Consider the following 118,970-nt stretch of genomic DNA (forward strand, 5'->3'; position numbering starts at 1 on the left):
AGGTCAACGTTCAGCCGCTAAACACTGGGGACAATTCCTAGCAAAACGTTTGACAGCAAAAGAAAAGTGTATTCTAAAAATGGGAAAACTCTCAACGAAGGTAGAGGAGGGACGAGGGCAAGGCAGAATGCATGAAGTTCTGGGGCATTTGTACCGTGTACCTATTCCCCCCTGCCGCTTACGCTGCTTTGCACGGACCAGGCAACCATTAAGGGCGCTTCAGGTATAGGCAACGAGTACATGGGGATAGAGGGCACACTTGCCCCTGTTCTCCTCAAACAATGGGGGGGCAGGAGTATTATGTTGCCCCGTGGAGTTTCTACAACCACAAACCATGAAATATAAAATATTCAGTGACATGCTCTTCGATATCACTGGGCGAAGCAGGGCTTCTGGCTCCTCCCGTGCTGGGCTCGGACTTAATAAAGCTTAGTACACAGCTTGCAAAATTAGCAAGTGTTGCTCATTTCAAAGAGGGAAGGCTGCATCATTGTCCCCTTAGCCTTGATTGGGGAGGTGTGTGAGCGGGGGACCGGCTTAAGCGGTTTGCGGGCATGGGAGAGGTAGGGAATACTAAAGCAGAATGCTGCAGACACACCTCAGCAGGTTAGGCGACTGTTGCTGAGGGGTTATATTTAGACATGCCATGCCTGTAATGCTATGGCTTTCTTCCATTTACTGCTGCTACATGTGCTGTAAAATGTGTGCTTTGGCTCTGGAGATGGAATTTGTGCCGTCATAGCGAAAATAAAAATTTCGTTTTGGACCCCGTTGCGAAAATCAATAGTTGGCACCCAAGAGCCCATGTAAAGAAATGTGTAATCAGAGCTCTATCTCCAAGGACCGGCTCGCTGCCCTTATTCCATTGAGATCACCACATTAGGATTGCGATGTGTACATGCTCTGAGCAGCCCCAGTCCCTTATGCTGCACTCAATGGACTTGGAGCTGTGAAAGATTCCACTCCCATCTCAGCACCTTGCTCTATGTGGGTCTGCTTCTTGGTCAATTGGTATGATTGTTGCTTTGGGTGCGATAGGGTTGCGGCTTCAAATCCTAAACTGCTGTTGTTTTATTGTGATAGAAGATTTAAATCTTGTGTTTATTTCGTATTTGGAAAGAGTCAAAAAAGAAGTGAGGGCTCGTCCGGGATTTGAACCCGGGACCTCTCGCACCCTAAGCGAGAATCATACCCCTAGACCAACGAGCCACTGCACAGCTGCTGTGCATAATTTCATAAGACTCTCAGATCCACTTTTCCACAGACTGGAGCAGTATCCTCTTATTCATGTTTCAATCGCGCAGTGCAAGATGCTAGAGATCATGGAGAGGATCAGGCAGGGATGGGCATCGTACAGAGTCAGAGTTGCTTTCAGCAAAATGACACCTCTTTTTTCAAAACTGTGTACATAAATTAACAAAACGGGCAATGTCTTTCCACCTCTAAATTTAATAGGAGGGTGAACTGATATTAACGATCAGTTGTGATTGCAACACAAAACTCCCATTTAATATCATGCATAAATGAACAGTAAAATAGGAAGCAGTGCTGATGTGGCACGCCACAAGGCTGACTGCTCGCTCATGGCTCTGCTCACAGCTTGCTCGTTGGTCTAGGGGTATGATTCTCGCTTTGGGTGCGAGAGGTCCCGGGTTCAAATCCCGGACGAGCCCCGTTTTGTTTTGGATACATTTAAACGCTCCTTTCGCACCCTGAGCAACAATCACAACCCAAGACCAAGAAGCCATCTATGAGCAGTGGCAAACTATCACCCAACTGCAGGAAGGATCGACTGAAAAGCGCTCATATTTTTTTCACATCAATAGAGGAAGGGCAGTAAAAAACACGCGAGAAAGATACACTGAAAAGGCGTCATATCAAAAACGAGAAGAAGAGCGTGTGAGTGGTCTAAAGACGTGGGGCTTGCAGGATTAAGCCACTACAAAGATCTCACGCAGTCTTGGTTGGACAGGGGCATGCAAACAAATTATGTAATAGTTGTTCCAAGCCCTCGAGGTCTGTGAGTGCCTCATTTGGGAGGGGAGGAATTCACCTGTGTGTGATTCTGACCCATTGTGTGCAGGTGAAAAAATACGGATCCAAGAACGGGAGGAGGGATAAACCTGCTCCAAGGGATTCCTATATAACTCAGTGCGGAGGGATGAACCACTACACGAGAGATCCAAGGGATTCCTATACAGCTGGGCGGGGAGGGGTGGACCTGTACATTGGAGATCTGGTATAGTCCTATGGGATTCTTCAGGGAAGGATGAATATGGGAGAGACAAGGGATTCTTATACAGCTGGGCGGGCAGGGATAAGAGATCTTATGTTCATATAGTGCTCAGTGGAGAAGGATGAACATGGGAGATCTGTGGGTTTCCTATACAGCTCGGTGGGCTGGGATGTACCTGTACATGGGAGATCTGCTATTTTCCTATTGGGCTCTGCAGGGAAGGATGGACATGGGTGATCCGTGGGATTCCGATACAGCTGGGAAGGGAGGGACGAACCTGTACATTGGAGATGTTATATTCCTATAGGGCTCTGCAGGGAGGGATGAACATGGGAGATCCAAGGTATTCCTATCCACTTGGCAGGGAGAGTTGAACCTGTACATGAGAGATCTGTTATATTCATATAGGGGTCTGCAGGGAAGGATGGACATGGGTGATCCGTGGGATTCATATACGGGTGGGCAGGGAGGGATGGACCTGTACATGGGAGATGTGAAATATTCCTATGGGATTCTTCAGGGAAGGATGAATATGGGAGCGCCAAGGGATTCCTACACGGGTGGGCAGGGAGGGATGGACCTGTACATGGGAGATGTGTTATATTCCTATTCTGCAGGGAAGGATGGACGTGGGTGATCCGTGGGATTCCGATACAGCTGGGCATGGAGGGATGAACCTGTACATGGGAGATCTGGTATATTCCTATAGGGCTCTTCAGGGAAGGATGAATATGGGAGATCAAAGGGATTCCTAAGCAGCTGGGTGGGGAGGGGTGGGCCTGTACATGGGAGATCTATATATTCCTATAGGGCTCTTCAGGGAAGGATGAATATGGGCGATCCAAGGGATTCCTATGCAGGTGGGCGGGGAGGGATGGACATGCACATGAGAGATCTGTATATTCCTCTTCAGGGAAGGATGAATATGGGAGATCCAAGGGATCCCTTCACAGCTGGGTGGGGAGGGATGGACCTTTACAGGGGAGATCTGGTATATTCCTATAGGGCTCTTCAGGGAAGGATGAATATGGGAGATCCAAGGGATCCCTTCACAGCTGGGTGGGGAGGGATGGACCTTTACATGGGAGATCTGGCATATTCCTATAGGGCTCTTCAGGGAAGCCTGAAAATGGGAGACCCAAGGGATTCCTATGCAGCTGAGCGGGGAGGGGTGAACCTGTACATGGGGGATCTGTTATATTCCTAAAGGTCTCTGCTGGGAAGGATGAACATTGGGGATCTGTGAGATCCATGTAGGGCTCAGTGGGAAGTGAGGAATATGTTCAATCCTATGTGTGCTATTCCTATACGGCTGTGCTCGGAGGGATGAGCAGACACATAGATGTGAGGGATTTCTGTAGGGATGCACGGGGAGGGATGTACATGCTAATGTGTGCAAATTCCATTCAGCTCTAAATTGAGGGATGAACTTATAAACGGGAGATCTCTAGAAGAATGAACATATACATGGGAGATCTGTGGGATTCTCATGGGGGTGGGGGGAAATGATATATAGTAGATGTGGGGGATTCTTAAAGGGCTCTGCGGAGAGGGATGAACCTGCACAGGGAAGATTTATGGGGTTTGTATATTGGCTCATCGGGAAGGGATTAACCTGTTCCTGGGAGATATATGGGATGAGGCCTAAATGGCTTCGCAGGGAGGGATAACCCTGCACATGGTGATCAATGGGATTCCTATACAGTTCTGTGTGGAGAGATGAGCCGATAAATGACAGATATCTGAGGTCCCTTTGCTACCTTTGCAGGGATGGAGGAAACGAAACACAGGAGATATGGGGGATTCCTCTAGGGCTCTGAGGGGAATGGTGAGCCTTTAAACTGAAGATCCTTGGCATTCCTATTGAGCACGACGGACGGGATGAACCTGGGCATTCCTGTATGCAAGATTCCTATTGGGCTCCACGGGGAGGGGTGAATCGGCTCCTGTGAGATATATTGGATGATGCATATGCAGCTTTGCCGGAAGGGATGAACCTGTAATTGGGAGATTTGGGGGATTTCCATACTAGATTTGCAAGAAGGGAGGAAACGATACATGCGAGATATGAGGGATTTCTAGATGGCTTAGCTGGGAATGTTGAACCTGTACACTGGAGATCCTTGGGATTTCTATTGGGCCCTGCGCAAGGGATGAACCTGTGCATTCCTAAATATGCGATTCCTATACGGCTCTGCAGGGGGGGATGAACCTGTAGATGGGAAATCTGGGGGATTCCCACACTAGAAAACCTTCATCTGTGGGTATTGGGCTCTTGGTGGAAAAGCGTGGAATCTGCAACAACAAAAAAAAAAGGAAAGGGTCCCTGTCATGCGGATTGATACCTCTTAAGTACTAGGCCGAAGAAGAAGGCCGTTGAGGTAATGAAGGATTATCCAATGAGGAGATATAGTGAGGTCAACGTTCAGCCGCTAAACACTGGGGACATTTCCTAGCAAAACGTTTGACAGCAAAAGAAAAGTGTATTCTAAAAATGGGAAAACTCTCAACGAAGGTAGAGGAGGGCAAGGCAGAGTGCATAAAGTTCTGGGGCATTTGTACCGTGTACCTATTCTCCCCTGCCGCTTACGCTGCTTTGCACGGACCAGGCAACCATTAAGGGCGCTTCAGGTATAGGCAACGAGTACATGGGGATAGAGGGCACACTTGCCCCTGTTCTCCTCAAACAATGGGGGGGCAGGAGTATTATGTTGCCCCGTGGAGTTTCTACAACCACAAACCATGAAATATAAAAGATTCAGTGACATGCTCTTCGATATCACTGGGCGAAGCAGGGCTTCTGGCTCCTCCCGTGCTGGGCTCGGACTTAATAAAGCTTAGTACACAGCTTGCAAAATTAGCAAGTGTTGCTCATTTCAAAGAGGGAAGGCTGCATCATTGTCCCCTTAGCCTTGATTGGGGAGGTGTGTGAGCGGGGACCGGCTTAAGCGGTTTGCGGGCATGGGAGAGGTAGGGAATACTAAAGCAGAATGCTGCAGACACACCTCAGCAGGTTAGGCGACTGTTGCTGAGGGGTTATATTTAGACATGCCATGCCTGTAATGCTATGGCTTTCTTCCATTTACTGCTGCTACATGTGCTGTAAAATGTGTGCTTTGGCCCTGGAGATGGAGTTTGTGCCGTCATAGCGAAAATAAAAATTTCGTTTTGGACCCCGTTGCGAAAATCAATAGTTGGCACCCAAGAGCCCATGTAAAGAAATGTGTAATCAGAGCTCTATCTCCAAGGACCGGCTCGCTGCCCTTATTCCATTGAGATCACCACATTAGGATTGCGATGTGTACATGCTCTGAGCAGCCCCAGTCCCTTATGCTGCACTCAATGGACTTGGAGCTGTGAAAGATTCCACTCCCATCTCAGCACCTTGCTCTATGTGGGTCTGCTTCTTGGTCAATTGGTATGATTGTTCCTTTGGGTGCGATAGGGTTGCGGCTTCAAATCCTAAACTGCTGTTGTTTTATTGTGATAGAAGATTTAAATCTTGTGTTTATTTCGTATTTGGAAAGAGTCAAAAAAGAAGTGAGGGCTCGTCCGGGATTTGAACCCGGGACCTCTTGCACCCTAAGCGAGAATCATACCCCTAGACCAACGAGCCACTGCACAGCTGCTGTGCATAATTTCATAAGACTCTCAGATCCACTTTTCCACAGACTGGAGCAGTATCCTCTTATTCATGTTTCAATCGCGCAGTGCAAGATGCTAGAGATCATGGAGAGGATCAGGCAGGGATGGGCATCGTACAGAGTCAGAGTTGCTTTCAGCAAAATGACACCTCTTTTTTCAAAACTGTGTACATAAATTAACAAAACGGGCAATGTCTTTCCACCTCTAAATTTAATAGGAGGGTGAACTGATATTAACGATCAGTTGTGATTGCAACACAAAACTCCCATTTAATATCATGCATAAATGAACAGTAAAATAGGAAGCAGTGCTGATGTGGCACGCCACAAGGCTGACTGCTCGCTCATGGCTCTGCTCACAGCTGGCTCGTTGGTCTAGGGGTATGATTCTCGCTTTGGGTGCGAGAGATCCCGGACGAGCCCCTTTTTGTTTTGGATACATTTAAACGCTCCTTTCGCACCCTGAGCAACAATCACAACCCAAGACCAAGAAGCCATCTATGAGCAGTGGCAAACTATCACCCAACTGCAGGAAGGATCGACTGAAAAGCGCTCATATTTTTTTCACATCAATAGAGGAAGGGCAGTAAAAAACACACGCGAGAAAGATACACTGAAAAGGCGTCATATCAAAAACGAGAAGAAGAGCGTGTGAGTGGTCTAAAGACGTGGGGCTTGCAGGATTAAGCCACTACAAAGATCTCACGCAGTCTTGGTTGGACAGGGGCATGCAAACAAATTATGTAATAGTTGTTCCAAGCCCTCGAGGTCTGTGAGTGCCTCATTTGGGAGGGGAGGAATTCACCTGTGTGTGATTCTGACCCATTGTGTGCAGGTGAAGAAATACGGATCCAAGAACGGGAGGAGGGATAAACCTGCTCCAAGGGATTCCTATATAACTCAGTGCGGAGGGTTGAACCACTACACGAGAGATCCAAGGGATTCCTATACAGCTGGGCGGGGAGGGGTGGACCTGTACATTGGAGATCTGGTATAGTCCTATGGGATTCTTCAGGGAAGGATGAATATGGGAGAGACAAGGGATTCTTATACAGCTGGGCGGGCAGGGATAAGAGATCTTATGTTCATATAGTGCTCAGTGGAGAAGGATGAACATGGGAGATCTGTGGGTTTCCTATACAGCTCGGTGGGCTGGGATGTACCTGTACATGGGAGATCTGCTATTTTCCTATTGGGCTCTGCAGGGAAGGATGGACATGGGTGATCCGTGGGATTCCGATACAGCTGGGAAGGGAGGGACGAACCTGTACATTGGAGATGTTATATTCCTATAGGGCTCTGCAGGGAGGGATGAACATGGGAGATCCAAGGTATTCCTATCCACTTGGCAGGGAGAGTTGAACCTGTACATGAGAGATCTGTTATATTCATATAGGGGTCTGCAGGGAAGGATGGACATGGGTGATCCGTGGGATTCATATACGGGTGGGCAGGGAGGGATGGACCTGTACATGGGAGATGTGAAATATTCCTATGGGATTCTTCAGGGAAGGATGAATATGGGAGCGCCAAGGGATTCCTACACGGGTGGGCAGGGAGGGATGGACCTGTACATGGGAGATGTGTTATATTCCTATTCTGCAGGGAAGGATGGACGTGGGTGATCCGTGGGATTCCGATACAGCTGGGAAGGGAGGGACGAACCTGTACATTGGAGATGTTATATTCCTATAGGGCTCTGCAGGGAGGGATGAACATGGGAGATCCAAGGTATTCCTATCCACTTGGCAGGGAGAGTTGAACCTGTACATGAGAGATCTGTTATATTCATATAGGGGTCTGCAGGGAAGGATGGACATGGGTGATCCGTGGGATTCATATACGGGTGGGCAGGGAGGGATGGACCTGTACATGGGAGATGTGAAATATTCCTATGGGATTCTTCAGGGAAGGATGAATATGGGAGCGCCAAGGGATTCCTACACGGGTGGGCAGGGAGGGATGGACCTGTACATGGGAGATGTGTTATATTCCTATTCTGCAGGGAAGGATGGACGTGGGTGATCCGTGGGATTCCGATACAGCTGGGCATGGAGGGATGAACCTGTACATGGGAGATCTGGTATATTCCTATAGGGCTCTTCAGGGAAGGATGAATATGGGAGATCAAAGGGATTCCTAAGCAGCTGGGTGGGGAGGGGTGGGCCTGTACATGGGAGATCTATATATTCCTATAGGGCTCTTCAGGGAAGGATGAATATGGGCGATCCAAGGGATTCCTATGCAGGTGGGCGGGGAGGGATGGACATGCACATGAGAGATCTGTATATTCCTCTTCAGGGAAGGATGAATATGGGAGATCCAAGGGATCCCTTCACAGCTGGGTGGGGAGGGATGGACCTTTACAGGGGAGATCTGGTATATTCCTATAGGGCTCTTCAGGGAAGGATGAATATGGGAGATCCAAGGGATCCCTTCACAGCTGGGTGGGGAGTGATGGACCTTTACATGGGAGATCTGGCATATTCCTATAGGGCTCTTCAGGGAAGCCTGAAAATGGGAGACCCAAGGGATTCCTATGCAGCTGAGCGGGGAGGGGTGAACCTGTACATGGGGGATCTGTTATATTCCTAAAGGTCTCTGCTGGGAAGGATGAACATTGGGGATCTGTGAGATCCATGTAGGGCTCAGTGGGAAGTGAGGAATATGTTCAATCCTATGTGTGCTATTCCTATACGGCTGTGCTCGGAGGGATGAGCAGACACATAGATGTGAGGGATTTCTGTAGGGATGCACGGGGAGGGATGTACATGCTAATGTGTGCAAATTCCATTCAGCTCTAAATTGAGGGATGAACTTATAAACGGGAGATCTCTAGAAGAATGAACATATACATGGGAGATCTGTGGGATTCTCATGGGGGTGGGGGGAAATGATATATAGTAGATGTGGGGGATTCTTAAAGGGCTCTGCGGAGAGGGATGAACCTGCACAGGGAAGATTTATGGGGTTTGTATATTGGCTCATCGGGAAGGGATTAACCTGTTCCTGGGAGATATATGGGATGAGGCCTATATGGCTTCGCAGGGAGGGATAACCCTGCACATGGTGATCAATGGGATTCCTATACAGTTCTGTGTGGAGAGATGAGCCGATAAATGACAGATATCTGAGGTCCCTTTGCTACCTTTGCAGGGATGGAGGAAACGAAACACAGGAGATATGGGGGATTCCTCTAGGGCTCTGAGGGGAATGGTGAGCCTTTAAACTGAAGATCCTTGGCATTCCTATTGAGCACGACGGACGGGATGAACCTGGGCATTCCTGTATGCAAGATTCCTATTGGGCTCCACGGGGAGGGGTGAATCGGCTCCTGTGAGATATATTGGATGATGCATATGCAGCTTTGCCGGAAGGGATGAACCTGTAATTGGGAGATTTGGGGGATTTCCATACTAGATTTGCAAGAAGGGAGGAAACGATACATGCGAGATATGAGGGATTTCTAGATGGCTTAGCTGGGAATGTTGAACCTGTACACTGGAGATCCTTGGGATTTCTATTGGGCCCTGCGCAAGGGATGAACCTGTGCATTCCTAAATATGCGATTCCTATACGGCTCTGCAGGGGGGGATGAACCTGTAGATGGGAAATCTGGGGGATTCCCACACTAGAAAACCTTCATCTGTGGGTATTGGGCTCTTGGTGGAAAAGCGTGGAATCTGCAACAACAAAAAAAAAAGGAAAGGGTCCCTGTCATGCGGATTGATACCTCTTAAGTACTAGGCCGAAGAAGAAGGCCGTTGAGGTAATGAAGGATTATCCAATGAGGAGATATAGTGAGGTCAACGTTCAGCCGCTAAACACTGGGGACATTTCCTAGCAAAACGTTTGACAGCAAAAGAAAAGTGTATTCTAAAAATGGGAAAACTCTCAACGAAGGTAGAGGAGGGAGGAGGGCAAGGCAGAGTGCATAAAGTTCTGGGGCATTTGTACCGTGTACCTATTCTCCCCTGCCGCTTACGCTGCTTTGCACGGACCAGGCAACCATTAAGGGCGCTTCAGGTATAGGCAACGAGTACATGGGGATAGAGGGCACACTTGCCCCTGTTCTCCTCAAACAATGGGGGGGCAGGAGTATTATGTTGCCCCGTGGAGTTTCTACAACCACAAACCATGAAATATAAAAGATTCAGTGACATGCTCTTCGATATCACTGGGCGAAGCAGGGCTTCTGGCTCCTCCCGTGCTGGGCTCGGACTTAATAAAGCTTAGTACACAGCTTGCAAAATTAGCAAGTGTTGCTCATTTCAAAGAGGGAAGGCTGCATCATTGTCCCCTTAGCCTTGATTGGGGAGGTGTGTGAGCGGGGACCGGCTTAAGCGGTTTGCGGGCATGGGAGAGGTAGGGAATACTAAAGCAGAATGCTGCAGACACACCTCAGCAGGTTAGGCGACTGTTGCTGAGGGGTTATATTTAGACATGCCATGCCTGTAATGCTATGGCTTTCTTCCATTTACTGCTGCTACATGTGCTGTAAAATGTGTGCTTTGGCCCTGGAGATGGAGTTTGTGCAGTCATAGCGAAAATAAAAATTTCGTTTTGGACCCCGTTGCGAAAATCAATAGTTGGCACCCAAGAGCCCATGTAAAGAAATGTGTAATCAGAGCTCTATCTCCAAGGACCGGCTCGCTGCCCTTATTCCATTGAGATCACCACATTAGGATTGCGATGTGTACATGCTCTGAGCAGCCCCAGTCCCTTATGCTGCACTCAATGGACTTGGAGCTGTGAAAGATTCCACTCCCATCTCAGCACCTTGCTCTATGTGGGTCTGCTTCTTGGTCAATTGGTATGATTGTTCCTTTGGGTGCGATAGGGTTGCGGCTTCAAATCCTAAACTGCTGTTGTTTTATTGTGATAGAAGATTTAAATCTTGTGTTTATTTCGTATTTGGAAAGAGTCAAAAAAGAAGTGAGGGCTCGTCCGGGATTTGAACCCGGGATCTCTCGCACCCTAAGCGAGAATCATACCCCTAGACCAACGAGCCACTGCACAGTTGCTGTGCATAATTTCATAAGACTCTCAGATCCACTTTTCCACAGACTGGAGCAGTATCCTCTTATTCATGTTTCAATCGCGCAGTGCAAGATGCTAGAGATCATGGAGAGGATCAGGCAGGGATGGGCATCGTACAGAGTCAGAGTTGCTTTCAGCAAAATGACACCTGTTTTTTCAAAACTGTGTACATAAATTAACAAAACGGGCAATGTCTTTCCACCTCTAAATTTAATAGGAGGGTGAACTGATATTAACGATCAGTTGTGATTGCAACACAAAACTCCCATTTAATATCATGCATAAATGAACAGTAAAATAGGAAGCAGTGCTGATGTGGCACGCCACAAGGCTGACTGCTCGCTCATGGCTCTGCTCACAGCTGGCTCGTTGGTCTAGGGGTATGATTCTCGCTTTGGGTGCGAGAGGTCCCGGGTTCAAATCCCGGACGAGCCCCGTTTTGTTTTGGATACATTTAAACGCTCCTTTCGCACCCTGAGCAACAATCACAACCCAAGACCAAGAAGCCATCTATGAGCAGTGGCAAACTATCACCCAACTGCCGGAAGGATCGACTGAAAAGCGCTCATATTTTTTTCACATCAATAGAGGAAGGGCAGTAAAAAACACACGCGAGAAAGATACACTGAAAAGGCGTCATATCAAAAACGAGAAGAAGAGCGTGTGAGTGGTCTAAAGACGTGGGGCTTGCAGGATTAAGCCACTACAAAGATCTCACGCAGTCTTGGTTGGACAGGGGCATGCAAACAAATTATGTAATAGTTGTTCCAAGCCCTCGAGGTCTGTGAGTGCCTCATTTGGGAGGGGAGGAATTCACCTGTGTGTGATTCTGACCCATTGTGTGCAGGTGAAAAAATACGGATCCAAGAACGGGAGGAGGGATAAACCTGCTCCAAGGGATTCCTATATAACTCAGTGCGGAGGGTTGAACCACTACACGAGAGATCCAAGGGATTCCTATACAGCTGGGCGGGGAGGGGTGGACCTGTACATTGGAGATCTGGTATAGTCCTATGGGATTCTTCAGGGAAGGATGAATATGGGAGAGACAAGGGATTCTTATACAGCTGGGCGGGCAGGGATAAGAGATCTTATGTTCATATAGTGCTCAGTGGAGAAGGATGAACATGGGAGATCTGTGGGTTTCCTATACAGCTCGGTGGGCTGGGATGTACCTGTACATGGGAGATCTGCTATTTTCCTATTGGGCTCTGCAGGGAAGGATGGACATGGGTGATCCGTGGGATTCCGATACAGCTGGGAAGGGAGGGACGAACCTGTACATTGGAGATGTTATATTCCTATAGGGCTCTGCAGGGAGGGATGAACATGGGAGATCCAAGGTATTCCTATCCACTTGGCAGGGAGAGTTGAACCTGTACATGAGAGATCTGTTATATTCATATAGGGGTCTGCAGGGAAGGATGGACATGGGTGATCCGTGGGATTCATATACGGGTGGGCAGGGAGGGATGGACCTGTACATGGGAGATGTGAAATATTCCTATGGGATTCTTCAGGGAAGGATGAATATGGGAGCGCCAAGGGATTCCTACACGGGTGGGCAGGGAGGGATGGACCTGTACATGGGAGATGTGTTATATTCCTATTCTGCAGGGAAGGATGGACGTGGGTGATCCGTGGGATTCCGATACAGCTGGGAAGGGAGGGACGAACCTGTACATTGGAGATGTTATATTCCTATAGGGCTCTGCAGGGAGGGATGAACATGGGAGATCCAAGGTATTCCTATCCACTTGGCAGGGAGAGTTGAACCTGTACATGAGAGATCTGTTATATTCATATAGGGGTCTGCAGGGAAGGATGGACATGGGTGATCCGTGGGATTCATATACGGGTGGGCAGGGAGGGATGGACCTGTACATGGGAGATGTGAAATATTCCTATGGGATTCTTCAGGGAAGGATGAATATGGGAGCGCCAAGGGATTCCTACACGGGTGGGCAGGGAGGGATGGACCTGTACATGGGAGATGTGTTATATTCCTATTCTGCAGGGAAGGATGGACGTGGGTGATCCGTGGGATTCCGATACAGCTGGGCATGGAGGGATGAACCTGTACATGGGAGATCTGGTATATTCCTATAGGGCTCTTCAGGGAAGGATGAATATGGGAGATCAAAGGGATTCCTAAGCAGCTGGGTGGGGAGGGGTGGGCCTGTACATGGGAGATCTATATATTCCTATAGGGCTCTTCAGGGAAGGATGAATATGGGCGATCCAAGGGATTCCTATGCAGGTGGGCGGGGAGGGATGGACATGCACATGAGAGATCTGTATATTCCTCTTCAGGGAAGGATGAATATGGGAGATCCAAGGGATCCCTTCACAGCTGGGTGGGGAGGGATGGACCTTTACAGGGGAGATCTGGTATATTCCTAGAGCGCTCTTCAGGGAAGGATGAATATGGGAGATCCAAGGGATCCCTTCACAGCTGGGTGGGGAGGGATGGACCTTTACATGGGAGATCTGGCATATTCCTATAGGGCTCTTCAGGGAAGCCTGAAAATGGGAGACCCAAGGGATTCCTATGCAGCTGAGCGGGGAGGGGTGAACCTGTACATGGGGGATCTGTTATATTCCTAAAGGTCTCTGCTGGGAAGGATGAACATTGGGGATCTGTGAGATCCATGTAGGGCTCAGTGGGAAGTGAGGAATATGTTCAATCCTATGTGTGCTATTCCTATACGGCTGTGCTCGGAGGGATGAGCAGACACATAGATGTGAGGGATTTCTGTAGGGATGCACGGGGAGGGATGTACATGCTAATGTGTGCAAATTCCATTCAGCTCTAAATTGAGGGATGAACTTATAAACGGGAGATCTCTAGAAGAATGAACATATACATGGGAGATCTGTGGGATTCTCATGGGGGTGGGGGGAAATGATATATAGTAGATGTGGGGGATTCTTAAAGGGCTCTGCGGAGAGGGATGAACCTGCACAGGGAAGATTTATGGGGTTTGTATATTGGCTCATCGGGAAGGGATTAACCTGTTCCTGGGAGATATATGGGATGAGGCCTATATGGCTTCGCAGGGAGGGATAACCCTGCACATGGTGATCAATGGGATTCCTATACAGTTCTGTGTGGAGAGATGAGCCGATAAATGACAGATATCTGAGGTCCCTTTGCTACCTTTGCAGGGATGGAGGAAACGAAACACAGGAGATATGGGGGATTCCTCTAGGGCTCTGAGGGGAATGGTGAGCCTTTAAACTGAAGATCCTTGGCATTCCTATTGAGCACGACGGACGGGATGAACCTGGGCATTCCTATATGCAAGATTCCTATTGGGCTCCACGGGGAGGGGTGAATCGGCTCCTGTGAGATATATTGGATGATGCATATGCAGCTTTGCCGGAAGGGATGAACCTGTAATTGGGAGATTTGGGGGATTTCCATACTAGATTTGCAAGAAGGGAGGAAACGATACATGCGAGATATGAGGGATTTCTAGATGGCTTAGCTGGGAATGTTGAACCTGTACACTGGAGATCCTTGGGATTTCTATTGGGCCCTGCGCAAGGGATGAACCTGTGCATTCCTAAATATGCGATTCCTATACGGCTCTGCAGGGGGGGATGAACCTGTAGATGGGAAATCTGGGGGATTCCCACACTAGAAAACCTTCATCTGTGGGTATTGGGCTCTTGGTGGAAAAGCGTGGAATCTGCAACAACAAAAAAAAAAGGAAAGGGTCCCTGTCATGCGGATTGATACCTCTTAAGTACTAGGCCGAAGAAGAAGGCCGTTGAGGTAATGAAGGATTATCCAATGAGGAGATATAGTGAGGTCAACGTTCAGCCGCTAAACACTGGGGACAATTCCTAGCAAAACGTTTGACAGCAAAAGAAAAGTGTATTCTAAAAATGGGAAAACTCTCAACGAAGGTAGAGGAGGGACGAGGGCAAGGCAGAATGCATGAAGTTCTGGGGCATTTGTACCGTGTACCTATTCCCCCCTGCCGCTTACGCTGCTTTGCACGGACCAGGCAACCATTAAGGGCGCTTCAGGTATAGGCAACGAGTACATGGGGATAGAGGGCACACTTGCCCCTGTTCTCCTCAAACAATGGGGGGGCAGGAGTATTATGTTGCCCCGTGGAGTTTCTACAACCACAAACCATGAAATATAAAATATTCAGTGACATGCTCTTCGATATCACTGGGCGAAGCAGGGCTTCTGGCTCCTCCCGTGCTGGGCTCGGACTTAATAAAGCTTAGTACACAGCTTGCAAAATTAGCAAGTGTTGCTCATTTCAAAGAGGGAAGGCTGCATCATTGTCCCCTTAGCCTTGATTGGGGAGGTGTGTGAGCGGGGGACCGGCTTAAGCGGTTTGCGGGCATGGGAGAGGTAGGGAATACTAAAGCAGAATGCTGCAGACACACCTCAGCAGGTTAGGCGACTGTTGCTGAGGGGTTATATTTAGACATGCCATGCCTGTAATGCTATGGCTTTCTTCCATTTATTGCTGCTACATGTGCTGTAAAATGTGTGCTTTGGCTCTGGAGATGGAATTTGTGCCGTCATAGCGAAAATAAAAATTTCGTTTTGGACCCCGTTGCGAAAATCAATAGTTGGCACCCAAGAGCCCATGTAAAGAAATGTGTAATCAGAGCTCTATCTCCAAGGACCGGCTCGCTGCCCTTATTCCATTGAGATCACCACATTAGGATTGCGATGTGTACATGCTCTGAGCAGCCCCAGTCCCTTATGCTGCACTCAATGGACTTGGAGCTGTGAAAGATTCCACTCCCATCTCAGCACCTTGCTCTATGTGGGTCTGCTTCTTGGTCAATTGGTATGATTGTTGCTTTGGGTGCGATAGGGTTGCGGCTTCAAATCCTAAACTGCTGTTGTTTTATTGTGATAGAAGATTTAAATCTTGTGTTTATTTCGTATTTGGAAAGAGTCAAAAAAGAAGTGAGGGCTCGTCCGGGATTTGAACCCGGGACCTCTCGCACCCTAAGCGAGAATCATACCCCTAGACCAACGAGCCACTGCACAGCTGCTGTGCATAATTTCATAAGACTCTCAGATCCACTTTTCCACAGACTGGAGCAGTATCCTCTTATTCATGTTTCAATCGCGCAGTGCAAGATGCTAGAGATCATGGAGAGGATCAGGCAGGGATGGGCATCGTACAGAGTCAGAGTTGCTTTCAGCAAAATGACACCTCTTTTTTCAAAACTGTGTACATAAATTAACAAAACGGGCAATGTCTTTCCACCTCTAAATTTAATAGGAGGGTGAACTGATATTAACGATCAGTTGTGATTGCAACACAAAACTCCCATTTAATATCATGCATAAATGAACAGTAAAATAGGAAGCAGTGCTGATGTGGCACGCCACAAGGCTGACTGCTCGCTCATGGCTCTGCTCACAGCTTGCTCGTTGGTCTAGGGGTATGATTCTCGCTTTGGGTGCGAGAGGTCCCGGGTTCAAATCCCGGACGAGCCCCGTTTTGTTTTGGATACATTTAAACGCTCCTTTCGCACCCTGAGCAACAATCACAACCCAAGACCAAGAAGCCATCTATGAGCAGTGGCAAACTATCACCCAACTGCAGGAAGGATCGACTGAAAAGCGCTCATATTTTTTTCACATCAATAGAGGAAGGGCAGTAAAAAACACACGCGAGAAAGATACACTGAAAAGGCGTCATATCAAAAACGAGAAGAAGAGCGTGTGAGTGGTCTAAAGACGTGGGGCTTGCAGGATTAAGCCACTACAAAGATCTCACGCAGTCTTGGTTGGACAGGGGCATGCAAACAAATTATGTAATAGTTGTTCCAAGCCCTCGAGGTCTGTGAGTGCCTCATTTGGGAGGGGAGGAATTCACCTGTGTGTGATTCTGACCCATTGTGTGCAGGTGAAAAAATACGGATCCAAGAACGGGAGGAGGGATAAACCTGCTCCAAGGGATTCCTATATAACTCAGTGCGGAGGGATGAACCACTACACGAGAGATCCAAGGGATTCCTATACAGCTGGGCGGGGAGGGGTGGACCTGTACATTGGAGATCTGGTATAGTCCTATGGGATTCTTCAGGGAAGGATGAATATGGGAGAGACAAGGGATTCTTATACAGCTGGGCGGGCAGGGATAAGAGATCTTATGTTCATATAGTGCTCAGTGGAGAAGGATGAACATGGGAGATCTGTGGGTTTCCTATACAGCTCGGTGGGCTGGGATGTACCTGTACATGGGAGATCTGCTATTTTCCTATTGGGCTCTGCAGGGAAGGATGGACATGGGTGATCCGTGGGATTCCGATACAGCTGGGAAGGGAGGGACGAACCTGTACATTGGAGATGTTATATTCCTATAGGGCTCTGCAGGGAGGGATGAACATGGGAGATCCAAGGTATTCCTATCCACTTGGCAGGGAGAGTTGAACCTGTACATGAGAGATCTGTTATATTCATATAGGGGTCTGCAGGGAAGGATGGACATGGGTGATCCGTGGGATTCATATACGGGTGGGCAGGGAGGGATGGACCTGTACATGGGAGATGTGAAATATTCCTATGGGATTCTTCAGGGAAGGATGAATATGGGAGCGCCAAGGGATTCCTACACGGGTGGGCAGGGAGGGATGGACCTGTACATGGGAGATGTGTTATATTCCTATTCTGCAGGGAAGGATGGACGTGGGTGATCCGTGGGATTCCGATACAGCTGGGCATGGAGGGATGAACCTGTACATGGGAGATCTGGTATATTCCTATAGGGCTCTTCAGGGAAGGATGAATATGGGAGATCAAAGGGATTCCTAAGCAGCTGGGTGGGGAGGGGTGGGCCTGTACATGGGAGATCTATATATTCCTATAGGGCTCTTCAGGGAAGGATGAATATGGGCGATCCAAGGGATTCCTATGCAGGTGGGCGGGGAGGGATGGACATGCACATGAGAGATCTGTATATTCCTCTTCAGGGAAGGATGAATATGGGAGATCCAAGGGATCCCTTCACAGCTGGGTGGGGAGGGATGGACCTTTACAGGGGAGATCTGGTATATTCCTATAGGGCTCTTCAGGGAAGGATGAATATGGGAGATCCAAGGGATCCCTTCACAGCTGGGTGGGGAGGGATGGACCTTTACATGGGAGATCTGGCATATTCCTATAGGGCTCTTCAGGGAAGCCTGAAAATGGGAGACCCAAGGGATTCCTATGCAGCTGAGCGGGGAGGGGTGAACCTGTACATGGGGGATCTGTTATATTCCTAAAGGTCTCTGCTGGGAAGGATGAACATTGGGGATCTGTGAGATCCATGTAGGGCTCAGTGGGAAGTGAGGAATATGTTCAATCCTATGTGTGCTATTCCTATACGGCTGTGCTCGGAGGGATGAGCAGACACATAGATGTGAGGGATTTCTGTAGGGATGCACGGGGAGGGATGTACATGCTAATGTGTGCAAATTCCATTCAGCTCTAAATTGAGGGATGAACTTATAAACGGGAGATCTCTAGAAGAATGAACATATACATGGGAGATCTGTGGGATTCTCATGGGGGTGGGGGGAAATGATATATAGTAGATGTGGGGGATTCTTAAAGGGCTCTGCGGAGAGGGATGAACCTGCACAGGGAAGATTTATGGGGTTTGTATATTGGCTCATCGGGAAGGGATTAACCTGTTCCTGGGAGATATATGGGATGAGGCCTAAATGGCTTCGCAGGGAGGGATAACCCTGCACATGGTGATCAATGGGATTCCTATACAGTTCTGTGTGGAGAGATGAGCCGATAAATGACAGATATCTGAGGTCCCTTTGCTACCTTTGCAGGGATGGAGGAAACGAAACACAGGAGATATGGGGGATTCCTCTAGGGCTCTGAGGGGAATGGTGAGCCTTTAAACTGAAGATCCTTGGCATTCCTATTGAGCACGACGGACGGGATGAACCTGGGCATTCCTGTATGCAAGATTCCTATTGGGCTCCACGGGGAGGGGTGAATCGGCTCCTGTGAGATATATTGGATGATGCATATGCAGCTTTGCCGGAAGGGATGAACCTGTAATTGGGAGATTTGGGGGATTTCCATACTAGATTTGCAAGAAGGGAGGAAACGATACATGCGAGATATGAGGGATTTCTAGATGGCTTAGCTGGGAATGTTGAACCTGTACACTGGAGATCCTTGGGATTTCTATTGGGCCCTGCGCAAGGGATGAACCTGTGCATTCCTAAATATGCGATTCCTATACGGCTCTGCAGGGGGGGATGAACCTGTAGATGGGAAATCTGGGGGATTCCCACACTAGAAAACCTTCATCTGTGGGTATTGGGCTCTTGGTGGAAAAGCGTGGAATCTGCAACAACAAAAAAAAAAGGAAAGGGTCCCTGTCATGCGGATTGATACCTCTTAAGTACTAGGCCGAAGAAGAAGGCCGTTGAGGTAATGAAGGATTATCCAATGAGGAGATATAGTGAGGTCAACGTTCAGCCGCTAAACACTGGGGACATTTCCTAGCAAAACGTTTGACAGCAAAAGAAAAGTGTATTCTAAAAATGGGAAAACTCTCAACGAAGGTAGAGGAGGGCAAGGCAGAGTGCATAAAGTTCTGGGGCATTTGTACCGTGTACCTATTCTCCCCTGCCGCTTACGCTGCTTTGCACGGACCAGGCAACCATTAAGGGCGCTTCAGGTATAGGCAACGAGTACATGGGGATAGAGGGCACACTTGCCCCTGTTCTCCTCAAACAATGGGGGGGCAGGAGTATTATGTTGCCCCGTGGAGTTTCTACAACCACAAACCATGAAATATAAAAGATTCAGTGACATGCTCTTCGATATCACTGGGCGAAGCAGGGCTTCTGGCTCCTCCCGTGCTGGGCTCGGACTTAATAAAGCTTAGTACACAGCTTGCAAAATTAGCAAGTGTTGCTCATTTCAAAGAGGGAAGGCTGCATCATTGTCCCCTTAGCCTTGATTGGGGAGGTGTGTGAGCGGGGACCGGCTTAAGCGGTTTGCGGGCATGGGAGAGGTAGGGAATACTAAAGCAGAATGCTGCAGACACACCTCAGCAGGTTAGGCGACTGTTGCTGAGGGGTTATATTTAGACATGCCATGCCTGTAATGCTATGGCTTTCTTCCATTTACTGCTGCTACATGTGCTGTAAAATGTGTGCTTTGGCCCTGGAGATGGAGTTTGTGCCGTCATAGCGAAAATAAAAATTTCGTTTTGGACCCCGTTGCGAAAATCAATAGTTGGCACCCAAGAGCCCATGTAAAGAAATGTGTAATCAGAGCTCTATCTCCAAGGACCGGCTCGCTGCCCTTATTCCATTGAGATCACCACATTAGGATTGCGATGTGTACATGCTCTGAGCAGCCCCAGTCCCTTATGCTGCACTCAATGGACTTGGAGCTGTGAAAGATTCCACTCCCATCTCAGCACCTTGCTCTATGTGGGTCTGCTTCTTGGTCAATTGGTATGATTGTTCATTTGGGTGCGATAGGGTTGCGGCTTCAAATCCTAAACTGCTGTTGTTTTATTGTGATAGAAGATTTAAATCTTGTGTTTATTTCGTATTTGGAAAGAGTCAAAAAAGAAGTGAGGGCTCGTCCGGGATTTGAACCCGGGACCTCTCGCACCCTAAGCGAGAATCATACCCCTAGACCAACGAGCCACTGCACAGCTGCTGTGCATAATTTCATAAGACTCTCAGATCCACTTTTCCACAGACTGGAGCAGTATCCTCTTATTCATGTTTCAATCGCGCAGTGCAAGATGCTAGAGATCATGGAGAGGATCAGGCAGGGATGGGCATCGTACAGAGTCAGAGTTGCTTTCAGCAAAATGACACCTCTTTTTTCAAAACTGTGTACATAAATTAACAAAACGGGCAATGTCTTTCCACCTCTAAATTTAATAGGAGGGTGAACTGATATTAACGATCAGTTGTGATTGCAACACAAAACTCCCATTTAATATCATGCATAAATGAACAGTAAAATAGGAAGCAGTGCTGATGTGGCACGCCACAAGGCTGACTGCTCGCTCATGGCTCTGCTCACAGCTGGCTCGTTGGTCTAGGGGTATGATTCTCGCTTTGGGTGCGAGAGATCCCGGACGAGCCCCTTTTTGTTTTGGATACATTTAAACGCTCCTTTCGCACCCTGAGCAACAATCACAACCCAAGACCAAGAAGCCATCTATGAGCAGTGGCAAACTATCACCCAACTGCAGGAAGGATCGACTGAAAAGCGCTCATATTTTTTTCACATCAATAGAGGAAGGGCAGTAAAAAACACACGCGAGAAAGATACACTGAAAAGGCGTCATATCAAAAACGAGAAGAAGAGCGTGTGAGTGGTCTAAAGACGTGGGGCTTGCAGGATTAAGCCACTACAAAGATCTCACGCAGTCTTGGTTGGACAGGGGCATGCAAACAAATTATGTAATAGTTGTTCCAAGCCCTCGAGGTCTGTGAGTGCCTCATTTGGGAGGGGAGGAATTCACCTGTGTGTGATTCTGACCCATTGTGTGCAGGTGAAGAAATACGGATCCAAGAACGGGAGGAGGGATAAACCTGCTCCAAGGGATTCCTATATAACTCAGTGCGGAGGGTTGAACCACTACACGAGAGATCCAAGGGATTCCTATACAGCTGGGCGGGGAGGGGTGGACCTGTACATTGGAGATCTGGTATAGTCCTATGGGATTCTTCAGGGAAGGATGAATATGGGAGAGACAAGGGATTCTTATACAGCTGGGCGGGCAGGGATAAGAGATCTTATGTTCATATAGTGCTCAGTGGAGAAGGATGAACATGGGAGATCTGTGGGTTTCCTATACAGCTCGGTGGGCTGGGATGTACCTGTACATGGGAGATCTGCTATTTTCCTATTGGGCTCTGCAGGGAAGGATGGACATGGGTGATCCGTGGGATTCCGATACAGCTGGGAAGGGAGGGACGAACCTGTACATTGGAGATGTTATATTCCTATAGGGCTCTGCAGGGAGGGATGAACATGGGAGATCCAAGGTATTCCTATCCACTTGGCAGGGAGAGTTGAACCTGTACATGAGAGATCTGTTATATTCATATAGGGGTCTGCAGGGAAGGATGGACATGGGTGATCCGTGGGATTCATATACGGGTGGGCAGGGAGGGATGGACCTGTACATGGGAGATGTGAAATATTCCTATGGGATTCTTCAGGGAAGGATGAATATGGGAGCGCCAAGGGATTCCTACACGGGTGGGCAGGGAGGGATGGACCTGTACATGGGAGATGTGTTATATTCCTATTCTGCAGGGAAGGATGGACGTGGGTGATCCGTGGGATTCCGATACAGCTGGGAAGGGAGGGACGAACCTGTACATTGGAGATGTTATATTCCTATAGGGCTCTGCAGGGAGGGATGAACATGGGAGATCCAAGGTATTCCTATCCACTTGGCAGGGAGAGTTGAACCTGTACATGAGAGATCTGTTATATTCATATAGGGGTCTGCAGGGAAGGATGGACATGGGTGATCCGTGGGATTCATATACGGGTGGGCAGGGAGGGATGGACCTGTACATGGGAGATGTGAAATATTCCTATGGGATTCTTCAGGGAAGGATGAATATGGGAGCGCCAAGGGATTCCTACACGGGTGGGCAGGGAGGGATGGACCTGTACATGGGAGATGTGTTATATTCCTATTCTGCAGGGAAGGATGGACGTGGGTGATCCGTGGGATTCCGATACAGCTGGGCATGGAGGGATGAACCTGTACATGGGAGATCTGGTATATTCCTATAGGGCTCTTCAGGGAAGGATGAATATGGGAGATCAAAGGGATTCCTAAGCAGCTGGGTGGGGAGGGGTGGGCCTGTACATGGGAGATCTATATATTCCTATAGGGCTCTTCAGGGAAGGATGAATATGGGCGATCCAAGGGATTCCTATGCAGGTGGGCGGGGAGGGATGGACATGCACATGAGAGATCTGTATATTCCTCTTCAGGGAAGGATGAATATGGGAGATCCAAGGGATCCCTTCACAGCTGGGTGGGGAGGGATGGACCTTTACAGGGGAGATCTGGTATATTCCTAGAGCGCTCTTCAGGGAAGGATGAATATGGGAGATCCAAGGGATCCCTTCACAGCTGGGTGGGGAGGGATGGACCTTTACATGGGAGATCTGGCATATTCCTATAGGGCTCTTCAGGGAAGACTGAACATGGGAGACCCAAGGGATTCCTATGCAGCTGAGCGGGGAGGGGTGAACCTGTACATGGGGGATCTGTTATATTCCTAAAGGTCTCTGCTGGGAAGGATGAACATTGGGGATCTGTGAGATCCATGTAGGGCTCAGTGGGAAGTGAGGAATATGTTCAATCCTATGTGTGCTATTCCTATACGGCTGTGCTCGGAGGGATGAGCAGACACATAGATGTGAGGGATTTCTGTAGGGATGCACGGGGAGGGATGTACATGCTAATGTGTGCAAATTCCATTCAGCTCTAAATTGAGGGATGAACTTATAAACGGGAGATCTCTAGAAGAATGAACATATACATGGGAGATCTGTGGGATTCTCATGGGGGTGGGGGGAAATGATATATAGTAGATGTGGGGGATTCTTAAAGGGCTCTGCGGAGAGGGATGAACCTGCACAGGGAAGATTTATGGGGTTTGTATATTGGCTCATCGGGAAGGGATTAACCTGTTCCTGGGAGATATATGGGATGAGGCCTATATGGCTTCGCAGGGAGGGATAACCCTGCACATGGTGATCAATGGGATTCCTATACAGTTCTGTGTGGAGAGATGAGCCGATAAATGACAGATATCTGAGGTCCCTTTGCTACCTTTGCAGGGATGGAGGAAACGAAACACAGGAGATATGGGGGATTCCTCTAGGGCTCTGAGGGGAATGGTGAGCCTTTAAACTGAAGATCCTTGGCATTCCTATTGAGCACGACGGACGGGATGAACCTGGGCATTCCTATATGCAAGATTCCTATTGGGCTCCACGGGGAGGGGTGAATCGGCTCCTGTGAGATATATTGGATGATGCATATGCAGCTTTGCCGGAAGGGATGAACCTGTAATTGGGAGATTTGGGGGATTTCCATACTAGATTTGCAAGAAGGGAGGAAACGATACATGCGAGATATGAGGGATTTCTAGATGGCTTAGCTGGGAATGTTGAACCTGTACACTGGAGATCCTTGGGATTTCTATTGGGCCCTGCGCAAGGGATGAACCTGTGCATTCCTAAATATGCGATTCCTATACGGCTCTGCAGGGGGGGATGAACCTGTAGATGGGAAATCTGGGGGATTCCCACACTAGAAAACCTTCATCTGTGGGTATTGGGCTCTTGGTGGAAAAGCGTGGAATCTGCAACAACAAAAAAAAAAGGAAAGGGTCCCTGTCATGCGGATTGATACCTCTTAAGTACTAGGCCGAAGAAGAAGGCCGTTGAGGTAATGAAGGATTATCCAATGAGGAGATATAGTGAGGTCAACGTTCAGCCGCTAAACACTGGGGACAATTCCTAGCAAAACGTTTGACAGCAAAAGAAAAGTGTATTCTAAAAATGGGAAAACTCTCAACGAAGGTAGAGGAGGGAGGAGGGCAAGGCAGAATGCATGAAGTTCTGGGGCATTTGTACCGTGTACCTATTCCCCCCTGCCGCTTACGCTGCTTTGCACGGACCAGGCAACCATTAAGGGCGCTTCAGGTATAGGCAACGAGTACATGGGGATAGAGGGCACACTTGCCCCTGTTCTCCTCAAACAATGGGGGGGCAGGAGTATTATGTTGCCCCGTGGAGTTTCTACAACCACAAACCATGAAATATAAAATATTCAGTGACATGCTCTTCGATATCACTGGGCGAAGCAGGGCTTCTGGCTCCTCCCGTGCTGGGCTCGGACTTAATAAAGCTTAGTACACAGCTTGCAAAATTAGCAAGTGTTGCTCATTTCAAAGAGGGAAGGCTGCATCATTGTCCCCTTAGCCTTGATTGGGGAGGTGTGTGAGCGGGGGACCGGCTTAAGCGGTTTGCGGGCATGGGAGAGGTAGGGAATACTAAAGCAGAATGCTGCAGACACACCTCAGCAGGTTAGGCGACTGTTGCTGAGGGGTTATATTTAGACATGCCATGCCTGTAATGCTATGGCTTTCTTCCATTTACTGCTGCTACATGTGCTGTAAAATGTGTGCTTTGGCTCTGGAGATGGAATTTGTGCCGTCATAGCGAAAATAAAAATTTCGTTTTGGACCCCGTTGCGAAAATCAATAGTTGGCACCCAAGAGCCCATGTAAAGAAATGTGTAATCAGAGCTCTATCTCCAAGGACCGGCTCGCTGCCCTTATTCCATTGAGATCACCACATTAGGATTGCGATGTGTACATGCTCTGAGCAGCCCCAGTCCCTTATGCTGCACTCAATGGACTTGGAGCTGTGAAAGATTCCACTCCCATCTCAGCACCTTGCTCTATGTGGGTCTGCTTCTTGGTCAATTGGTATGATTGTTGCTTTGGGTGCGATAGGGTTGCGGCTTCAAATCCTAAACTGCTGTTGTTTTATTGTGATAGAAGATTTAAATCTTGTGTTTATTTCGTATTTGGAAAGAGTCAAAAAAGAAGTGAGGGCTCGTCCGGGATTTGAACCCGGGACCTCTCGCACCCTAAGCGAGAATCATACCCCTAGACCAACGAGCCACTGCACAGCTGCTGTGCATAATTTCATAAGTCTCTCAGATCCACTTTTCTACAGACTGGAGCAGTATCCTCTTATTCATGTTTCAATCGCGCAGTGCAAGATGCTAGAGATCATGGAGAGGATCAGGCAGGGATGGGCATCGTACAGAGTCAGAGTTGCTTTCAGCAAAATGACACCTGTTTTTTCAAAACTGTGTACATAAATTAACAAAACGGGCAATGTCTTTCCACCTCTAAATTTAATAGGAGGGTGAACTGATATTAACGATCAGTTGTGATTGCAACACAAAACTCCCATTTAATATCATGCATAAATGAACAGTAAAATAGGAAGCAGTGCTGATGTGGCACGCCACAAGGCTGACTGCTCGCTCATGGCTCTGCTCACAGCTGGCTCGTTGGTCTAGGGGTATGATTCTCGCTTTGGGTGCGAGAGGTCCCGGGTTCAAATCCCGGACGAGCCCCGTTTTGTTTTGGATACATTTAAACGCTCCTTTCGCACCCTGAGCAACAATCACAACCCAAGACCAAGAAGCCATCTATGAGCAGTGGCAAACTATCACCCAACTGCAGGAAGGATCGACTGAAAAGCGCTCATATTTTTTTCACATCAATAGAGGAAGGGCAGTAAAAAACACACGCGAGAAAGATACACTGAAAAGGCGTCATATCAAAAACGAGAAGAAGAGCGTGTGAGTGGTCTAAAGACGTGGGGCTTGCAGGATTAAGCCACTACAAAGATCTCACGCAGTCTTGGTTGGACAGGGGCATGCAAACAAATTATGTAATAGTTGTTCCAAGCCCTCGAGGTCTGTGAGTGCCTCATTTGGGAGGGGAGGAATTCACCTGTGTGTGATTCTGACCCATTGTGTGCAGGTGAAAAAATACGGATCCAAGAACGGGAGGAGGGATAAACCTGCTCCAAGGGATTCCTATATAACTCAGTGCGGAGGGATGAACCACTACACGAGAGATCCAAGGGATTCCTATACAGCTGGGCGGGGAGGGGTGGACCTGTACATTGGAGATCTGGTATAGTCCTATGGGATTCTTCAGGGAAGGATGAATATGGGAGAGACAAGGGATTCTTATACAGCTGGGCGGGCAGGGATAAGAGATCTTATGTTCATATAGTGCTCAGTGGAGAAGGATGAACATGGGAGATCTGTGGGTTTCCTATACAGCTCGGTGGGCTGGGATGTACCTGTACATGGGAGATCTGCTATTTTCCTATTGGGCTCTGCAGGGAAGGATGGACATGGGTGATCCGTGGGATTCCGATACAGCTGGGAAGGGAGGGACGAACCTGTACATTGGAGATGTTATATTCCTATAGGGCTCTGCAGGGAGGGATGAACATGGGAGATCCAAGGTATTCCTATCCACTTGGCAGGGAGAGTTGAACCTGTACATGAGAGATCTGTTATATTCATATAGGGGTCTGCAGGGAAGGATGGACATGGGTGATCCGTGGGATTCATATACGGGTGGGCAGGGAGGGATGGACCTGTACATGGGAGATGTGAAATATTCCTATGGGATTCTTCAGGGAAGGATGAATATGGGAGCGCCAAGGGATTCCTACACGGGTGGGCAGGGAGGGATGGACCTGTACATGGGAGATGTGTTATATTCCTATTCTGCAGGGAAGGATGGACGTGGGTGATCCGTGGGATTCCGATACAGCTGGGCATGGAGGGATGAACCTGTACATGGGAGATCTGGTATATTCCTATAGGGCTCTTCAGGGAAGGATGAATATGGGAGATCAAAGGGATTCCTAAGCAGCTGGGTGGGGAGGGGTGGGCCTGTACATGGGAGATCTATATATTCCTATAGGGCTCTTCAGGGAAGGATGAATATGGGCGATCCAAGGGATTCCTATGCAGGTGGGCGGGGAGGGATGGACATGCACATGAGAGATCTGTATATTCCTCTTCAGGGAAGGATGAATATGGGAGATCCAAGGGATCCCTTCACAGCTGGGTGGGGAGGGATGGACCTTTACAGGGGAGATCTGGTATATTCCTATAGGGCTCTTCAGGGAAGGATGAATATGGGAGATCCAAGGGATCCCTTCACAGCTGGGTGGGGAGGGATGGACCTTTACATGGGAGATCTGGCATATTCCTATAGGGCTCTTCAGGGAAGCCTGAAAATGGGAGACCCAAGGGATTCCTATGCAGCTGAGCGGGGAGGGGTGAACCTGTACATGGGGGATCTGTTATATTCCTAAAGGTCTCTGCTGGGAAGGATGAACATTGGGGATCTGTGAGATCCATGTAGGGCTCAGTGGGAAGTGAGGAATATGTTCAATCCTATGTGTGCTATTCCTATACGGCTGTGCTCGGAGGGATGAGCAGACACATAGATGTGAGGGATTTCTGTAGGGATGCACGGGGAGGGATGTACATGCTAATGTGTGCAAATTCCATTCAGCTCTAAATTGAGGGATGAACTTATAAACGGGAGATCTCTAGAAGAATGAACATATACATGGGAGATCTGTGGGATTCTCATGGGGGTGGGGGGAAATGATATATAGTAGATGTGGGGGATTCTTAAAGGGCTCTGCGGAGAGGGATGAACCTGCACAGGGAAGATTTATGGGGTTTGTATATTGGCTCATCGGGAAGGGATTAACCTGTTCCTGGGAGATATATGGGATGAGGCCTATATGGCTTCGCAGGGAGGGATAACCCTGCACATGGTGATCAATGGGATTCCTATACAGTTCTGTGTGGAGAGATGAGCCGATAAATGACAGATATCTGAGGTCCCTTTGCTACCTTTGCAGGGATGGAGGAAACGAAACACAGGAGATATGGGGGATTCCTCTAGGGCTCTGAGGGGAATGGTGAGCCTTTAAACTGAAGATCCTTGGCATTCCTATTGAGCACGACGGACGGGATGAACCTGGGCATTCCTGTATGCAAGATTCCTATTGGGCTCCACGGGGAGGGGTGAATCGGCTCCTGTGAGATATATTGGATGATGCATATGCAGCTTTGCCGGAAGGGATGAACCTGTAATTGGGAGATTTGGGGGATTTCCATACTAGATTTGCAAGAAGGGAGGAAACGATACATGCGAGATATGAGGGATTTCTAGATGGCTTAGCTGGGAATGTTGAACCTGTACACTGGAGATCCTTGGGATTTCTATTGGGCCCTGCGCAAGGGATGAACCTGTGCATTCCTAAATATGCGATTCCTATACGGCTCTGCAGGGGGGGATGAACCTGTAGATGGGAAATCTGGGGGATTCCCACACTAGAAAACCTTCATCTGTGGGTATTGGGCTCTTGGTGGAAAAGCGTGGAATCTGCAACAACAAAAAAAAAGGAAAGGGTCCCTGTCATGCGGATTGATACCTCTTAAGTACTAGGCCGAAGAAGAAGGCCGTTGAGGTAATGAAGGATTATCCAATGAGGAGATATAGTGAGGTCAACGTTCAGCCGCTAAACACTGGGGACATTTCCTAGCAAAACGTTTGACAGCAAAAGAAAAGTGTATTCTAAAAATGGGAAAACTCTCAACGAAGGTAGAGGAGGGAGGAGGGCAAGGCAGAGTGCATAAAGTTCTGGGGCATTTGTACCGTGTACCTATTCTCCCCTGCCGCTTACGCTGCTTTGCACGGACCAGGCAACCATTAAGGGCGCTTCAGGTATAGGCAACGAGTACATGGGGATAGAGGGCACACTTGCCCCTGTTCTCCTCAAACAATGGGGGGGCAGGAGTATTATGTTGTCCCGTGGAGTTTCTACAACCACAAACCATGAAATATAAAAGATTCAGTGACATGCTCTTCGATATCACTGGGCGATGCAGGGCTTCTGGCTCCTCCCGTGCTGGGCTCGGACGTAATAAAGCTTAGTACACAGCTTGCAAAATTAGCAAGTGTTGCTCATTTCAAAGAGGGAAGGCTGCATCATTGTCCCCTTAGCCTTGATTGGGGAGGTGTGTGAATGGGGGACCGGCTTAAGCGGTTTGCGGGCATGGGAGAGGTAGGGAATACTAAAGCAGAATGTTGCAGACACACCTCAGCAGGTTAGGCGACTGTTGCTGAGGGGTTATATTTAGACATGCCATGCCTGTAATGCTATGGCTTTCTTCCATTTACTGCTGCTACATGTGCTGTAAAATGTGTGCTTTGGCTCTGGAGATGGAATTTGTGCCGTCATAGCGAAAATAAAAATTTCGTTTTGGACCCCGTTGCGAAAATCAATAGTTGGCACCCAAGAGCCCATGTAAAGAAATGTGTAATCAGAGCTCTATCTCCAAGGACCGGCTCGCTGCCCTTATTCCATTGAGATCACCACATTAGGATTGCGATGTGTACATGCTCTGAGCAGCCCCAGTCCCTTATGCTGCACTCAATGGACTTGGAGCTGTGAAAGATTCCACTCCCATCTCAGCACCTTGCTCTATGTGGGTCTGCTTCTTGGTCAATTGGTATGATTGTTCATTTGGGTGCGATAGGGTTGCGGCTTCAAATCCTAAACTGCTGTTGTTTTATTGTGATAGAAGATTTAAATCTTGTGTTTATTTCGTATTTGGAAAGAGTCAAAAAAGAAGTGAGGGCTCGTCCGGGATTTGAACCCGGGACCTCTCGCACCCTAAGCGAGAATCATACCCCTAGACCAACGAGCCACTGCACAGCTGCTGTGCATAATTTCATAAGACTCTCAGATCCACTTTTCCACAGACTGGAGCAGTATCCTCTTATTCATGTTTCAATCGCGCAGTGCAAGATGCTAGAGATCATGGAGAGGATCAGGCAGGGATGGGCATCGTACAGAGTCAGAGTTGCTTTCAGCAAAATGACACCTCTTTTTTCAAAACTGTGTACATAAATTAACAAAACGGGCAATGTCTTTCCACCTCTAAATTTAATAGGAGGGTGAACTGATATTAACGATCAGTTGTGATTGCAACACAAAACTCCCATTTAATATCATGCATAAATGAACAGTAAAATAGGAAGCAGTGCTGATGTGGCACGCCACAAGGCTGACTGCTCGCTCATGGCTCTGCTCACAGCTGGCTCGTTGGTCTAGGGGTATGATTCTCGCTTTGGGTGCGAGAGATCCCGGACGAGCCCCTTTTTGTTTTGGATACATTTAAACGCTCCTTTCGCACCCTGAGCAACAATCACAACCCAAGACCAAGAAGCCATCTATGAGCAGTGGCAAACTATCACCCAACTGCAGGAAGGATCGACTGAAAAGCGCTCATATTTTTTTCACATCAATAGAGGAAGGGCAGTAAAAAACACACGCGAGAAAGATACACTGAAAAGGCGTCATATCAAAAACGAGAAGAAGAGCGTGTGAGTGGTCTAAAGACGTGGGGCTTGCAGGATTAAGCCACTACAAAGATCTCACGCAGTCTTGGTTGGACAGGGGCATGCAAACAAATTATGTAATAGTTGTTCCAAGCCCTCGAGGTCTGTGAGTGCCTCATTTGGGAGGGGAGGAATTCACCTGTGTGTGATTCTGACCCATTGTGTGCAGGTGAAGAAATACGGATCCAAGAACGGGAGGAGGGATAAACCTGCTCCAAGGGATTCCTATATAACTCAGTGCGGAGGGTTGAACCACTACACGAGAGATCCAAGGGATTCCTATACAGCTGGGCGGGGAGGGGTGGACCTGTACATTGGAGATCTGGTATAGTCCTATGGGATTCTTCAGGGAAGGATGAATATGGGAGAGACAAGGGATTCTTATACAGCTGGGCGGGCAGGGATAAGAGATCTTATGTTCATATAGTGCTCAGTGGAGAAGGATGAACATGGGAGATCTGTGGGTTTCCTATACAGCTCGGTGGGCTGGGATGTACCTGTACATGGGAGATCTGCTATTTTCCTATTGGGCTCTGCAGGGAAGGATGGACATGGGTGATCCGTGGGATTCCGATACAGCTGGGAAGGGAGGGACGAACCTGTACATTGGAGATGTTATATTCCTATAGGGCTCTGCAGGGAGGGATGAACATGGGAGATCCAAGGTATTCCTATCCACTTGGCAGGGAGAGTTGAACCTGTACATGAGAGATCTGTTATATTCATATAGGGGTCTGCAGGGAAGGATGGACATGGGTGATCCGTGGGATTCATATACGGGTGGGCAGGGAGGGATGGACCTGTACATGGGAGATGTGAAATATTCCTATGGGATTCTTCAGGGAAGGATGAATATGGGAGCGCCAAGGGATTCCTACACGGGTGGGCAGGGAGGGATGGACCTGTACATGGGAGATGTGTTATATTCCTATTCTGCAGGGAAGGATGGACGTGGGTGATCCGTGGGATTCCGATACAGCTGGGAAGGGAGGGACGAACCTGTACATTGGAGATGTTATATTCCTATAGGGCTCTGCAGGGAGGGATGAACATGGGAGATCCAAGGTATTCCTATCCACTTGGCAGGGAGAGTTGAACCTGTACATGAGAGATCTGTTATATTCATATAGGGGTCTGCAGGGAAGGATGGACATGGGTGATCCGTGGGATTCATATACGGGTGGGCAGGGAGGGATGGACCTGTACATGGGAGATGTGAAATATTCCTATGGGATTCTTCAGGGAAGGATGAATATGGGAGCGCCAAGGGATTCCTACACGGGTGGGCAGGGAGGGATGGACCTGTACATGGGAGATGTGTTATATTCCTATTCTGCAGGGAAGGATGGACGTGGGTGATCCGTGGGATTCCGATACAGCTGGGCATGGAGGGATGAACCTGTACATGGGAGATCTGGTATATTCCTATAGGGCTCTTCAGGGAAGGATGAATATGGGAGATCAAAGGGATTCCTAAGCAGCTGGGTGGGGAGGGGTGGGCCTGTACATGGGAGATCTATATATTCCTATAGGGCTCTTCAGGGAAGGATGAATATGGGCGATCCAAGGGATTCCTATGCAGGTGGGCGGGGAGGGATGGACATGCACATGAGAGATCTGTATATTCCTCTTCAGGGAAGGATGAATATGGGAGATCCAAGGGATCCCTTCACAGCTGGGTGGGGAGGGATGGACCTTTACAGGGGAGATCTGGTATATTCCTAGAGCGCTCTTCAGGGAAGGATGAATATGGGAGATCCAAGGGATCCCTTCACAGCTGGGTGGGGAGGGATGGACCTTTACATGGGAGATCTGGCATATTCCTATAGGGCTCTTCAGGGAAGACTGAACATGGGAGACCCAAGGGATTCCTATGCAGCTGAGCGGGGAGGGGTGAACCTGTACATGGGGGATCTGTTATATTCCTAAAGGTCTCTGCTGGGAAGGATGAACATTGGGGATCTGTGAGATCCATGTAGGGCTCAGTGGGAAGTGAGGAATATGTTCAATCCTATGTGTGCTATTCCTATACGGCTGTGCTCGGAGGGATGAGCAGACACATAGATGTGAGGGATTTCTGTAGGGATGCACGGGGAGGGATGTACATGCTAATGTGTGCAAATTCCATTCAGCTCTAAATTGAGGGATGAACTTATAAACGGGAGATCTCTAGAAGAATGAACATATACATGGGAGATCTGTGGGATTCTCATGGGGGTGGGGGGAAATGATATATAGTAGATGTGGGGGATTCTTAAAGGGCTCTGCGGAGAGGGATGAACCTGCACAGGGAAGATTTATGGGGTTTGTATATTGGCTCATCGGGAAGGGATTAACCTGTTCCTGGGAGATATATGGGATGAGGCCTATATGGCTTCGCAGGGAGGGATAACCCTGCACATGGTGATCAATGGGATTCCTATACAGTTCTGTGTGGAGAGATGAGCCGATAAATGACAGATATCTGAGGTCCCTTTGCTACCTTTGCAGGGATGGAGGAAACGAAACACAGGAGATATGGGGGATTCCTCTAGGGCTCTGAGGGGAATGGTGAGCCTTTAAACTGAAGATCCTTGGCATTCCTATTGAGCACGACGGACGGGATGAACCTGGGCATTCCTATATGCAAGATTCCTATTGGGCTCCACGGGGAGGGGTGAATCGGCTCCTGTGAGATATATTGGATGATGCATATGCAGCTTTGCCGGAAGGGATGAACCTGTAATTGGGAGATTTGGGGGATTTCCATACTAGATTTGCAAGAAGGGAGGAAACGATACATGCGAGATATGAGGGATTTCTAGATGGCTTAGCTGGGAATGTTGAACCTGTACACTGGAGATCCTTGGGATTTCTATTGGGCCCTGCGCAAGGGATGAACCTGTGCATTCCTAAATATGCGATTCCTATACGGCTCTGCAGGGGGGGATGAACCTGTAGATGGGAAATCTGGGGGATTCCCACACTAGAAAACCTTCATCTGTGGGTATTGGGCTCTTGGTGGAAAAGCGTGGAATCTGCAACAACAAAAAAAAAAGGAAAGGGTCCCTGTCATGCGGATTGATACCTCTTAAGTACTAGGCCGAAGAAGAAGGCCGTTGAGGTAATGAAGGATTATCCAATGAGGAGATATAGTGAGGTCAACGTTCAGCCGCTAAACACTGGGGACAATTCCTAGCAAAACGTTTGACAGCAAAAGAAAAGTGTATTCTAAAAATGGGAAAACTCTCAACGAAGGTAGAGGAGGGAGGAGGGCAAGGCAGAATGCATGAAGTTCTGGGGCATTTGTACCGTGTACCTATTCCCCCCTGCCGCTTACGCTGCTTTGCACGGACCAGGCAACCATTAAGGGCGCTTCAGGTATAGGCAACGAGTACATGGGGATAGAGGGCACACTTGCCCCTGTTCTCCTCAAACAATGGGGGGGCAGGAGTATTATGTTGCCCCGTGGAGTTTCTACAACCACAAACCATGAAATATAAAATATTCAGTGACATGCTCTTCGATATCACTGGGCGAAGCAGGGCTTCTGGCTCCTCCCGTGCTGGGCTCGGACTTAATAAAGCTTAGTACACAGCTTGCAAAATTAGCAAGTGTTGCTCATTTCAAAGAGGGAAGGCTGCATCATTGTCCCCTTAGCCTTGATTGGGGAGGTGTGTGAGCGGGGGACCGGCTTAAGCGGTTTGCGGGCATGGGAGAGGTAGGGAATACTAAAGCAGAATGCTGCAGACACACCTCAGCAGGTTAGGCGACTGTTGCTGAGGGGTTATATTTAGACATGCCATGCCTGTAATGCTATGGCTTTCTTCCATTTACTGCTGCTACATGTGCTGTAAAATGTGTGCTTTGGCTCTGGAGATGGAATTTGTGCCGTCATAGCGAAAATAAAAATTTCGTTTTGGACCCCGTTGCGAAAATCAATAGTTGGCACCCAAGAGCCCATGTAAAGAAATGTGTAATCAGAGCTCTATCTCCAAGGACCGGCTCGCTGCCCTTATTCCATTGAGATCACCACATTAGGATTGCGATGTGTACATGCTCTGAGCAGCCCCAGTCCCTTATGCTGCACTCAATGGACTTGGAGCTGTGAAAGATTCCACTCCCATCTCAGCACCTTGCTCTATGTGGGTCTGCTTCTTGGTCAATTGGTATGATTGTTGCTTTGGGTGCGATAGGGTTGCGGCTTCAAATCCTAAACTGCTGTTGTTTTATTGTGATAGAAGATTTAAATCTTGTGTTTATTTCGTATTTGGAAAGAGTCAAAAAAGAAGTGAGGGCTCGTCCGGGATTTGAACCCGGGACCTCTCGCACCCTAAGCGAGAATCATACCCCTAGACCAACGAGCCACTGCACAGCTGCTGTGCATAATTTCATAAGACTCTCAGATCCACTTTTCTACAGACTGGAGCAGTATCCTCTTATTCATGTTTCAATCGCGCAGTGCAAGATGCTAGAGATCATGGAGAGGATCAGGCAGGGATGGGCATCGTACAGAGTCAGAGTTGCTTTCAGCAAAATGACACCTGTTTTTTCAAAACTGTGTACATAAATTAACAAAACGGGCAATGTCTTTCCACCTCTAAATTTAATAGGAGGGTGAACTGATATTAACGATCAGTTGTGATTGCAACACAAAACTCCCATTTAATATCATGCATAAATGAACAGTAAAATAGGAAGCAGTGCTGATGTGGCACGCCACAAGGCTGACTGCTCGCTCATGGCTCTGCTCACAGCTGGCTCGTTGGTCTAGGGGTATGATTCTCGCTTTGGGTGCGAGAGGTCCCGGGTTCAAATCCCGGACGAGCCCCGTTTTGTTTTGGATACATTTAAACGCTCCTTTCGCACCCTGAGCAACAATCACAACCCAAGACCAAGAAGCCATCTATGAGCAGTGGCAAACTATCACCCAACTGCAGGAAGGATCGACTGAAAAGCGCTCATATTTTTTTCACATCAATAGAGGAAGGGCAGTAAAAAACACACGCGAGAAAGATACACTGAAAAGGCGTCATATCAAAAACGAGAAGAAGAGCGTGTGAGTGGTCTAAAGACGTGGGGCTTGCAGGATTAAGCCACTACAAAGATCTCACGCAGTCTTGGTTGGACAGGGGCATGCAAACAAATTATGTAATAGTTGTTCCAAGCCCTCGAGGTCTGTGAGTGCCTCATTTGGGAGGGGAGGAATTCACCTGTGTGTGATTCTGACCCATTGTGTGCAGGTGAAAAAATACGGATCCAAGAACGGGAGGAGGGATAAACCTGCTCCAAGGGATTCCTATATAACTCAGTGCGGAGGGATGAACCACTACACGAGAGATCCAAGGGATTCCTATACAGCTGGGCGGGGAGGGGTGGACCTGTACATTGGAGATCTGGTATAGTCCTATGGGATTCTTCAGGGAAGGATGAATATGGGAGAGACAAGGGATTCTTATACAGCTGGGCGGGCAGGGATAAGAGATCTTATGTTCATATAGTGCTCAGTGGAGAAGGATGAACATGGGAGATCTGTGGGTTTCCTATACAGCTCGGTGGGCTGGGATGTACCTGTACATGGGAGATCTGCTATTTTCCTATTGGGCTCTGCAGGGAAGGATGGACATGGGTGATCCGTGGGATTCCGATACAGCTGGGAAGGGAGGGACGAACCTGTACATTGGAGATGTTATATTCCTATAGGGCTCTGCAGGGAGGGATGAACATGGGAGATCCAAGGTATTCCTATCCACTTGGCAGGGAGAGTTGAACCTGTACATGAGAGATCTGTTATATTCATATAGGGGTCTGCAGGGAAGGATGGACATGGGTGATCCGTGGGATTCATATACGGGTGGGCAGGGAGGGATGGACCTGTACATGGGAGATGTGAAATATTCCTATGGGATTCTTCAGGGAAGGATGAATATGGGAGCGCCAAGGGATTCCTACACGGGTGGGCAGGGAGGGATGGACCTGTACATGGGAGATGTGTTATATTCCTATTCTGCAGGGAAGGATGGACGTGGGTGATCCGTGGGATTCCGATACAGCTGGGCATGGAGGGATGAACCTGTACATGGGAGATCTGGTATATTCCTATAGGGCTCTTCAGGGAAGGATGAATATGGGAGATCAAAGGGATTCCTAAGCAGCTGGGTGGGGAGGGGTGGGCCTGTACATGGGAGATCTATATATTCCTATAGGGCTCTTCAGGGAAGGATGAATATGGGCGATCCAAGGGATTCCTATGCAGGTGGGCGGGGAGGGATGGACATGCACATGAGAGATCTGTATATTCCTCTTCAGGGAAGGATGAATATGGGAGATCCAAGGGATCCCTTCACAGCTGGGTGGGGAGGGATGGACCTTTACAGGGGAGATCTGGTATATTCCTATAGGGCTCTTCAGGGAAGGATGAATATGGGAGATCCAAGGGATCCCTTCACAGCTGGGTGGGGAGGGATGGACCTTTACATGGGAGATCTGGCATATTCCTATAGGGCTCTTCAGGGAAGCCTGAAAATGGGAGACCCAAGGGATTCCTATGCAGCTGAGCGGGGAGGGGTGAACCTGTACATGGGGGATCTGTTATATTCCTAAAGGTCTCTGCTGGGAAGGATGAACATTGGGGATCTGTGAGATCCATGTAGGGCTCAGTGGGAAGTGAGGAATATGTTCAATCCTATGTGTGCTATTCCTATACGGCTGTGCTCGGAGGGATGAGCAGACACATAGATGTGAGGGATTTCTGTAGGGATGCACGGGGAGGGATGTACATGCTAATGTGTGCAAATTCCATTCAGCTCTAAATTGAGGGATGAACTTATAAACGGGAGATCTCTAGAAGAATGAACATATACATGGGAGATCTGTGGGATTCTCATGGGGGTGGGGGGAAATGATATATAGTAGATGTGGGGGATTCTTAAAGGGCTCTGCGGAGAGGGATGAACCTGCACAGGGAAGATTTATGGGGTTTGTATATTGGCTCATCGGGAAGGGATTAACCTGTTCCTGGGAGATATATGGGATGAGGCCTATATGGCTTCGCAGGGAGGGATAACCCTGCACATGGTGATCAATGGGATTCCTATACAGTTCTGTGTGGAGAGATGAGCCGATAAATGACAGATATCTGAGGTCCCTTTGCTACCTTTGCAGGGATGGAGGAAACGAAACACAGGAGATATGGGGGATTCCTCTAGGGCTCTGAGGGGAATGGTGAGCCTTTAAACTGAAGATCCTTGGCATTCCTATTGAGCACGACGGACGGGATGAACCTGGGCATTCCTGTATGCAAGATTCCTATTGGGCTCCACGGGGAGGGGTGAATCGGCTCCTGTGAGATATATTGGATGATGCATATGCAGCTTTGCCGGAAGGGATGAACCTGTAATTGGGAGATTTGGGGGATTTCCATACTAGATTTGCAAGAAGGGAGGAAACGATACATGCGAGATATGAGGGATTTCTAGATGGCTTAGCTGGGAATGTTGAACCTGTACACTGGAGATCCTTGGGATTTCTATTGGGCCCTGCGCAAGGGATGAACCTGTGCATTCCTAAATATGCGATTCCTATACGGCTCTGCAGGGGGGGATGAACCTGTAGATGGGAAATCTGGGGGATTCCCACACTAGAAAACCTTCATCTGTGGGTATTGGGCTCTTGGTGGAAAAGCGTGGAATCTGCAACAACAAAAAAAAAGGAAAGGGTCCCTGTCATGCGGATTGATACCTCTTAAGTACTAGGCCGAAGAAGAAGGCCGTTGAGGTAATGAAGGATTATCCAATGAGGAGATATAGTGAGGTCAACGTTCAGCCGCTAAACACTGGGGACATTTCCTAGCAAAACGTTTGACAGCAAAAGAAAAGTGTATTCTAAAAATGGGAAAACTCTCAACGAAGGTAGAGGAGGGAGGAGGGCAAGGCAGAGTGCATAAAGTTCTGGGGCATTTGTACCGTGTACCTATTCTCCCCTGCCGCTTACGCTGCTTTGCACGGACCAGGCAACCATTAAGGGCGCTTCAGGTATAGGCAACGAGTACATGGGGATAGAGGGCACACTTGCCCCTGTTCTCCTCAAACAATGGGGGGGCAGGAGTATTATGTTGTCCCGTGGAGTTTCTACAACCACAAACCATGAAATATAAAAGATTCAGTGACATGCTCTTCGATATCACTGGGCGAAGCAGGGCTTCTGGCTCCTCCCGTGCTGGGCTCGGACGTAATAAAGCTTAGTACACAGCTTGCAAAATTAGCAAGTGTTGCTCATTTCAAAGAGGGAAGGCTGCATCATTGTCCCCTTAGCCTTGATTGGGGAGGTGTGTGAATGGGGGACCGGCTTAAGCGGTTTGCGGGCATGGGAGAGGTAGGGAATACTAAAGCAGAATGTTGCAGACACACCTCAGCAGGTTAGGCGACTGTTGCTGAGGGGTTATATTTAGACATGCCATGCCTGTAATGCTATGGCTTTCTTCCATTTACTGCTGCTACATGTGCTGTAAAATGTGTGCTTTGGCTCTGGAGATGGAATTTGTGCCGTCATAGCGAAAATAAAAATTTCGTTTTGGACCCCGTTGCGAAAATCAATAGTTGGCACCCAAGAGCCCATGTAAAGAAATGTGTAATCAGAGCTCTATCTCCAAGGACCGGCTCGCTGCCCTTATTCCATTGAGATCACCACATTAGGATTGCGATGTGTACATGCTCTGAGCAGCCCCAGTCCCTTATGCTGCACTCAATGGACTTGGAGCTGTGAAAGATTCCACTCCCATCTCAGCACCTTGCTCTATGTGGGTCTGCTTCTTGGTCAATTGGTATGATTGTTGCTTTGGGTGCGATAGGGTTGCGGCTTCAAATCCTAAACTGCTGTTGTTTTATTGTGATAGAAGATTTAAATCTTGTGTTTATTTCGTATTTGGAAAGAGTCAAAAAAGAAGTGAGGGCTCGTCCGGGATTTGAACCCGGGACCTCTCGAGAATCATACCCCTAGACCAACGAGCCACTGCACAGCTGCTGTGCATAATTTCATAAGACTCTCAGATCCACTTTTCCACAGACTGGAGCAGTATCCTCTTATTCATGTTTCAATCGCGCAGTGCAAGATGCTAGAGATCATGGAGAGGATCAGGCAGGGATGGGCATCGTACAGAGTCAGAGTTGCTTTCAGCAAAATGACACCTGTTTTTTCAAAACTGTGTACATAAATTAACAAAACGGGCAATGTCTTTCCACCTCTAAATTTAATAGGAGGGTGAACTGATATTAACGATCAGTTGTGATTGCAACACAAAACTCCCATTTAATATCATGCATAAATGAACAGTAAAATAGGAAGCAGTGCTGATGTGGCACGCCACAAGGCTGACTGCTCGCTCATGGCTCTGCTCACAGCTGGCTCGTTGGTCTAGGGGTATGATTCTCGCTTTGGGTGCGAGAGGTCCCGGGTTCAAATCCCGGACGAGCCCCCTTTTGTTTTGGATACATTTAAACGCTCCTTTCGCACCCTGAGCAACAATCACAACCCAAGACCAAGAAGCCATCTATGAGCAGTGGCAAACTATCACCCAACTGCAGGAAGGATCGACTGAAAAGCGCTCATATTTTTTTCACATCAATAGAGGAAGGGCAGTAAAAAACACACGCGAGAAAGATACACTGAAAAGGCGTCATATCAAAAACGAGAAGAAGAGCGTGTGAGTGGTCTAAAGACGTGGGGCTTGCAGGATTAAGCCACTACAAAGATCTCACGCAGTCTTGGTTGGACAGGGGCATGCAAACAAATTATGTAATAGTTGTTCCAAGCCCTCGAGGTCTGTGAGTGCCTCATTTGGGAGGGGAGGAATTCACCTGTGTGTGATTCTGACCCATTGTGTGCAGGTGAAAAAATACGGATCCAAGAACGGGAGGAGGGATAAACCTGCTCCAAGGGATTCCTATATAACTCAGTGCGGAGGGATGAACCACTACACGAGAGATCCAAGGGATTCCTATACAGCTGGGCGGGGAGGGGTGGACCTGTACATTGGAGATCTGGTATAGTCCTATGGGATTCTTCAGGGAAGGATGAATATGGGAGAGACAAGGGATTCTTATACAGCTGGGCGGGCAGGGATAAGAGATCTTATGTTCATATAGTGCTCAGTGGAGAAGGATGAACATGGGAGATCTGTGGGTTTCCTATACAGCTCGGTGGGCTGGAATGTACCTGTACATGGGAGATCTGCTATTTTCCTATTGGGCTCTGCAGGGAAGGATGGACATGGGTGATCCGTGGGATTCCGATACAGCTGGGAAGGGAGGGACGAACCTGTACATTGGAGATGTTATATTCCTATAGGGCTCTGCAGGGAGGGATGAACATGGGAGATCCAAGGTATTCCTATCCACTTGGCAGGGAGAGTTGAACCTGTACATGAGAGATCTGTTATATTCATATAGGGGTCTGCAGGGAAGGATGGACATGGGTGATCCGTGGGATTCATATACGGGTGGGCAGGGAGGGATGGACCTGTACATGGGAGATGTGAAATATTCCTATGGGATTCTTCAGGGAAGGATGAATATGGGAGCGCCAAGGGATTCCTACACGGGTGGGCAGGGAGGGATGGACCTGTACATGGGAGATGTGTTATATTCCTATTCTGCAGGGAAGGATGGACGTGGGTGATCCGTGGGATTCTGATACAGCTGGGAAGGGAGGGACGAACCTGTACATTGGAGATGTTATATTCCTATAGGGCTCTGCAGGGAGGGATGAACATGGGAGATCCAAGGTATTCCTATCCACTTGGCAGGGAGAGTTGAACCTGTACATGAGAGATCTGTTATATTCATATAGGGGTCTGCAGGGAAGGATGGACATGGGTGATCCGTGGGATTCATATACGGGTGGGCAGGGAGGGATGGACCTGTACATGGGAGATGTGAAATATTCCTATGGGATTCTTCAGGGAAGGATGAATATGGGAGCGCCAAGGGATTCCTACACGGGTGGGCAGGGAGGGATGGACCTGTACATGGGAGATGTGTTATATTCCTATTCTGCAGGGAAGGATGGACGTGGGTGATCCGTGGGATTCCGATACAGCTGGGCATGGAGGGATGAACCTGTACATGGGAGATCTGGTATATTCCTATAGGGCTCTTCAGGGAAGGATGAATATGGGAGATCAAAGGGATTCCTAAGCAGCTGGGTGGGGAGGGGTGGGCCTGTACATGGGAGATCTATATATTCCTATAGGGCTCTTCAGGGAAGGATGAATATGGGCGATCCAAGGGATTCCTATGCAGGTGGGCGGGGAGGGATGGACATGCACATGAGAGATCTGTATATTCCTCTTCAGGGAAGGATGAATATGGGAGATCCAAGGGATCCCTTCACAGCTGGGTGGGGAGGGATGGACCTTTACAGGGGAGATCTGGTATATTCCTATAGGGCTCTTCAGGGAAGGATGAATATGGGAGATCCAAGGGATCCCTTCACAGCTGGGTGGGGAGGGCTGGACCTTTACATGGGAGATCTGGCATATTCCTATAGGGCTCTTCAGGGAAGCCTGAAAATGGGAGACCCAAGGGATTCCTATGCAGCTGAGCGGGGAGGGGTGAACCTGTACATGGGGGATCTGTTATATTCCTAAAGGTCTCTGCTGGGAAGGATGAACATTGGGGATCTGTGAGATCCATGTAGGGCTCAGTGGGAAGTGAGGAATATGTTCAATCCTATGTGTGCTATTCCTATACGGCTGTGCTCGGAGGGATGAGCAGACACATAGATGTGAGGGATTTCTGTAGGGATGCACGGGGAGGGATGTACATGCTAATGTGTGCAAATTCCATTCAGCTCTAAATTGAGGGATGAACTTATAAACGGGAGATCTCTAGAAGAATGAACATATACATGGGAGATCTGTGGGATTCTCATGGGGGTGGGGGGAAATGATATATAGTAGATGTGGGGGATTCTTAAAGGGCTCTGCGGAGAGGGATGAACCTGCACAGGGAAGATTTATGGGGTTTGTATATTGGCTCATCGGGAAGGGATTAACCTGTTCCTGGGAGATATATGGGATGAGGCCTATATGGCTTCGCAGGGAGGGATAACCCTGCACATGGTGATCAATGGGATTCCTATACAGTTCTGTGTGGAGAGATGAGCCGATAAATGACAGATATCTGAGGTCCCTTTGCTACCTTTGCAGGGATGGAGGAAACGAAACACAGGAGATATGGGGGATTCCTCTAGGGCTCTGAGGGGAATGGTGAGCCTTTAAACTGAAGATCCTTGGCATTCCTATTGAGCACGACGGACGGGATGAACCTGGGCATTCCTATATGCAAGATTCCTATTGGGCTCCACGGGGAGGGGTGAATCGGCTCCTGTGAGATATATTGGATGATGCATATGCAGCTTTGCCGGAAGGGATGAACCTGTAATTGGGAGATTTGGGGGATTTCCATACTAGATTTGCAAGAAGGGAGGAAACGATACATGCGAGATATGAGGGATTTCTAGATGGCTTAGCTGGGAATGTTGAACCTGTACACTGGAGATCCTTGGGATTTCTATTGGGCCCTGCGCAAGGGATGAACCTGTGCATTCCTAAATATGCGATTCCTATACGGCTCTGCAGGGGGGGATGAACCTGTAGATGGGAAATCTGGGGGATTCCCACACTAGAAAACCTTCATCTGTGGGTATTGGGCTCTTGGTGGAAAAGCGTGGAGTCTGCAACAACAAAAAAAAAAGGAAAGGGTCCCTGTCATGCGGATTGATACCTCTTAAGTACTAGGCCGAAGAAGAAGGCCGTTGAGGTAATGAAGGATTATCCAATGAGGAGATATAGTGAGGTCAACGTTCAGCCGCTAAACACTGGGGACAATTCCTAGCAAAACGTTTGACAGCAAAAGAAAAGTGTATTCTAAAAATGGGAAAACTCTCAACGAAGGTAGAGGAGGGAGGAGGGCAAGGCAGAATGCATGAAGTTCTGGGGCATTTGTACCGTGTACCTATTCCCCCCTGCCGCTTACGCTGCTTTGCACGGACCAGGCAACCATTAAGGGCGCTTCAGGTATAGGCAACGAGTACATGGGGATAGAGGGCACACTTGCCCCTGTTCTCCTCAAACAATGGGGGGGCAGGAGTATTATGTTGCCCCGTGGAGTTTCTATAACCACAAACCATGAAATATAAAATATTCAGTGACATGCTCTTCGATATCACTGGGCGAAGCAGGGCTTCTGGCTCCTCCCGTGCGGGGCTCGGACTTAATAAAGCTTAGTACACAGCTTGCAAAATTAGCAAGTGTTGCTCATTTCAAAGAGGGAAGGCTGCATCATTGTCCCCTTAGCCTTGATTGGGGAGGTGTGTGAGCGGGGGACCGGCTTAAGCGGTTTGCGGGCATGGGAGAGGTAGGGAATACTAAAGCAGAATGCTGCAGACACACCTCAGCAGGTTAGGCGACTGTTGCTGAGGGGTTATATTTAGACATGCCATGCCTGTAATGCTATGGCTTTCTTCCATTTACTGCTGCTACATGTGCTGTAAAATGTGTGCTTTGGCTCTGGAGATGGAATTTGTGCCGTCATAGCGAAAATAAAAATTTCGTTTTGGACCCCGTTGCGAAAATCAATAGTTGGCACCCAAGAGCCCATGTAAAGAAATGTGTAATCAGAGCTCTATCTCCAAGGACCGGCTCGCTGCCCTTATTCCATTGAGATCACCACATTAGGATTGCGATGTGTACATGCTCTGAGCAGCCCCAGTCCCTTATGCTGCACTCAATGGACTTGGAGCTGTGAAAGATTCCACTCCCATCTCAGCACCTTGCTCTATGTGGGTCTGCTTCTTGGTCAATTGGTATGATTGTTGCTTTGGGTGCGATAGGGTTGCGGCTTCAAATCCTAAACTGCTGTTGTTTTATTGTGATAGAAGATTTAAATCTTGTGTTTATTTCGTATTTGGAAAGAGTCAAAAAAGAAGTGAGGGCTCGTCCGGGATTTGAACCCGGGACCTCTCGCACCCTAAGCGAGAATCATACCCCTAGACCAACGAGCCACTGCACAGCTGCTGTGCATAATTTCATAAGACTCTCAGATCCACTTTTCCACAGACTGGAGCAGTATCCTCTTATTCATGTTTCAATCGCGCAGTGCAAGATGCTAGAGATCATGGAGAGGATCAGGCAGGGATGGGCATCGTACAGAGTCAGAGTTGCTTTCAGCAAAATGACACCTGTTTTTTCAAAACTGTGTACATAAATTAACAAAACGGGCAATGTCTTTCCACCTCTAAATTTAATAGGAGGGTGAACTGATATTAACGATCAGTTGTGATTGCAACACAAAACTCCCATTTAATATCATGCATAAATGAACAGTAAAATAGGAAGCAGTGCTGATGTGGCACGCCACAAGGCTGACTGCTCGCTCATGGCTCTGCTCACAGCTGGCTCGTTGGTCTAGGGGTATGATTCTCGCTTTGGGTGCGAGAGGTCCCGGGTTCAAATCCCGGACGAGCCCCGTTTTGTTTTGGATACATTTAAACGCTCCTTTCGCACCCTGAGCAACAATCACAACCCAAGACCAAGAAGCCATCTATGAGCAGTGGCAAACTATCACCCAACTGCAGGAAGGATCGACTGAAAAGCGCTCATATTTTTTTCACATCAATAGAGGAAGGGCAGTAAAAAACACACGCGAGAAAGATACACTGAAAAGGCGTCATATCAAAAACGAGAAGAAGAGCGTGTGAGTGGTCTAAAGACGTGGGGCTTGCAGGATTAAGCCACTACAAAGATCTCACGCAGTCTTGGTTGGACAGGGGCATGCAAACAAATTATGTAATAGTTGTTCCAAGCCCTCGAGGTCTGTGAGTGCCTCATTTGGGAGGGGAGGAATTCACCTGTGTGTGATTCTGACCCATTGTGTGCAGGTGAAAAAATACGGATCCAAGAACGGGAGGAGGGATAAACCTGCTCCAAGGGATTCCTATATAACTCAGTGCGGAGGGTTGAACCACTACACGAGAGATCCAAGGGATTCCTATACAGCTGGGCGGGGAGGGGTGGACCTGTACATTGGAGATCTGGTATAGTCCTATGGGATTCTTCAGGGAAGGATGAATATGGGAGAGACAAGGGATTCTTATACAGCTGGGCGGGCAGGGATAAGAGATCTTATGTTCATATAGTGCTCAGTGGAGAAGGATGAACATGGGAGATCTGTGGGTTTCCTATACAGCTCGGTGGGCTGGGATGTACCTGTACATGGGAGATCTGCTATTTTCCTATTGGGCTCTGCAGGGAAGGATGGACATGGGTGATCCGTGGGATTCCGATACAGCTGGGAAGGGAGGGACGAACCTGTACATTGGAGATGTTATATTCCTATAGGGCTCTGCAGGGAGGGATGAACATGGGAGATCCAAGGTATTCCTATCCACTTGGCAGGGAGAGTTGAACCTGTACATGAGAGATCTGTTATATTCATATAGGGGTCTGCAGGGAAGGATGGACATGGGTGATCCGTGGGATTCATATACGGGTGGGCAGGGAGGGATGGACCTGTACATGGGAGATGTGAAATATTCCTATGGGATTCTTCAGGGAAGGATGAATATGGGAGCGCCAAGGGATTCCTACACGGGTGGGCAGGGAGGGATGGACCTGTACATGGGAGATGTGTTATATTCCTATTCTGCAGGGAAGGATGGACGTGGGTGATCCGTGGGATTCCGATACAGCTGGGAAGGGAGGGACGAACCTGTACATTGGAGATGTTATATTCCTATAGGGCTCTGCAGGGAGGGATGAACATGGGAGATCCAAGGTATTCCTATCCACTTGGCAGGGAGAGTTGAACCTGTACATGAGAGATCTGTTATATTCATATAGGGGTCTGCAGGGAAGGATGGACATGGGTGATCCGTGGGATTCATATACGGGTGGGCAGGGAGGGATGGACCTGTACATGGGAGATGTGAAATATTCCTATGGGATTCTTCAGGGAAGGATGAATATGGGAGCGCCAAGGGATTCCTACACGGGTGGGCAGGGAGGGATGGACCTGTACATGGGAGATGTGTTATATTCCTATTCTGCAGGGAAGGATGGACGTGGGTGATCCGTGGGATTCCGATACAGCTGGGCATGGAGGGATGAACCTGTACATGGGAGATCTGGTATATTCCTATAGGGCTCTTCAGGGAAGGATGAATATGGGAGATCAAAGGGATTCCTAAGCAGCTGGGTGGGGAGGGGTGGGCCTGTACATGGGAGATCTATATATTCCTATAGGGCTCTTCAGGGAAGGATGAATATGGGCGATCCAAGGGATTCCTATGCAGGTGGGCGGGGAGGGATGGACATGCACATGAGAGATCTGTATATTCCTCTTCAGGGAAGGATGAATATGGGAGATCCAAGGGATCCCTTCACAGCTGGGTGGGGAGGGATGGACCTTTACAGGGGAGATCTGGTATATTCCTAGAGGGCTCTTCAGGGAAGGATGAATATGGGAGATCCAAGGGATCCCTTCACAGCTGGGTGGGGAGGGATGGACCTTTACATGGGAGATCTGGCATATTCCTATAGGGCTCTTCAGGGAAGACTGAAAATGGGAGAGCCAAGGGATTCCTATGCAGCTGAGCGGGGAGGGGTGAACCTGTACATGGGGGATCTGTTATATTCCTAAAGGTCTCTGCTGGGAAGGATGAACATTGGGGATCTGTGAGATCCATGTAGGGCTCAGTGGGAAGTGAGGAATATGTTCAATCCTATGTGTGCTATTCCTATACGGCTGTGCTCGGAGGGATGAGCAGACACATAGATGTGAGGGATTTCTGTAGGGATGCACGGGGAGGGATGTACATGCTAATGTGTGCAAATTCCATTCAGCTCTAAATTGAGGGATGAACTTATAAACGGGAGATCTCTAGAAGAATGAACATATACATGGGAGATCTGTGGGATTCTCATGGGGGTGGGGGGAAATGATATATAGTAGATGTGGGGGATTCTTAAAGGGCTCTGCGGAGAGGGATGAACCTGCACAGGGAAGATTTATGGGGTTTGTATATTGGCTCATCGGGAAGGGATTAACCTGTTCCTGGGAGATATATGGGATGAGGCCTATATGGCTTCGCAGGGAGGGATAACCCTGCACATGGTGATCAATGGGATTCCTATACAGTTCTGTGTGGAGAGATGAGCCGATAAATGACAGATATCTGAGGTCCCTTTGCTACCTTTGCAGGGATGGAGGAAACGAAACACAGGAGATATGGGGGATTCCTCTAGGGCTCTGAGGGGAATGGTGAGCCTTTAAACTGAAGATCCTTGGCATTCCTATTGAGCACGACGGACGGGATGAACCTGGGCATTCCTATATGCAAGATTCCTATTGGGCTCCACGGGGAGGGGTGAATCGGCTCCTGTGAGATATATTGGATGATGCATATGCAGCTTTGCCGGAAGGGATGAACCTGTAATTGGGAGATTTGGGGGATTTCCATACTAGATTTGCAAGAAGGGAGGAAACGATACATGCGAGATATGAGGGATTTCTAGATGGCTTAGCTGGGAATGTTGAACCTGTACACTGGAGATCCTTGGGATTTCTATTGGGCCCTGCGCAAGGGATGAACCTGTGCATTCCTAAATATGCGATTCCTATACGGCTCTGCAGGGGGGGATGAACCTGTAGATGGGAAATCTGGGGGATTCCCACACTAGAAAACCTTCATCTGTGGGTATTGGGCTCTTGGTGGAAAAGCGTGGAGTCTGCAACAACAAAAAAAAAAGGAAAGGGTCCCTGTCATGCGGATTGATACCTCTTAAGTACTAGGCCGAAGAAGAAGGCCGTTGAGGTAATGAAGGATTATCCAATGAGGAGATATAGTGAGGTCAACGTTCAGCCGCTAAACACTGGGGACAATTCCTAGCAAAACGTTTGACAGCAAAAGAAAAGTGTATTCTAAAAATGGGAAAACTCTCAACGAAGGTAGAGGAGGGAGGAGGGCAAGGCAGAATGCATGAAGTTCTGGGGCATTTGTACCGTGTACCTATTCCCCCCTGCCGCTTACGCTGCTTTGCACGGACCAGGCAACCATTAAGGGCGCTTCAGGTATAGGCAACGAGTACATGGGGATAGAGGGCACACTTGCCCCTGTTCTCCTCAAACAATGGGGGGGCAGGAGTATTATGTTGCCCCGTGGAGTTTCTACAACCACAAACCATGAAATATAAAATATTCAGTGACATGCTCTTCGATATCACTGGGCGAAGCAGGGCTTCTGGCTCCTCCCGTGCGGGGCTCGGACTTAATAAAGCTTAGTACACAGCTTGCAAAATTAGCAAGTGTTGCTCATTTCAAAGAGGGAAGGCTGCATCATTGTCCCCTTAGCCTTGATTGGGGAGGTGTGTGAGCGGGGGACCGGCTTAAGCGGTTTGCGGGCATGGGAGAGGTAGGGAATACTAAAGCAGAATGCTGCAGACACACCTCAGCAGGTTAGGCGACTGTTGCTGAGGGGTTATATTTAGACATGCCATGCCTGTAATGCTATGGCTTTCTTCCATTTACTGCTGCTACATGTGCTGTAAAATGTGTGCTTTGGCTCTGGAGATGGAATTTGTGCCGTCATAGCGAAAATAAAAATTTCGTTTTGGACCCCGTTGCGAAAATCAATAGTTGGCACCCAAGAGCCCATGTAAAGAAATGTGTAATCAGAGCTCTATCTCCAAGGACCGGCTCGCTGCCCTTATTCCATTGAGATCACCACATTAGGATTGCGATGTGTACATGCTCTGAGCAGCCCCAGTCCCTTATGCTGCACTCAATGGACTTGGAGCTGTGAAAGATTCCACTCCCATCTCAGCACCTTGCTCTATGTGGGTCTGCTTCTTGGTCAATTGGTATGATTGTTGCTTTGGGTGCGATAGGGTTGCGGCTTCAAATCCTAAACTGCTGTTGTTTTATTGTGATAGAAGATTTAAATCTTGTGTTTATTTCGTATTTGGAAAGAGTCAAAAAAGAAGTGAGGGCTCGTCCGGGATTTGAACCCGGGACCTCTCGCACCCTAAGCGAGAATCATACCCCTAGACCAACGAGCCACTGCACAGCTGCTGTGCATAATTTCATAAGACTCTCAGATCCACTTTTCCACAGACTGGAGCAGTATCCTCTTATTCATGTTTCAATCGCGCAGTGCAAGATGCTAGAGATCATGGAGAGGATCAGGCAGGGATGGGCATCGTACAGAGTCAGAGTTGCTTTCAGCAAAATGACACCTGTTTTTTCAAAACTGTGTACATAAATTAACAAAACGGGCAATGTCTTTCCACCTCTAAATTTAATAGGAGGGTGAACTGATATTAACGATCAGTTGTGATTGCAACACAAAACTCCCATTTAATATCATGCATAAATGAACAGTAAAATAGGAAGCAGTGCTGATGTGGCACGCCACAAGGCTGACTGCTCGCTCGTGGCTCTGCTCACAGCTGGCTCGTTGGTCGAGGGGTATGATTCTCGCTTTGGGTGCGAGAGGTCCCGGGTTCAAATCCCGGACGAGCCCCGTTTTGTTTTGGATACATTTAAACGCTCCTTTCGCACCCTGAGCAACAATCACAACCCAAGACCAAGAAGCCATCTATGAGCAGTGGCAAACTATCACCCAACTGCAGGAAGGATCGACTGAAAAGCGCTCATATTTTTTTCACATCAATAGAGGAAGGGCAGTAAAAAACACACGCGAGAAAGATACACTGAAAAGGCGTCATATCAAAAACGAGAAGAAGAGCGTGTGAGTGGTCTAAAGACGTGGGGCTTGCAGGATTAAGCCACTACAAAGATCTCACGCAGTCTTGGTTGGACAGGGGCATGCAAACAAATTATGTAATAGTTGTTCCAAGCCCTCGAGGTCTGTGAGTGCCTCATTTGGGAGGGGAGGAATTCACCTGTGTGTGATTCTGACCCATTGTGTGCAGGTGAAAAAATACGGATCCAAGAACGGGAGGAGGGATAAACCTGCTCCAAGGGATTCCTATATAACTCAGTGCGGAGGGTTGAACCACTACACGAGAGATCCAAGGGATTCCTATACAGCTGGGCGGGGAGGGGTGGACCTGTACATTGGAGATCTGGTATAGTCCTATGGGATTCTTCAGGGAAGGATGAATATGGGAGAGACAAGGGATTCTTATACAGCTGGGCGGGCAGGGATAAGAGATCTTATGTTCATATAGTGCTCAGTGGAGAAGGATGAACATGGGAGATCTGTGGGTTTCCTATACAGCTCGGTGGGCTGGGATGTACCTGTACATGGGAGATCTGCTATTTTCCTATTGGGCTCTGCAGGGAAGGATGGACATGGGTGATCCGTGGGATTCCGATACAGCTGGGAAGGGAGGGACGAACCTGTACATTGGAGATGTTATATTCCTATAGGGCTCTGCAGGGAGGGATGAACATGGGAGATCCAAGGTATTCCTATCCACTTGGCAGGGAGAGTTGAACCTGTACATGAGAGATCTGTTATATTCATATAGGGGTCTGCAGGGAAGGATGGACATGGGTGATCCGTGGGATTCATATACGGGTGGGCAGGGAGGGATGGACCTGTACATGGGAGATGTGAAATATTCCTATGGGATTCTTCAGGGAAGGATGAATATGGGAGCGCCAAGGGATTCCTACACGGGTGGGCAGGGAGGGATGGACCTGTACATGGGAGATGTGTTATATTCCTATTCTGCAGGGAAGGATGGACGTGGGTGATCCGTGGGATTCCGATACAGCTGGGAAGGGAGGGACGAACCTGTACATTGGAGATGTTATATTCCTATAGGGCTCTGCAGGGAGGGATGAACATGGGAGATCCAAGGTATTCCTATCCACTTGGCAGGGAGAGTTGAACCTGTACATGAGAGATCTGTTATATTCATATAGGGGTCTGCAGGGAAGGATGGACATGGGTGATCCGTGGGATTCATATACGGGTGGGCAGGGAGGGATGGACCTGTACATGGGAGATGTGAAATATTCCTATGGGATTCTTCAGGGAAGGATGAATATGGGAGCGCCAAGGGATTCCTACACGGGTGGGCAGGGAGGGATGGACCTGTACATGGGAGATGTGTTATATTCCTATTCTGCAGGGAAGGATGGACGTGGGTGATCCGTGGGATTCCGATACAGCTGGGCATGGAGGGATGAACCTGTACATGGGAGATCTGGTATATTCCTATAGGGCTCTTCAGGGAAGGATGAATATGGGAGATCAAAGGGATTCCTAAGCAGCTGGGTGGGGAGGGGTGGGCCTGTACATGGGAGATCTATATATTCCTATAGGGCTCTTCAGGGAAGGATGAATATGGGCGATCCAAGGGATTCCTATGCAGGTGGGCGGGGAGGGATGGACATGCACATGAGAGATCTGTATATTCCTCTTCAGGGAAGGATGAATATGGGAGATCCAAGGGATCCCTTCACAGCTGGGTGGGGAGGGATGGACCTTTACAGGGGAGATCTGGTATATTCCTAGAGGGCTCTTCAGGGAAGGATGAATATGGGAGATCCAAGGGATCCCTTCACAGCTGGGTGGGGAGGGATGGACCTTTACATGGGAGATCTGGCATATTCCTATAGGGCTCTTCAGGGAAGACTGAAAATGGGAGAGCCAAGGGATTCCTATGCAGCTGAGCGGGGAGGGGTGAACCTGTACATGGGGGATCTGTTATATTCCTAAAGGTCTCTGCTGGGAAGGATGAACATTGGGGATCTGTGAGATCCATGTAGGGCTCAGTGGGAAGTGAGGAATATGTTCAATCCTATGTGTGCTATTCCTATACGGCTGTGCTCGGAGGGATGAGCAGACACATAGATGTGAGGGATTTCTGTAGGGATGCACGGGGAGGGATGTACATGCTAATGTGTGCAAATTCCATTCAGCTCTAAATTGAGGGATGAACTTATAAACGGGAGATCTCTAGAAGAATGAACATATACATGGGAGATCTGTGGGATTCTCATGGGGGTGGGGGGAAATGATATATAGTAGATGTGGGGGATTCTTAAAGGGCTCTGCGGAGAGGGATGAACCTGCACAGGGAAGATTTATGGGGTTTGTATATTGGCTCATCGGGAAGGGATTAACCTGTTCCTGGGAGATATATGGGATGAGGCCTATATGGCTTCGCAGGGAGGGATAACCCTGCACATGGTGATCAATGGGATTCCTATACAGTTCTGTGTGGAGAGATGAGCCGATAAATGACAGATATCTGAGGTCCCTTTGCTACCTTTGCAGGGATGGAGGAAACGAAACACAGGAGATATGGGGGATTCCTCTAGGGCTCTGAGGGGAATGGTGAGCCTTTAAACTGAAGATCCTTGGCATTCCTATTGAGCACGACGGACGGGATGAACCTGGGCATTCCTATATGCAAGATTCCTATTGGGCTCCACGGGGAGGGGTGAATCGGCTCCTGTGAGATATATTGGATGATGCATATGCAGCTTTGCCGGAAGGGATGAACCTGTAATTGGGAGATTTGGGGGATTTCCATACTAGATTTGCAAGAAGGGAGGAAACGATACATGCGAGATATGAGGGATTTCTAGATGGCTTAGCTGGGAATGTTGAACCTGTACACTGGAGATCCTTGGGATTTCTATTGGGCCCTGCGCAAGGGATGAACCTGTGCATTCCTAAATATGCGATTCCTATACGGCTCTGCAGGGGGGGATGAACCTGTAGATGGGAAATCTGGGGGATTCCCACACTAGAAAACCTTCATCTGTGGGTATTGGGCTCTTGGTGGAAAAGCGTGGAATCTGCAACAACAAAAAAAAAAGGAAAGGGTCCCTGTCATGCGGATTGATACCTCTTAAGTACTAGGCCGAAGAAGAAGGCCGTTGAGGTAATGAAGGATTATCCAATGAGGAGATATAGTGAGGTCAACGTTCAGCCGCTAAACACTGGGGACAATTCCTAGCAAAACGTTTGACAGCAAAAGAAAAGTGTATTCTAAAAATGGGAAAACTCTCAACGAAGGTAGAGGAGGGAGGAGGGCAAGGCAGAATGCATGTAGTTCTGGGGCATTTGTACCGTGTACCTATTCCCCCCTGCCGCTTACGCTGCTTTGCACGGACCAGGCAACCATTAAGGGCGCTTCAGGTATAGGCAACGAGTACATGGGGATAGAGGGCACACTTGCCCCTGTTCTCCTCAAACAATGGGGGGGCAGGAGTATTATGTTGCCCCGTGGAGTTTCTACAACCACAAACCATGAAATATAAAATATTCAGTGACATGCTCTTCGATATCACTGGGCGAAGCAGGGCTTCTGGCTCCTCCCGTGCTGGGCTCGGACTTAATAAAGCTTAGTACACAGCTTGCAAAATTATCAAGTGTTGCTCATTTCAAAGAGGGAAGGCTGCATCATTGTCCCCTTAGCCTTGATTGGGGAGGTGTGTGAGCGGGGGACCGGCTTAAGCGGTTTGCGGGCATGGGAGAGGTAGGGAATACTAAAGCAGAATGCTGCAGACACACCTCAGCAGGTTAGGCGACTGTTGCTGAGGGGTTATATTTAGACATGCCATGCCTGTAATGCTATGGCTTTCTTCCATTTACTGCTGCTACATGTGCTGTAAAATGTGTGCTTTGGCTCTGGAGATGGAATTTGTGCCGTCATAGCGAAAATAAAAATTTCGTTTTGGACCCCGTTGCGAAAATCAATAGTTGGCACCCAAGAGCCCATGTAAAGAAATGTGTAATCAGAGCTCTATCTCCAAGGACCGGCTCGCTGCCCTTATTCCATTGAGATCACCACATTAGGATTGCGATGTGTACATGCTCTGAGCAGCCCCAGTCCCTTATGCTGCACTCAATGGACTTGGAGCTGTGAAAGATTCCACTCCCATCTCAGCACCTTGCTCTATGTGGGTCTGCTTCTTGGTCAATTGGTATGATTGTTGCTTTGGGTGCGATAGGGTTGCGGCTTCAAATCCTAAACTGCTGTTGTTTTATTGTGATAGAAGATTTAAATCTTGTGTTTATTTCGTATTTGGAAAGAGTCAAAAAAGAAGTGAGGGCTCGTCCGGGATTTGAACCCGGGACCTCTCGCACCCTAAGCGAGAATCATACCCCTAGACCAACGAGCCACTGCACAGCTACTGTGCATAATTTCATAAGACTCTCAGATCCACTTTTCCACAGACTGGAGCAGTATCCTCTTATTCATGTTTCAATCGCGCAGTGCAAGATGCTAGAGATCATGGAGAGGATCAGGCAGGGATGGGCATCTTACAGAGTCAGAGTTGCTTTCAGCAAAATGACACCTGTTTTTTCAAAACTGTGTACATAAATTAACAAAACGGGCAATGTCTTTCCACCTCTAAATTTAATAGGAGGGTGAACTGATATTAACGATCAGTTGTGATTGCAACACAAAACTCCCATTTAATATCATGCATAAATGAACAGTAAAATAGGAAGCAGTGCTGATGTGGCACGCCACAAGGCTGACTGCTCGCTCATGGCTCTGCTCACAGCTGGCTCGTTGGTCTAGGGGTATGATTCTCGCTTTGGGTGCGAGAGGTCCCGGGTTCAAATCCCGGACGAGCCCCGTTTTGTTTTGGATACATTTAAACGCTCCTTTCGCACCCTGAGCAACAATCACAACCCAAGACCAAGAAGCCATCTATGAGCAGTGGCAAACTATCACCCAACTGCAGGAAGGATCGACTGAAAAGCGCTCATATTTTTTTCACATCAATAGAGGAAGGGCAGTAAAAAACACACGCGAGAAAGATACACTGAAAAGGCGTCATATCAAAAACGAGAAGAAGAGCGTGTGAGTGGTCTAAAGACGTGGGGCTTGCAGGATTAAGCCACTACAAAGATCTCACGCAGTCTTGGTTGGACAGGGGCATGCAAACAAATTATGTAATAGTTGTTCCAAGCCCTCGAGGTCTGTGAGTGCCTCATTTGGGAGGGGAGGAATTCACCTGTGTGTGATTCTGACCCATTGTGTGCAGGTGAAAAAATACGGATCCAAGAACGGGAGGAGGGATAAACCTGCTCCAAGGGATTCCTATATAACTCAGTGCGGAGGGTTGAACCACTACACGAGAGATCCAAGGGATTCCTATACAGCTGGGCGGGGAGGGGTGGACCTGTACATTGGAGATCTGGTATAGTCCTATGGGATTCTTCAGGGAAGGATGAATATGGGAGAGACAAGGGATTCTTATACAGCTGGGCGGGCAGGGATAAGAGATCTTATGTTCATATAGTGCTCAGTGGAGAAGGATGAACATGGGAGATCTGTGGGTTTCCTATACAGCTCGGTGGGCTGGGATGTACCTGTACATGGGAGATCTGCTATTTTCCTATTGGGCTCTGCAGGGAAGGATGGACATGGGTGATCCGTGGGATTCCGATACAGCTGGGAAGGGAGGGACGAACCTGTACATTGGAGATGTTATATTCCTATAGGGCTCTGCAGGGAGGGATGAACATGGGAGATCCAAGGTATTCCTATCCACTTGGCAGGGAGAGTTGAACCTGTACATGAGAGATCTGTTATATTCATATAGGGGTCTGCAGGGAAGGATGGACATGGGTGATCCGTGGGATTCATATACGGGTGGGCAGGGAGGGATGGACCTGTACATGGGAGATGTGAAATATTCCTATGGGATTCTTCAGGGAAGGATGAATATGGGAGCGCCAAGGGATTCCTACACGGGTGGGCAGGGAGGGATGGACCTGTACATGGGAGATGTGTTATATTCCTATTCTGCAGGGAAGGATGGACGTGGGTGATCCGTGGGATTCCGATACAGCTGGGAAGGGAGGGACGAACCTGTACATTGGAGATGTTATATTCCTATAGGGCTCTGCAGGGAGGGATGAACATGGGAGATCCAAGGTATTCCTATCCACTTGGCAGGGAGAGTTGAACCTGTACATGAGAGATCTGTTATATTCATATAGGGGTCTGCAGGGAAGGATGGACATGGGTGATCCGTGGGATTCATATACGGGTGGGCAGGGAGGGATGGACCTGTACATGGGAGATGTGAAATATTCCTATGGGATTCTTCAGGGAAGGATGAATATGGGAGCGCCAAGGGATTCCTACACGGGTGGGCAGGGAGGGATGGACCTGTACATGGGAGATGTGTTATATTCCTATTCTGCAGGGAAGGATGGACGTGGGTGATCCGTGGGATTCCGATACAGCTGGGCATGGAGGGATGAACCTGTACATGGGAGATCTGGTATATTCCTATAGGGCTCTTCAGGGAAGGATGAATATGGGAGATCAAAGGGATTCCTAAGCAGCTGGGTGGGGAGGGGTGGGCCTGTACATGGGAGATCTATATATTCCTATAGGGCTCTTCAGGGAAGGATGAATATGGGCGATCCAAGGGATTCCTATGCAGGTGGGCGGGGAGGGATGGACATGCACATGAGAGATCTGTATATTCCTCTTCAGGGAAGGATGAATATGGGAGATCCAAGGGATCCCTTCACAGCTGGGTGGGGAGGGATGGACCTTTACAGGGGAGATCTGGTATATTCCTAGAGCGCTCTTCAGGGAAGGATGAATATGGGAGATCCAAGGGATCCCTTCACAGCTGGGTGGGGAGGGATGGACCTTTACATGGGAGATCTGGCATATTCCTATAGGGCTCTTCAGGGAAGCCTGAAAATGGGAGACCCAAGGGATTCCTATGCAGCTGAGCGGGGAGGGGTGAACCTGTACATGGGGGATCTGTTATATTCCTAAAGGTCTCTGCTGGGAAGGATGAACATTGGGGATCTGAGAGATCCATGTAGGGCTCAGTGGGAAGTGAGGAATATGTTCAATCCTATGTGTGCTATTCCTATACGGCTGTGCTCGGAGGGATGAGCAGACACATAGATGTGAGGGATTTCTGTAGGGATGCACGGGGAGGGATGTACATGCTAATGTGTGCAAATTCCATTCAGCTCTAAATTGAGGGATGAACTTATAAACGGGAGATCTCTAGAAGAATGAACATATACATGGGAGATCTGTGGGATTCTCATGGGGGTGGGGGGAAATGATATATAGTAGATGTGGGGGATTCTTAAAGGGCTCTGCGGAGAGGGATGAACCTGCACAGGGAAGATTTATGGGGTTTGTATATTGGCTCATCGGGAAGGGATTAACCTGTTCCTGGGAGATATATGGGATGAGGCCTATATGGCTTCGCAGGGAGGGATAACCCTGCACATGGTGATCAATGGGATTCCTATACAGTTCTGTGTGGAGAGATGAGCCGATAAATGACAGATATCTGAGGTCCCTTTGCTACCTTTGCAGGGATGGAGGAAACGAAACACAGGAGATATGGGGGATTCCTCTAGGGCTCTGAGGGGAATGGTGAGCCTTTAAACTGAAGATCCTTGGCATTCCTATTGAGCACGACGGACGGGATGAACCTGGGCATTCCTATATGCAAGATTCCTATTGGGCTCCACGGGGAGGGGTGAATCGGCTCCTGTGAGATATATTGGATGATGCATATGCAGCTTTGCCGGAAGGGATGAACCTGTAATTGGGAGATTTGGGGGATTTCCATACTAGATTTGCAAGAAGGGAGGAAACGATACATGCGAGATATGAGGGATTTCTAGATGGCTTAGCTGGGAATGTTGAACCTGTACACTGGAGATCCTTGGGATTTCTATTGGGCCCTGCGCAAGGGATGAACCTGTGCATTCCTAAATATGCGATTCCTATACGGCTCTGCAGGGGGGGATGAACCTGTAGATGGGAAATCTGGGGGATTCCCACACTAGAAAACCTTCATCTGTGGGTATTGGGCTCTTGGTGGAAAAGCGTGGAATCTGCAACAACAAAAAAAAAAGGAAAGGGTCCCTGTCATGCGGATTGATACCTCTTAAGTACCAGGCCGAAGAAGAAGGCCGTTGAGGTAATGAAGGATTATCCAATGAGGAGATATAGTGAGGTCAACGTTCAGCCGCTAAACACTGGGGACAATTCCTAGCAAAACGTTTGACAGCAAAAGAAAAGTGTATTCTAAAAATGGGAAAACTCTCAACGAAGGTAGAGGAGGGAGGAGGGCAAGGCAGAATGCATGAAGTTCTGGGGCATTTGTACCGTGTACCTATTCCCCCCTGCCGCTTACGCTGCTTTGCACGGACCAGGCAACCATTAAGGGCGCTTCAGGTATAGGCAACGAGTACATGGGGATAGAGGGCACACTTGCCCCTGTTCTCCTCAAACAATGGGGGGGCAGGAGTATTATGTTGCCCCGTGGAGTTTCTACAACCACAAACCATGAAATATAAAATATTCAGTGACATGCTCTTCGATATCACTGGGCGAAGCAGGGCTTCTGGCTCCTCCCGTGCTGGGCTCGGACTTAATAAAGCTTAGTACACAGCTTGCAAAATTAGCAAGTGTTGCTCATTTCAAAGAGGGAAGGCTGCATCATTGTCCCCTTAGCCTTGATTGGGGAGGTGTGTGAGCGGGGGACCGGCTTAAGCGGTTTGCGGGCATGGGAGAGGTAGGGAATACTAAAGCAGAATGCTGCAGACACACCTCAGCAGGTTAGGCGACTGTTGCTGAGGGGTTATATTTAGACATGCCATGCCTGTAATGCTATGGCTTTCTTCCATTTACTGCTGCTACATGTGCTGTAAAATGTGTGCTTTGGCTCTGGAGATGGAATTTGTGCCGTCATAGCGAAAATAAAAATTTCGTTTTGGACCCCGTTGCGAAAATCAATAGTTGGCACCCAAGAGCCCATGTAAAGAAATGTGTAATCAGAGCTCTATCTCCAAGGACCGGCTCGCTGCCCTTATTCCATTGAGATCACCACATTAGGATTGCGATGTGTACATGCTCTGAGCAGCCCCAGTCCCTTATGCTGCACTCAATGGACTTGGAGCTGTGAAAGATTCCACTCCCATCTCAGCACCTTGCTCTATGTGGGTCTGCTTCTTGGTCAATTGGTATGATTGTTGCTTTGGGTGCGATAGGGTTGCGGCTTCAAATCCTAAACTGCTGTTGTTTTATTGTGATAGAAGATTTAAATCTTGTGTTTATTTCGTATTTGGAAAGAGTCAAAAAAGAAGTGAGGGCTCGTCCGGGATTTGAACCCGGGACCTCTCGCACCCTAAGCGAGAATCATACCCCTAAACCAACGAGCCACTGCACAGCTGCTGTGCATAATTTCATAAGACTCTCAGATCCACTTTTCCACAGACTGGAGCAGTATCCTCTTATTCATGTTTCAATCGCGCAGTGCAAGATGCTAGAGATCATGGAGAGGATCAGGCAGGGATGGGCATCGTACAGAGTCAGAGTTGCTTTCAGCAAAATGACACCTGTTTTTTCAAAACTGTGTACATAAATTAACAAAACGGGCAATGTCTTTCCACCTCTAAATTTAATAGGAGGGTGAACTGATATTAACGATCAGTTGTGATTGCAACACAAAACTCCCATTTAATATCATGCATAAATGAACAGTAAAATAGGAAGCAGTGCTGATGTGGCACGCCACAAGGCTGACTGCTCGCTCATGGCTTTGCTCACAGCTGGCTCGTTGGTCTAGGGGTATGATTCTCGCTTTGGGTGCGAGAGGTCCCGGGTTCAAATCCCGGACGAGCCCCGTTTTGTTTTGGATACATTTAAACGCTCCTTTCGCACCCTGAGCAACAATCACAACCCAAGACCAAGAAGCCATCTATGAGCAGTGGCAAACTATCACCCAACTGCAGGAAGGATCGACTGAAAAGCGCTCATATTTTTTTCACATCAATAGAGGAAGGGCAGTAAAAAACACACGCGAGAAAGATACACTGAAAAGGCGTCATATCAAAAACGAGAAGAAGAGCGTGTGAGTGGTCTAAAGACGTGGGGCTTGCAGGATTAAGCCACTACAAAGATCTCACGCAGTCTTGGTTGGACAGGGGCATGCAAACAAATTATGTAATAGTTGTTCCAAGCCCTCGAGGTCTGTGAGTGCCTCATTTGGGAGGGGAGGAATTCACCTGTGTGTGATTCTGACCCATTGTGTGCAGGTGAAAAAATACGGATCCAAGAACGGGAGGAGGGATAAACCTGCTCCAAGGGATTCCTATATAACTCAGTGCGGAGGGATGAACCACTACACGAGAGATCCAAGGGATTCCTATACAGCTGGGCGGGGAGGGGTGGACCTGTACATTGGAGATCTGGTATAGTCCTATGGGATTCTTCAGGGAAGGATGAATATGGGAGAGACAAGGGATTCTTATACAGCTGGGCGGGCAGGGATAAGAGATCTTATGTTCATATAGTGCTCAGTGGAGAAGGATGAACATGGGAGATCTGTGGGTTTCCTATACAGCTCGGTGGGCTGGGATGTACCTGTACATGGGAGATCTGCTATTTTCCTATTGGGCTCTGCAGGGAAGGATGGACATGGGTGATCCGTGGGATTCCGATACAGCTGGGAAGGGAGGGACGAACCTGTACATTGGAGATGTTATATTCCTATAGGGCTCTGCAGGGAGGGATGAACATGGGAGATCCAAGGTATTCCTATCCACTTGGCAGGGAGAGTTGAACCTGTACATGAGAGATCTGTTATATTCATATAGGGGTCTGCAGGGAAGGATGGACATGGGTGATCCGTGGGATTCATATACGGGTGGGCAGGGAGGGATGGACCTGTACATGGGAGATGTGAAATATTCCTATGGGATTCTTCAGGGAAGGATGAATATGGGAGCGCCAAGGGATTCCTACACGGGTGGGCAGGGAGGGATGGACCTGTACATGGGAGATGTGTTATATTCCTATTCTGCAGGGAAGGATGGACGTGGGTGATCCGTGGGATTCCGATACAGCTGGGCATGGAGGGATGAACCTGTACATGGGAGATCTGGTATATTCCTATAGGGCTCTTCAGGGAAGGATGAATATGGGAGATCAAAGGGATTCCTAAGCAGCTGGGTGGGGAGGGGTGGGCCTGTACATGGGAGATCTATATATTCCTATAGGGCTCTTCAGGGAAGGATGAATATGGGCGATCCAAGGGATTCCTATGCAGGTGGGCGGGGAGGGATGGACATGCACATGAGAGATCTGTATATTCCTCTTCAGGGAAGGATGAATATGGGAGATCCAAGGGATCCCTTCACAGCTGGGTGGGGAGGGATGGACCTTTACAGGGGAGATCTGGTATATTCCTATAGGGCTCTTCAGGGAAGGATGAATATGGGAGATCCAAGGGATCCCTTCACAGCTGGGTGGGGAGGGATGGACCTTTACATGGGAGATCTGGCATATTCCTATAGGGCTCTTCAGGGAAGCCTGAAAATGGGAGACCCAAGGGATTCCTATGCAGCTGAGCGGGGAGGGGTGAACCTGTACATGGGGGATCTGTTATATTCCTAAAGGTCTCTGCTGGGAAGGATGAACATTGGGGATCTGTGAGATCCATGTAGGGCTCAGTGGGAAGTGAGGAATATGTTCAATCCTATGTGTGCTATTCCTATACGGCTGTGCTCGGAGGGATGAGCAGACACATAGATGTGAGGGATTTCTGTAGGGATGCACGGGGAGGGATGTACATGCTAATGTGTGCAAATTCCATTCAGCTCTAAATTGAGGGATGAACTTATAAACGGGAGATCTCTAGAAGAATGAACATATACATGGGAGATCTGTGGGATTCTCATGGGGGTGGGGGGAAATGATATATAGTAGATGTGGGGGATTCTTAAAGGGCTCTGCGGAGAGGGATGAACCTGCACAGGGAAGATTTATGGGGTTTGTATATTGGCTCATCGGGAAGGGATTAACCTGTTCCTGGGAGATATATGGGATGAGGCCTATATGGCTTCGCAGGGAGGGATAACCCTGCACATGGTGATCAATGGGATTCCTATACAGTTCTGTGTGGAGAGATGAGCCGATAAATGACAGATATCTGAGGTCCCTTTGCTACCTTTGCAGGGATGGAGGAAACGAAACACAGGAGATATGGGGGATTCCTCTAGGGCTCTGAGGGGAATGGTGAGCCTTTAAACTGAAGATCCTTGGCATTCCTATTGAGCACGACGGACGGGATGAACCTGGGCATTCCTGTATGCAAGATTCCTATTGGGCTCCACGGGGAGGGGTGAATCGGCTCCTGTGAGATATATTGGATGATGCATATGCAGCTTTGCCGGAAGGGATGAACCTGTAATTGGGAGATTTGGGGGATTTCCATACTAGATTTGCAAGAAGGGAGGAAACGATACATGCGAGATATGAGGGATTTCTAGATGGCTTAGCTGGGAATGTTGAACCTGTACACTGGAGATCCTTGGGATTTCTATTGGGCCCTGCGCAAGGGATGAACCTGTGCATTCCTAAATATGCGATTCCTATACGGCTCTGCAGGGGGGGATGAACCTGTAGATGGGAAATCTGGGGGATTCCCACACTAGAAAACCTTCATCTGTGGGTATTGGGCTCTTGGTGGAAAAGCGTGGAATCTGCAACAACAAAAAAAAAAGGAAAGGGTCCCTGTCATGCGGATTGATACCTCTTAAGTACTAGGCCGAAGAAGAAGGCCGTTGAGGTAATGAAGGATTATCCAATGAGGAGATATAGTGAGGTCAACGTTCAGCCGCTAAACACTGGGGACATTTCCTAGCAAAACGTTTGACAGCAAAAGAAAAGTGTATTCTAAAAATGGGAAAACTCTCAACGAAGGTAGAGGAGGGAGGAGGGCAAGGCAGAGTGCATAAAGTTCTGGGGCATTTGTACCGTGTACCTATTCTCCCCTGCCGCTTATGCTGCTTTGCACGGACCAGGCAACCATTAAGGGCGCTTCAGGTATAGGCAACGAGTACATGGGGATAGAGGGCACACTTGCCCCTGTTCTCCTCAAACAATGGGGGGGCAGGAGTATTATGTTGCCCCGTGGAGTTTCTACAACCACAAACCATGAAATATAAAAGATTCAGTGACATGCTCTTCGATATCACTGGGCGAAGCAGGGCTTCTGGCTCCTCCCGTGCTGGGCTCGGACTTAATAAAGCTTAGTACACAGCTTGCAAAATTAGCAAGTGTTGCTCATTTCAAAGAGGGAAGGCTGCATCATTGTCCCCTTAGCCTTGATTGGGGAGGTGTGTGAGCGGGGACCGGCTTAAGCGGTTTGCGGGCATGGGAGAGGTAGGGAATACTAAAGCAGAATGCTGCAGACACACCTCAGCAGGTTAGGCGACTGTTGCTGAGGGGTTATATTTAGACATGCCATGCCTGTAATGCTATGGCTTTCTTCCATTTACTGCTGCTACATGTGCTGTAAAATGTGTGCTTTGGCCCTGGAGATGGAGTTTGTGCCGTCATAGCGAAAATAAAAATTTCGTTTTGGACCCCGTTGCGAAAATCAATAGTTGGCACCCAAGAGCCCATGTAAAGAAATGTGTAATCAGAGCTCTATCTCCAAGGACCGGCTCGCTGCCCTTATTCCATTGAGATCACCACATTAGGATTGCGATGTGTACATGCTCTGAGCAGCCCCAGTCCCTTATGCTGCACTCAATGGACTTGGAGCTGTGAAAGATTCCACTCCCATCTCAGCACCTTGCTCTATGTGGGTCTGCTTCTTGGTCAATTGGTATGATTGTTCCTTTGGGTGCGATAGGGTTGCGGCTTCAAATCCTAAACTGCTGTTGTTTTATTGTGATAGAAGATTTAAATCTTGTGTTTATTTCGTATTTGGAAAGAGTCAAAAAAGAAGTGAGGGCTCGTCCGGGATTTGAACCCTGGACCTCTCGCACCCTAAGCGAGAATCATACCCCTAGACCAACGAGCCACTGCACAGTTGCTGTGCATAATTTCATAAGACTCTCAGATCCACTTTTCCACAGACTGGAGCAGTATCCTCTTATTCATGTTTCAATCGCGCAGTGCAAGATGCTAGAGATCATGGAGAGGATCAGGCAGGGATGGGCATCGTACAGAGTCAGAGTTGCTTTCAGCAAAATGACACCTGTTTTTTCAAAACTGTGTACATAAATTAACAAAACGGGCAATGTCTTTCCACCTCTAAATTTAATAGGAGGGTGAACTGATATTAACGATCAGTTGTGATTGCAACACAAAACTCCCATTTAATATCATGCATAAATGAACAGTAAAATAGGAAGCAGTGCTGATGTGGCACGCCACAAGGCTGACTGCTCGCTCATGGCTCTGCTCACAGCTGGCTCGTTGGTCTAGGGGTATGATTCTCGCTTTGGGTGCGAGAGGTCCCGGGTTCAAATCCCGGACGAGCCCCGTTTTGTTTTGGATACATTTAAACGCTCCTTTCGCACCCTGAGCAACAATCACAACCCAAGACCAAGAAGCCATCTATGAGCAGTGGCAAACTATCACCCAACTGCAGGAAGGATCGACTGAAAAGCGCTCATATTTTTTTCACATCAATAGAGGAAGGGCAGTAAAAAACACACGCGAGAAAGATACACTGAAAAGGCGTCATATCAAAAACGAGAAGAAGAGCGTGTGAGTGGTCTAAAGACGTGGGGCTTGCAGGATTAAGCCACTACAAAGATCTCACGCAGTCTTGGTTGGACAGGGGCATGCAAACAAATTATGTAATAGTTGTTCCAAGCCCTCGAGGTCTGTGAGTGCCTCATTTGGGAGGGGAGGAATTCACCTGTGTGTGATTCTGACCCATTGTGTGCAGGTGAAAAAATACGGATCCAAGAACGGGAGGAGGGATAAACCTGCTCCAAGGGATTCCTATATAACTCAGTGCGGAGGGTTGAACCACTACACGAGAGATCCAAGGGATTCCTATACAGCTGGGCGGGGAGGGGTGGACCTGTACATTGGAGATCTGGTATAGTCCTATGGGATTCTTCAGGGAAGGATGAATATGGGAGAGACAAGGGATTCTTATACAGCTGGGCGGGCAGGGATAAGAGATCTTATGTTCATATAGTGCTCAGTGGAGAAGGATGAACATGGGAGATCTGTGGGTTTCCTATACAGCTCGGTGGGCTGGGATGTACCTGTACATGGGAGATCTGCTATTTTCCTATTGGGCTCTGCAGGGAAGGATGGACATGGGTGATCCGTGGGATTCCGATACAGCTGGGAAGGGAGGGACGAACCTGTACATTGGAGATGTTATATTCCTATAGGGCTCTGCAGGGAGGGATGAACATGGGAGATCCAAGGTATTCCTATCCACTTGGCAGGGAGAGTTGAACCTGTACATGAGAGATCTGTTATATTCATATAGGGGTCTGCAGGGAAGGATGGACATGGGTGATCCGTGGGATTCATATACGGGTGGGCAGGGAGGGATGGACCTGTACATGGGAGATGTGAAATATTCCTATGGGATTCTTCAGGGAAGGATGAATATGGGAGCGCCAAGGGATTCCTACACGGGTGGGCAGGGAGGGATGGACCTGTACATGGGAGATGTGTTATATTCCTATTCTGCAGGGAAGGATGGACGTGGGTGATCCGTGGGATTCCGATACAGCTGGGAAGGGAGGGACGAACCTGTACATTGGAGATTTTATATTCCTATAGGGCTCTGCAGGGAGGGATGAACATGGGAGATCCAAGGTATTCCTATCCACTTGGCAGGGAGAGTTGAACCTGTACATGAGAGATCTGTTATATTCATATAGGGGTCTGCAGGGAAGGATGGACATGGGTGATCCGTGGGATTCATATACGGGTGGGCAGGGAGGGATGGACCTGTACATGGGAGATGTGAAATATTCCTATGGGATTCTTCAGGGAAGGATGAATATGGGAGCGCCAAGGGATTCCTACACGGGTGGGCAGGGAGGGATGGACCTGTACATGGGAGATGTGTTATATTCCTATTCTGCAGGGAAGGATGGACGTGGGTGATCCGTGGGATTCCGATACAGCTGGGCATGGAGGGATGAACCTGTACATGGGAGATCTGGTATATTCCTATAGGGCTCTTCAGGGAAGGATGAATATGGGAGATCAAAGGGATTCCTAAGCAGCTGGGTGGGGAGGGGTGGGCCTGTACATGGGAGATCTATATATTCCTATAGGGCTCTTCAGGGAAGGATGAATATGGGCGATCCAAGGGATTCCTATGCAGGTGGGCGGGGAGGGATGGACATGCACATGAGAGATCTGTATATTCCTCTTCAGGGAAGGATGAATATGGGAGATCCAAGGGATCCCTTCACAGCTGGGTGGGGAGGGATGGACCTTTACAGGGGAGATCTGGTATATTCCTATAGGGCTCTTCAGGGAAGGATGAATATGGGAGATCCAAGGGATCCCTTCACAGCTGGGTGGGGAGGGATGGACCTTTACATGGGAGATCTGGCATATTCCTATAGGGCTCTTCAGGGAAGCCTGAAAATGGGAGACCCAAGGGATTCCTATGCAGCTGAGCGGGGAGGGGTGAACCTGTACATGGGGGATCTGTTATATTCCTAAAGGTCTCTGCTGGGAAGGATGAACATTGGGGATCTGTGAGATCCATGTAGGGCTCAGTGGGAAGTGAGGAATATGTTCAATCCTATGTGTGCTATTCCTATACGGCTGTGCTCGGAGGGATGAGCAGACACATAGATGTGAGGGATTTCTGTAGGGATGCACGGGGAGGGATGTACATGCTAATGTGTGCAAATTCCATTCAGCTCTAAATTGAGGGATGAACTTATAAACGGGAGATCTCTAGAAGAATGAACATATACATGGGAGATCTGTGGGATTCTCATGGGGGTGGGGGGAAATGATATATAGTAGATGTGGGGGATTCTTAAAGGGCTCTGCGGAGAGGGATGAACCTGCACAGGGAAGATTTATGGGGTTTGTATATTGGCTCATCGGGAAGGGATTAACCTGTTCCTGGGAGATATATGGGATGAGGCCTATATGGCTTCGCAGGGAGGGATAACCCTGCACATGGTGATCAATGGGATTCCTATACAGTTCTGTGTGGAGAGATGAGCCGATAAATGACAGATATCTGAGGTCCCTTTGCTACCTTTGCAGGGATGGAGGAAACGAAACACAGGAGATATGGGGGATTCCTCTAGGGCTCTGAGGGGAATGGTGAGCCTTTAAACTGAAGATCCTTGGCATTCCTATTGAGCACGACGGACGGGATGAACCTGGGCATTCCTGTATGCAAGATTCCTATTGGGCTCCACGGGGAGGGGTGAATCGGCTCCTGTGAGATATATTGGATGATGCATATGCAGCTTTGCCGGAAGGGATGAACCTGTAATTGGGAGATTTGGGGGATTTCCATACTAGATTTGCAAGAAGGGAGGAAACGATACATGCGAGATATGAGGGATTTCTAGATGGCTTAGCTGGGAATGTTGAACCTGTACACTGGAGATCCTTGGGATTTCTATTGGGCCCTGCGCAAGGGATGAACCTGTGCATTCCTAAATATGCGATTCCTATACGGCTCTGCAGGGGGGGATGAACCTGTAGATGGGAAATCTGGGGGATTCCCACACTAGAAAACCTTCATCTGTGGGTATTGGGCTCTTGGTGGAAAAGCGTGGAATCTGCAACAACAAAAAAAAAGGAAAGGGTCCCTGTCATGCGGATTGATACCTCTTAAGTACTAGGCCGAAGAAGAAGGCTGTTGAGGTAATGAAGGATTATCCAATGAGGAGATATAGTGAGGTCAACGTTCAGCCGCTAAACACTGGGGACATTTCCTAGCAAAACGTTTGACAGCAAAAGAAAAGTGTATTCTAAAAATGGGAAAACTCTCAACGAAGGTAGAGGAGGGAGGAGGGCAAGGCAGAGTGCATAAAGTTCTGGGGCATTTGTACCGTGTACCTATTCTCCCCTGCCGCTTACGCTGCTTTGCACGGACCAGGCAACCATTAAGGGCGCTTCAGGTATAGGCAACGAGTACATGGGGATAGAGGGCACACTTGCCCCTGTTCTCCTCAAACAATGGGGGGGCAGGAGTATTATGTTGCCCCGTGGAGTTTCTACAACCACAAACCATGAAATATAAAAGATTCAGTGACATGCTCTTCGATATCACTGGGCGAAGCAGGGCTTCTGGCTCCTCCCGTGCTGGGCTCGGACTTAATAAAGCTTAGTACACAGCTTGCAAAATTAGCAAGTGTTGCTCATTTCAAAGAGGGAAGGCTGCATCATTGTCCCCTTAGCCTTGATTGGGGAGGTGTGTGAGCGGGGACCGGCTTAAGCGGTTTGCGGGCATGGGAGAGGTAGGGAATACTAAAGCAGAATGCTGCAGACACACCTCAGCAGGTTAGGCGACTGTTGCTGAGGGGTTATATTTAGACATGCCATGCCTGTAATGCTATGGCTTTCTTCCATTTACTGCTGCTACATGTGCTGTAAAATGTGTGCTTTGGCCCTGGAGATGGAGTTTGTGCCGTCATAGCGAAAATAAAAATTTCGTTTTGGACCCCGTTGCGAAAATCAATAGTTGGCACCCAAGAGCCCATGTAAAGAAATGTGTAATCAGAGCTCTATCTCCAAGGACCGGCTCGCTGCCCTTATTCCATTGAGATCACCACATTAGGATTGCGATGTGTACATGCTCTGAGCAGCCCCAGTCCCTTATGCTGCACTCAATGGACTTGGAGCTGTGAAAGATTCCACTCCCATCTCAGCACCTTGCTCTATGTGGGTCTGCTTCTTGGTCAATTGGTATGATTGTTCCTTTGGGTGCGATAGGGTTGCGGCTTCAAATCCTAAACTGCTGTTGTTTTATTGTGATAGAAGATTTAAATCTTGTGTTTATTTCGTATTTGGAAAGAGTCAAAAAAGAAGTGAGGGCTCGTCCGGGATTTGAACCCAGGACCTCTCGCACCCTAAGCGAGAATCATACCCCTAGACCAACGAGCCACTGCACAGTTGCTGTGCATAATTTCATAAGACTCTCAGATCCACTTTTCCACAGACTGGAGCAGTATCCTCTTATTCATGTTTCAATCGCGCAGTGCAAGATGCTAGAGATCATGGAGAGGATCAGGCAGGGATGGGCATCGTACAGAGTCAGAGTTGCTTTCAGCAAAATGACACCTGTTTTTTCAAAACTGTGTACATAAATTAACAAAACGGGCAATGTCTTTCCACCTCTAAATTTAATAGGAGGGTGAACTGATATTAACGATCAGTTGTGATTGCAACACAAAACTCCCATTTAATATCATGCATAAATGAACAGTAAAATAGGAAGCAGTGCTGATGTGGCACGCCACAAGGCTGACTGCTCGCTCATGGCTCTGCTCACAGCTGGCTCGTTGGTCTAGGGGTATGATTCTCGCTTTGGGTGCGAGAGGTCCCGGGTTCAAATCCCGGACGAGCCCCGTTTTGTTTTGGATACATTTAAACGCTCCTTTCGCACCCTGAGCAACAATCACAACCCAAGACCAAGAAGCCATCTATGAGCAGTGGCAAACTATCACCCAACTGCAGGAAGGATCGACTGAAAAGCGCTCATATTTTTTTCACATCAATAGAGGAAGGGCAGTAAAAAACACACGCGAGAAAGATACACTGAAAAGGCGTCATATCAAAAACGAGAAGAAGAGCGTGTGAGTGGTATAAAGACGTGGGGCTTGCAGGATTAAGCCACTACAAAGATCTCACGCAGTCTTGGTTGGACAGGGGCATGCAAACAAATTATGTAATAGTTGTTCCAAGCCCTCGAGGTCTGTGAGTGCCTCATTTGGGAGGGGAGGAATTCACCTGTGTGTGATTCTGACCCATTGTGTGCAGGTGAAAAAATACGGATCCAAGAACGGGAGGAGGGATAAACCTGCTCCAAGGGATTCCTATATAACTCAGTGCGGAGGGTTGAACCACTACACGAGAGATCCAAGGGATTCCTATACAGCTGGGCGGGGAGGGGTGGACCTGTACATTGGAGATCTGGTATAGTCCTATGGGATTCTTCAGGGAAGGATGAATATGGGAGAGACAAGGGATTCTTATACAGCTGGGCGGGCAGGGATAAGAGATCTTATGTTCATATAGTGCTCAGTGGAGAAGGATGAACATGGGAGATCTGTGGGTTTCCTATACAGCTCGGTGGGCTGGGATGTACCTGTACATGGGAGATCTGCTATTTTCCTATTGGGCTCTGCAGGGAAGGATGGACATGGGTGATCCGTGGGATTCCGATACAGCTGGGAAGGGAGGGACGAACCTGTACATTGGAGATGTTATATTCCTATAGGGCTCTGCAGGGAGGGATGAACATGGGAGATCCAAGGTATTCCTATCCACTTGGCAGGGAGAGTTGAACCTGTACATGAGAGATCTGTTATATTCATATAGGGGTCTGCAGGGAAGGATGGACATGGGTGATCCGTGGGATTCATATACGGGTGGGCAGGGAGGGATGGACCTGTACATGGGAGATGTGAAATATTCCTATGGGATTCTTCAGGGAAGGATGAATATGGGAGCGCCAAGGGATTCCTACACGGGTGGGCAGGGAGGGATGGACCTGTACATGGGAGATGTGTTATATTCCTATTCTGCAGGGAAGGATGGACGTGGGTGATCCGTGGGATTCCGATACAGCTGGGAAGGGAGGGACGAACCTGTACATTGGAGATGTTATATTCCTATAGGGCTCTGCAGGGAGGGATGAACATGGGAGATCCAAGGTATTCCTATCCACTTGGCAGGGAGAGTTGAACCTGTACATGAGAGATCTGTTATATTCATATAGGGGTCTGCAGGGAAGGATGGACATGGGTGATCCGTGGGATTCATATACGGGTGGGCAGGGAGGGATGGACCTGTACATGGGAGATGTGAAATATTCCTATGGGATTCTTCAGGGAAGGATGAATATGGGAGCGCCAAGGGATTCCTACACGGGTGGGCAGGGAGGGATGGACCTGTACATGGGAGATGTGTTATATTCCTATTCTGCAGGGAAGGATGGACGTGGGTGATCCGTGGGATTCCGATACAGCTGGGCATGGAGGGATGAACCTGTACATGGGAGATCTGGTATATTCCTATAGGGCTCTTCAGGGAAGGATGAATATGGGAGATCAAAGGGATTCCTAAGCAGCTGGGTGGGGAGGGGTGGGCCTGTACATGGGAGATCTATATATTCCTATAGGGCTCTTCAGGGAAGGATGAATATGGGCGATCCAAGGGATTCCTATGCAGGTGGGCGGGGAGGGATGGACATGCACATGAGAGATCTGTATATTCCTCTTCAGGGAAGGATGAATATGGGAGATCCAAGGGATCCCTTCACAGCTGGGTGGGGAGGGATGGACCTTTACAGGGGAGATCTGGTATATTCCTAGAGCGCTCTTCAGGGAAGGATGAATATGGGAGATCCAAGGGATCCCTTCACAGCTGGGTGGGGAGGGATGGACCTTTACATGGGAGATCTGGCATATTCCTATAGGGCTCTTCAGGGAAGCCTGAAAATGGGAGACCCAAGGGATTCCTATGCAGCTGAGCGGGGAGGGGTGAACCTGTACATGGGGGATCTGTTATATTCCTAAAGGTCTCTGCTGGGAAGGATGAACATTGGGGATCTGTGAGATCCATGTAGGGCTCAGTGGGAAGTGAGGAATATGTTCAATCCTATGTGTGCTATTCCTATACGGCTGTGCTCGGAGGGATGAGCAGACACATAGATGTGAGGGATTTCTGTAGGGATGCACGGGGAGGGATGTACATGCTAATGTGTGCAAATTCCATTCAGCTCTAAATTGAGGGATGAACTTATAAACGGGAGATCTCTAGAAGAATGAACATATACATGGGAGATCTGTGGGATTCTCATGGGGGTGGGGGGAAATGATATATAGTAGATGTGGGGGATTCTTAAAGGGCTCTGCGGAGAGGGATGAACCTGCACAGGGAAGATTTATGGGGTTTGTATATTGGCTCATCGGGAAGGGATTAACCTGTTCCTGGGAGATATATGGGATGAGGCCTATATGGCTTCGCAGGGAGGGATAACCCTGCACATGGTGATCAATGGGATTCCTATACAGTTCTGTGTGGAGAGATGAGCCGATAAATGACAGATATCTGAGGTCCCTTTGCTACCTTTGCAGGGATGGAGGAAACGAAACACAGGAGATATGGGGGATTCCTCTAGGGCTCTGAGGGGAATGGTGAGCCTTTAAACTGAAGATCCTTGGCATTCCTATTGAGCACGACGGACGGGATGAACCTGGGCATTCCTATATGCAAGATTCCTATTGGGCTCCACGGGGAGGGGTGAATCGGCTCCTGTGAGATATATTGGATGATGCATATGCAGCTTTGCCGGAAGGGATGAACCTGTAATTGGGAGATTTGGGGGATTTCCATACTAGATTTGCAAGAAGGGAGGAAACGATACATGCGAGATATGAGGGATTTCTAGATGGCTTAGCTGGGAATGTTGAACCTGTACACTGGAGATCCTTGGGATTTCTATTGGGCCCTGCGCAAGGGATGAACCTGTGCATTCCTAAATATGCGATTCCTATACGGCTCTGCAGGGGGGGATGAACCTGTAGATGGGAAATCTGGGGGATTCCCACACTAGAAAACCTTCATCTGTGGGTATTGGGCTCTTGGTGGAAAAGCGTGGAATCTGCAACAACAAAAAAAAAAGGAAAGGGTCCCTGTCATGCGGATTGATACCTCTTAAGTACTAGGCCGAAGAAGAAGGCCGTTGAGGTAATGAAGGATTATCCAATGAGGAGATATAGTGAGGTCAACGTTCAGCCGCTAAACACTGGGGACAATTCCTAGCAAAACGTTTGACAGCAAAAGAAAAGTGTATTCTAAAAATGGGAAAACTCTCAACGAAGGTAGAGGAGGGACGAGGGCAAGGCAGAATGCATGAAGTTCTGGGGCATTTGTACCGTGTACCTATTCCCCCCTGCCGCTTACGCTGCTTTGCACGGACCAGGCAACCATTAAGGGCGCTTCAGGTATAGGCAACGAGTACATGGGGATAGAGGGCACACTTGCCCCTGTTCTCCTCAAACAATGGGGGGGCAGGAGTATTATGTTGCCCCGTGGAGTTTCTACAACCACAAACCATGAAATATAAAATATTCAGTGACATGCTCTTCGATATCACTGGGCGAAGCAGGGCTTCTGGCTCCTCCCGTGCTGGGCTCGGACTTAATAAAGCTTAGTACACAGCTTGCAAAATTAGCAAGTGTTGCTCATTTCAAAGAGGGAAGGCTGCATCATTGTCCCCTTAGCCTTGATTGGGGAGGTGTGTGAGCGGGGGACCGGCTTAAGCGGTTTGCGGGCATGGGAGAGGTAGGGAATACTAAAGCAGAATGCTGCAGACACACCTCAGCAGGTTAGGCGACTGTTGCTGAGGGGTTATATTTAGACATGCCATGCCTGTAATGCTATGGCTTTCTTCCATTTACTGCTGCTACATGTGCTGTAAAATGTGTGCTTTGGCTCTGGAGATGGAATTTGTGCCGTCATAGCGAAAATAAAAATTTCGTTTTGGACCCCGTTGCGAAAATCAATAGTTGGCACCCAAGAGCCCATGTAAAGAAATGTGTAATCAGAGCTCTATCTCCAAGGACCGGCTCGCTGCCCTTATTCCATTGAGATCACCACATTAGGATTGCGATGTGTACATGCTCTGAGCAGCCCCAGTCCCTTATGCTGCACTCAATGGACTTGGAGCTGTGAAAGATTCCACTCCCATCTCAGCACCTTGCTCTATGTGGGTCTGCTTCTTGGTCAATTGGTATGATTGTTCCTTTGGGTGCGATAGGGTTGCGGCTTCAAATCCTAAACTGCTGTTGTTTTATTGTGATAGAAGATTTAAATCTTGTGTTTATTTCGTATTTGGAAAGAGTCAAAAAAGAAGTGAGGGCTCGTCCGGGATTTGAACCCGGGACCTCTCGCACCCTAAGCGAGAATCATACCCCTAGACCAACGAGCCACTGCACAGCTGCTGTGCATGATTTCATAAGACTCTCAGATCCACTTTTCCACAGACTGGAGCAGTATCCTCTTATTCATGTTTCAATCGCGCAGTGCAAGATGCTAGAGATCATGGAGAGGATCAGGCAGGGATGGGCATCGTACAGAGTCAGAGTTGCTTTCAGCAAAATGACACCTCTTTTTTCAAAACTGTGTACATAAATTAACAAAACGGGCAATGTCTTTCCACCTCTAAATTTAATAGGAGGGTGAACTGATATTAACGATCAGTTGTGATTGCAACACAAAACTCCCATTTAATATCATGCATAAATGAACAGTAAAATAGGAAGCAGTGCTGATGTGGCACGCCACAAGGCTGACTGCTCGCTCATGGCTCTGCTCACAGCTTGCTCGTTGGTCTAGGGGTATGATTCTCGCTTTGGGTGCGAGAGGTCCCGGGTTCAAATCCCGGACGAGCCCCGTTTTGTTTTGGATACATTTAAACGCTCCTTTCGCACCCTGAGCAACAATCACAACCCAAGACCAAGAAGCCATCTATGAGCAGTGGCAAACTATCACCCAACTGCAGGAAGGATCGACTGAAAAGCGCTCATATTTTTTTCACATCAATAGAGGAAGGGCAGTAAAAAACACACGCGAGAAAGATACACTGAAAAGGCGTCATATCAAAAACGAGAAGAAGAGCGTGTGAGTGGTCTAAAGACGTGGGGCTTGCAGGATTAAGCCACTACAAAGATCTCACGCAGTCTTGGTTGGACAGGGGCATGCAAACAAATTATGTAATAGTTGTTCCAAGCCCTCGAGGTCTGTGAGTGCCTCATTTGGGAGGGGAGGAATTCACCTGTGTGTGATTCTGACCCATTGTGTGCAGGTGAAAAAATACGGATCCAAGAACGGGAGGAGGGATAAACCTGCTCCAAGGGATTCCTATATAACTCAGTGCGGAGGGATGAACCACTACACGAGAGATCCAAGGGATTCCTATACAGCTGGGCGGGGAGGGGTGGACCTGTACATTGGAGATCTGGTATAGTCCTATGGGATTCTTCAGGGAAGGATGAATATGGGAGAGACAAGGGATTCTTATACAGCTGGGCGGGCAGGGATAAGAGATCTTATGTTCATATAGTGCTCAGTGGAGAAGGATGAACATGGGAGATCTGTGGGTTTCCTATACAGCTCGGTGGGCTGGGATGTACCTGTACATGGGAGATCTGCTATTTTCCTATTGGGCTCTGCAGGGAAGGATGGACATGGGTGATCCGTGGGATTCCGATACAGCTGGGAAGGGAGGGACGAACCTGTACATTGGAGATGTTATATTCCTATAGGGCTCTGCAGGGAGGGATGAACATGGGAGATCCAAGGTATTCCTATCCACTTGGCAGGGAGAGTTGAACCTGTACATGAGAGATCTGTTATATTCATATAGGGGTCTGCAGGGAAGGATGGACATGGGTGATCCGTGGGATTCATATACGGGTGGGCAGGGAGGGATGGACCTGTACATGGGAGATGTGAAATATTCCTATGGGATTCTTCAGGGAAGGATGAATATGGGAGCGCCAAGGGATTCCTACACGGGTGGGCAGGGAGGGATGGACCTGTACATGGGAGATGTGTTATATTCCTATTCTGCAGGGAAGGATGGACGTGGGTGATCCGTGGGATTCCGATACAGCTGGGCATGGAGGGATGAACCTGTACATGGGAGATCTGGTATATTCCTATAGGGCTCTTCAGGGAAGGATGAATATGGGAGATCAAAGGGATTCCTAAGCAGCTGGGTGGGGAGGGGTGGGCCTGTACATGGGAGATCTATATATTCCTATAGGGCTCTTCAGGGAAGGATGAATATGGGCGATCCAAGGGATTCCTATGCAGGTGGGCGGGGAGGGATGGACATGCACATGAGAGATCTGTATATTCCTCTTCAGGGAAGGATGAATATGGGAGATCCAAGGGATCCCTTCACAGCTGGGTGGGGAGGGATGGACCTTTACAGGGGAGATCTGGTATATTCCTATAGGGCTCTTCAGGGAAGGATGAATATGGGAGATCCAAGGGATCCCTTCACAGCTGGGTGGGGAGGGATGGACCTTTACATGGGAGATCTGGCATATTCCTATAGGGCTCTTCAGGGAAGCCTGAAAATGGGAGACCCAAGGGATTCCTATGCAGCTGAGCGGGGAGGGGTGAACCTGTACATGGGGGATCTGTTATATTCCTAAAGGTCTCTGCTGGGAAGGATGAACATTGGGGATCTGTGAGATCCATGTAGGGCTCAGTGGGAAGTGAGGAATATGTTCAATCCTATGTGTGCTATTCCTATACGGCTGTGCTCGGAGGGATGAGCAGACACATAGATGTGAGGGATTTCTGTAGGGATGCACGGGGAGGGATGTACATGCTAATGTGTGCAAATTCCATTCAGCTCTAAATTGAGGGATGAACTTATAAACGGGAGATCTCTAGAAGAATGAACATATACATGGGAGATCTGTGGGATTCTCATGGGGGTGGGGGGAAATGATATATAGTAGATGTGGGGGATTCTTAAAGGGCTCTGCGGAGAGGGATGAACCTGCACAGGGAAGATTTATGGGGTTTGTATATTGGCTCATCGGGAAGGGATTAACCTGTTCCTGGGAGATATATGGGATGAGGCCTAAATGGCTTCGCAGGGAGGGATAACCCTGCACATGGTGATCAATGGGATTCCTATACAGTTCTGTGTGGAGAGATGAGCCGATAAATGACAGATATCTGAGGTCCCTTTGCTACCTTTGCAGGGATGGAGGAAACGAAACACAGGAGATATGGGGGATTCCTCTAGGGCTCTGAGGGGAATGGTGAGCCTTTAAACTGAAGATCCTTGGCATTCCTATTGAGCACGACGGACGGGATGAACCTGGGCATTCCTGTATGCAAGATTCCTATTGGGCTCCACGGGGAGGGGTGAATCGGCTCCTGTGAGATATATTGGATGATGCATATGCAGCTTTGCCGGAAGGGATGAACCTGTAATTGGGAGATTTGGGGGATTTCCATACTAGATTTGCAAGAAGGGAGGAAACGATACATGCGAGATATGAGGGATTTCTAGATGGCTTAGCTGGGAATGTTGAACCTGTACACTGGAGATCCTTGGGATTTCTATTGGGCCCTGCGCAAGGGATGAACCTGTGCATTCCTAAATATGCGATTCCTATACGGCTCTGCAGGGGGGGATGAACCTGTAGATGGGAAATCTGGGGGATTCCCACACTAGAAAACCTTCATCTGTGGGTATTGGGCTCTTGGTGGAAAAGCGTGGAATCTGCAACAACAAAAAAAAAAGGAAAGGGTCCCTGTCATGCGGATTGATACCTCTTAAGTACTAGGCCGAAGAAGAAGGCCGTTGAGGTAATGAAGGATTATCCAATGAGGAGATATAGTGAGGTCAACGTTCAGCCGCTAAACACTGGGGACATTTCCTAGCAAAACGTTTGACAGCAAAAGAAAAGTGTATTCTAAAAATGGGAAAACTCTCAACGAAGGTAGAGGAGGGCAAGGCAGAGTGCATAAAGTTCTGGGGCATTTGTACCGTGTACCTATTCTCCCCTGCCGCTTACGCTGCTTTGCACGGACCAGGCAACCATTAAGGGCGCTTCAGGTATAGGCAACGAGTACATGGGGATAGAGGGCACACTTGCCCCTGTTCTCCTCAAACAATGGGGGGGCAGGAGTATTATGTTGCCCCGTGGAGTTTCTACAACCACAAACCATGAAATATAAAAGATTCAGTGACATGCTCTTCGATATCACTGGGCGAAGCAGGGCTTCTGGCTCCTCCCGTGCTGGGCTCGGACTTAATAAAGCTTAGTACACAGCTTGCAAAATTAGCAAGTGTTGCTCATTTCAAAGAGGGAAGGCTGCATCATTGTCCCCTTAGCCTTGATTGGGGAGGTGTGTGAGCGGGGACCGGCTTAAGCGGTTTGCGGGCATGGGAGAGGTAGGGAATACTAAAGCAGAATGCTGCAGACACACCTCAGCAGGTTAGGCGACTGTTGCTGAGGGGTTATATTTAGACATGCCATGCCTGTAATGCTATGGCTTTCTTCCATTTACTGCTGCTACATGTGCTGTAAAATGTGTGCTTTGGCCCTGGAGATGGAGTTTGTGCCGTCATAGCGAAAATAAAAATTTCGTTTTGGACCCCGTTGCGAAAATCAATAGTTGGCACCCAAGAGCCCATGTAAAGAAATGTGTAATCAGAGCTCTATCTCCAAGGACCGGCTCGCTGCCCTTATTCCATTGAGATCACCACATTAGGATTGCGATGTGTACATGCTCTGAGCAGCCCCAGTCCCTTATGCTGCACTCAATGGACTTGGAGCTGTGAAAGATTCCACTCCCATCTCAGCACCTTGCTCTATGTGGGTCTGCTTCTTGGTCAATTGGTATGATTGTTCCTTTGGGTGCGATAGGGTTGCGGCTTCAAATCCTAAACTGCTGTTGTTTTATTGTGATAGAAGATTTAAATCTTGTGTTTATTTCGTATTTGGAAAGAGTCAAAAAAGAAGTGAGGGCTCGTCCGGGATTTGAACCCGGGACCTCTCGCACCCTAAGCGAGAATCATACCCCTAGACCAACGAGCCACTGCACAGCTGCTGTGCATAATTTCATAAGACTCTCAGATCCACTTTTCCACAGACTGGAGCAGTATCCTCTTATTCATGTTTCAATCGCGCAGTGCAAGTAACTAGAGATCATGGAGAGGATCAGGCAGGGATGGGCATCGTACAGAGTCAGAGTTGCTTTCAGCAAAATGACACCTCTTTTTTCAAAACTGTGTACATAAATTAACAAAACGGGCAATGTCTTTCCACCTCTAAATTTAATAGGAGGGTGAACTGATATTAACGATCAGTTGTGATTGCAACACAAAACTCCAATTTAATATCATGCATAAATGAACAGTAAAATAGGAAGCAGTGCTGATGTGGCACGCCACAAGGCTGACTGCTCGCTCATGGCTCTGCTCACAGCTGGCTCGTTGGTCTAGGGGTATGATTCTCGCTTTGGGTGCGAGAGGTCCCGGGTTCAAATCCCGGACGAGCCCCTTTTTGTTTTGGATACATTTAAACGCTCCTTTCGCACCCTGAGCAACAATCACAACCCAAGACCAAGAAGCCATCTATGAGCAGTGGCAAACTATCACCCAACTGCAGGAAGGATCGACTGAAAAGCGCTCATATTTTTTTCACATCAATAGAGGAAGGGCAGTAAAAAACACACGCGAGAAAGATACACTGAAAAGGCGTCATATCAAAAACGAGAAGAAGAGCGTGTGAGTGGTCTAAAGACGTGGGGCTTGCAGGATTAAGCCACTACAAAGATCTCACGCAGTCTTGGTTGGACAGGGGCATGCAAACAAATTATGTAATAGTTGTTCCAAGCCCTCGAGGTCTGTGAGTGCCTCATTTGGGAGGGGAGGAATTCACCTGTGTGTGATTCTGACCCATTGTGTGCAGGTGAAGAAATACGGATCCAAGAACGGGAGGAGGGATAAACCTGCTCCAAGGGATTCCTATATAACTCAGTGCGGAGGGATGAACCACTACACGAGAGATCCAAGGGATTCCTATACAGCTGGGCGGGGAGGGGTGGACCTGTACATTGGAGATCTGGTATAGTCCTATGGGATTCTTCAGGGAAGGATGAATATGGGAGAGACAAGGGATTCTTATACAGCTGGGCGGGCAGGGATAAGAGATCTTATGTTCATATAGTGCTCAGTGGAGAAGGATGAACATGGGAGATCTGTGGGTTTCCTATACAGCTCGGTGGGCTGGGATGTACCTGTACATGGGAGATCTGCTATTTTCCTATTGGGCTCTGCAGGGAAGGATGGACATGGGTGATCCGTGGGATTCCGATACAGCTGGGAAGGGAGGGACGAACCTGTACATTGGAGATGTTATATTCCTATAGGGCTCTGCAGGGAGGGATGAACATGGGAGATCCAAGGTATTCCTATCCACTTGGCAGGGAGAGTTGAACCTGTACATGAGAGATCTGTTATATTCATATAGGGGTCTGCAGGGAAGGATGGACATGGGTGATCCGTGGGATTCATATACGGGTGGGCAGGGAGGGATGGACCTGTACATGGGAGATGTGAAATATTCCTATGGGATTCTTCAGGGAAGGATGAATATGGGAGCGCCAAGGGATTCCTACACGGGTGGGCAGGGAGGGATGGACCTGTACATGGGAGATGTGTTATATTCCAATTCTGCAGGGAAGGATGGACGTGGGTGATCCGTGGGATTCCGATACAGCTGGGAAGGGAGGGACGAACCTGTACATTGGAGATGTTATATTCCTATAGGGCTCTGCAGGGAGGGATGAACATGGGAGATCCAAGGTATTCCTATCCACTTGGCAGGGAGAGTTGAACCTGTACATGAGAGATCTGTTATATTCATATAGGGGTCTGCAGGGAAGGATGGACATGGGTGATCCGTGGGATTCATATACGGGTGGGCAGGGAGGGATGGACCTGTACATGGGAGATGTGAAATATTCCTATGGGATTCTTCAGGGAAGGATGAATATGGGAGCGCCAAGGGATTCCTACACGGGTGGGCAGGGAGGGATGGACCTGTACATGGGAGATGTGTTATATTCCTATTCTGCAGGGAAGGATGGACGTGGGTGATCCGTGGGATTCCGATACAGCTGGGCATGGAGGGATGAACCTGTACATGGGAGATCTGGTATATTCCTATAGGGCTCTTCAGGGAAGGATGAATATGGGAGATCAAAGGGATTCCTAAGCAGCTGGGTGGGGAGGGGTGGGCCTGTACATGGGAGATCTATATATTCCTATAGGGCTCTTCAGGGAAGGATGAATATGGGCGATCCAAGGGATTCCTATGCAGGTGGGCGGGGAGGGATGGACATGCACATGAGAGATCTGTATATTCCTCTTCAGGGAAGGATGAATATGGGAGATCCAAGGGATCCCTTCACAGCTGGGTGGGGAGGGATGGACCTTTACAGGGGAGATCTGGTATATTCCTAGAGCGCTCTTCAGGGAAGGATGAATATGGGAGATCCAAGGGATCCCTTCACAGCTGGGTGGGGAGGGATGGACCTTTACATGGGAGATCTGGCATATTCCTATAGGGCTCTTCAGGGAAGACTGAACATGGGAGACCCAAGGGATTCCTATGCAGCTGAGCGGGGAGGGGTGAACCTGTACATGGGGGATCTGTTATATTCCTAAAGGTCTCTGCTGGGAAGGATGAACATTGGGGATCTGTGAGATCCATGTAGGGCTCAGTGGGAAGTGAGGAATATGTTCAATCCTATGTGTGCTATTCCTATACGGCTGTGCTCGGAGGGATGAGCAGACACATAGATGTGAGGGATTTCTGTAGGGATGCACGGGGAGGGATGTACATGCTAATGTGTGCAAATTCCATTCAGCTCTAAATTGAGGGATGAACTTATAAACGGGAGATCTCTAGAAGAATGAACATATACATGGGAGATCTGTGGGATTCTCATGGGGGTGGGGGGAAATGATATATAGTAGATGTGGGGGATTCTTAAAGGGCTCTGCGGAGAGGGATGAACCTGCACAGGGAAGATTTATGGGGTTTGTATATTGGCTCATCGGGAAGGGATTAACCTGTTCCTGGGAGATATATGGGATGAGGCCTATATGGCTTCGCAGGGAGGGATAACCCTGCACATGGTGATCAATGGGATTCCTATACAGTTCTGTGTGGAGAGATGAGCCGATAAATGACAGATATCTGAGGTCCCTTTGCTACCTTTGCAGGGATGGAGGAAACGAAACACAGGAGATATGGGGGATTCCTCTAGGGCTCTGAGGGGAATGGTGAGCCTTTAAACTGAAGATCCTTGGCATTCCTATTGAGCACGACGGACGGGATGAACCTGGGCATTCCTATATGCAAGATTCCTATTGGGCTCCACGGGGAGGGGTGAATCGGCTCCTGTGAGATATATTGGATGATGCATATGCAGCTTTGCCGGAAGGGATGAACCTGTAATTGGGAGATTTGGGGGATTTCCATACTAGATTTGCAAGAAGGGAGGAAACGATACATGCGAGATATGAGGGATTTCTAGATGGCTTAGCTGGGAATGTTGAACCTGTACACTGGAGATCCTTGGGATTTCTATTGGGCCCTGCGCAAGGGATGAACCTGTGCATTCCTAAATATGCGATTCCTATACGGCTCTGCAGGGGGGGATGAACCTGTAGATGGGAAATCTGGGGGATTCCCACACTAGAAAACCTTCATCTGTGGGTATTGGGCTCTTGGTGGAAAAGCGTGGAATCTGCAACAACAAAAAAAAAAGGAAAGGGTCCCTGTCATGCGGATTGATACCTCTTAAGTACTAGGCCGAAGAAGAAGGCCGTTGAGGTAATGAAGGATTATCCAATGAGGAGATATAGTGAGGTCAACGTTCAGCCGCTAAACACTGGGGACAATTCCTAGCAAAACGTTTGACAGCAAAAGAAAAGTGTATTCTAAAAATGGGAAAACTCTCAACGAAGGTAGAGGAGGGAGGAGGGCAAGGCAGAATGCATGAAGTTCTGGGGCATTTGTACCGTGTACCTATTCCCCCCTGCCGCTTACGCTGCTTTGCACGGACCAGGCAACCATTAAGGGCGCTTCAGGTATAGGCAACGAGTACATGGGGATAGAGGGCACACTTGCCCCTGTTCTCCTCAAACAATGGGGGGGCAGGAGTATTATGTTGCCCCGTGGAGTTTCTACAACCACAAACCATGAAATATAAAATATTCAGTGACATGCTCTTCGATATCACTGGGCGAAGCAGGGCTTCTGGCTCCTCCCGTGCTGGGCTCGGATTTAATAAAGCTTAGTACACAGCTTGCAAAATTAGCAAGTGTTGCTCATTTCAAAGAGGGAAGGCTGCATCATTGTCCCCTTAGCCTTGATTGGGGAGGTGTGTGAGCGGGGGACCGGCTTAAGCGGTTTGCGGGCATGGGAGAGGTAGGGAATACTAAAGCAGAATGCTGCAGACACACCTCAGCAGGTTAGGCGACTGTTGCTGAGGGGTTATATTTAGACATGCCATGCCTGTAATGCTATGGCTTTCTTCCATTTACTGCTGCTACATGTGCTGTAAAATGTGTGCTTTGGCTCTGGAGATGGAATTTGTGCCGTCATAGCGAAAATAAAAATTTCGTTTTGGACCCCGTTGCGAAAATCAATAGTTGGCACCCAAGAGCCCATGTAAAGAAATGTGTAATCAGAGCTCTATCTCCAAGGACCGGCTCGCTGCCCTTATTCCATTGAGATCACCACATTAGGATTGCGATGTGTACATGCTCTGAGCAGCCCCAGTCCCTTATGCTGCACTCAATGGACTTGGAGCTGTGAAAGATTCCACTCCCATCTCAGCACCTTGCTCTATGTGGGTCTGCTTCTTGGTCAATTGGTATGATTGTTGCTTTGGGTGCGATAGGGTTGCGGCTTCAAATCCTAAACTGCTGTTGTTTTATTGTGATAGAAGATTTAAATCTTGTGTTTATTTCGTATTTGGAAAGAGTCAAAAAAGAAGTGAGGGCTCGTCCGGGATTTGAACCCGGGACCTCTCGCACCCTAAGCGAGAATCATACCCCTAGACCAACGAGCCACTGCACAGCTGCTGTGCATAATTTCATAAGACTCTCAGATCCACTTTTCCACAGACTGGAGCAGTATCCTCTTATTCATGTTTCAATCGCGCAGTGCAAGATGCTAGAGATCATGGAGAGGATCAGGCAGGGATGGGCATCGTACAGAGTCAGAGTTGCTTTCAGCAAAATGACACCTCTTTTTTCAAAACTGTGTACATAAATTAACAAAACGGGCAATGTCTTTCCACCTCTAAATTTAATAGGAGGGTGAACTGATATTAACGATCAGTTGTGATTGCAACACAAAACTCCCATTTAATATCATGCATAAATGAACAGTAAAATAGGAAGCAGTGCTGATGTGGCACGCCACAAGGCTGACTGCTCGCTCATGGCTCTGCTCACAGCTGGCTCGTTGGTCTAGGGGTATGATTCTCGCTTTGGGTGCGAGAGGTCCCGGGTTCAAATCCCGGACGAGCCCCGTTTTGTGCACCCTGAGCAACAATCACAACCCAAGACCAAGAAGCCATCTATGAGCAGTGGCAAACTATCACCCAACTGCAGGAAGGATCGACTGAAAAGCGCTCATATTTTTTTCACATCAATAGAGGAAGGGCAGTAAAAAACACACGTGAGAAAGATACACTGAAAAGGCGTCATATCAAAAACGAGAAGAAGAGCGTGTGAGTGGTCTAAAGACGTGGGGCTTGCAGGATTAAGCCACTACAAAGATCTCACGCAGTCTTGGTTGGACAGGGGCATGCAAACAAATTATGTAATAGTTGTTCCAAGCCCTCGAGGTCTGTGAGTGCCTCATTTGGGAGGGGAGGAATTCACCTGTGTGTGATTCTGACCCATTGTGTGCAGGTGAAAAAATACGGATCCAAGAACGGGAGGAGGGATAAACCTGCTCCAAGGGATTCCTATATAACTCAGTGCGGAGGGATGAACCACTACACGAGAGATCCAAGGGATTCCTATACAGCTGGGCGGGGAGGGGTGGACCTGTACATTGGAGATCTGGTATAGTCCTATGGGATTCTTCAGGGAAGGATGAATATGGGAGAGACAAGGGATTCTTATACAGCTGGGCGGGCAGGGATAAGAGATCTTATGTTCATATAGTGCTCAGTGGAGAAGGATGAACATGGGAGATCTGTGGGTTTCCTATACAGCTCGGTGGGCTGGGATGTACCTGTACATGGGAGATCTGCTATTTTCCTATTGGGCTCTGCAGGGAAGGATGGACATGGGTGATCCGTGGGATTCCGATACAGCTGGGAAGGGAGGGACGAACCTGTACATTGGAGATGTTATATTCCTATAGGGCTCTGCAGGGAGGGATGAACATGGGAGATCCAAGGTATTCCTATCCACTTGGCAGGGAGAGTTGAACCTGTACATGAGAGATCTGTTATATTCATATAGGGGTCTGCAGGGAAGGATGGACATGGGTGATCCGTGGGATTCATATACGGGTGGGCAGGGAGGGATGGACCTGTACATGGGAGATGTGAAATATTCCTATGGGATTCTTCAGGGAAGGATGAATATGGGAGCGCCAAGGGATTCCTACACGGGTGGGCAGGGAGGGATGGACCTGTACATGGGAGATGTGTTATATTCCTATTCTGCAGGGAAGGATGGACGTGGGTGATCCGTGGGATTCCGATACAGCTGGGCATGGAGGGATGAACCTGTACATGGGAGATCTGGTATATTCCTATAGGGCTCTTCAGGGAAGGATGAATATGGGAGATCAAAGGGATTCCTAAGCAGCTGGGTGGGGAGGGGTGGGCCTGTACATGGGAGATCTATATATTCCTATAGGGCTCTTCAGGGAAGGATGAATATGGGCGATCCAAGGGATTCCTATGCAGGTGGGCGGGGAGGGATGGACATGCACATGAGAGATCTGTATATTCCTCTTCAGGGAAGGATGAATATGGGAGATCCAAGGGATCCCTTCACAGCTGGGTGGGGAGGGATGGACCTTTACAGGGGAGATCTGGTATATTCCTATAGGGCTCTTCAGGGAAGGATGAATATGGGAGATCCAAGGGATCCCTTCACAGCTGGGTGGGGAGGGATGGACCTTTACATGGGAGATCTGGCATATTCCTATAGGGCTCTTCAGGGAAGCCTGAAAATGGGAGACCCAAGGGATTCCTATGCAGCTGAGCGGGGAGGGGTGAACCTGTACATGGGGGATCTGTTATATTCCTAAAGGTCTCTGCTGGGAAGGATGAACATTGGGGATCTGTGAGATCCATGTAGGGCTCAGTGGGAAGTGAGGAATATGTTCAATCCTATGTGTGCTATTCCTATACGGCTGTGCTCGGAGGGATGAGCAGACACATAGATGTGAGGGATTTCTGTAGGGATGCACGGGGAGGGATGTACATGCTAATGTGTGCAAATTCCATTCAGCTCTAAATTGAGGGATGAACTTATAAACGGGAGATCTCTAGAAGAATGAACATATACATGGGAGATCTGTGGGATTCTCATGGGGGTGGGGGGAAATGATATATAGTAGATGTGGGGGATTCTTAAAGGGCTCTGCGGAGAGGGATGAACCTGCACAGGGAAGATTTATGGGGTTTGTATATTGGCTCATCGGGAAGGGATTAACCTGTTCCTGGGAGATATATGGGATGAGGCCTATATGGCTTCGCAGGGAGGGATAACCCTGCACATGGTGATCAATGGGATTCCTATACAGTTCTGTGTGGAGAGATGAGCCGATAAATGACAGATATCTGAGGTCCCTTTGCTACCTTTGCAGGGATGGAGGAAACGAAACACAGGAGATATGGGGGATTCCTCTAGGGCTCTGAGGGGAATGGTGAGCCTTTAAACTGAAGATCCTTGGCATTCCTATTGAGCACGACGGACGGGATGAACCTGGGCATTCCTGTATGCAAGATTCCTATTGGGCTCCACGGGGAGGGGTGAATCGGCTCCTGTGAGATATATTGGATGATGCATATGCAGCTTTGCCGGAAGGGATGAACCTGTAATTGGGAGATTTGGGGGATTTCCATACTAGATTTGCAAGAAGGGAGGAAACGATACATGCGAGATATGAGGGATTTCTAGATGGCTTAGCTGGGAATGTTGAACCTGTACACTGGAGATCCTTGGGATTTCTATTGGGCCCTGCGCAAGGGATGAACCTGTGCATTCCTAAATATGCGATTCCTATACGGCTCTGCAGGGGGGGATGAACCTGTAGATGGGAAATCTGGGGGATTCCCACACTAGAAAACCTTCATCTGTGGGTATTGGGCTCTTGGTGGAAAAGCGTGGAATCTGCAACAACAAAAAAAAAGGAAAGGGTCCCTGTCATGCGGATTGATACCTCTTAAGTACTAGGCCGAAGAAGAAGGCCGTTGAGGTAATGAAGGATTATCCAATGAGGAGATATAGTGAGGTCAACGTTCAGCCGCTAAACACTGGGGACATTTCCTAGCAAAACGTTTGACAGCAAAAGAAAAGTGTATTCTAAAAATGGGAAAACTCTCAACGAAGGTAGAGGAGGGAGGAGGGCAAGGCAGAGTGCATAAAGTTCTGGGGCATTTGTACCGTGTACCTATTCTCCCCTGCCGCTTACGCTGCTTTGCACGGACCAGGCAACCATTAAGGGCGCTTCAGGTATAGGCAACGAGTACATGGGGATAGAGGGCACACTTGCCCCTGTTCTCCTCAAACAATGGGGGGGCAGGAGTATTATGTTGTCCCGTGGAGTTTCTACAACCACAAACCATGAAATATAAAAGATTCAGTGACATGCTCTTCGATATCACTGGGCGAAGCAGGGCTTCTGGCTCCTCCCGTGCTGGGCTCGGACTTAATAAAGCTTAGTACACAGCTTGCAAAATTAGCAAGTGTTGCTCATTTCAAAGAGGGAAGGCTGCATCATTGTCCCCTTAGCCTTGATTGGGGAGGTGTGTGAGCGGGGACCGGCTTAAGCGGTTTGCGGGCATGGGAGAGGTAGGGAATACTAAAGCAGAATGCTGCAGACACACCTCAGCAGGTTAGGCGACTGTTGCTGAGGGGTTATATTTAGACATGCCATGCCTGTAATGCTATGGCTTTCTTCCATTTACTGCTGCTACATGTGCTGTAAAATGTGTGCTTTGGCCCTGGAGATGGAGTTTGTGCCGTCATAGCGAAAATAAAAATTTCGTTTTGGACCCCGTTGCGAAAATCAATAGTTGGCACCCAAGAGCCCATGTAAAGAAATGTGTAATCAGAGCTCTATCTCCAAGGACCGGCTCGCTGCCCTTATTCCATTGAGATCACCACATTAGGATTGCGATGTGTACATGCTCTGAGCAGCCCCAGTCCCTTATGCTGCACTCAATGGACTTGGAGCTGTGAAAGATTCCACTCCCATCTCAGCACCTTGCTCTATGTGGGTCTGCTTCTTGGTCAATTGGTATGATTGTTGCTTTGGGTGCGATAGGGTTGCGGCTTCAAATCCTAAACTGCTGTTGTTTTATTGTGATAGAAGATTTAAATCTTGTGTTTATTTCGTATTTGGAAAGAGTCAAAAAAGAAGTGAGGGCTCGTCCGGGATTTGAACCCCGGACCTCTCGCACCCTAAGCGAGAATCATACCCCTAGACCAACGAGCCACTGCACAGCTGCTGTGCATAATTTCATAAGACTCTCAGATCCACTTTTCCACAGACTGGAGCAGTATCCTCTTATTCATGTTTCAATCGCGCAGTGCAAGATGCTAGAGATCATGGAGAGGATCAGGCAGGGATGGGCATCGTACAGAGTCAGAGTTGCTTTCAGCAAAATGACACCTGTTTTTTCAAAACTGTGTACATAAATTAACAAAATGGGCAATGTCTTTCCACCTCTAAATTTAATAGGAGGGTGAACTGATATTAACGATCAGTTGTGATTGCAACACAAAACTCCCATTTAATATCATGCATAAATGAACAGTAAAATAGGAAGCAGTGCTGATGTGGCACGCCACAAGGCTGACTGCTCGCTCATGGCTCTGCTCACAGCTGGCTCGTTGGTCTAGGGGTATGATTCTCGCTTTGGGTGCGAGAGGTCCCGGGTTCAAATCCCGGACGAGCCCCGTTTTGTTTTGGATACATTTAAACGCTCCTTTCGCACCCTGAGCAACAATCACAACCCAAGACCAAGAAGCCATCTATGAGCAGTGGCAAACTATCACCCAACTGCAGGAAGGATCGACTGAAAAGCGCTCATATTTTTTTCACATCAATAGAGGAAGGGCAGTAAAAAACACACGCGAGAAAGATACACTGAAAAGGCGTCATATCAAAAACGAGAAGAAGAGAGTGTGAGTGGTCTAAAGACGTGGGGCTTGCAGGATTAAGCCACTACAAAGATCTCACGCAGTCTTGGTTGGACAGGGGCATGCAAACAAATTATGTAATAGTTGTTCCAAGCCCTCGAGGTCTGTGAGTGCCTCATTTGGGAGGGGAGGAATTCACCTGTGTGTGATTCTGACCCATTGTGTGCAGGTGAAAAAATACGGATCCAAGAACGGGAGGAGGGATAAACCTGCTCCAAGGGATTCCTATATAACTCAGTGCGGAGGGTTGAACCACTACACGAGAGATCCAAGGGATTCCTATACAGCTGGGCGGGGAGGGGTGGACCTGTACATTGGAGATCTGGTATAGTCCTATGGGATTCTTCAGGGAAGGATGAATATGGGAGAGACAAGGGATTCTTATACAGCTGGGCGGGCAGGGATAAGAGATCTTATGTTCATATAGTGCTCAGTGGAGAAGGATGAACATGGGAGATCTGTGGGTTTCCTATACAGCTCGGTGGGCTGGGATGTACCTGTACATGGGAGATCTGCTATTTTCCTATTGGGCTCTGCAGGGAAGGATGGACATGGGTGATCCGTGGGATTCCGATACAGCTGGGAAGGGAGGGACGAACCTGTACATTGGAGATGTTATATTCCTATAGGGCTCTGCAGGGAGGGATGAACATGGGAGATCCAAGGTATTCCTATCCACTTGGCAGGGAGAGTTGAACCTGTACATGAGAGATCTGTTATATTCATATAGGGGTCTGCAGGGAAGGATGGACATGGGTGATCCGTGGGATTCATATACGGGTGGGCAGGGAGGGATGGACCTGTACATGGGAGATGTGAAATATTCCTATGGGATTCTTCAGGGAAGGATGAATATGGGAGCGCCAAGGGATTCCTACACGGGTGGGCAGGGAGGGATGGACCTGTACATGGGAGATGTGTTATATTCCTATTCTGCAGGGAAGGATGGACGTGGGTGATCCGTGGGATTCCGATACAGCTGGGAAGGGAGGGACGAACCTGTACATTGGAGATGTTATATTCCTATAGGGCTCTGCAGGGAGGGATGAACATGGGAGATCCAAGGTATTCCTATCCACTTGGCAGGGAGAGTTGAACCTGTACATGAGAGATCTGTTATATTCATATAGGGGTCTGCAGGGAAGGATGGACATGGGTGATCCGTGGGATTCATATACGGGTGGGCAGGGAGGGATGGACCTGTACATGGGAGATGTGAAATATTCCTATGGGATTCTTCAGGGAAGGATGAATATGGGAGCGCCAAGGGATTCCTACACGGGTGGGCAGGGAGGGATGGACCTGTACATGGGAGATGTGTTATATTCCTATTCTGCAGGGAAGGATGGACGTGGGTGATCCGTGGGATTCCGATACAGCTGGGCATGGAGGGATGAACCTGTACATGGGAGATCTGGTATATTCCTATAGGGCTCTTCAGGGAAGGATGAATATGGGAGATCAAAGGGATTCCTAAGCAGCTGGGTGGGGAGGGGTGGGCCTGTACATGGGAGATCTATATATTCCTATAGGGCTCTTCAGGGAAGGATGAATATGGGCGATCCAAGGGATTCCTATGCAGGTGGGCGGGGAGGGATGGACATGCACATGAGAGATCTGTATATTCCTCTTCAGGGAAGGATGAATATGGGAGATCCAAGGGATCCCTTCACAGCTGGGTGGGGAGGGATGGACCTTTACAGGGGAGATCTGGTATATTCCTATAGGGCTCTTCAGGGAAGGATGAATATGGGAGATCCAAGGGATCCCTTCACAGCTGGGTGGGGAGGGATGGACCTTTACATGGGAGATCTGGCATATTCCTATAGGGCTCTTCAGGGAAGCCTGAAAATGGGAGACCCAAGGGATTCCTATGCAGCTGAGCGGGGAGGGGTGAACCTGTACATGGGGGATCTGTTATATTCCTAAAGGTCTCTGCTGGGAAGGATGAACATTGGGGATCTGTGAGATCCATGTAGGGCTCAGTGGGAAGTGAGGAATATGTTCAATCCTATGTGTGCTATTCCTATACGGCTGTGCTCGGAGGGATGAGCAGACACATAGATGTGAGGGATTTCTGTAGGGATGCACGGGGAGGGATGTACATGCTAATGTGTGCAAATTCCATTCAGCTCTAAATTGAGGGATGAACTTATAAACGGGAGATCTCTAGAAGAATGAACATATACATGGGAGATCTGTGGGATTCTCATGGGGGTGGGGGGAAATGATATATAGTAGATGTGGGGGATTCTTAAAGGGCTCTGCGGAGAGGGATGAACCTGCACAGGGAAGATTTATGGGGTTTGTATATTGGCTCATCGGGAAGGGATTAACCTGTTCCTGGGAGATATATGGGATGAGGCCTATATGGCTTCGCAGGGAGGGATAACCCTGCACATGGTGATCAATGGGATTCCTATACAGTTCTGTGTGGAGAGATGAGCCGATAAATGACAGATATCTGAGGTCCCTTTGCTACCTTTGCAGGGATGGAGGAAACGAAACACAGGAGATATGGGGGATTCCTCTAGGGCTCTGAGGGGAATGGTGAGCCTTTAAACTGAAGATCCTTGGCATTCCTATTGAGCACGACGGACGGGATGAACCTGGGCATTCCTGTATGCAAGATTCCTATTGGGCTCCACGGGGAGGGGTGAATCGGCTCCTGTGAGATATATTGGATGATGCATATGCAGCTTTGCCGGAAGGGATGAACCTGTAATTGGGAGATTTGGGGGATTTCCATACTAGATTTGCAAGAAGGGAGGAAACGATACATGCGAGATATGAGGGATTTCTAGATGGCTTAGCTGGGAATGTTGAACCTGTACACTGGAGATCCTTGGGATTTCTATTGGGCCCTGCGCAAGGGATGAACCTGTGCATTCCTAAATATGCGATTCCTATACGGCTCTGCAGGGGGGGATGAACCTGTAGATGGGAAATCTGGGGGATTCCCACACTAGAAAACCTTCATCTGTGGGTATTGGGCTCTTGGTGGAAAAGCGTGGAATCTGCAACAACAAAAAAAAAAGGAAAGGGTCCCTGTCATGCGGATTGATACCTCTTAAGTACTAGGCCGAAGAAGAAGGCCGTTGAGGTAATGAAGGATTATCCAATGAGGAGATATAGTGAGGTCAACGTTCAGCCGCTAAACACTGGGGACATTTCCTAGCAAAACGTTTGACAGCAAAAGAAAAGTGTATTCTAAAAATGGGAAAACTCTCAACGAAGGTAGAGGAGGGAGGAGGGCAAGGCAGAGTGCATAAAGTTCTGGGGCATTTGTACCGTGTACCTATTCTCCCCTGCCGCTTACGCTGCTTTGCACGGACCAGGCAACCATTAAGGGCGCTTCAGGTATAGGCAACGAGTACATGGGGATAGAGGGCACACTTGCCCCTGTTCTCCTCAAACAATGGGGGGGCAGGAGTATTATGTTGCCCCGTGGAGTTTCTACAACCACAAACCATGAAATATAAAAGATTCAGTGACATGCTCTTCGATATCACTGGGCGAAGCAGGGCTTCTGGCTCCTCCCGTGCTGGGCTCGGACTTAATAAAGCTTAGTACACAGCTTGCAAAATTAGCAAGTGTTGCTCATTTCAAAAGGGAAGGCTGCATCATTGTCCCCTTAGCCTTGATTGGGGAGGTGTGTGAGCGGGGACCGGCTTAAGCGGTTTGCGGGCATGGGAGAGGTAGGGAATACTAAAGCAGAATGCTGCAGACACACCTCAGCAGGTTAGGCGACTGTTGCTGAGGGGTTATATTTAGACATGCCATGCCTGTAATGCTATGGCTTTCTTCCATTTACTGCTGCTACATGTGCTGTAAAATGTGTGCTTTGGCCCTGGAGATGGAGTTTGTGCCGTCATAGCGAAAATAAAAATTTCGTTTTGGACCCCGTTGCGAAAATCAATAGTTGGCACCCAAGAGCCCATGTAAAGAAATGTGTAATCAGAGCTCTATCTCCAAGGACCGGCTCGCTGCCCTTATTCCATTGAGCTCACCACATTAGGATTGCGATGTGTACATGCTCTGAGCAGCCCAAGTCCCTTATGCTGCACTCAATGGACTTGGAGCTGTGAAAGATTCCACTCCCATCTCAGCACCTTGCTCTATGTGGGTCTGCTTCTTGGTCAATTGGTATGATTGTTGCTTTGGGTGCGATAGGGTTGCGGCTTCAAATCCTAAACTGCTGTTGTTTTATTGTGATAGAAGATTTAAATCTTGTGTTTATTTCGTAATTGGAAAGAGTCAAAAAAGAAGTGAGGGCTCGTCCGGGATTTGAACCAGGGACCTCTCGCACCCTAAGCAAGAATCATACCCCTAGACCAACGAGCCACTGCACAGCTGCTGTGCATAATTTCATAAGACTCTCAGATCCACTTTTCCACAGACTGGAGCAGTATCCTCTTATTCATGTTTCAATCGCGCAGTGCAAGATGCTAGAGATCATGGAGAGGATCAGGCAGGGAGGGGCATCGTACAGAGTCAGAGTTGCTTTCAGCAAAATGACACCTCTTTTTTTCCAAACTGTGTACATAAATTAACAAAACGGGCAATGTCTTTCCACCTCTAAATTTAATAGGAGGGTGAACTGATATTAACGATCAGTTGTGATTGCAACACAAAACTCCCATTTAATATCATGCATAAATGAACAGTAAAATAGGAAGCAGTGCTGATGTGGCACGCCACAAGGCTGACTGCTCGCTCATGGCTCTGCTCACAGCTGGCTCGTTGGTCTAGGGGTATGATTCTCGCTTTGGGTGCGAGAGGTCCCGGGTTCAAATCCCGGACGAGCCCCGTTTTGTTTTGGATACATTTAAACGCTCCTTTCGCACCCTGAGCAACAATCACAACCCAAGACCAAGAAGCCATCTATGAGCAGTGGCAAACTATCACCCAACTGCAGGAAGGATCGACTGAAAAGCGCTCATATTTTTTTCACATCAATAGAGGAAGGGCAGTAAAAAACACACGCGAGAAAGATACACTGAAAAGGCGTCATATCAAAAACAAGAAGAAGAGCGTGTGAGTGGTCTAAAGACGTGGGGCTTGCAGGATTAAGCCACTCCAAAGATCACACGCAGTCTTGGTTGGACAGGGGCATGCAAACAAATTATGTAATAGTTGTTCCAAGCCCTCGAGGTCTGTGAGTGCCTCATTTGGGAGGGGAGGAATTCACCTGTGTGTGATTCTGACCCATTGTGTGCAGGTGAAAAAATACGGATCCAAGAACGGGAGGAGGGATAAACCTGCTCCAAGGGATTCCTATATAGCTCAGTGCGGAGGGATGAACCACTACATGAGAGATCCAAGGGATTCCTATACAGCTGGGCGGGGAGGGGTGGACCTGTACATTGGAGATCTGGTATAGTCCTATGGGATTCTTCAGGGAAGGATGAATATGGGAGATACAAGGGATTCTTATACAGCTGGGCGGGCAGGGATAAGAGATCTTATGTTCATATAGTGCTCAGTGGAGAAGGATGAACATGGGAGATCTGTGGGTTTCCTATACAGCTCGGTGGGCTGGGATGTACCTGTACATGGGAGATCTGCTATTTTCCTATTGGGCTCTGCAGGGAAGGATGGACATGGGTGATCCGTGGGATTCCGATACAGCTGGGAAGGGAGGGACGAACCAGTACATTGGAGATGTTATATTCCTATAGGGCTCTGCAGGGAGGGATGAACATGGGAGATCCAAGGGATTCCTATCCACTTGGCAGGGAGAGTTGGACCTGTACATGAGAGATCTGTTATATTCATATAGGGGTCTGCAGGGAAGGATGGACATGGGTGATCCGTGGGATTCATATACGGGTGGGCAGGGAGGGATGGACCTGTACATGGGAGATCTGAAATATTCCTATGGGATTCTTCAGGGAAGGATGAATATGGGAGCGCCAAGGGATTCCTACACGGGTGGGCAGGGAGGGATGGACCTGTACATGGGAGATGTGTTATATTCCTATTCTGCAGGGAAGGATGGACGTGGGTGATCCGTGGGATTCCGATACAGCTGGGCATGGTGGGATGAACCTGTACATGGGAGATCTGGTATATTCCTATAGGGCTCTTCAGGGAAGGATGAATATGGGAGATCAAAGGGATTCCTAAGCAGCTGGGTGGGGAGGGGTGGGCCTGTACATGGGAGATCTATATATTCCTATAGGGCTCTTCAGGGAAGGATGAATATGGGCGATCCAAGGGATTCCTATGCGGGTGGGCGGGGAGGGATGGACATGCACATGAGAGATCTGTATATTCCTCTTCAGGGAAGGATGAATATGGGAGATCCAAGGGATCCCTTCACAGCTGGGTGGGGAGGGATGGACCTTTACAGGGGAGATCTGGTATATTCCTATAGGGCTCTTCAGGGAAGGATGAATATGGGAGATCCAAGGGATCCCTTCACAGCTGGGTGGGGAGGGATGGACCTTTACATGGGAGATCTGGCATATTCCTATAGGGCTCTTCAGGGAAGCCTGAAAATGGGAGACCCAAGGGATTCCTATGCAGCTGAGCGGGGAGGGGTGAACCTGTACATGGGGGATCTGTTATATTCCTAAAGGTCTCTGCTGGGAAGGATGAACATTGGGGATCTGTGAGATCCATGTAGGGCTCAGTGGGAAGTGAGGAATATGTTCAATCCTATGTGTGCTATTCCTATACGGCTGTGCTCGGAGGGATGAGCAGACACATAGATGTGAGGGATTTCTGTAGGGATGCACGGGGAGGGATGTACATGCTAATGTGTGCAAATTCCATTCAGCTCTAAATTGAGGGATGAACTTATAAACGGGAGATCTCTAGAAGAATGAACATATACATGGGAGATCTGTGGGATTCTCATGGGGGTGGGGGGAAATGATATATAGTAGATGTGGGGGATTCTTAAAGGGCTCTGCGGAGAGGGATGAACCTGCACAGGGAAGATTTATGCGGTTTGTATATTGGCTCATCGGGAAGGGATTAACCTGTTCCTGGGAGATATATGGGATGAGGCCTATATGGCTTCGCAGGGAGGGATAACCCTGCACATGGTGATCAATGGGATTCCTATACAGTTCTGTGTGGAGAGATGAGCCGATAAATGACAGATATCTGAGGTCCCTTTGCTACCTTTGCAGGGATGGAGGAAACGAAACACAGGAGATATGGGGGATTCCTCTAGGGCTCTGAGGGGAATGGTGAGCCTTTAAACTGAAGATCCTTGGCATTCCTATTGAGCACGACGGACGGGATGAACCTGGGCATTCCTATATGCAAGATTCCTATTGGGCTCCACGGGGAGGGGTGAATCGGCTCCTGTGAGATATATTGGATGATGCATATGCAGCTTTGCCGGAAGGGATGAACCTGTAATTGGGAGATTTGGGGGATTTCCATACTAGATTTGCAAGAAGGGAGGAAACGATACATGCGAGATATGAGGGATTTCTAGATGGCTTAGCTGGGAATGTTGAACCTGTACACTGGAGATCCTTGGGATTTCTATAGGGCCCTGCGCAAGGGATGAACCTGTGCATTCCTAAATATGCGATTCCTATACGGCTCTGCAGGGGGGGATGAACCTGTAGATGGGAAATCTGGGGGATTCCCACACTAGAAAACCTTCATCTGTGGGTATTGGGCTCTTGGTGGAAAAGCGTGGAATCTGCAACAACAAAAAAAAAAGGAAAGGGTCCCTGTCATGCGGATTGATACCTCTTAAGTACTAGGCCGAAGAAGAAGGCCGTTGAGGTAATGAAGGATTATCCAATGAGGAGATATAGTGAGGTCAACGTTCAGCCGCTAAACACTGGGGACAATTCCTAGCAAAACGTTTGACAGCAAAAGAAAAGTGTATTCTAAAAATGGGAAAACTCTCAACGAAGGTAGAGGAGGGAGGAGGGCAAGGCAGAGTGCATGAAGTTCTGGGGCATTTGTACCGTGTACCTATTCCCCCCTGCCGCTTACGCTGCTTTGCACGGACCAGGCAACCATTAAGGGCGCTTCAGGTATAGGCAACGAGTACATGGGGATAGAGGGCACACTTGCCCCTGTTCTCCTCAAACAATGGGGGGGCAGGAGTATTATGTTGCCCCGTGGAGTTTCTACAACCACAAACCATGAAATATAAAAGATTCAGTGACATGCTCTTCGATATCACTGGGCGAAGCAGGGCTTCTGGCTCCTCCCGTGCTGGGCTCGGACTTAATAAAGCTTAGTACACAGCTTGCAAAATTAGCAAGTGTTGCTCATTTCAAAGAGGGAAGGCTGCATCATTGTCCCCTTAGCCTTGATTGGGGAGGAGTGTGAATGGGGGACCGGCTTAAGCGGTTTGCGGGCATGGGAGAGGTAGGGAATACTAAAGCAGAATGCTGCAGACACACCTCAGCAGGTTAGGCGACTGTTGCTGAGGGGTTATATTTAGACATGCCATGTCTGTAATGCTATGGCTTTCTTCCATTTACTGCTGCTACATGTGCTGTAAAATGTGTGCTTTGGCCCTGGAGATGGAATTTGTGCCGTCATAGCGAAAATAAAAATTTCGTTTTGGACCCCGTTGCGAAAATCAATAGTTGGCACCCAAGAGCCCATGTAAAGAAATGTGTAATCAGAGCTCTATCTCCAAGGACCGGCTCGCTGCCCTTATTCCATTGAGCTCACCACATTAGGATTGCGATGTGTACATGCTCTGAGCAGCCCCAGTCCCTTATGCTGCACTCAATGGACTTGGAGCTGTGAAAGATTCCACTCCCATCTCAGCACCTTGCTCTATGTGGGTCTGCTTCTTGGTCAATTGGTATGATTGTTGCTTTGGGTGCGATAGGGTTGCGGCTTCAAATCCTAAACTGCTGTTGTTTAATTGTGATAGAAGATTTAAATCTTGTGTTTATTTCGTATTTGGAAAGAGTCAAAAAAGAAGTGAGGGCTCGTCCGGGATTTGAATCAGAGACCTCTCGCACCCTAAGCGAGAATCATACCCCTAGACCAACGAGCCACTGCACAGCTGCTGTGCATAATTTCATAAGACTCTCAGATCCACTTTTCCACAGACTGGAGCAGTATCCTCTTATTCATGTTTCAATCGCGCAGTGCAAGATGCTAGAGATCATGGAGAGGATCAGGCAGGGCGGGGCATCGTACAGAGTCAGAGTTGCTTTCAGCAAAATGACACCTCTTTTTTTCCAAACTGTGTACATAAATTAACAAAACGGGCAATGTCTTTCCACCTCTTAATTTAATAGGAGGGTGAACTGATATTAACGATCAGTTGTGATTGAAACACAAAACTCCCATTTAATATCATGCATAAATGAACAGTAAAATAGGAAGCAGTGCTGATGTGGCACGCCACAAGGCTGACTGCTCGCTCATGGCTCTGCTCACAGCTGGCTCGTTGGTCTAGGGGTATGATTCTCGCTTTGGGTGCGAGAGGTCCCGGGTTCAAATCCCGGACGAGCCCCGTTTTGTTTTGGATACATTTAAACGCTCCTTTCGCACCCTGAGCAACAATCACAACCCAAGACCAAGAAGCCATCTATGAGCAGTGGCAAACTATCACCCAACTGCAGGAAGGATCGACTGAAAAGCGCTCATATTTTTTTGACATCAATAGAGGAAGGGCAGTAAAAAACACACGCGAGAAAGATACACTGAAAAGGCGTCATATCAAAAACGAGAAGAAGAGCGTGTGAGTGGTCTAAAGACGTGGGGCTTGCAGGATTAAGCCACTGCAAAGATCACACGCAGTCTTGGTTGGACAGGGGCATGCAAACAAATTATGTAATAGTTGTTCCAAGCCCTCGAGGTCTGTGAGTGCCTCATTTGGGAGGGGAGGAATTCACCTGTGTGTGATTCTGACCCATTGTGTGCAGGTGAAAAAATACGGATCCAAGAACGGGAGGAGGGATAAACCTGCTCCAAGGGATTCCTATATAGCTCAGTGCGGAGGGATGAACCACTACACGAGAGATCCAAGGGATTCCTATACAGCTGGGCGGGGAGGGGTGGACCTGTACATTGGAGATCTGGTATAGTCCTATGGGATTCTTCAGGGAAGGATGAATATGGGAGAGACAAGGGATTCTTATACAGCTGGGCGGGCAGGGATAAGAGATCTTATGTTCATATAGTGCTCAGTGGAGAAGGATGAACATGGGAGATCTGTGGGTTTCCTATACAGCTCGGTGGGCTGGGATGTACCTGTACATGGGAGATCTGCTATTTTCCTATTGGGCTCTGCAGGGAAGGATGGACATGGGTGATCCGTGGGATTCCGATACAGCTGGGAAGGGAGGGACGAACCTGTACATTGGAGATGTTATATTCCTATAGGGCTCTGCAGGGAGGGATGAACATGGGAGATCCAAGGTATTCCTATCCACTTGGCAGGGAGAGTTGAACCTGTACATGAGAGATCTGTTATATTCATATAGGGGTCTGCAGGGAAGGATGGACATGGGTGATCCGTGGGATTCATATACGGGTGGGCAGGGAGGGATGGCCCTGTACATGGGAGATGTGTTATATTCCTATTCTGCAGGGAAGGATGGACGTGGGTGATCCGTGGGATTCCGATACAGCTGGGCATGGAGGGATGAACCTGTACATGGGAGATCTGGTATATTCCTATAGGGCTCTTCAGGGAAGGATGAATATGGGAGATCAAAGGGATTCCTAAGCAGCTGGGTGGGGAGGGGTGGGCCTGTACATGGGAGATCTATATATTCCTTTAGGGCTCTTCAGGGAAGGATGAATATGGGCGATCCAAGGGATTCCTATGCAGGTGGGCGGGGAGGGATGGACATGCAAATGAGAGATCTGTATATTCCTCTTCAGGGAAGGATGAATATGGGAGATCCAAGGGATCCCTTCACAGCTGGGTGGGGAGGGATGGACCTTTACAGGGGAGATCTGGTATATTCCTATAGGGCTCTTCAGGGAAGGATGAATATGGGAGATCCAAGGGATCCCTTCACAGCTGGGTGGGGAGGGATGGACCTTTACATGGGAGATCTGGCATATTCCTTTAGGGCTCTTCAGGGAAGCCTGAAAATGGGAGACCCAAGGGATTCCTATGCAGCTGAGCGGGGAGGGGTGAACCTGTACATGGGGGATCTGTTATATTCCTAAAGGTCTCTGCTGGGAAGGATGAACATTGGGGATCTGTGAGATCCATGTAGGGCTCAGTGGGAAGTGAGGAATATGTTCAATCCTATGTGTGCTATTCCTATACGGCTGTGCTCGGAGGGATGAGCAGACACATAGATGTGAGGGATTTCTGTAGGGATGCACGGGGAGGGATGTACATGCTAATGTGTGCAAATTCCATTCAGCTCTAAATTGAGGGATGAACTTATAAACGGGAGATCTCTAGAAGAATGAACATATACATGGGAGATCTGTGGGATTCTCATGGGGGTGGGGGGAAATGATATATAGTAGATGTGGGGGATTCTTAAAGGGCTCTGCGGAGAGGGATGAACCTGCACAGGGAAGATTTATGGGGTTTGTATATTGGCTCATCGGGAAGGGATTAACCTGTTCCTGGGAGATATATGGGATGAGGCCTATATGGCTTCGCAGGGAGGGATAACCCTGCACATGGTGATCAATGGGATTCCTATACAGTTCTGTGTGGAGAGATGAGCCGATAAATGACAGATATCTGAGGTCCCTTTGCTACCTTTGTAGGGATGGAGGAAACGAAACACAGGAGATATGGGGGATTCCTCTAGGGCTCTGAGGGGAATGGTGAGCCTTTAAACTGAAGATCCTTGGCATTCCTATTGAGCACGACGGACGGGATGAACCTGGGCATTCCTATATGCAAGATTCCTATTGGGCTCCACGGGGAGGGGTGAATCGGCTCCTGTGAGATATATTGGATGATGCATATGCAGCTTTGCCGGAAGGGATGAACCTGTAATTGGGAGATTTGGGGGATTTCCATACTAGATTTGCAAGAAGGGAGGAAACGATACATGCGAGATATGAGGGATTTCTAGATGGCTTAGCTGGGAATGTTGAACCTGTACACTGGAGATCCTTGGGATTTCTATAGGGCCCTGCGCAAGGGATTAACCTGTGCATTCCTAAATATGCGATTCCTATACGGCTCTGCAGGGGGGGATGAACCTGTAGATGGGAAATCTGGGGGATTCCCACACTAGAAAACCTTCATCTGTGGGTATTGGGCTTTTGGTGGAAAAGCGTGGAATCTGCCACAACAAAAAAAAAAGGAAAGGGTCCCTGTCATGCGGATTGATACCTCTTAAGTACTAGGCCGAAGAAGAAGGCCGTTGAGGTAATGAAGGATTATCCAATGAGGAGATATTGTGAGGTCAACGTTCAGCCGCTAAACACTAGGGACACTTCCTAGCAAAACGTTTGACAGCAAAAGAAAAGTGTATTCTAAAAATGGGAAAACTCTCAACGAAGGTAGAGGAGGGTGGAGGGCAAGGCAGAGTGCATGAAGTTCTGGGGCATTTGTACCGTGTACCTATTCCCCCCTGCCGCTTACGCTGCTTTGCACGGACCAGGCAACCATTAAGGGCGCTTCAGGTATAGGCAACGAGTACATGAGGATAGAGGGCACACTTGCCCCTGTTCTCCTCAAACAATGGGGGGGCAGGAGTATTATGTTGCCCCGTGGAGTTTCTACAACCACAAACCATGAAATATAAAAGATTCAGTGACATGCTCTTCGATATCACTGGGCGAAGTAGGGCTTCTGGCTCCTCCCGTGCTGGGCTCGGACTTAATAAAGCTTAGTACACAGCTTGCAAAATTAGCAAGTGTTGCTCATTTCAAAGAGGGAAGGCTGCATCATTGTCCCCTTAGCCTTGATTGGGGAGGTGTGTGAGTGGGGGACCGGCTTAAGCGGTTTGCGGGCATGGGAGAGGTAGGGAATACTAAAGCAGAATGCTGCAGACACACCTCAGCAGGTTAGGCGACTGTTGCTGAGGGGTTATATTTAGACATGCCATGCCTGTAATGCTATGGCTTTCTTCCATTTACTGCTGCTACATGTGCTGTAAAATGTGTGCTTTGGCCCTGGAGATGGAGTTCGTGCCGTCATAGCGAAAATAAAAATTTCGTTTTGGACCCCGTTGCGAAAATCAATAGTTGGCACCCAAGAGCCCATGTACAGAAATGTGTAATCAGAGCTCTATCTCCAAGGACCGGCTCGCTGCCCTTATTCCATTGAGCTCACCACATTAGGATTGCGATGTGTACATGCTCTGAGCAGCCCCAGTCCCTTATGCTGCACTCAATGGACTTGGAGCTGTGAAAGATTCCACTCCCATCTCAGCACCTTGCTCTATGTTGGTCTGCTTCTTGGTCAATTGGTATGATTGTTGCTTTGGGTGCGATAGGGTTGCGGCTTCAAATCCTAAACTGCTGTTGTTTTATTGTGATAGAAGATTTAAATCTTGTGTTTATTTCGTATTTGGAAAGAGTCAAAAAAGAAGACAGGGCTCGGGACCTCTCGCACCCTAAGCGAGAATCATACCCCTAGACCAACGAGCCACTGCACAGCTGCTGTGCATAATTTCATAAGACTCTCAGATCCACTTTTCCACAGACTGGAGCAGTATCCTCTTATTCATGTTTCAATCGCGCAGTGCAAGATGCTAGAGATCATGGAGAGGATCAGGCAGGGAGGGGCATCGTACAGAGTCAGAGTTGCTTTCAGCAAAATGACACCTCTTTTTTTCAAAACTGTGTACATAAATTAACAAAACGGGCAATGTCTTTCCACCTCTAAATTTAATAGGAGGGTGAACTGAAATTAACGATCAGTTGTGATTGCAACACAAAACTCCCATTTAATATCATGCATAAATGAACAGTAGAATAGGAAGCAGTGCTGATGTGGCACGCCACAAGGCTGACTGCTCGCTCATGGCTCTGCTCACAGCTGGCTCGTTGGTCTAGGGGTATGATTCTCGCTTTGGGTGCGAGAGGTCCCGGGTTCATATTCCGGACGAGCCCCGTTTTGTTTTGGATACATTTAAACGCTCCTTTCGCACCCTGAGCAACAATCACAACCCAAGACCAAGAAGCCATCTATGAGCAGTGGCAAACTATCACCCAACTGCAGGAAGGATCGACTGAAAAGCGCTCATATTTTTTTCACATCAATAGAGGAAGGGCAGTAAAAAACACACGCGAGAAAGATACACTGAAAAGACGTCATATCAAAAACAAGAAGAAGAGCGTGTGAGTGGTCTAAAGACGTGGGGCTTGCAGGATTAAGCCACTACAAAGATCACACGCAGTCTTGGTTGGACAGGGGCATGCAAACAAATTATGTAATAGTTGTTCCAAGCCCTCGAGGTCTGTGAGTGCCTCATTTGGGAGGGGAGGAATCCACCTGTGTGTGATTCTGACCCATTGTGTGCAGGTGAAAAAATACGGATCCAAGAACGGGAGGAGGGATAAACCTGCTCCAAGGGATTCCTATATAGCTCAGTGCGGAGGGATGAACCACTACACGAGAGATCCAAGGGATTCCTATACAGCTGGGCGGGGAGGGGTGGACCTGTACATTGGAGATCTGGTATAGTCCTATGGGATTCTTCAGGGAAGGATGAATATGGGAGAGACAAGGGATTCTTATACAGCTGGGCGGGCAGGGATAAGAGATCTTATGTTCATATAGTGCTCAGTGGAGAAGGATGAACATGGGAGATCTGTGGGTTTCCTATACAGCTCGGTGGGCTGGGATGTACCTGTACATGGGAGATCTGCTATTTTCCTATTGGGCTCTGCAGGGAAGGATGGATATGGGTGATCCGTGGGATTCCGATACAGCTGGGAAGGGAGGGACGAACCTGTACATTGGAGATCTTATATTCCTATAGGGCTCTGCAGGGAGGGATGAACATGGGAGATCCAAGGTATTCCTATCCACTTGGCAGGGAGAGTTGGACCTGTACATGAGAGATCTGTTATATTCATATAGGGGTCTGCAGGGAAGGATGGACATGGGTGATCCGTGGGATTCATATACGGGTGGGCAGGGAGGGATGGACCTGTACATGGGAGATGTGAAATATTCCTATGGGATTCTTCAGGGAAGGATGAATATGGGAGCGCCAAGGGATTCCTACACGGGTGGGCAGGGAGGGATGGACCTGTACATGGGAGATGTGTTATATTCCTATTCTGCAGGGAAGGATGGACGTGGGTGATCCGTGGGATTCCGATACAGCTGGGCATGGAGGGATGAACCTGTACATGGGAGATCTGGTATATTCCTATAGGGCTCTTCAGGGAAGGATGAATATGGGAGATCAAAGGGATTCCTAAGCAGCTGGGTGGGGAGGGGTGGGCCTGTACATGGGAGATCTATATATTCCTATAGGGCTCTTCAGGGAAGGATGAATATGGGCGATCCAAGGGATTCCTATGCAGCTGGGCGGTGAGGGATGGACATGCACATGAGAGATCTGTATATTCCTCTTCAGGGAAGGATGAATATGGGAGATCCAAGGGATCCCTTCACAGCTGGGTGGGGAGGGATGGACCTTTACAGGGGAGATCTGGTATATTCCTATAGGGCTCTTCAGGGAAGGATGAATATGGGAGATCCAAGGGATCCCTTCACAGCTGGGTGGGGAGGGCTGGACCTTTACATGGGAGATCTGGCACATTCCTATAGGGCTCTTCAGGGAAGCCTGAAAATGGGAGACCCAAGGGATTCCTATGCAGCTGAGCGGGGAGGGGTGATCCTGTACATGGGGGATCTGTTATATTCCTAAAGGTCTCTGCTGGGAAGGATGAACATTGGGGATCTGTGAGATCCATGTAGGGCTCAGTGGGAAGTGAGGAATATGTTCAATCCTATGTGTGCTATTCCTATACGGCTTTGCTTGGAGGGATGAGCAGACACATAGATGTGAGGGATTTCTGTAGGGATGCACGGGGAGGGATGTACATGCTAATGTGTGCAAATTCCATTCAGCTCTAAATTGAGGGATGAACTTATAAACGGGAGATCTCTAGAAGAATGAACATATACATGGGAGATCTGTGGGATTCTCATGGGGGTGGGGGGAAATGATATATAGTAGATGTGGGGGATTCTTAAAGGGCTCTGCGGAGAGGGATGAACCTGCACAGGGAAGATTTATGGGGTTTGTATATTGGCTCATCGGGAAGGGATTAACCTGTTCCTGGGAGATATATGGGATGAGGCCTATATGGCTTCGCAGGGAGGGATAACCCTGCACATGGTGATCAATGGGATTCCTATACAGTTCTGTGTGGAGAGATGAGCCGATAAATGACAGATATCTGAGGTCCCTTTGCTACCTTTGCAGGGATGGAGGAAACGAAACACAGGAGATATGGGGGATTCCTCTAGGGCTCTGAGGGGAATGGTGAGCCTTTAAACTGAAGATCCTTGGCATTCCTATTGAGCACGACGGACGGGATGAACCTGGGCATTCCTATATGCAAGATTCCTATTGGGCTCCACGGGGAGGGGTGAATCGGCTCCTGTGAGATATATTGGATGATGCATATGCAGCTTTGCCGGAAGGGATGAACCTGTAATTGGGATATTTGGGGGATTTCCATACTAGATTTGCAAGAAGGGAGGAAACGATACATGCGAGATATGAGGGATTTCTAGATGGCTTAGCTGGGAATGTTGAACCTGTACACTGGAGATCCTTGGGATTTCTATAGGGCCCTGCGCAAGGGATGAACCTGTGCATTCCTAAATATGCGATTCCTATACGGCTCTGCAGGGGGGATGAACCTGTAGATGGGAAATCTGGGGGATTCCCACACTAGAAAACCTTCATCTGTGGGTATTGGGCTCTTGGTGGAAAAGCGTGGAATCTGCAACAACAAAAAAAAAAGGAAAGGGTCCCTGTCATGCGGATTGATACCTCTTAAGTACTAGGCCGAAGAAGAAGGCCGTTGAGGTAATGAAGGATTATCCAATGAGGAGATATAGTGAGGTCAACGTTCAGCCGCTAAACACTGGGGACAATTCCTAGCAAAACGTTTGACAGCAAAAGAAAAGTGTATTCTAAAAATGGGAAAACTCTCAACGAAGGTAGAGGAGGGAGGAGGGCAAGGCAGAGTGCATGAAGTTCTGGGGCATTTGTACCGTGTACCTATTCCCCCCTGCCACTTACGCTGCTTTGCACGGACCAGGCAACCATTAAGGGCGCTTCAGGTATAGGCAACGAGTACATGGGGATAGAGGGCACACTTGCCCCTGTTCTCCTCAAACAATGGGGGGGCAGGAGTATTATGTTGCCCCGTGGAGTTTCTACAACCACAAACCATGAAATATAAAAGATTCAGTGACATGCTCTTCGATATCACTGGGCGAAGCAGGGCTTCTGGCTCCTCCGGTGCTGGGCTCGGACTTAATAAAGCTTAGTACACAGCTTGCAAAATTAGCAAGTGTTGCTCATTTCAAAGAGGGAAGGCTGCATCATTGTCCCCTTAGCCTTGATTGGGGAGGAGTGTGAGTGGGGGACCGGCTTAAGCGGTTTGCGGGCATGGGAGAGGTAGGGAATACTAAAGCAGAATGCTGCAGACACACCTCAGCAGGTTAGGCGACTGTTGCTCAGGGGTTATATTTAGACATGCCATGCCTGTAATGCTATGGCTTTCTTCCATTTACTGCTGCTACATGTGCTGTAAAATGTGTAATTTGGCCCTGGAGATGGAATTTGTGCCGTCATAGCGAAAATAAAAATTTCGTTTTGGACCCCATTGCGAAAATCAATAGTTGGCACCCAAGAGCCCATGTACAGAAATGTGTAATCAGAGCTCTATCTCCAAGGACCGGCTCGCTGCCCTTATTCCATTGAGCTCACCACATTAGGATTGCGATGTGTACATGCTCTGAGCAGCCCCAGCCCCAGTCCCTTATGCTGCACTCAATGGACTTGGAGCTGTGAAAGATTCCACTCCCATCTCAGCACCTTGCTCTATGTGGGTCTGCTTCTTGGTCAATTGGTATGATTGTTGCTTTGGGTGCGATAGGGTTGCGGCTTCAAATCCTAAACTGCTGTTGTTTTATTGTGATAGAAGATTTAAATCTTGTGTTTATTTCGTATTTGGAAAGAGTCAAAAAAGAAGTGAGGGCTCGTCCGCGATTTGAACCCGGGACCTCTCGCACCCTAAGCGAGAATCATACCCCTAGACCAACGAGCCACTGCGCAGCTGCTGTGCATAATTTCATAAGACTCTCAGATCCACTTTTCCACAGACTGGAGCAGTATCCTCTTATTCATGTTTCAATCGCGCAGTGCAAGATGCTAGAGATCATGGAGAGGATCAGGCAGGGAGGGGCATCGTACAGAGTCAGAGTTGCTTTCAGCAAAATGACACCTCTTTTTTTCAAAACTGTGTACATAAATTAACAAAACGGGCAATGTCTTTCCACCTCTAAATTTAATAGGAGGGTGAACTGATATTAACGATCAGTTGTGATTGCAACACAAAACTCCCATTTAATATCATGCATAAATGAACAGTAAAATAGGAAGCAGTGCTGATGTGGCAAGCCACAAGGCTGACTGCTCGCTCATGGCTCTGCTCACAGCTGGCTCGTTGGTCTAGGGGTATGATTCTCGCTTTCCCGGGTTCAAATCCCGGACGAGCCCCGTTTTGTTTTGGATACATTTAAACGCTCCTTTCGCACCCTGAGCAACAATCACAACCCAAGACCAAGAAGCCATCTATGAGCAGTGGCAAACTATCACCCAACTGCAGGAAGGATCGACTGAAAAGCGCTCATATTTTTTTCACATCAATAGAGGAAGGGCAGTAAAAAACACACGCGAGAAAGATACACTGAAAAGGCGTCATATCAAAAACAAGAAGAAGAGCGTGTGAGTGGTCTAAAGACGTGGGGCTTGCAGGATTAAGCCACTCCAAAGATCACACGCAGTCTTGGTTGGACAGGGGCATGCAAACAAATTATGTAATCGTTGTTCCAAGCCCTCGAGGTCTGTGAGTGCCTCATTTGGGAGGGGAGGAATTCACCTGTGTGTGATTCTGACCCATTGTGTGCAGGTGAAAAAATACGGATCCAAGAACGGGAGGAGGGATAAACCTGCTCCAAGGGATTCCTATAAAGCTCAGTGCGGAGGGATGAACCACTACACGAGAGATCCAAGGGATTCCTATACAGCTGGGCGGGGAGGGGTGGACCTGTACATTGGAGATCTGGTATAGTCCTATGGGATTCTTCAGGGAAGGATGAATATGGGAGAGACAAGGGATTCTTATACAGCTGGGCGGGCAGGGATAAGAGATCTTATGTTCATATAGTGCTCAGTGGAGAAGGATGAACGTGGGAGATCTGTGGGTTTCCTATACAGCTCGGTGGGCTGGGATGTACCTGTACATGGGAGATCTGCTATTTTCCTATTGGGCTCTGCAGGGAAGGATGGACATGGGTGATCCGTGGGATTCCGATACAGCTGGGAAGGGAGGGACGAACCTGTACATTGGAGATCTTATATTCCTAAAGGGCTCTGCAGGGAGGGATGAACATGGGAGATCCAAGGTATTCCTATCCACTTGGCAGGGAGAGTTGGACCTGTACATGAGAGATCTGTTATATTCATATAGGGGTCTGCAGGGAAGGATGGACATGGGTGATCCGTGGGATTCATATACGGGTGGGCAGGGAGGGATGGACCTGTACATGGGAGATGTGAAATATTCCTATGGGATTCTTCAGGGAAGGATGAATATGGGAGCGCCAAGGGATTCCTACACGGGTGGGCAGGGAGGGATGGACCTGTACATGGGAGATGTGTTATATTCCTATTCTGCAGGGAAGGATGGACGTGGGTGATCCGTGGGATTCCGATACAGCTGGGCATGGAGGGATGAACCTGTACATGGGAGATCTGGTATATTCCTATAGGGCTCTTCAGGGAAGGATGAATATGGGAGATCAAAGGGATTCCTAAGCAGCTGGGTGGGGAGGGGTGGGCCTGTACATGGGAGATCTATATATTCCTATAGGGCTCTTCAGGGAAGGATGAATATGGGCGATCCAAGGGATTCCTATGCAGGTGGGCGGGGAGGGATGGACATGCACATGAGAGATCTGTATATTCCTCTTCAGGGAAGGATGAATATGGGAGATCCAAGGGATCCCTTCACAGCTGGGTGGGGAGGGATGGACCTTTACAGGGGAGATCTGGTATATTCCTATAGGGCTCTTCAGGGAAGGATGAATATGGGAGATCCAAGGGATCCCTTCACAGCTGGGTGGGGAGGGATGGACCTTTACATGGGAGATCTGGCATATTCCTTTAGGGCTCTTCAGGGAAGCCTGAAAATGGGAGACCCAAGGGATTCCTATGCAGCTGAGCGGGGAGGGGTGAACCTGTACATGGGGGATCTGTTATATTCCTAAAGGTCTCTGCTGGGAAGGATGAACATTGGGGATCTGTGAGATCCATGTAGGGCTCAGTGGGAAGTGAGGAATATGTTCAATCCTATGTGTGCTATTCCTATACGGCTGTGCTCGGAGGGATGAGCAGACACATAGATGTGAGGGATTTCTGTAGGGATGCACGGGGAGGGATGTACATGCTAATGTGTGCAAATTCCATTCAGCTCTAAATTGAGGGATGAACTTATAAACGGGAGATCTCTAGAAGAATGAACATATACATGGGAGATCTGTGGGATTCTCATGGGGGTGGGGGGAAATGATATATAGTAGATGTGGGGGATTCTTAAAGGGCTCTGCGGAGAGGGATGAACCTGCACAGGGAAGATTTATGGGGTTTGTATATTGGCTCATCGGGAAAGGATTAACCTGTTCCTGGGAGATATATGGGATGAGGCCTATATGGCTTCGCAGGGAGGGATAACCCTGCACATGGTGATCAATGGGATTCCTATACAGTTCTGTGTGGAGAGATGAGCCGATAAATGACAGATATCTGAGGTCCCTTTGCTACCTTTGCAGGGATGGAGGAAACGAAACACAGGAGATATGGGGGATTCCTCTAGGGCTCTGAGGGGAATGGTGAGCCTTTAAACTGAAGATCCTTGGCATTCCTATTGAGCACGACGGACGGGATGAACCTGGGCATTCCTATATGCAAGATTCCTATTGGGCTCCACGGGGAGGGGTGAATCGGCTCCTGTGAGATATATTGGATGATGCATATGCAGCTTTGCCGGAAGGGATGAACCTGTAATTGGGAGATTTGGGGGATTTCCATACTAGATTTGCAAGAAGGGAGGAAACGATACATGCGAGATATGAGGGATTTCTAGATGGCTTAGCTGGGAATGTTGAACCTGTACACTGGAGATCCTTGGGATTTCTATAGGGCCCTGCGCAAGGGATGAACCTGTGCATTCCTAAATATGCGATTCCTATACGGCTCTGCAGGGGGGGATGAACCTGTAGATGGGAAATCTGGGGGATTCCCACACTAGAAAACCTTCATGTGTGGGTATTGGGCTCTTGGTGGAAAAGCGTGGAATCTGCAACAACAAAAAAAAAAGGAAAGGGTCCCTGTCATGCGGATTGATACCTCTTAAGTACTAGGCCGAAGAAGAAGGCCGTTGAGGTAATGAAGGATTATCCAATGAGGAGATATAGTGAGGTCAACGTTCAGCCGCTAAACACTGGGGACAATTCCTAGCAAAACGTTTGACAGCAAAAGAAAAGTGTATTCTAAAAATGGGAAAACTCTCAACGAAGGTAGAGGAGGGAGGAGGGCAAGGCAGAGTGCATGAAGTTCTGGGGCATTTGTACCGTGTACCTATTCCCCCCTGCCGCTTACGCTGCTTTGCACGGACCAGGCAACCATTAAGGGCGCTTCAGGTATAGGCAACGAGTACATGGGGATAGAGGGCACACTTGCCCCTGTTCTCCTCAAACAATGGGGGGGCAGGAGTATTATGTTGCCCCGTGGAGTTTATACAACCACAAACCATGAAATATAAAAGATTCAGTGACATGCTCTTCGATATCACTGGGCGAAGCAGGGCTTCTGGCTCCTCCCGTGCTGGGCTCGGACTTAATAAAGCTTAGTACACAGCTTGCAAAATTAGCAAGTGTTGCTCATTTCAAAGAGGGAAGGCTGCATCATTGTCCCCTTAGCCTTGATTGGGGAGGTGTGTGAGCGGGGACCGGCTTAAGCGGTTTGCGGGCATGGGAGAGGTAGGGAATACTAAAGCAGAATGCTGCAGACACACCTCAGCAGGTTAGGCGACTGTTGCTGAGGGGTTATATTTAGACATGCCATGCCTGTAATGCTATGGCTTTCTTCCATTTACTGCTGCTACATGTGCTGTAAAATGTGTGCTTTGGCCCTGGAGATGGAGTTTGTGCCGTCATAGCGAAAATAAAAATTTCGTTTTGGACCCCGTTGCGAAAATCAATAGTTGGCACCCAAGAGCCCATGTACAGAAATGTGTAATCAGAGCTCTATCTCCAAGGACCGGCTCGCTGCCCTTATTCCATTGAGCTCACCACATTAGGATTGCGATGTGTACATGCTCTGAGCAGCCCCAGTCCCTTATGCTGCACTCAATGGACTTGGAGCTGTGAAAGATTCCACTCCCATCTCAGCACCTTGCTCTATGTGGGTCTGCTTCTTGGTCAATTGGTATGATTGTTGCTTTGGGTGCGATAGGGTTGCGGCTTCAAATCCTAAACTGCTGTTGTTTTATTGTGATAGAAGATTTAAATCTTGTGTTTATTTTGTATTTGGAAAGAGTCAAAAAAGAAGTGAGGGCTCGTCCGGGATTTGAACCCGGGACCTCTCGCACCCTAAGCGAGAATCATACCCCTAGACCAACGAGCCACTGCACAGCTGCTGTGCATAATTTCATAAGACTCTCAGATCCACTTTTCCACAGACTGGAGCAGTATCCTCTTATTCATGTTTCAATCGCGCAGTGCAAGATGCTAGAGATCATGGAGAGGATCAGGCAGGGAGGGGCATCGTACAGAGTCAGAGTTGCTTTCAGCAAAATGACACCTCTTTTTTTCAAAACTGTGTACATAAATTAACAAAACGGGCAATGTCTTTCCACCTCTAAATTTAATAGGAGGGTGAACTGATATTAACGATCAGTTGTGATTGCAACACAAAACTCCCATTTAATATCATGCATAAATGAACAGTAAAATAGGAAGCAGTGCTGATGTGGCACGCCACAAGGCTGACTGCTCGCTCATGGCTATGCTCACAGCTGGCTCGTTGGTCTAGGGGTATGATTCTCGCTTTGGGTGCGAGAGGTCCCGGGTTCAAATCCCGGACGAGCCCCGTTTTGTTTTGGATACATTTAAACGCTCCTTTCGCACCCTGAGCAACAATCACAACCCAAGACCAAGAAGCCATCTATGAGCAGTGGCAAACTATCACCCAACTGCAGGAAGGATCGACTGAAAAGCGCTCATATTTTTTTCACATCAATAGAGGAAGGGCAGTAAAAAACACACGCGAGAAAGATACACTGAAAAGGCGTCATATCAAAAACGAGAAGAAGAGCGTGTGAGTGGTCTAAAGACGTGGGGCTTGCAGGATTAAGCCACTCCAAAGATCACACGCAGTCTTGGTTGGACAGGGGCATGCAAACAAATTATGTAATAGTTGTTCCAAGCCCTCGAGGTCTGTGAGTGCCTCATTTGGGAGGGGAGGAATTCACCTGTGTGTGATTCTGACCCATTGTGTGCAGGTGAAAAAATACGGATCCAAGAACGGGAGGAGGGATAAACCTGCTCCAAGGGATTCCTATATAGCTCAGTGCGGAGGGATGAACCACTACACGAGAGATCCAAGGGATTCCTATACAGCTGGGCGGGGAGGGGTGGACCTGTACATTGGAGATCTGGTATAGTCCTATGGGATTCTTCAGGGAAGGATGAATATGGGAGAGACAAGGGATTCTTATACAGCTGGGCGGGCAGGGATAAGAGATCTTATGTTCATATAGTGCTCAGTGGAGAAGGATGAACGTGGAAGATCTGTGGGTTTCCTATACAGCTCGGTGGGCTGGGATGTACCTGTACATGGGAGATCTGCTATTTTCCTATTGGGCTCTGCAGGGAAGGATGGACATGGGTGATCTGTGGGATTCCGATACAGCTGGGAAGGGAGGGACGAACCTGTACATTGGAGATCTTATATTCCTATAGGGCTCTGCAGGGAGGATGAACATGGGAGATCCAAGGTATTCCTATCCACTTGGCAGGGAGAGTTGGACCTGTACATGAGAGATCTGTTATATTCATATAGGGGTCTGCAGGGAAGGATGGACATGGGTGATCCGTGGGATTCATATACGGGTGGGCAGGGAGGGATGGACCTGTACATGGGAGATGTGAAATATTCCTATGGGATTCTTCAGGGAAGGATGAATATGGGAGCGCCAAGGGATTCCTACACGGGTGGGCAGGGAGGGATGGACCTGTACATGGGAGATGTGTTATATTCCTATTCTGCAGGGAAGGATGGACGTGGGTGATCCGTGGGATTCCGATACAGCTGGGCATGGAGGGATGAACCTGTACATGGGAGATCTGGTATATTCCTATAGGGCTCTTCAGGGAAGGATGAATATGGGAGATCAAAGGGATTCCTAAGCAGCTGGGTGGGGAGGGGTGGGCCTGTACATGGGAGATCTATATATTCCTATAGGGCTCTTCAGGGAAGGATGAATATGGGCGATCCAAGGGATTCCTATGCAGGTGGGCGGGGAGGGATGGACATGCACATGAGAGATCTGTATATTCCTCTTCAGGGAAGGATGAATATGGGAGATCCAAGGGATCCCTTCACAGCTGGGTGGGGAGGGATGGACCTTTACAGGGGAGATCTGGTATATTCCTATAGGGCTCTTCAGGGAAGGATGAATATGGGAGATCCAAGGGATCCCTTCACAGCTGGGTGGGGAGGGATGGACCTTTACATGGGAGATCTGGCATATTCCTATAGGGCTCTTCAGGGAAGCCTGAAAATGGGAGACCCAAGGGATTCCTATGCAGCTGAGCGGGGAGGGGTGAACCTGTACATGGGGGATCTGTTATATTCCTAAAGGTCTCTGCTGGGAAGGATGAACATTGGGGATCTGTGAGATCCATGTAGGGCTCAGTGGGAAGTGAGGAATATGTTCAATCCTATGTGTGCTATTCCTATACGGCTGTGCTCGGAGGGATGAGCAGACACATAGATGTGAGGGATTTCTGTAGGGATGCACGGGGAGGGATGTACATGCTAATGTGTGCAAATTCCATTCAGCTCTAAATTGAGGGATGAACTTATAAACGGGAGATCTCTAGAAGAATGAACATATACATGGGAGATCTGTGGGATTCTCATGGGGGTGGGGGGAAATGATATATAGTAGATGTGGGGGATTCTTAAAGGGCTCTGCGGAGAGGGATGAACCTGCACAGGGAAGATTTATGGGGTTTGTATATTGGCTCATCGGGAAGGGATTAACCTGTTCCTGGGAGATATATGGGATGAGGCCTATATGGCTTCGCAGGGAGGGATAACCCTGCACATGGTGATCAATGGGATTCCTATACAGTTCTGCGTGGAGAGATGAGCCGATAAATGACAGATATCTGAGGTCCCTTTGCTACCTTTGCAGGGATGGAGGAAACGAAACACAGGAGATATGGGGGATTCCTCTAGGGCTCTGAGGGGAATGGTGAGCCTTTAAACTGAAGATCCTTGGCATTCCTATTGAGCACGACGGACGGGATGAACCTGGGCATTCCTATATGCAAGATTCCTATTGGGCTCCACGGGGAGGGGTGAATCGGCTCCTGTGAGATATATTGGATGATGCATATGCAGCTTTGCCGGAAGGGATGAACCTGTAATTGGGAGATTTGGGGGATTTCCATACTAGATTTGCAAGAAGGGAGGAAACGATACATGCGAGATATGAGGGATTTCTAGATGGCTTAGCTGGGAATGTTGAACCTGTACACTGGAGATCCTTGGGATTTCTATAGGGCCCTGCGCAAGGGATGAACCTGTGCATTCCTAAATATGCGATTCCTATACGGCTCTGCAGGGGGGGATGAACCTGTAGATGGGAAATCTGGGGGATTCCCACACTAGAAAACCTTCATCTGTGGGTATTGGGCTCTTGGTGGAAAAGCGTGGAATCTGCCACAACAAAAAAAAAAGGAAAGGGTCCCTGTCATGCGGATTGATACCTCTTAAGTACTAGGCCGAAGAAGAAGGCCGTTGAGGTAATGAAGGATTATCCAATGAGGAGATATAGTGAGGTCAACGTTCAGCCGCTAAACACTGGGGACAATTCCTAGCAAAACGTTTGACAGCAAAAGAAAAGTGTATTCTAAAAATGGGAAAACTCTCAACGAAGGTAGAGGAGGGTGGAGGGCAAGGCAGAGTGCATGAAGTTCTGGGGCATTTGTACCGTGTACCTATTCCCCCCTGCCGCTTACGCTGCTTTGCACGGACCAGGCAACCATTAAGGGCGCTTCAGGTATAGGCAACGAGTACATGGGGATAGAGGGCACACTTGCCCCTGTTCTCCTCAAACAATGGGGGGGCAGGAGTATTATGTTGCCCCGTGGAGTTTCTACAACCACAAACCATGAAATATAAAAGATTCAGTGACATGCTCTTCGATATCACTGGGCGAAGCAGGGCTTCTGGCTCCTCCCGTGCTGGGCTCGGACTTAATAAAGCTTAGTACACAGCTTGCAAAATTAGCAAGTGTTGCTCATTTCAAAGGGGGAAGGCTGCATCATTGTCCCCTTAGCCTTGATTGGGGAGGTGTGTGAGTGGGGGACCGGCTTAAGCGGTTTGCGGGCATGGGAGAGGTAGGGAATACTAAAGCAGAATGCTGCAGACACACCTCAGCAGGTTAGGCGACTGTTGCTGAGGGGTTATATTTAGACATGCCATGCCTGTAATGCTATGGCTTTCTTCCATTTACTGCTGCTACATGTGCTGTAAAATGTGTGCTTTGGCCCTGGAGATGGAATTTGTGCCGTCATAGCGAAAATAAAAATTTCGTTTTGGACCCCGTTGCGAAAATCAATAGTTGGCACCCAAGAGCCCATGTAAAGAAATGTGTAATCAGAGCTCTATCTCCAAGGACCGGCTCGCTGCCCTTATTCCATTGAGCTCACCACATTAGGATTGCGATGTGTACATGCTCTGAGCAGCCCCAGTCCCTTATGCTGCACTCAATGGACTTGGAGCTGTGAAAGATTCCACTCCCATCTCAGCACCTTGCTCTATGTGGGTCTGCTTCTTGGTCAATTGGTATGATTGTTGCTTTGGGTGCGATAGGGTTGCGGCTTCAAATCCTAAACTGCTGTTGTTTAATTGTGATAGAAGATTTAAATCTTGTGTTTATTTCGTATTTGGAAAGAGTCAAAAAAGAAGTGAGGGCTCGTCCGGGATTTGAACCCGAGACCTCTCGCACCCTAAGCGAGAATCATACCCCTAGACCAACGAGCCACTGCACAGCTGCTGTGCATAATTTCATAAGACTCTCAGATCCACTTTTCCACAGACTGGAGCAGTATCCTCTTATTCATGTTTCAATCGCGCAGTGCAAGATGCTAGAGATCATGGAGAGGATCAGGCAGGGCGGGGCATCGTACAGAGTCAGAGTTGCTTTCAGCAAAATGACACCTCTTTTTTTCCAAACTGTGTACATAAATTAACAAAACGGGCAACTGATATTAACGATCAGTTGTGATTGAAACACAAAACTCCCATTTAATATCATGCATAAATGAACAGTAAAATAGGAAGCAGTGCTGATGTGGCACGCCACAAGGCTGACTGCTCGCTCATGGCTCTGCTCACAGCTGGCTCGTTGGTCTAGGGGTATGATTCTCGCTTTGGGTGCGAGAGGTCCCGGGTTCAAATCCCGGACGAGCCCCGTTTTGTTTTGGATACATTTAAACGCTCCTTTCGCACCCTGAGCAACAATCACAACCCAAGACCAAGAAGCCATCTATGAGCAGTGGCAAACTATCACCCAACTGCAGGAAGGATCGACTGAAAAGCGCTCATATTTTTTTGACATCAATAGAGGAAGGGCAGTAAAAAACACACGCGAGAAAGATACACTGAAAAGGCGTCATATCAAAAACGAGAAGAAGAGCGTGTGAGTGGTCTAAAGACGTGGGGCTTGCAGGATTAAGCCACTGCAAAGATCACACGCAGTCTTGGTTGGACAGGGGCATGCAAACAAATTATGTAATAGTTGTTCCAAGCCCTCGAGGTCTGTGAGTGCCTCATTTGGGAGGGGAGGAATTCACCTGTGTGTGATTCTGACCCATTGTGTGCAGGTGAAAAAATACGGATCCAAGAACGGGAGGAGGGATAAACCTGCTCCAAGGGATTCCTATATAGCTCAGTGCGGAGGGATGAACCACTACACGAGAGATCCAAGGGATTCCTATACAGCTGGGCGGGGAGGGGTGGACCTGTACATTGGAGATCTGGTATAGTCCTATGGGATTCTTCAGGGAAGGATGAATATGGGAGAGACAAGGGATTCTTATACAGCTGGGCGGGCAGGGATAAGAGATCTTATGTTCATATAGTGCTCAGTGGAGAAGGATGAACATGGGAGATCTGTGGGTTTCCTATACAGCTCGGTGGGCTGGGATGTACCTGTACATGGGAGATCTGCTATTTTCCTATTGGGCTCTGCAGGGAAGGATGGACATGGGTGATCCGTGGGATTCCGATACAGCTGGGAAGGGAGGGACGAACCTGTACATTGGAGATGTTATATTCCTATAGGGCTCTGCAGGGAGGGATGAACATGGGAGATCCAAGGTATTCCTATCCACTTGGCAGGGAGAGTTGAACCTGTACATGAGAGATCTGTTATATTCATATAGGGGTCTGCAGGGAAGGATGGACATGGGTGATCCGTGGGATTCATATACGGGTGGGCAGGGAGGGATGGCCCTGTACATGGGAGATGTGTTATATTCCTATTCTGCAGGGAAGGATGGACGTG

At 48.4% G+C, this 118,970-nt stretch overlaps 17 non-coding genes across 17 annotated transcripts; all 17 read left to right on the top strand.

Annotated features, from left to right (window-relative positions):
- The first annotated feature begins 11,283 nt into the window (after nucleotides 1-11,283).
- TRNAP-UGG (transfer RNA proline (anticodon UGG)) lies at nucleotides 11,284-11,355 on the top strand. The gene has a single exon. It is a non-coding gene; the product is annotated as a tRNA-Pro (tRNA).
- Nucleotides 11,356-26,021: 14,666 nt separating this feature from the next.
- TRNAP-UGG (transfer RNA proline (anticodon UGG)) lies at nucleotides 26,022-26,093 on the top strand. The gene has a single exon. It is a non-coding gene; the product is annotated as a tRNA-Pro (tRNA).
- A 9,620-nt stretch (nucleotides 26,094-35,713) lies between these two features.
- TRNAP-UGG (transfer RNA proline (anticodon UGG)) lies at nucleotides 35,714-35,785 on the top strand. Its single transcript has one exon. It is a non-coding gene; the product is annotated as a tRNA-Pro (tRNA).
- Nucleotides 35,786-40,354: 4,569 nt separating this feature from the next.
- On the top strand, nucleotides 40,355-40,426 carry TRNAP-UGG (transfer RNA proline (anticodon UGG)). The gene has a single exon. It is a non-coding gene; the product is annotated as a tRNA-Pro (tRNA).
- A 4,981-nt stretch (nucleotides 40,427-45,407) lies between these two features.
- On the top strand, nucleotides 45,408-45,479 carry TRNAP-UGG (transfer RNA proline (anticodon UGG)). Its single transcript has one exon. It is a non-coding gene; the product is annotated as a tRNA-Pro (tRNA).
- A 4,981-nt stretch (nucleotides 45,480-50,460) lies between these two features.
- Nucleotides 50,461-50,532, top strand: TRNAP-UGG (transfer RNA proline (anticodon UGG)). The gene has a single exon. It is a non-coding gene; the product is annotated as a tRNA-Pro (tRNA).
- Nucleotides 50,533-55,513: 4,981 nt separating this feature from the next.
- On the top strand, nucleotides 55,514-55,585 carry TRNAP-UGG (transfer RNA proline (anticodon UGG)). The gene has a single exon. It is a non-coding gene; the product is annotated as a tRNA-Pro (tRNA).
- Nucleotides 55,586-60,566: 4,981 nt separating this feature from the next.
- On the top strand, nucleotides 60,567-60,638 carry TRNAP-UGG (transfer RNA proline (anticodon UGG)). Its single transcript has one exon. It is a non-coding gene; the product is annotated as a tRNA-Pro (tRNA).
- Nucleotides 60,639-65,218: 4,580 nt separating this feature from the next.
- Nucleotides 65,219-65,290, top strand: TRNAP-UGG (transfer RNA proline (anticodon UGG)). Its single transcript has one exon. It is a non-coding gene; the product is annotated as a tRNA-Pro (tRNA).
- A 4,979-nt stretch (nucleotides 65,291-70,269) lies between these two features.
- On the top strand, nucleotides 70,270-70,341 carry TRNAP-UGG (transfer RNA proline (anticodon UGG)). The gene has a single exon. It is a non-coding gene; the product is annotated as a tRNA-Pro (tRNA).
- A 9,626-nt stretch (nucleotides 70,342-79,967) lies between these two features.
- TRNAP-UGG (transfer RNA proline (anticodon UGG)) lies at nucleotides 79,968-80,039 on the top strand. Its single transcript has one exon. It is a non-coding gene; the product is annotated as a tRNA-Pro (tRNA).
- Nucleotides 80,040-85,020: 4,981 nt separating this feature from the next.
- On the top strand, nucleotides 85,021-85,092 carry TRNAP-UGG (transfer RNA proline (anticodon UGG)). Its single transcript has one exon. It is a non-coding gene; the product is annotated as a tRNA-Pro (tRNA).
- A 4,553-nt stretch (nucleotides 85,093-89,645) lies between these two features.
- Nucleotides 89,646-89,717, top strand: TRNAP-UGG (transfer RNA proline (anticodon UGG)). Its single transcript has one exon. It is a non-coding gene; the product is annotated as a tRNA-Pro (tRNA).
- Nucleotides 89,718-94,697: 4,980 nt separating this feature from the next.
- Nucleotides 94,698-94,769, top strand: TRNAP-UGG (transfer RNA proline (anticodon UGG)). The gene has a single exon. It is a non-coding gene; the product is annotated as a tRNA-Pro (tRNA).
- A 4,582-nt stretch (nucleotides 94,770-99,351) lies between these two features.
- Nucleotides 99,352-99,423, top strand: TRNAP-UGG (transfer RNA proline (anticodon UGG)). Its single transcript has one exon. It is a non-coding gene; the product is annotated as a tRNA-Pro (tRNA).
- A 13,762-nt stretch (nucleotides 99,424-113,185) lies between these two features.
- On the top strand, nucleotides 113,186-113,257 carry TRNAP-UGG (transfer RNA proline (anticodon UGG)). Its single transcript has one exon. It is a non-coding gene; the product is annotated as a tRNA-Pro (tRNA).
- A 4,546-nt stretch (nucleotides 113,258-117,803) lies between these two features.
- On the top strand, nucleotides 117,804-117,875 carry TRNAP-UGG (transfer RNA proline (anticodon UGG)). The gene has a single exon. It is a non-coding gene; the product is annotated as a tRNA-Pro (tRNA).
- Nucleotides 117,876-118,970: the final 1,095 nt, after the last annotated feature.

This window comes from Ambystoma mexicanum, chromosome 12, assembly GCF_040938575.1.
Source record: "Ambystoma mexicanum isolate Mex_15411 chromosome 12, UKY_AmexF1_1, whole genome shotgun sequence".
Taxonomy (NCBI): Eukaryota; Metazoa; Chordata; class Amphibia; order Caudata; family Ambystomatidae; genus Ambystoma; species Ambystoma mexicanum.